This window comes from Spea bombifrons, chromosome 1, assembly GCF_027358695.1.
Source record: "Spea bombifrons isolate aSpeBom1 chromosome 1, aSpeBom1.2.pri, whole genome shotgun sequence".
Lineage (NCBI taxonomy): Eukaryota > Metazoa > Chordata > Amphibia > Anura > Pelobatidae > Spea > Spea bombifrons.
This window is the reverse complement of record NC_071087.1, coordinates 81,121,060-81,240,699: the sequence shown is the minus strand read 5'-3', so window position 1 is coordinate 81,240,699 and position 119,640 is coordinate 81,121,060. Positions and strand designations below refer to the sequence as shown.

The 119,640-nt window shown below is 40.6% G+C and overlaps 5 protein-coding genes across 7 annotated transcripts in view; 1 reads left to right on the top strand and 4 right to left on the bottom strand.

The window, feature by feature from the left end:
• Positions 1 to 7,625: 7,625 nt before the first annotated feature.
• LOC128492782 (survival motor neuron protein-like) lies at positions 7,626 to 17,318 on the bottom strand. Its single transcript, XM_053465470.1, has 9 exons — positions 17,210 to 17,318; positions 13,620 to 13,691; positions 13,335 to 13,544; positions 12,431 to 12,625; positions 11,375 to 11,557; positions 8,752 to 8,820; positions 8,448 to 8,597; positions 7,958 to 8,037; positions 7,626 to 7,857 (listed from the first exon to the last, which is right to left on the bottom strand). The coding sequence occupies exons 1-8, from the start codon at positions 17,255 to 17,257 to the stop codon at positions 7,972 to 7,974; spliced, it is 993 nt and encodes a 330-aa protein (XP_053321445.1). The 5' UTR covers positions 17,258 to 17,318; the 3' UTR covers positions 7,626 to 7,857; positions 7,958 to 7,971.
• Positions 17,319 to 17,694: 376 nt separating this feature from the next.
• On the bottom strand, positions 17,695 to 20,484 carry MICOS13 (mitochondrial contact site and cristae organizing system subunit 13). Its single transcript, XM_053465572.1, has 4 exons — positions 20,370 to 20,484; positions 19,903 to 20,059; positions 19,537 to 19,588; positions 17,695 to 17,838 (listed from the first exon to the last, which is right to left on the bottom strand). The coding sequence occupies exons 1-4, from the start codon at positions 20,396 to 20,398 to the stop codon at positions 17,741 to 17,743; spliced, it is 336 nt and encodes a 111-aa protein (XP_053321547.1). The 5' UTR covers positions 20,399 to 20,484; the 3' UTR covers positions 17,695 to 17,740.
• A 1,549-nt stretch (positions 20,485 to 22,033) lies between these two features.
• On the top strand, positions 22,034 to 55,723 carry HSD11B1L (hydroxysteroid 11-beta dehydrogenase 1 like). 2 transcript variants are annotated; one of them, XM_053465488.1, is made up of 8 exons: positions 22,034 to 22,197; positions 22,295 to 22,425; positions 22,951 to 23,062; positions 29,411 to 29,502; positions 29,629 to 29,722; positions 33,821 to 33,986; positions 35,309 to 35,404; positions 55,600 to 55,723. In XM_053465488.1, coding segments are annotated over exons 1-8 (771 nt in total). In that variant the 5' UTR covers positions 22,034 to 22,118; the 3' UTR covers positions 55,601 to 55,723. The 2 variants fall into 2 exon arrangements, with proteins under 2 accessions (XP_053321463.1, XP_053321457.1); XM_053465482.1 differs by lacking the exon at positions 55,600 to 55,723 and having other exon boundaries at positions 35,309 to 35,546.
• CELF5 (CUGBP Elav-like family member 5) lies at positions 47,988 to 90,990 on the bottom strand. The gene is made up of 13 exons (XM_053465406.1): positions 90,711 to 90,990; positions 80,314 to 80,396; positions 61,621 to 61,669; positions 58,562 to 58,690; positions 58,031 to 58,110; positions 57,679 to 57,825; positions 56,245 to 56,389; positions 55,780 to 55,926; positions 55,626 to 55,691; positions 54,389 to 54,466; positions 53,463 to 53,606; positions 52,439 to 52,611; positions 47,988 to 48,938 (listed from the first exon to the last, which is right to left on the bottom strand). Exons 1-12 carry the CDS (start codon positions 90,970 to 90,972, stop codon positions 52,484 to 52,486), a joined length of 1,458 nt encoding a protein of 485 aa, XP_053321381.1. The 5' UTR covers positions 90,973 to 90,990; the 3' UTR covers positions 47,988 to 48,938; positions 52,439 to 52,483.
• Positions 90,991 to 112,465: 21,475 nt separating this feature from the next.
• NCLN (nicalin) overlaps positions 112,466 to 119,640 on the bottom strand; it is a 9,366-nt gene continuing 2,191 nt past the window's right edge. Inside the window, exons 4-16 of one of the 2 annotated variants that reach the window (XM_053465392.1) lie at positions 119,440 to 119,534; positions 118,828 to 118,908; positions 118,224 to 118,327; positions 117,900 to 117,988; positions 117,193 to 117,332; positions 116,579 to 116,757; positions 115,534 to 115,621; positions 115,422 to 115,460; positions 114,925 to 115,088; positions 114,781 to 114,834; positions 114,603 to 114,681; positions 114,097 to 114,138; positions 112,466 to 113,302 (exon numbers count right to left, since the gene is read on the bottom strand). In XM_053465392.1, coding sequence (XP_053321367.1) covers positions 113,243 to 113,302; positions 114,097 to 114,138; positions 114,603 to 114,681; positions 114,781 to 114,834; positions 114,925 to 115,088; positions 115,422 to 115,460; positions 115,534 to 115,621; positions 116,579 to 116,757; positions 117,193 to 117,332; positions 117,900 to 117,988; positions 118,224 to 118,327; positions 118,828 to 118,908; positions 119,440 to 119,534 — 1,214 coding nt within the window. In that variant the 3' untranslated portion in view covers positions 112,466 to 113,242. The remainder of the gene's footprint in view (positions 113,303 to 114,096; positions 114,139 to 114,602; positions 114,682 to 114,780; positions 114,835 to 114,924; positions 115,089 to 115,421; positions 115,461 to 115,533; positions 115,622 to 116,578; positions 116,758 to 117,192; positions 117,333 to 117,899; positions 117,989 to 118,223; positions 118,328 to 118,827; positions 118,909 to 119,439; positions 119,535 to 119,640) is intronic. The other variant, XM_053465400.1, reaches the window with a different exon arrangement.

The window sequence follows — 119,640 nt, the reverse complement described above, 5'->3', positions numbered from 1 at the left end:
GCTAAGTTAGAGCTTTGGTCACAAGGTAAAAAGTATTGGCGGGAATTTAGAGAATAAATACAGGTTTTCAGTGCCCAAAGCAACTGCAAGCTGACCGCTTTTCCAAATATATAATAAATGTGCTTAGTTATATATATAAAAAGAGAGAAAGAAGGAGAAGGTAAGTGTTTTATGTATTTATTAAATTGTTCATTGGCTTTTATTTATATAATGGATGCTTTGCGTAGAAACAAGTTGGTCCTGCATAATGATGGAATTAGAAGACATTGGCTTTTATTTAGTAACAGTCACCTTCTTATTCAAAAGAGGGTGGTTCTGGTCCTGTTTTCACCTCAACATGAGTGCTGCCTGAGGCTTGGAGTGGGTTGCTATGATACTTTTAGGACAATAGTCACACTGTGTAGCTAAGCTTCAGCTTGCCACAGTGCAAACGCAGCTCCGGTGCAGTGGGACCCCCTTTCTCTCTACAACGCGGGTTCTGTCTGGTGCTGAAGGGGCTAATTGCTGGTGTCCCGGCAAGAGGAAGCAACGTTTGAGTGGAGTAACCAGTCAGGGTACAGGGCGTCCCGTCACAGTTAGGTGAAACTGAGCAGAATAGATTTTATCCCACAGTTGCATTCGTTTGTTTGTTCTATGGGTATTTCCAGTCTGGATGGTTAGCAGCTTGTCCTTCCTGTGACAGAGTATGTGTCTGTCTCACAGAGATTGGTTCCCCTGTGGGATACCCTAGTTGTCTTTGCAAACATGGGCAAATGAGGGAAGTGTACTTACTATTTTTCTTGTCCTTTGTGCATTCCAAACTTGGTATTGTTAGTTATAATAATTCATGCTTAATCGCATGCATAAATATAGTGTATACATATATTATATCCCAACATTTCAGGTATCCAAATTCAGGACAGCTGTGTTGGTGGTGTGAAATGTGAAATGGAGTGAAATGTCATAGTCAAGAGCGGGCAGGGCCCCTCACACCACACTTCACAGAGCTCAGTTGCAGTGCAGCATAAGATGGGTGTAATGATCATCTGTGAAATTGCACAGACCTCCATTGACTTCACAGCTCCTTGAGCTGGTCAGGAAAGAAAAATCCCAAAAACCGAGACACTTGGGAGGTATGATATATTTATACATACAACTATTGCAAATGAATATTTAGTGAATGTTGGCCTGTGGCTGCTTAGGATACATTTTCCCCCCATGCATTTTCAATGGGGCCAACAACAAAGGTTTACGCCTACGTCCCATTACAATTAAAGATGGCCCTGTCCTTTGTGCCTTCCACTTACAGTGGGGCATAGTATGGGCAAAAGACGGGTGAAAAGAGGGAGAAGTAGCTCTTTTATAGCAGTAATTAGGGATAAATGATTTCAGGATGCAAAAGAGGATGTATAAAAATGAACAGAGAGGTGAGTTAGTGTTTGGCTGAAATTTGTGGCTAACAGAGTGCTTGTGGTGTAACAGGAAAGCTACAGGAAGGGAAAGAAAGAGATGAATAAGAGAGAAGAATGTTTTAGGAAAAAATGGGAGGGATTATGGCTGTAGGAGGCCAGAGGGGGAAAGGATCATGAGGGAAGGGACCTACTTTTGAAAAGTTGATCACCAACATCTGGCCAAGAAGAGACAATGTCCTCAAATATATATTTGGTACATATACAGAAAAAAAAACATGCATAATGAGCCAACATATTAAATTAGAAAAAATGTTTGTAGATGTGTCAAAATAATCAAAATGAGGTTGAATATCTTTTCTATCTAGCTAGCAGAGGACATGTGGAGTTACATGAAAGTAAGGAATGGAAAGAGATGACTAATGTCACAGGACTGATTTGAACCGCCAGCCTGTTCCTAAATAAACCTTCTATTTAGGCATATTTTGTAAACCAGGTCTTTACCTGTGCAAGATGATCAACACACTCTACTACTTACAACTGTTTTCTCCTTAGGACAGAGTGAAGTGCCATAGAAAATTAGTCATTTTGAGGAACGTTATGAATTTGCTTAACACCCGAATACTACTACTCATAATAATACATGTAGTCTGACAACTACTATTTTTAACAGTATATAAAAGTAGTGGTGTTGCTTGATGTTAACAACAGACAAGCCACTCTAGCTCAGCCACCTAGCTCATTATTTGATGAGAGTGATTTCCTGGTCAAGTGTTTGTAGTAATCATGGACCATCACATCTTACTTGCAATAAAGGCATAACGCACACTTTCTTGTCTTTCATTCGACGTTTATAGCAAAGACAAATACTGAATCTGCCTCTGATATCTACAACTTATCCATCTCTACTTGATGTATATTTTATCTACAGTAGACGAGCTGCATCAGGAGGCATCAAAAGTTTTTACCATTGAAGCTTCAAGACCGCCACCTATAAGCAAGACTATGCTAATTTAAACTCTGTAAGCTTCTTTAGCATTACATTTTAAATGGTGATTACAAAACAAAAGGCTTTATTTATAATGTGCATTTTTTTAGCCATGTTCAGAAATATATTACTGTCATTATTAGCATTGAAAACCAGATACCCTGCTTCCATGGCAACCCAGAAAACACAGACCCTTATGAAACTCCACTTTTCTTCTTCTGTATTAAAGATCAAAAGAAAAAAAAATGAAAAATCAATTACCAAATCAAGGTAAACAGAGCCATGTTGTCACTGATAATGCATCAATGTTTGCTTTCTTTCTCTGTTTCTCATCAAGCCAAACTGCTCTTTTCTACCACAAGGTCTTGGCTTGATTTTTTATGTATTTTTTGGTATTTGTGTTTTGAATTATGCTGTCCTTCCAATTTGATATAAGAAAATTGAAATCAGTCATGTCCAATTTTTACTTTCACCTTGGCTTCCGTGCTCCCTAATCACTATGAGCCGGCAAATGATGCAGTGTGCCGTTATATGACGTCACCCCAGCGCTCTGCATCAACAGCCAGCGCATAGTGATGAGGGAGCAGTAAAGCAGAGGCCTGGAGTGACAGACCTCGTGCTCCCACCACAGGATGGAGGATAAGAAAAGTAAGAGATGGGGAGAAAGGGGTGTAAGGGCTGTGCATATTATTATTATTATTATTATTATTATTATTATTATTAGCTTCAGCAAGTTGTCTTGACCATGTCTACATGCATTGAGTTGCTGCCATGTGATTGGCTAATTATCTATTTGTGTTAACAAGCAAAGTGGCCAGTGAGTGTATGTCATAAATTAATTTTATCTCTATCCTGCACATTTTTTTTATTGTAGTTACCCCCTCTTCATTCTTTACTAATTTTATCAATGCTCATAAATTTAAGTCCTACTGGATCACTATTGTGTTCATTTTTAAATTGGAGTGAAAAGTTATGATTCTCAAAGCCCTTTTTAGTATTATTTAAATGTTCATATAAAGTGAATTAAACAATTTTTATCCCCTGCTGATTTTCTACATTTAACCACCGACAAAGACATGATCAGTCTATAATTTTAATGGTAGGTTTATTTGAACAGTGAGAGACAGAATAGCAACAAAAAATCCAGAATACCACATTTCAAATAAAGCAAGATGTCTGGCTCGCAGGTGTCTTTTATACAGGTAACAAACTGAGATTAGGAGCACTCTCTTAAAGGGAATGCTTCTAATCTCAGCTTGTTACCTGTATAAAATACACCTGTCCACAGAAGCAATCAATCAATCAGATTCCAAACTCTTCACCATGACCAAGACCAAAGAGCTGTCCAAGGATGCCAGGGACAAGATTGTAGACCTACACAAGGCTGGAATGGGCTACAAGACCATTGCCAAGCAGCTTGGTGAGAAGGTGACAACAGTTCGTGTGATTATTCAAAACTGGACGAAACACAAAATAACTGACAATCTTCCTCTGTCTGGGGCTCCATTCAACATCTCACCTTGTGGAGTTTCAATGATCATGAGAACGGTGAGCAATCAGCCCAGAACTGCACAGGAGGATCTTGTCAATGATCTGAAGGAAGCTGTGACCACAGTCACTAAGAAAACAATTGGTAACACACTATGCCATGAAGGACTGAAATCCTGAAGCGTCTGCAAGGTCCCCCTGCTCAAGAAAGCACATGTACAGGCCCGTCTGAAGTTAGCCAATGAACATCTGAATGATTCAGAGGAGAACTGGGTGAAAGTGTTGTGGTTAGATGAGACCAAAATCGAGCTATTTGGCATCAACTCAACTCACTGTGTTTGGAGGAGGAGGAATGCTGCCTATGACCCCAAGAACACCAAGCAGAAGGCTCAAGAAGAAGCAAATGTTGGTCCTGAAGTGGCCTAGAAAATCTGTAGAGGGAGCTGAAGGTTCGAGTTGCCAAACCTCAGCCTCGAAACCTTAATGACTTGAAGAGGATCTGCAAAGAGGATGGGGCCTCCTGAGATGTGTGCAAACCTGGTGGCCAACTACAAGAAACATTTGACCTCTGATTGCCAACAAGGGTTTTGCCACCAAGTACTAAGTCATGTTTTGCAAAGGGGTCATATACTTATTTCTCTGAGTAAAATTAAAATCAATTTATAACGTACCGTATTTATCGGCGCATACCACGCACCGGGGTATAACACGCACCCCTGTCCAGACCGGAAGTGAGGGAGACGCGGCTGCAAATCATGCAGCTGTAGGATTTATTGGCGTATAACACGCAGGTAGGGTTTCCTCTTCTTATTTTAGTTATAAAAGTGCGTGTTATACGCCGATAAATACGGTATTTGAAATGCTATTTCTATGCTATTATTCTGCCTCTCTCTGTTCAAATAAACCTAACGTTAAAATTATAGACTGATGATGTTAGTAGGCAAACGTACAAAATCAGCAGGGGATCAAATAATTTTTTCCTTCACTGTAGTCTTCTTGCCAATGTCCTAAATGTTCTGCACACATATTGTTTCCTCGAAAAAAGTGACAAGGGAACCAGTGAAAACAATATGGTGAATTATTATATGAACGTGACTTTCAGTGAATAAACCTCTACCAACAAAAACAAAAAAGGTGCTGAACACTTTAGTGCAAGTGCTTGTGTTATACTCCATGAAGGATGTGCAAATTATCACAGAGGAAGGAATTAATGAAAAAAATAAATTTATTGGGGGAAGAAACCCCTTAAAATACATAAAAAAGGGGAATATAGCTGTAAAAAGTTAAACATAAAAAAATAATAAATAAACGAACGTGATAATAAATAAATAGATAAGAAGTTTCGAGATAAAAAGTCCTTATTTTAAAAGCATAAAGTCATAGAAATCCTCAACGCGTTTCGCCCAGATCGCCATCTTTTATTCTGTTCTCGTGCTGAACTTCCACAAACGTCGTTCCTCCACCCCGTATGTGTCATGACGTTTCGTAATGTTTATGCGTCTCTCCATTCTATGTCTCGCATTAATCCTGTAGTTTACCTGACAATGGGTATAAGACTTGGACAAGAGATTGATGAAATACAGAGCTTTTTATAACGAAAATCAACAAATATGCAAGAATAAGTATGCGAGTATAGGACTCACTGCCAAAACGGACACCAAGTGTCAGGATCACATTAGATACATAACAAATGTATACCTCAATGAATTATTATATTTAGATGTAGTAGTATACATAAAACAATAAACTATTAGTGGAGGCTCAATGTGCTGTTATTGTATAATTTCGTATTAATATATTCATATATGTATATATAAAAGGGGACCTCTATATTTGATAATAGACTTAACAAGAAAAATAATTGGTAAAATATACATAGAACAATAAACTATTAGTGAAGTTTCAATGTACTTTTATGTACCATAAGATATTTAAATAATTTTATATTATTATATTCATATATACATAAAAGGGGATTTCTCCCTTGCAGATAAGTCTTTAATTAGATACTAGATACTAACAGGAAGAATAATTGATTACACAGAATGAACACTAAATGAATGCTAGGATATCCAATTCAGTGTTTAGACCCCCATACTTAAAAGTTTTTAATTTAAAGATCCATTCCGTTTCTTTTTTGGATATATTTTCTGCAGTATTCCCCCTTCTCCAATTTGGTGGAACTAGATCTATCCCTATGATTCGGAAACCTTCACATGTAAATTTGGGGCATGTATTACAGTGTCGAGGAGCACTGTGTTCATATTTTTATTTCGGATATTGCCTAAGTGTTTGAAGGCTCTTTCTTTTAAGGGTCTTATCGTTCTTCCCACATGTTGGGCTCCACATGGGCATTGTAACATATAAACGTTTTTGAAGTTGCAATTTATACATTTCTTTATATGTTAAGCCCGTCATAGTACATCAAGAGATCGTTGGGGTAACCCTTCTGAAGAAAATCTTGTCTCATTTGTGTAACTTGATGTTCTAATTCATTTCGGTCCAGACAGTTCCTCTTTATTCTTCTAAACTGACTAAATGGAATATTTTTCAGCCAAGGGTGGTAGTGGTGGAAATAAACTATTACAGGCCACATTCTTCTTAAAAATCCTAGTCTGTATGGTACCCTCCTTAATATAAATTTCCAGGTCTAACAATTTGATTTGGGTATATCAGTAGGTGAGCGTAAATGTTAGGTGGTAGGATTTATTGTTAATATAACTCAAAAGGAAGGAGACTGTCTTTGCCCCCTCCAGATTAGGTTAGAACCTAGGTTTAGTTTTTCTTTCTCTTGAAAGGTCTTTTCTTTAAGATTTTTTTTTTCAAAGTCAGCTTTCTGGCAAGGCTTTTGGGGGACATTTCAAACCTTTTCTCAATAAACGTCTGCTCTTCATTTAAGATGGTATTGGAGAGGTTAAAAATATTTACAAGATCTTCCTCCTCTTTTTCATTACTGGGAACGTTTTCATTATTAAGTTCCTACTTTCTGGATCTTCTCCCCATCTTCTTTTATGTTGGAGGTGTCTCTCCATTCTTTTTGGATGATATCCGTTGTGTTTTTGTTTTGGTCATATTTTGTATAAATGTGGGCCCAATAGGTCTTCTAGCATCACCCTTGGTCTCTTTGTTTTGTTGTGTGTGTATTTTCACATATGGACGTGGAGATGGGGGAGACTCTTTTGCAATGGATGATCTTCTATTAAATGATAGCTTATTTGATTTAACTCTCTATTCATTAAATGCTTTCTTATTATTATTGCAATCTCTCACTAAACCCATTTCATAATCTCTTTTATCCCTATATAATATAATATATATATATATAATATTTCCTTTTTTTTCTTGATCTAATCATCTATGCTTTTTCAGCTCTTCTTTGTGTTCCAATATATATCCAATTAAATTGTTGTTTCAACCTTTCACAAAATTTACATCCTAAGCATTAAAAGCTGGTATTGTTATAGATCCTTGATCTTATTGGAGTAAGTTTATTTGCCAGATAAAATTGTAAGCTAGCCACATTCCACCACTGTCTAACTTCTCACTCCAATAACTTCCCTAACTGGTATCTTGGATTGAACCTCTGTATTAATACCTGTGTCAGTGTTAGTATTCATTACATTTAAATCCATCATTGTGGATAAAAAATTATGTCTTTTTCTCATATTGGTGAGCATATTGTGCCTGATGGTGACAATAATGAAATAGTATTTTACACAAGATGTAGTGTTTTGTTTTTATGAAAAGAGCAGATATACTGATTTCTTAATACCGCAAAGAACTGTTTATTTTATGTGGCTAGGAAAATTACAAATGTGCCCTAAACAAGCCTTTTTATTATAACATTTCACAGATATTCCTTGTTAATATATAAGCATTTATGAGCATATGCATGAAGTTAGGAGACGGAGGAGTCTGACCAGGGTGCAATGAAGAACCAGTCAGAGCGTGTGCGTGTCCTGACTTCTCCATGGGAGAGATAATCCTTGTGTTCTGATGAGAAAGGAAAGGAATTGAGACCATGGTGTTAGATGTTTGGATGTGGAGTTACAAATTACTGTAGCCATTCCGTGACAATGGCAAGGTTACACACCTATTTATGCAGTGCTATTTCCTTCTGGGACCTTTTTTCAGATTGGGTCTCAATGCCTCTGCTCGACCTTGCTTCAAGCCCTATGCACCAAATTAACACTATGAGTTACAAAACATAGGATATGCTGTCGAAAAAAAGCACATACATCATAGGGCATGCATTGTTATATGTATACTGGGGAGATATATAAATATATCTCACAAAATGAGTACATTTAGCCTGCAGGTATAGAATCCCACAACCCCGCTGCAGTTGACAGTTGAGGAGCAATGCAAACCGCAAAGATCTTAAGTAAAGCACGGCAAAATGAAATGTATGCTACTGCAGAAAATCACTTTGGCTTATGTGTTGGTGTATTAAATAAACCCTGCAAGATTTATAAAGTGACATGTCACAAAATATGTTATATTGCGAAAAAAACAAACAAACAAGAGTGATGAAGAGTGATTGTTGATGGTGAAGTGTTTCTTAGGTCAGTAAGAGGTGATACCTTGTAAAATCCTGTGTGGTATCCAGTCATGTACCAAGCCATTAGCATGCAGGCCAAGACATCTTCATCCTCCTGATCCTCCTCATCATAATCCTCCCACTCTGTACTGAAGAAAGGTGGAGGAGGCGGTGGTGGAGGCAAGGGGGCTGACTGAAGGCATAATGATAAATTCTCAAATCAAAGGTTTAAATTTTAGGGATTCCGTCACACTATACGGCCATCAGGCACCAGTGTTGCAGGTTGGGCTACACAGGATAACAGGTGTGAAATTACAAACCATTACAAGGCTGAAGCAACCACATACCGGGGGCCAGTTGTGCCAGGTTGGAAGATGGGCTCTTACAGGAGGAGGCGGTGGGGGCCAAAAGCAACCCTAAAAAGAGAAACATAGTGATCATTAATTCATTCCAACCTTCAAGACATTCCAAGCCGCCATAAAAACATATGCTCCAAAAACCTATAATGACGGCATGAACCCGCTACCTGACAGTTCCCGGTGCAGGGGACTGCCTCCCTCCTGACGCAGTGATCATTGTATGGAACAGGCACTATGGCTGCATACTACCATGCCATCAAAAGAAAAAATAAATGTAAAAAAAAGTGTCAACCGGTGGAAAATAGGCACCATCTGTGTATTACAACTCTCATCACCCTCAGCCACAAAAGCAGGTGCATAAAAAGATCAAAAGGCTGGCATACTTGTGAAAAAAGTAACTTTTTTATTTAAACTGAGGTTTTTATTATCTTATGTGATTTAACTCTTTGCACTGTGTGTGCCTACCCTGCCTTATGCTGTGTGCTGTTGTGCAGTCAAATGAGCGAAATGAGTTATATATACACTCACTGACCACTTTATTAGGTACAACTTGTTAGTCCCAGGTTGGACCCCCTTTTGCATTTATTCTTCATGGCATTCTTTTTACAAGGTGCTGGAAACATTCCAGAGATATTTTGGTCCATATGGACACCGATGGCATCACGCAGTTGCTGCAGATTTGTTAGCTTTACATCCATGATGTGAATCTCCCGTTCCACCACATCCCAAAGGTGCTCTATTGGATTGAGATCTGGTGACTGTGGAGGCCATTGGAGTACAGTGAAATCATTGTCATGTTCAATAAACCAGTTTGAGATGATGTGAGCTTTGTGACATGGTGCATTATCCTGCTGGAAGTAGCCATGAGAAGATGGGTACACTGTGGTCATAAAGGGATGGACAAGGTCAGAAACAATACTCAGGTAGGCTGTCGCATTTAAACAATGCTCAGTTATTACTAAGGGGCCAAAATGTGCCAAGAAAATGTCCCCCCCACCATAACACCACCACGACTACCAGCCTGAATCCTTGATAAAATGCAGGATGGATCCATGCTTTCACGTTTTTTACGCCAAATTCTGACCCTGCCATCTGAATGTTGCAGCTGGAATCGAGACTCATCAAACCAGGCAACGTTCTTCCATTCTTCCATTGTACGATTTGGGTGAGCCTGTGCGAATTGTAGCCTCAGTTTCCTGTTCTTAGCTGACAGGAGTGGCACCCAATGTGGTCTTCTGCTGCTGTAGGCAATCTGCTTCAAGGTTCGACGTGTTGTGTGTTCTGCCTATTTTCCTCTAACATCAACAAGGCATTTTCGTCCACACAACTGCCTCTCACTAGATATTTTCTCTTTTTCAGACCATTCTCTGTAAACCCTAGAGATGGTTGTGCGTGAAAATCCCAGTAGATCAGCAGTTTCTGAAATACTCAGACCAGCCTGTCTGGCACCAACAGCCATGCCACTTTAAAAAGTCACTTAAATCCCATTTCTTCCCTATTCTGATGCTCGGTTTGAACTTCAGCATGTTGTCTTGACTATGTCTACATGCCTAAATGCACTGAGTTACTGCCATGTGACTGGCTGATTAGCTATTTGTGTTAACAAGCAATTGAACAGGTGTACCTAAAAAGTGGCCAGTGAGTGTGTGTATGTGCGTATATATTGCAAATAACCTGTGCAAAAAAACCGCACCAAAAATTATAACTAACTTTGGCAAAGATTGATTGCCAAATGGCTGTGAAATACCTCAGACTCTCTACTTTCTAGAAATGTGCACTTTGTGGGTTTATTTATTGTTTTATTTGTTCATGATCAGGAGAGGGCTGTGTTAGCATGAATGTGTATGTGTAAGTGTTTGTGTGTGAGCATAAATGTGTGTGTCAGTTTGTGCTAGCATGAGTGTGTATGTGTGTTGGCATTGTGTATAGTGTTGTGTGTAAATGCGTATGTGCTAGTGCGTATGTGAGTTACCTGGTGGAAGGGATCAATGGGGCCACTTAGCTTAGCCACTTTGTTTTTCCTGCCCCCCCCGCCCAAGAAGCTATCAGCACTGTTCAGTATTACCATTACAAAGCCATATACCAAATGTGAAAATAATGCAAGACTTTGGACCAGCAATGTATGACTTCTAATTGCCACCAAAATATAAAAAAACTTAAATATAAGGTATTTCAAAACTAAAGACACATACTAATATAATGTATGTTGGGGTATTTTGGTCAACTCAACTATTATCATATCTAAATCATACAAAATGTGGCTTTTTGTATATTATATATCATCCATACTAAATGTTGATATACATATCTAAAAGTTGTATCACTGTTCTTGAAATACTGTAGCTGTCCTTGAAACGATGGTGTATTATTTGTTTGGGTACAGTAAACATGAAAAAGAGGAATCATAACTAAACAAACATAAAAATGAAAGCAGCTCTAGATTTTGGAGTACAAAGTTAAGAATGGGTTAAAACAGACCCAAAAGCTTCACCAACTTACTTAACAAGAAAGCTAATGTTTAATACCACTATATCCAGGTCATAGCTTTAAATAGTAAATTCCTTTTACAGTAACCGTAGCCATGTTATGTAATACAAGGCAGGATGCTTACCTTTGGTGGTGGAGGGGGAGGTAGTGAAGGGGGTGGAGGTGGTGGGGGTGGCGGAGGTGGGGGAGGAGGTGGGAATGTGTACATCCAATCTGACTTCTTTCCTTGCTTTCTCCAATTGCGGGATAGATCTGGTGAAGAGGTGGAGCTTCTCCGTGTGTAAAGCCAATCGGTGTCTTCCTCATCCTGCCAATCAAACCATGGCATGTGAAAGGTATTCAGTCCTAAAATGATCCTACTCTCTGTCTCCCAAAAATCCAGGATTTATTTTCAACTCTGTCAGCTCTAGTGATGTCAGGAATTGTCTCTCATTGTGTCACCCCTAAAGCAACCAGAAATAGTTTTCCCCCAGACAGGGGTGTGGCAAGCTCTTTTAAGGATGCTTTGTTTCTTAAATTTAATAAACTCCATTTACCCAAAATGTCAATCCTGCAGTCATAAAGGTCTTTCTCTGATTAGTGTAAAAAAATACTGTTCTCTTACATTAAAAGTGCCAGACCCTATCACTTCCTTTAATAGCACTGGTCTGCCCCAGACATGTCAGGCTGTGTACCCCTGAGCTGTCCAGTCCTAGAGGTGCAGGACTCGCCTGCTTCTTGCCGCGAGAACGTAGGAGGGCACTGGGTGGAGGCATCAAGTCAGCCAAGCTGTGCTCTTCCTCATTCTTATATTCCTCATACACCACCACACAGGTGCCCTGCACCTCATCCACAGAGCGAATAATTGCACAGTACATCTGTCCATCCTCCGACCACTGCACTGAACAACGGTCACCAACTTTCCACTGCAGACAAGAATGAGTGACAAAAAGAAATGAGAGAAGTCGTGGGATGATGGGTGGATGTCGGGCAATCAAAAAGTAAAAAAAAAAAGGTGTCATGGTGGATGTGAAACAGGAGAAGTAAACATAAGCGTAAACTAGCGATGGAAGAGGGTCTGGCACTGCTAATTAAGCTAGAAGAATGTGGTATGTCACAAGTAGAACCCTTCACTAACCATGAGGGCAGGGATGGGATGTTGTCAGCAGTCTGGTAGTAAGAGTTAGAAAGATTGTGTTACCTGTCTGACAGGAGGGGTGCTATCCCCACTGCTCCCCACCGACACTATTTCATCAAGCTGATGTCTCTCAGTGTTTCCATAGCCATCATATTGCACTACACATGTCCCATTTTCCCGGTCTATAGACTTCACTGTAGCTGGATAAACACAGCCATCTTCTGACCAAACAGCACTGCAGGGATCCCCCACCTTCCACTGTAGAGAAATAGAATCCTAAGCTTGTGGTAAATCAAGAGTGAGGACAACTGAACGTGGACATAAGTATATTTTACAGCTTTGTCCTCCCACCCCCCTTAAAGTGCCTTTTCAGGCCCAATGTTTCTGTTGTCAGCACTATGCCACTAACACAAAAGGCTGTTTATTTTAACTGGGACTCCAACATCTCAGGGCCACCATGTTACCTCAACTGACTACAGTGAGGTGGAGACAGCAAATTCCTGTCTCCACCTCACTGTTCCAGGTTTTCCAGACTTGAAATGATCTGCTATATCAGTACCCTTAATAAAGTAGCTGAAAGAAAGGGTGTGCAAAAAAACAAACAAGAAAACAGCACAGAAAACCAACACTTTACATTATCTTCAAACATGTTTAACACATATCCTATGTATTGTTTAGCAGCTCAAAGTAAAACATGAGTGTTTAGTCTAAAATAGTAGTTTTGCTGTAGCAAGCAGTGATTATTGTCTTACCAGTACTTTTTAAGAACACTTATTTTTGTTCATACTGCCAAGATTCTACAGACAGTAACCACACAGGAACTATGTTTCCTTTCAATAAGAGTAACCCTGTTGATCTTAGTGGCAACAGGATAAATTACAATTTCCCAGTACGCACTCATTATTTTCTTACAATCACTAGTTAATGTCAAGAAATTCTGTGAATAGCCGTTCTGAGTGTGACTCACTTTGGAAGCAAGGGGTCGAGTGAGAAGAGGTGGGGGCTGCACCTTTTTCTTTTTGCTCCACTTTTCCACTTCATCCTTTGGATGATCTCTATGACCCTCTCTCTCCCAGTCTGTTTCACGTGGTACCTCACGCTGGCTATCTTTCTGAGGGTCTCCTTGCACAGTGGTTCCCTCTGGTCTCCTATTCTTATCACTGCATCTTAGCATGTCCTGGACATGAAGGAAATTAGTTATTATGCAATTACTTTGGAGCCACATAGGCAAATGCAGCAAAGTGAATGTTACCTGGAAGGACTGCACAGCTTTCTCATAAGACTTAATGAGGGCAGCATCATCCCATTCATCAATATCTTCACTCTGCAAGAAGACAAGAATTGGTTCAGTCACTTCTTTCTAAGGAATAACACAAGCCTTACCCCTAATACCATACTGGCCTTACCAGTACATTGCAAACTAGACAACAAATGGTATTTCAAATACTGGTATTCTACTTTAGATGTACAGGCCCGTCTGAAGTTTGCCAACGAACACCTGAATGATTCAGAGGAGAACTGGGTGAAAGTGTTGTGCTCAGATGAGACCAAAATCAAGCTATTTGGCATCAACTCCTGTTTCCGTGTTTGGAGGAGGAGGAGGAATGCTGCCTATGACATGGAGGTGGAAACATTATGCTTTGGGGGACAGGACAACTTCACCGCATCAAAGCGACAATGGATGGGGCCATGTACCGTTAAATCAGGGTTGGGAACCTTCTTCCCGCAGCCAGGGCATTGAAAATGGGTCATGGATGGGTATTCATGATGGAGGAGTGGAAGAGGACTCCAGTGGCAACTTGTGAAGCTCTGGGGAACTCCATGCCCAAGAGGGTTTGGGCCCAATTTGGACATTTCCACTTAGGGGTGTACTCACTTTTCTTGCCAAGGTTTAGACATTAATGGTTGTGTGTGGAGTTATTTTAAGGGAACAGCAAATTTACAATGTTATACAGCCTGTACACTCACTCTTTTACATTAGCAGAGTGTAATTTATTCAGTGTTGTCCCATAAAAAGATAATAAAAATGAGAGGGGTATACTCGCTTTTGTGAGATACTGTATATATCTTGAGTTTTTGCATTTCAGCCATAGACCTCAGAATATTGGGCACACTATGTATTTGTGTTTTTACATGTGCACACCAACACAACATATGCCAACACAGTGATGTTAAGGGAACAGAAAACGACCAAAGCTCGAAGTTAGAATAGGTCTCAGAATAGGCTAAATTTGTCTCTGTTGCTAAGCAACCCATCCATTAGAAGCATTCATAGCTCTTGCATCATAGGGCAGCACCCTATAATTTATTAGGAGACAAAACTCCAGCATTTTATGAAATATACCATATTCCATGTACCTGAAAATAAAATTTCAGTTGAGGCACTAAACCAATTTCCCATTTTACCTTTACCCTAAAACAAGATGTACATTTGAGAAGGAACAGTCAACCTGTTTTCTAATTGTTATTTTACATGCAATGTACCCTACAATCTCATTATGCCTCCTTAGATGGTGCAGGTAGCACAACTTGCCTAGCAAGTACATAAAACACTGAACATTTGCTATTTCAATCCTGGAGCTCACACATACTTTGTGCTATAAGGTAAATATATCAAATCAGAACTTGATCAAAAGTTTAGTAATGGTGCATTTTTAAGCATTTTACAAAGAACTCTATGGATTGATCTTTTTAAATAAATGGCAGCAGAGACGCAATATTGTTTATTCCCACAGACAACCGGGACAAACAACCATGCCATGTTCAAAGTCACTAAAATCCCCTTTCTTACTCATTCTGATGCTCGGTTTTAACTTCAGCAAGTTGGCTTGACCATGTCTACATGCCTAAATGCATTGAGTTGCTGTCATGTGGATGGCTGATTAGCTATTTGTGTTAACAAGCAATTGAACAGGTGTACCTAATAAAGTGGCCCGTGAGTGTATGTTGTGTGGGTACAATAAAAACAAAAAGGGTAATCCTGCTTGATCAAACATCCTAAAAACAAAAGGTCTAGGTTCGTAGGTACAAAACACATCAGAAAAAAATGGTTAACTTATGAGCTACCCAAGTTTGGTCAACAAGCATGGAAACAGGTGTGCTGCTATATCACAAGTACAGTGTGTCACAGTGGTACGTCACAGTGGCATAATAAAGATGGGAGACCAATTTGTTATTAAATTAATACAAATTAAAAAATCCAAGACTGTTACTTTAAAGGTATCAATACCATTCCTATCCAATCTGTTTGTTTTTCATCCTCTGATTGTTTTAGAGTGTATGAAGTATTTATTTTTTTTAAGAGACATGCATTTTCTCATGTCCTAGGCACCTCCCCAAAGAACGCATATTGAAGTACTTTGATATGCATTAATTTAACTTTTTTGTTAAAAAAAACCCCAACAGAAATCATTTACCTTTTTCGAGATGTGCAATACCACCTCTGTGGTCCCTATTTCTCCTGGCTAATTGACTGCTTAAAGAACACAATCCGTGACGGGGGAAAAGCTCCCACTGTAGTCAATGGAAGTGATTTCTGTGCTGGCACTGGAGAGGACCGGCGGCAAAAAATATGGGCAGCAAAAGATCTCCTACAAGCCAAGTAGCTCCGAAGCAGGAAAAAAAGCCAAATGCATATGGAGTGTGTGCGTGTGATGGGGGATTTTGCCCCTGAGCCCCCCCCAAGCTCCTGCTTTGCCTATATTCTCCACTAGCCAGCTCCTGCAGTAAGACCCCCATCATGCATGCACAGAAAGGAGTCATTATTGTTTACTTACTAAGTGTTTAAACATGCGTCGATGCTTGGTGAACATGTTCAGGGAAGCCAACTATCCCTTTAACATGAGGTATTTGTAACATTAGCTTGGAATTAAACTATCGTAAACAAAATTTAGTGCTAGAAGCTTGTGCAAAATCTGCATGAGACATTGCAGGCAGAATCCAGGAATTATGTTGCAACTTCCTACTTCGGTTGACAGTAGGATTCCCATGCACTGTGCAATCATGTGAGATGAAGGAACATTTGCATGGAATGCCCTGGCTATCCGTTTGATGGATGTCAGAGCTGTAAAATATAAATGTGATTATCTCAAATGGAACATTATATAAAAATGATAGTAAAAAAAAAGGGGGCAGATGTAAGATTCAATAATAGTTCTGTATTACATATGGCGGTTTCCCTTTAACCTTATGCAAGCAATACCAACAGAGCTGACAGAGGAGGTAGAATACATACAATAAATTGCATTCCACGGTACATTAAGTTCTCAAACGCAGAAAAACACGCCGATGCTGTTGCTGTTCTCAGCCATTCGAAATGTAGTTCGGAACAAATGGTCTACTATAGAGAAGGCCCATGATGACTTGTTGCTAGGCAGATAAAGCTGACTACATGTACGTGCCGGTGAAAATTGCTATATTATCCATAGAGTGATCAGATTACAAATGACCCATACCCCGCAGAACCTAACGCTATGTTATTATTTATAAATAATAGTAAAAAAAACAATATATTCTGAAGCACAGCACAATGGATGAACATATTCTGTAAATATGACTCAACATCCAGCAGACATGTCTAGAACTAGGTAATACGAGAATTGACATTCAGACTACTTCCCACTTGTACAGAGAAAAATATCGTAATTGGTAATGGTGCTATGCTGCCGTTTAGACATATAAAATGTAAGCGTAGTTTTTTTTAGGATCCCATGTCATTTGATACACGTACAAAATCATATTCACACACAATTATGGCTACAATATCCACCGCATAACCACGAAATGATCAAGACACACGTATGTACAGAGAAATTGGGCATGCATACATTTACACACAGTCACCTGGGAGCTGTCCTTATGATAGACTATTTCCCTGTCACACGCTGCCATCCCTCCAGTCAAAGCCTCAGAACAGTCCCAGCCACCGGTACTCCATCCTAACGCTACAGCCAATTTGCGCCCCGTACGCAGCGAACTATGGGATATGTAGTCCGCTTTCCATAAAACGCTTGCACAAAACAAGCATGCAAAGACTCAATTTCCCACATAGCACTGCGGTAAATAGAAAAAGGCGATGTAGACGCCAAGCGTGCTTAGTGATCAGATAACATAGTGACGCCTAGCGTTAGATGTGGGACTTTGCAACATGAGTCATGACAGGCATTCTATATGTCAGTGCGAACGTACGTTATGGTGTTTTTTAAAAGCTATGCCACATTTTATAGTTAGCATGATTCTGATATGATAGGGAGGGGAAATTCGCATAAGAGCGGGAAGTACAGTTTTAAGAACTCTGTCATATATATTAAGTCAATTGTACACACAAAAACTGTATAAATAAAGTTTTTATTGTGTATTATGTACATTGGTAATTCACTTCACAAGGTCCTTCATGTACTTCCATCCTTCTGCCGAGTATTCACAAGCCTTGCTTGGAGCAGATGAGAGTGCCGCTACAGATTTCTGGACACCTGCAAAAGTACAGGAATAAGGAAGAGTTCTTCAATGCCTACAACATAACACAAGCATATTAAATTAGGTCTTTAGAGTCCCCTTGGTATAAGGGACCTCATCACAGGTTATGGTATACTACAAGTATAAAGGTGTATATATTTTTTGTGCAAACTTATTGGTTATGTTTAATGTATACTTTATTTCATTTTACCACTTGAACTACTGGTTTACAATAGCACAATATTTTTTTTTTTTAACTTTAGAATTAAGTTGCAGGTTACTGCTGTTACCTTGCTTAAGAAACATCAGTTATGACCCTCGTTTGGTGTATCCAGTGGACAGAGACTTTATTGTACTGCCTTATGTGACTATTGATTTGACATTGCCCGTTACCCAGGTGTTGCTGTAACAGAGGCTCAAATGGGGTCACATAATATGTATTTCTAAATGACCCCGTGTAAGTAGTGGCATCTAGCTTCAGTAAAGATATAAATGACGCTTGAGGTACAAGGGAGAGCTGTGTGAGCTGCACCATAGAGGACGAGAGGGTGTGAATATGTGGAGGGATTGCCGGTGGAGGGCAAGCAGACACTGCTAACCTGAGGCTCATCTCTGCGCAAAGAGAAATCATAGCTTGGTGGGAATTTTCTAAATTGTGTTTTTTTCCAGAAAAGATTCAGAATCGGTATCAGACAGTGTATAATTATTTACTAAATAAAAAGAAAAAAACAAAATTTTGTGGAAGGAAAATGTAATGTGGGATTCAGTCTATTATTGAACTAAATCTCCCCTGATGATCACCAAGTGGAATATATTCACAAGCAATTTAGTACAACCACAGCAAAAGGGAAGCTTGTCATCCGCAGCATACATTTTCCCAACTACATCAGAACTGTTCAATCAAGGGCTAAGTAATAGTGTCCTTGGGCAAGCTGAAGCAGCCCCTATAAAATGCACAGTTCAATAGGAGTGGCAGCAAAAAACATTATGTATTATCCAGGTCCACCTACATCTTTCTCACAGGACATGCTAACTGGGGAAAGGCCTTCACAGTGAAGTAAAAGTTTAAACCCCTTCACGCCCGGTGACATACCAGGTACGTCATACCCAAGTGGGCTCATTTGTTCTGTGACGTACCTGGTGTGTCATGCAAAAAAAAAAAAAAATGCCCCCACGTCGCCACAACCGTGGTGATCGCGCAGCACTACTGCTGCTGCTGCTGCTGGTGTCTGGGCAGACCAGCACAGCAACCCTGAGTCAAACCCTGCCCCTCCCGAGACTTTGATCGCTACTACAGGAGCGAATCTACAGGCTCAACACACAATCACAAGTTGTTTTAGTAATTTCATGTACCAAGGTAAAGAAATGTACTGAAATATTGTATTTGGATATAATGAGTTTGTTAAAAATTAAGTTTTACTGCAATGTTTAGGCCAGACTAGCTCTAAAACGGTTAAATCAAGTGTTTTGGGATGCCAACTTTCAAAAAAATATATACTTTTGTTTAGCAGTTTTCTTTTTCTGGATACTTTTGGGGAGCATAAGATTTTTAAAAAATCTTGTTTAGAAACAGCGATGCATGTCAATATTTAACCCTGTAACCCTGTACTCAAATACTTTAATATGCATTCAGATTTTGGTAGGCTGTTTGGGGCAGTAATAAAACATTTCAGGTAGGAGGAGCTTAATCTCTACTTTGTCCTTGCAGACATTACCCCAGTTCCAGGACTCGCAGACAGAGAAATCAAGTTTTGGTGCAGATGGGATCTGTAAGAAAACAAATATTTTATAGATTTTAATAGATGAAAATCACATTTGACGTGTTCCCTCAACCATACTCGGGTAAGATCCTGGACACACTGCCTGCATCTATAGGCACACCAGTGAAATGGCTCAGAAAATGTAAATATTACTGAATCTCTGTAAACACAATTGGTACCAAGGCAGATAAGAATTTTTGTGAAGACCTGAAATAGTCTGCTGTTCTACAGATAATTATCTTATATATTTTTGAAGATATTTCCAATAATGTAGGTTCAGATCCGGGTGCAGTAAGGTAAATTGCATCTTATTATCCGTACCTGCCAACCAAAGTAGTCTGCCCATTCCTGCAAGGCTGGAGGCACAGCAGAAACTGTCTTCTTTAGGACGTCCTCCCCCTCTGTACTGCTCCCCAGAAGCCCCTGGTCATAGGCCACATACACTGCTCCACCAGCCACAGCCGCCTTGGTAGTAAACCTGAATGAAAGTAACAAGCACTACTAGATACACCATAACAGAAGCATGGAGTAATTAAAACGAAGAGTTACATAACTAAGTATACACATCTTTTGTTTAAAATATCTTGGTTGACCTCGCCTCCAATGCTGTTCCGTAGTTGTTTATTAATAAATATACGTAGAGAAGCGGAGGCTTCTACCAGCGTATGCAAGGTTACTATTTAGAAAGGGCATGCGATTAAGTAGCGATACCATTCCTAGAATGCAAATCTGTCTAATACTTTTGTCTGATGGGATGCTTTATTAGTGCACCTCCATCCGTAACTTACTTCAGCAGTCTCAGCACGGCAGGCGCCATCTTTCATCCGGCCAAGGGCACTCAGCGATGACAGCTGATCCACTTCCGGTCGTAGTTGGCGCGCAGTGTGTTATGGGATTTGTAGTCTACGCACAGTCTTCGCAAATCGTATTTTTACCGAAGAAGAATTATATCAGAACTAGGGTAGCCTGAGGTTACGTGAATTTATTACAACAAATAAGTATGTTGACTTTTTCAAATTTTTTAAATTAGTAAGAAATAAGTTTACATTAAGTTAGTAATTTATCAGGCGTTGTTGAAAAGTAACATTCAATAAAATGATTTATTAAAAGGTTTATAATAATAATAATACACCAGGGCCACCTTTGTTATAAACAGTAAGTCATGTTGGACTTGTACTCCGACTGACTTGGCAAGCGGATGGTGATACATGGTTTGGAAAGTGGAGCCCAGGTACCAACCATGCGTGTCATATGTGTTGACAGTGTAGGGCAGGGGTGCTCAAACTGCGGCCCTCCAGCTGCTGCAGGACTACATCTCCCATACTCCTCAGCCAGCCCCTTAGCTGAAGGAGCATTATGGGAGATGTAGTCCTGCAGCAGCTGGAGGGCCGCAGTTTGAGCACCCCTGGTGTAGGGTATCCTTTCCGTGATTACTACAAGCAAGAAAATATTTCTTTAGTGTAATGAGGCTGTCAATCGGCAGCCATCATACCTACTTCCACCAGAATTGTTGCATGTTTGTTGTTCAGCACAGTGCCAGTGCACTACACTACCGGAAGTCTTGGGGCTCAGCACAGATTAAAGGCCTGGTCCCCATGTCCCTCCCATCAGCCCAACCCATATCTATTAAATTGCTCCATCCAGTGCGCCACTTTATGATCCTCCCATAAACACACCTAATAAGAGCAAGGGGGAGTGGGGCATATAGGTGCAGTATTTCTTTGCCCCATAACTAACGTGCATATCTAACACGCAAACTCCCTCTAACACCCTGTGTGGTTTCTGTGCCTCTGGGAGTTATAGGCATGTCCATGTATATAGCAGTTTGGAATGCCACATGCACTGGCCGCATACGCAGTGGGCGTCACCAGAAACCCTGCCCTTTTGCCCTAAGGTGAACTTCTGCCAAAATGGAAGCACTTTCTCTGACGTCTCTTTCCCCGGATTAAAGTATTGTGGTAGAGGACAACACCAGAGGCAATTTTGGCGGAAGTTTGTGCCAGGTTATGTCTGTGGAGATGCGGGTGAACACAGAAGATGGAAGAGAGAGAAGATGTAGAGCATGAAGGAGGAAGTAGAGAAGCGAGAGTATGAGAGAGAGAGAATGAGAGTTTGAGTACTTTGTTTTCGTCTGCTTTGTGGGGATTTGGCCCTGTTTTTGAGTACTAATCAATGCGTAGGAATCCAAATGCACAAGTCTAATAAATAGCGTAAATGATGCAGGTTAGGAATGAGGGACCCTCATAATTTGTCAATGCACCCCAGGAATGCAGCTAAAACTACAAGACTACATATACCGTACTATATATACCTGTAATAGTCCTTAGTCGGTAATAGGGAAATCCGCTAACACTCAGCTATAAATCAGTTAATACTGTGGAATGTGTTTTATGGAATGGCAATTTCTAGCATGTGATCCTGTGATCACATGTGAACAGCTTTTGCAACTGCACCCTGCTAAACACCAGTATGTCATAACGTGCAGCACACAACTACAGACAATCAGTGCTGAATTACTTGGGAGGAACAATCCAGATATGGGCTCAGTGAGAGGATGGTGTACCATAGCACTGGTGGGGATTCTGGGATATCTTTATATGGACAATTTCAACCTTGGTAAGAACGACATACCATGAAATTTGATGAATTTCTGCAGGGATCCATAACTCCATGGGGCTTAAAAATTGTCTGTCACATGTCATTCTATCCACAGCCAGCCTTGCCAATGCTAGGGTCCTTGTCACTGGTGCAAGCACTGGCATTGGGGAGGAAATTGCTTATCACTATGCCAGGGCTGGAGCAGAACTTGTCCTAACTGCAAGAAGGGAACATGCACTCCAAAAGGTGAGTAACCTGAGCTAGTCGTAGAGTTGCAAAACTCTGGAAGCAAGAATAAACAAGACTCATACAAAAAAAGAGTTAACCCCACCTGTAATGTGAGACAGGCAGGTTTTCGTAGAGCTGTGAAAGCTGAGGAATAGGATTAAAGGTAAAGCATGTGAGTCCATTGTAAACTGTCACTCCCGCTTCCACGTATTATTGTTAGAAATAACAGCAGGACTTGGTTCCCTTGTGTAATATCTCTGTCTTTGGGTTTTTGGAGTTTTGTTTCTCAATAAGCAGGGTAATAAAATGTATTGATTTAATTGAAATGTGACATGGAGTTTGTTTTACAGTTAGATGTGGCTTTTGTAGGGCTTACTGTAGGGTCAATTTGAGATGTAGAACTATGTAGGACTGTGGGACCTGCCCTTCCCACTGTGATGTGACACTAAATGGTAAAATTATACAGCTATATACATTCCTTGTAACACATTTTGCATATGCCATGAAATGGTTAATAGCATAGTTCTTTTCGATTCACTATAGGTGAAGACAAAATGCATGGAACTTGGAGCAAAGAATGTGTTCCTGGTTCTTGCAGACATGGGAGAACCTGCAGCTCGTAAGCAAGTACTTGACCAGGCCATCTCTTTGCTAGGTGAATGTGTGCAATGTTAATTGCCATACTTTACTGTATAATAACAATACAGATCTTCAAATGCAGCTTTTCTCTCAACAATTACGAGAGGTAGTAGGAAGTCGTGCTTCTCTGTAACATTCTGTTAGGACCTTAGGACAGCCAAGAGAGAGAATCCCAGTCAGTGACCCGATAAAAAAATAACATTTGTCAGACAACATGTTCTATGTGTGGCCAACACATATTCACAAAGAGGGAATACATAGTCAGTGTGCAAATGGCTGCCATTGCTAGGAACCACAACAAAGCTTGGTAGTGTTCCAAGTCTTCAAATCAAACAAGTCTAGGAAGTAACTACCCCATTAGTCACCCCTGTATACAGGATGCAAGTAATTTTCTGGACTTGGTTGACTTGGCAGCTGTTGTAAAGTCAGAGCTTATATACCAGTGGCAGGCATACCCCCTCCACAATCTGGTTCTATTGTATGGCATATGTTAAATATTCAATCACTAACATTATTGCACAAATTTTTATTTGTTATACTTTATGTGGCTTGCAGACCACAAGATCTGAAACATAATTCTCATAATAGATGTCTCCTGCAACTGTATATTCAATGCAGTATATATGGATCGTAGTAATTCTAGCATCTATGAGGTTTTATATCAGTCATTAAAATATAAACACTGTTCTGTTCTCTTAATGTCCCTTAAAAGTGGGTGAGTTTGTGTGGTGCATAGCACAAGTTCATAGGGACCCAGGTAAGGACCAAAACCCTAAAGGAGTCTGAGGCAAATTGACTTGTGCTTGTATCTGTCCACTCTTGTCAACCTGAGCTTAGCCATTAAGCTCCAAAACAGCTGTCCTATTGAAAAGTAAGTTTAAAAAAGCATACAAAAATAGGCCATTTAGCAAGCAAATCAGATACATGCTTGGAAGTACAGGTAATCTTGAAGCAATATCTTGAACTGTTTAAAAAAATGTTAACACAGCAACTAAATAATGCTCACTTGATTAATGCCCGTGTGTCATAGTTGAAAGTTCAACTTTAAGTGATAACAAACTGGTATCTCAAAGGTTTGACTAAAGGATTTATCATCTAACTTAAGAGTGCAGACCTCTTTACCTAATGTATCAGTTTGTATGAATGAAAAATGAACTATTAACATGTCTATTTTGAAAGCATTCTTTACAGCATTTTTCACACCTGCCTAACACTTATACACAGTGCTATACATTTTTTTTTTTTAGGCAAAAAGGCCTTTAAAAAAAAAAAAAATTTTGATCCTGTGGTATCAATGGATAGCTCTGGGTCCCTAGTTGATTAGGCTAAAAAAGTGACTTGATTATATAGACCGGACACTACCAAAATAAACTTAAAGCTATATATTAAATTAACCCAATAGGGTCAGGTAAAAAGTTATTAAAAACACGTTTTTTTAAAACCTGGGTTCTGGGACCCAGGGAAGATGTGTTTATTTGTATTCGTACAAACTTGTTTTTTTTAACAAAAAATGCCTGTTTCGTGCATTTGAACAAATCTCCGATAATCTGGTCGAGCCCAGATTAAACTGTTAAAAACAATTTGCAATGGTGTTAAGATTTTGTTAGGATTTGTCCATTCGTTTCCATGTGTATCTGCCAAGCTAAAAGCTGTTTCAACACCATTACAAGCCGTTTGGCGCTCCTTGATGTGGTAAATTGGGAAGGGACTGTGTATAGGAGGGTATATACCACTGACTGAAGATATGTAGAAGTAACAAAAAAAACCAAGAGGTGGTCTCAGTAATGATTATGGCCTGTGGGAGTTTTTCGTTATTTTTTTTTGCCAATCAGTATTTACAAGGGGAAGGGACAATCATTACATATATACGTGTGCTGATGCCCTTTTACCTTTTTGCTCATATACAACACTGCAAGTTAATTACTAAAGTGATAGTTTATTTTAGTGCAGAAAATTTACTGGTGTAGTGTACCAGAAGCTGTAGTGTACAGTCACACTGTGCGCAAGCCCAGTAGAATATGCAAGGGGGGATTCAGTCTGTCTGCCAGTACCTGTCCCATGCCCTGCTCTGTCTCTGCTGCTGCAGCTTAATTTCCTTCCTTGATGTGAGGGATACAATCTTTTTAAATTTTGTGTACCTTCTGTTTTCTTCATCACTGACCTTGGGCTTCAATAAAACAAAATGGAGGTTGGCACGTCACCCACTGAAACCAACACTGTCTTGTTCAGCCATACTTTTCAAAATCACCTTCTAATTTGTTTTGTCAATGAATATAGCAGCCACGGTATTCTGCCCATTCCTTGGAACTCTGTGGATTTCAGCATGTGTCTAAGGGTCACAAGAGTGAAAGGGCAGATTTTATGGGTTGCACAATCTAGTACATCATTGAAAAAAACATGAAGAAAATGTTAACATATTGTTAAATGAATTACTAAACAATATATTTATATAATATTGTTTTTTTATTTTTAAATTAATCTATGCAGGTTGGGAGAAGTGGGTACTTTTGTCAATCATCCCCTGTCCATGGTCCATTTTCCCCCCAATATTCAATATTGGAGCAGGTTTGTCAGTGGGTAATTGACTGCTCAGCTACAGTCTTTCTGCTCTTCCTGCACAGCTCAAACGTATCAGAAGATTAGAGTCCATGTCAAATTCACTTACCATTTTCACCTAGTTGAATAGAATACGGTGCCAGGTAAAGAGGCAAATCCACACCAAACAAAATTTAAGGGGCCCACTTGTTGTATGCATGAAAGTGCTCCTACAACTCCTGACACAGACAGGTTGCTTACACCAACTTGCCAGGGTAATTTTGCTTCTGGGTTGAATCCCCAATGCAATCAGTGAGCAGACCATGGAAGCTCAGAGATACCTTAGTAATTTTTACGTTTTAGTTTTCCTAGAAATTTGGGTTTTGTGGATCCCTATTAAAGTGCAACTATGAACCATAGTTATTGTCCAGCATTGCAGTTCTGCAACTATTATCTAGGAAAACCCAGTCATTTGGAACATTCATACAGTGACCCCCATCTGTTACCTTTGCATTTGTGCATAAAAATTGGATAGAAAGTTGGGTAAGATGTGTGGCATGCTTTGAATGATTTAGGCTAAAATAACGCATCTATTTTTGTAGAACTTTTTTGTTTTGGAACTCCTTAATTGATAGATCCAGTGGCATATTCTAATCGTCCTAGCAAGTTTACGTGGTGCTGCAATTCTTTAAAATAGCATCATATCCCATTGTGGAGGATGGCTAGGGAACTGCCTCAGGTCAGACCTAGGACAGCCCTCAGTCCTAGGTCTGACCAGAGGCAGACCTAGACCACGAAAACACCCCCTTAGTAGGTAGGAAAGGGGTCTACCTCACGGAAAGGAGAAGGAAGAGGGATAGAAAATATAGAGACTGAGGGGAGCACAGAGAGTGAACTAAGAGAGGGCCAAAGAAAGGAAGCAACGCTGAGAGTAGGAGCAAAGTAGAGTTTATTAATAGGGCTTTGAGACAACTGCATTATCATTTTGCAAGGTCTTTAAAGGCTTCCCTCAACTCCAGTTCCGGGTTCGGGATATATCTGTCATAGCATGACGATTTCCATCTTCCTAATCTCTTGACTATGTGCACCGGTATGTTGTTTTGAGGGGCTGCAGATATTGCCCCAATACAGAAGGATTGGCCCGAGAAGGAGTTGGGATTATAACCTAATTTTTGCGCTAGGCGATTCATGTATAACATGAAATCTGTCGTGATTAGGGGGTTCGTGGGGAAAGTTAGTAAAGTATTGGAGAGAGAGGCTGCCAAACACTTCAGTGCCTTAACCGGGCACCAGGCGTTAAGGGAAGGGAAATATGGGATTTGGAAGCCTGAACCTGTCTGGTGCATGTTGTTATGTGCCAGAAATAGGATAAAATAATCGGACTGCCACTGTAAATCTTTTGACCCTCAGGATTTGGGAGCTATTGGAATTTGACATGAACTCACCGGGTCTTAGAAAACCATAGAAAGCTGAGTAGATGGCGGCCTTTAGGATGATATTTGTGTGGGCTTCAAATGGAGCTGAATCTAACAGGTCGGACAGGGATATGAATACATCTCCATTGATAGGCAGCCCCTGTGGTCTGGTCCTTACTTATCCCTTTAAGTAATGCTTTAAGAGGGTATGCGCTGAGAATGGATGGCCTATCCGGGTGTGTTAGGGTTGAATGCCCGTTAGATGTAATTTTATTGTATTGGGGAAAGCTTCAGATTGGTGTGACAGAAAGTAGAGCTGAATGTAGGGAGAAAGGGGTCAGAGAGGCCGTAATCTCTAAGGAACTGAGTCAACAGGGCCCACCCTCTGTTTTAGGATCTGTTGCTGGGAGACAGGGAGCGGGTTATTAGCCTACCGGTATCAAGCAACAAAGGTGTCAATCTAGAACTAGAAGGTGGAATGGGGGCCCTGGTTCCCTGCTTTTCGACCAATGGCTGTTCCATGAAGGATATGTGCAGTATCAGGTTTATCTAACGTAAACATGACTGACTGGGCTGCCCAAAGGTGGCCCCATAGAGAGGCTGCCACCACAAAGGGGTAGATGTTGAATAATGAGGAGATGTCCCTCCACCTAAGGATAGACAATACCTCTGCAGGCCAACTCTGTGCCCGGATCTAGGGAATACTGACCTCAGGGGGGCTTCAGATCTACCCTGGGGTATGATTCTCATTGCGAAATTGAGGGAACCTAGAAGGGATTGCAGATCATGTCGGGAGCACGACCTGCCCCTGGCTGCCGAACATACTTTAACCCTGATCTGTTCTAATTTTGCGGAGAAGGAATGCTGGTCTGTAGGGTTAGGGAATCTAGACTAACCCTCTAACAATTCCAAGGAGGTAGCAGGACCTGAGGTTTTTATGTTGCGAAACTGGGATCTGCAGCTCATGAAAAACCCCAAGTAACTTGAGCAAGCTAGTATGTGGTATCCCAGGAGGTCCAATGTGCAGGTGCCACAGGGAGGGATGAAAAAGCAGGAATTTAAAGGCGTCAGAGATGTCAGATAGGAATTATAACAATTACAGATGATCTATATGAGTTACTAGCATTGGTAGCATTGGTTGCCAAACACTTCTTCAGACTGATAGGACAAGGCATCTATAGCCAAAAAGAGGTTTTTGGCTAGGACAAGATCGCAGTGGAGTGAACCGGATTTTTGCATCTTTTTCATCTCACCCATGCCTTCTGGAGGTTTTCCTTAAATCTATAAGAAGTGACAATAGCAAAATCTAGGAATAATCTACTATAATCGGTAGTGCTGCCAATCCAATCAAAGATTAATCGATCAGTGGTTCGTAGGTTTCTGGGAAGATTTTTCGGGTTCATCATTAAAAGAACATTTGGGAATTTTATGAGTGGACTACTAGTGTCTGGAGAGTCATGGGATAAAACAATAAGAACCAAGCTCTCATCAGGTTCTCCTCCCTCCCCTCCTATGCAGACTACACAAGTCTCAGATGATCTTTGACTCTCAATCTCTACCGATTAAGAGCAATTTCAGCAACCTTCAGCAAGTTGCATCTCTCTGGCATACACAATGATAGCCTAAGAGTCAGATACAATACATACACACCAGGAAGTGATTTGAATAATTACATACACAGGCAGAACATTCTCAGGGTTATTCTACACAGAATATTTAGGATGTTTCTGGACCATCCTCCAGACACATCAGTGGAACTGAAGAGAGCACGCTGAGCACTGCAACCTTGTGGTTTATATACTAATCTGCCTATAGCTGTCATTTGCTGCTTCCACAGCGTTTTCCTGCTAGTGGAAGTGATGGCAGAACTGCTATAAGAAAAAAATATGGTATGTATACAAATCTACCTAACATATATATCATGAGGAAAGGGTTCTTGAATTCCTTTTCTCAGGATTTTCATTATAAATCCTCATTAATATGTTATGCTCTAATTAATTGATGAATTTAGTCATGCTTAAAATCTCTGACCGAGACAATATATTTGATTGGGTAGTTATTTGTGGGGGACTAGAGCACAGATTCTGTGCATTTTAATATACCCTTTGGAGTACCTTAATTACATATGGTGATTGTATTTCATACAAAGGAGTAAATATTTTAGTATTTATTTATTGCGCAGAAGTTTGGTAAAAGCTAGTAGTGGTACTCAGCAGTGTTTAAATCATATATGCATACAGACATACACACACCACATATATCTGTATATGTGTGTGTGTGTGTAGGTTTTAGTAATGGATTCATATATACAAGATATGTGTATATATACTGAAAAAAACAAAATTAGAAAAAAGCAATATATTTTAGTGTTTCAATAAAAATAGTTTTGTAACTTCTTATTTTCCTCTTCACAGGTGGCTTAGATTACCTGGTGTTAAATCACATTGGCGCCACCCCATTCAAGTTGTGGGAGGGAGATGTCAATCATACACGCTGGTTAATGGAGGTATGTGTGATGTTTAGCTTCAGTCAAATACAAGAGCTGCCTTGTAGTTTACACTCTTTGGAACTTGCTCACATATTTGGTTTTTCCTTCTCCATATTGGATCAACTTTTTTGTCCTTAATTTCAGGTAAATTTTCTGAGCTATGTCGACCTTGCTTCTGTTGCGTTACCCTACCTGACCCAATCAAAAGGCTCCATCATTGTCTTATCGTCCATGGCAGGTAAAAGAATCCTCTGTTTTAATGGTGATATGTTTAAAAATAGGGGATAGTATGGCTCGATGGCTTGATCAGGCAGACTACTTACTTAGATTGCCAGGTTATTAGGTACGCCAGTAGAGACAAGAAGGTGTAACATCATATTCTCGTACCCCGAATTCTATTATTTATTTTTACTATTTATTATTTTTACTTCTATGCCCATGTTGTCTTTGTTTCTTTAGAAATTTGGCATGTAAAAAAGTTTAATTTTAATGTTATATTTGGTTATGTCTCATTGTTACTTTTGTTAGTTTTTACATTTTCCTTTGTCAATATTAATATATTATATAATATTCCCTTCTAACCCCTATAGGTGTTATGTGTCTTCCTCAACCTCAGGTTCTCTATCAGAGACCTGGGAGTTTGAGGGTTCTGCGCAGTATCTTAGCTGTTCCTAGCACTGCACTCTTCTGGATAGAGTGTTTTGATGTTGTTCCTAGAATCTGTTGGGGCCACTCTCCCAGCTTAGGAGTCATAGCCCAGAGTGCACCTATGGCCACTGGAACAACTTTGGCTCTTTTCTAGCTTCTTCCTGATGTTCTTGTCACTTGGCACCACTACATCTATCACCACCACTTTCCTCTACTACCACGATGTTGGGTTGATTGGCCAGTACCGGCTTGGCCGTCTGGATCAAGAAGTCCAACAGGATTTCAGCCCCGTTGTCCTCCACAACCTTTTGGGGAATCTCGCATTTGGACTTGGGAGGCTTTAGCCCATATTCCATGCAGATGTTCCTATACACAATGCCAGCTGCTTGGTTGCACCGTTCAGTGTACAATGTTCCTGCGAGTATCTTACAGTCTGATACTTTGTGTTGGACTGTCTCAGAGGCTACTCTTTTCCTGCAACCTGGGTCCTATCTGGTGAATTAGATGCCTGGCTCTATGGATCTGGTACTTAGTGCCTGCTCTTTTGCTGCCATTATCAGTGCCTCAGTGCTGCCTTTGAGACCAGCCCTGTGTGTGGCATTGAGTCATAGGCTTTCCTGTAGTCAATCCAGGCTGGGCTCAGGCAGGTATGTCTAGATTTTTGAGTCTTGGGTGACTGCTCTGTCTATGAGCAACTAGTGCTTGCAGCCTCTGGTGGTGTTCCCTATGCCATTCTGAGCTGTGTTCATGTACTGGCCTATGTGGTCCTGTAGCTTGGTGGCTATGATGACTGATAAGACTTTCTATGTTGTGGGGAGGCAGTATTGGCTGGTAGTTGGAGGGTGGTTTACACTTATGAGGGTCTTTTATGATCAGCACTGTCCTTGTGTTAGCCACTCTGAGTGGGCACATGTTGCTAGCAGGTGGTTCATCTGTCCTGCCAGGCATTGATGTACTGCTGTCAGTTTCTTCAGTCAGTATGGACCATGTCTGGGACAGGTCCTTTTGAGCTCTTCATGTTGTTGACTACATGTTGGATGTTTGCTACTGTGATGGTGACTGGTTCCTGTACTGGGAGAATGCTGTGGTCTACTCTAAGGTCCTGCAGCCACTTTGCATTGGTGTTATGTGTTATTTAATTTTCTCATATCTCCTCCCAGTATCACCCAGTTTCTGCTGAGGGTGGTTCTGATGTTCATGTGTTATTGCACTGCAATTCAGAGTACACCTTGGAAGGTCCTTTGGAGAACAGAGCATTTATCTTTTTGGCTTCTGTTTTTCTAGTGTACCTCCTTTGTCTGGTAGCCAGTGCTCTGAGCCTTTGTTTAGCAGTCTCTAGAGCTTCGGATGGAGTTATATCCTTGTATTTTTCCAGTAGGCAAGTCGTCTTCTTAATCTTCACACCCTTCAGTAGTTCTACCAGCTGGCTAACTTCTCTCTGTGATGCTTCTGATCGTATCTTGCATGGAGGGTATGTTCTCTTGACCTACCATTACACCAATATGGGCTTTTATGACATCACATTCTAAATACATAGACATTAATATGTGATTGGTCCCCCATTGCAGCTAAAACAGCTTCCACTCTTCTGGGAAGGCTCCACAAGAGTTTGGAGTGTTTCTGTGGGAATTTTGTGCCCATTCATCCAGTAGATCATTTGGAGGTCAGGCACTGATGTTGGACGAGAAGGCCTTGCAATCTCCATTCCAGTTCATCCCAAAGGTGTTCCATGGGATTGAGGTCAGGCCTTTGTGCAGGCCACTGTGCAGACTTGACCGTGTTGTTTTATGTATTTGTATTTAGTGTTCCCTTTAATTTATTAGGTTTTGTTCAATAAATAAGTGTTATTTATAATTATGTGATTTTATTCTTTGAATGTTTTTGTTTGTGTGATTTAGGAAAATTTCCTCTGCAAATGTATCGTATCTCTTATATCACTTCCTGTGATGTAACGCATGTTGACTTAATTATGCAAATTAGCATGGCCGGTATTTTTTTTGCAAGAAAAGTGGCAACCCTACTCGATAGATGCATTCAGAAATACTGAAAACCCACCCCAGGTTGCAGTATGACTGCTCCAGAGAACTTTCACAAGCGCCACTGCGAGAGTTTTTGCCTCTCGCATTATAGCGGTATCCTTTAAAACAATAAACGAGTTCTCAAGAGAATCTCTCCAGACCCTCCTGAGAACTCTGAGCTCCCCCTGCAGGTTGAATTCAAGTACTGCATTCAACCATGCAAATCAATGGAGCCCTGCTTTCTAATTGCAACGTAAAATATTAAAAAGAAATGGAAAAAAGTTAAAAGAAATAAAACATTGGTAACATTTAAAAATATTTATGCAGTGTCACCATCAGGGGAACCATCCAGTTGCAACAAAATGTTGCGTCGAAAATATAAAAAAAGAATAATGTTATTCATGTTTTATGTTCAAGTGTTACAATTAGTGCTCTGTCTTCCTAAAAATGCTTGCATGGAAAGCTGTAGCACGCTAGCATTTCAAATACCCATGGGATGACCAGTTTAAAAAAATGTATGGTTAGATGGGGTAAATTGAATTGGCCGGGTTCAAAGATGTCCCAAATAGGACATAGGGGCAGACTGATCAAATAAAAAAAGATGGACCTCCCAAATGTGGCCTTTTAGCCCCCAAACAACCTGCCAAACCAATGCATGAGTGGTATCACTGTACTCCAGGATGTTGCTGAACACATATTGGGGTGTTATTTGCAATTAACATATACCAAGGACTGTAAATTAATGCCTAAAGTACAATGTGTGTGAAAAACAACACACAAAAAATGTCAAGGTTTGTCAAGGTTTGTGGTAGACTGGAAAGATTTTAAATACCACCATTTTAAATAACCTGGGTGTTTATAGTTTGATGGGGCAAACTGAATTAGCCGGGTTCAAAGATGTCCCAAATTGGGGCAGAAAGACTAGATGTCAAGTTTCAAGTTAAAAAAAGGGAAACTTCCCCAATGGGGCCTTTTACCTCTCAAGCAACCCAACAAACCCATGCATGGGGTGATCACTGTACTCGTGTTGGTGAACACATATTGGGCTGTTGTTTGACAAGGACATATACCAGGAGTTCTAAATTTCTACCTGAAATAGAATTTGTGTAAAAAAAACAAAAACAAAAAAAAAAACATTACTGCCACAAAATTTGGCAAAGGCTGGTGGTAGAACTTGTGCATGGATAGGGTTAAAATACCAACATTTGAAATATCTTGGGGTGTCTAGTTTTCAAAGAAATATGGAACAAATGTTTTGAAATAGGAAAACGGTACTTGTACTTGTTGCCCTATAACTTGCAAAAAACACCAAAACATGGGGTATTTCTAAACTCTATTTAGCAGGTTTTTTTCATTAGCTTTTGTAGATGAGTAAAATATTTTTCAAATAAAATTGAGAAAAAGTGCTTTATTATTAGGAAATTAGTTGATATGATAAAAAAAATGGTATATGAAAAAAGCTCTTCTTGTTCTGAAAAGCCCCCCAATATATAACTTGGGTATACTAAATCAGAGAGAAGAAAATTACAGCTAAACATTAGCACCGCAGAAATGTTAAAACAGCCTCAGGTATAAAGGGTACAAAAAAGAAAAAAAAATCCCGTTCTTAAAGGGTTGATGCATAGAAAACAAATCATCGATTTTATGAGTATTCACTTCTTCCACTGTAGGAAAAGTCCCCATTCCATATGCAGGACCATATGCTGCATCTAAATTTGCACTGGAAGGATTCTTTGGAGCCCTAAGACACGAGCTTACCATGCAAGACATACCTGTGTCCATTACACTCTGTATCCTGGGCCTAATTAATACAGAGTCTGCCATGGAAAAAGTAAAGTAAGTAGTGGATTAACTTACTTTTTTGCTTTTTCGTTGGAAAAGCATCAGGTGTTGGGCCTCGTTTTTTTATGCTTTGTGTTTGTTAAAGTCTAAGGATATGTGCAGCTCAGGGGCGTACCTAGAATATTTGAAGCAGCCTAACTGTGTCACCTATGCCACTGAAGCAGCCTAACTGTGCCACTTCTGCCACTAAAGCAGCCTAACTGTGCCACGTCTTCCACTAAAGCAGCATAGCTGTGCCAACTCTGCCCCAAAGCAACCTGCCTGTGCCAACTCTACCCTTGAATCAACCTGCCTTTGCCAACTCTGCCCCTGAAACAGCCTGTCTGTGTCATTTCTGCCCCTAAACACTAAATTACTAACTTCATTCATTCACTCACACGTTCACTCTCCCGCACTGCCTTACCTCTCTTGCTGATTTCCCTGGTCCGGGGGCCGGCTGTGCAGATTTCTATGCAGCCTAACATGGGCCTAATGTGCGCAGGCGCCCCAGCAGTAAGCTGTGGGCCCGTGTTAGATGGCTGTCCGGGCACCCTCCTAATGAGTGACACCCGAGGCGGATCGCCTCCCTTTAGGTACGCTACTGGTGCAGCTGTCAAAGATAGCTAATTTTCAGTGATGTTCACTCATCTCCCTTGCAATAAGAAGAGCATACTCAAATAAAATGAGGAGGGCTCTAAAACAAGTTTCCAAAACTGATTTAGAGTTAGGTCAGGCATATATTTGCACTTATTCGAATTTAGGACATGCAGGACATAAGGACATAAAAAGTCTGGAGATTACTTAAAAATATACTACAAAGTACGCAGAGTATTTAGTGACTCTCGAAGGTTCACCAGTACAAAGGATTTATTGGTGTACCTGTGTTACTGGAGGACCCTAATTTTCATGTCCTACACCTCATTTCATTCATGGTGTGTCATAGATCAATATCTTTGTGCAGGGCACAGTAAGTATTTTGCCTCAGTTCCCTGCAGAGTATAAAGCAATTTACTATGCTCTAGAGAGCAAAAAAGGAGATATGTTTAATGATATACCTATATGTATAGTGCTACTGAATTTTTACAATGAAATCCAGGTAAATTTTCAATGCTTTATCTATGATTCCAAAAAGTCACACCAAAGGAGCAGGATATATAAGCTCTATTTTGGTGTATTGAAAAAGGAAACCCACCACTGCTGCATGGTAAATGGGTTGTAAGGCTGCAGAACAGGTGCCACCCATTATGTTTAGGCCCTATTGCTTTTGTTATGCCTGTGAGAGCAGGTCAGACTAAGTATACCTAGCTATTCTCATACTATTTGTTCTCTTTCTCCAGAGATAAGGTCACAATGCCTGTGTATCCTGCCCAGGATGCTGCATTGGCTGTGATAAACGCTGGGGCCAGCCGTGTGCACGAGATGTATTATCCCTGGTATGTAAGGCCTGCGTGTTTCTTCCGGGATTGGTTCCCACAGATCAGAGACTGGATCTTGTTGAGCAGCTACCATTACAAACCATGAGATCAGGAGGCAGCAGTGTAAACCAGCCTCCACGCAAGATAAGCGATTGTTGTCTGCTAGTCTTAACAGAGGCAAAACTACTTATATGCCGAATTTGCATTCTTGTGTCCTTTTCACAGACCACGGCCACTCTTTCCTGTCTTTTCTGATCCCGCAAGGGGAGAAACAGGTGTTCTGTATTTTTAGTAAGCACTGGCAATTTAGCTTTGGCAACACTGGCAGGCTACCTCCTTGTTTTGAAAATTAGCTAAGGTAGAAATCACTACCTTTTTGAAACATTTAGTCACTAGATGGAGGTGTAAAGCCTGGCTATATACAGAACCTGTGTAATTTTAGTTTCACCTGTTTCGAAACACATATGATTAACTAATTACTTTTATTATTTGTTTTTTTCATACATGGTTACAAGTAAACATTAAGTTTTAATACAGTATTTAAGCAAGTCTCCTTGCTTTACCTATTAGTATTGATCGGTGAGGATGCTTCCTAGTTGTCTGTTTTATCCTAGTTGTCTGTTATTTTTGCCAAATATCTGATTATTAGTTTTACAAAACAAATACTGTAAAAGTGCGCATAGAACATGCAAGATCAGCGTATATCAGCAATATAGTTCAACATGTTGTGTAGTTTAAATAAAGACACATTCCACATGTCTATCCGAGTATTATTCGATTATTTTGTTATTTATCCGATAACATAAACAAAGGTGTGAAATATTTTTAAAACAAAAAGAAACACAGACTAATAAGCTTAAATACAGATGAAGATCACGGCATGCAAAACTTGGGAGGCCCAATGAGCTGGATATTCCAGATTTTCATTTTCCTTAATTAATGAGAGAAGTTAAAGATAAGGGGAGTCACATGGGATTTAAAATTGTGTGCTATAAGAATGTTTGCTACAATAAGTAGAACAATTTTACATGTTTTAAATAGCATGTGCTCCGAAAAATTCAAGATCGTATGCTTTGGGTCTGCCTGAACTGAGATAAGTAATAACACTCTTTCCCAAAACGACTTTAACCTTGGGTATGCCCACCATATGTGATACATTGAACCCTCAGCATCACACCAACGCCAACAAGGTTTTGAACATGCACTATAATTCTTGGCCAACCTCAAGGGCACAAAATGGCACCTTCCAATTGATCTCCCAGTGTCCTGAAAATCTAGGTACCTCTGCCATGTTCTTTAAGGCTTTACCCGACGGTGCTTCATTATAGTTATGGTTAATTTCTTTGGTACCATATAAGCTAAGTATCTAAATTCTTGTCCACAAAGTAAAATGTCATAAGAAAGCGATATTGGATCCTTTGATGTATTTCTATTTAGCTCTTTAATAAAACCATGTGTGGCTGGCCTTGTAAGTAATGTTCCCTTTGGTATAAATGTTTGTAACACATGCTTAACTCTTGGACAGAGTCTCAGATATGTAACACATTCTCAGTAGTTTCTAATATACCAGAGACAATAGGTGTCTCCTAATGAGGTTTCCACACCGCTTCATGAAGGTTAGCTAGTGGCGTTTCTAAAGTACCAGCCTGAGCCGCTTTGGCTATTTTAGCCACCTGGTGTTAAGCTATTAGATTAGGGACCTCCAATTTCCCCCTCAGTCTATGTCTATATAACATGTTAGTGTTGCTCTGCTGTCAGGCAATATATAGTTATTAATTGTTTCCTTGTATTGCATTAAACAAGACCTGTCGACTAAGAGTGGTGTTGCTCGGAAAAAAAAAGCATTAGCTTAGGAAGTACATTCATTTTGATGCAGTGACCTCAAGCAATGACTCTAGGATAGTTATTTTTTATCGTAATTAATGATTTTGTTAATTAGATCCATAAAAAAATACATTCATTATGCCTGTTTTACTTAAACTCGTTCCTCAACTAATTAATATCAAGGACCAAGAATCCCACTTGTAATGCCTGAATCTTGGTAATGTTGTTCTTATAATAGGACATCCTGCTGTGTTCTTCCAATTGGTGTATTATCGCTCAACACTATATCATTAGTAAAGAAGACCATTATTATTATGTTCCACACTGCCTAACTGCATTCCCTTGATTTATGTTGCTAGCCTTATCCTAGATGCCAGACACTACCAACTAGAACAAATATTAGAGGTGACAGTGGGCAACTCTGCCTGGTACTATTTATAAAATTAAATAGAGATGATTGTTCATAACACATTGTAGCTAGTGAGGTATCCAGGCATGCTAGGCCTAGGGCGGCAAGCCTAGGGGAGGCAGCATCTAGTACATCGTTGTTGCTTCTGCTGAATTTGCTTGGTTCCTGTAAGGTGTGTTTCTTGCCGCCTACTGTTTGTCTGTTGGGACCTAGTCTCTGCCCAGATTGTCAGCAGTTCAGTCCTGGGCCATTTCTTCTGACTGGGAAAGACTTCCAAACAAATAGTAAGTCTCTTAACCGTGTAGAGACAATAACCACATGGAGCCACATTAAAAACACAAAACTTTATTGATCTTCACACATCGGAAATGGGACAAAGAATCAGCGTCTCATGCATTTCGTCCATATGGCCTTAATCAAAGACCATTTATTCTGACCTCCCTGCTCCTATGTTTGGCCTTTCCGCTGTCCAGTCTCTACACCTGGGTTTGTGCTACCTCTGGTGAGCATTCCAAACTGTTTTTTTCTAAGATAGGTTAGGGAAAACCATCAGGCCTGTAGGCTTTGTCTCTTTTCACAGAGCCTATAACTTCTATTCCTGTTAGCAAATCCGATAACATCATTAACTTCATTTTCTTCATGGGTATTTGAGCCAAATTGTAAAGCTTGCTGTAAAAGGACACAAATTCCTCAGCGATTGCTTTCAGGTTTGTTGGTTTATAACCATTACCCATCATAATATAAGGTATTCGTAACTGCAATTTTATCCTCTTCAGATTTAAAAAAGTGTTGATGGCATTGTTTCTTTTTCTGCTCCCTGAGCTAAATTAAAAGGCTTCTGATAAGAGCTTTATGAGCCAGCTAAACCATTGGGGGAAAAAAAAAAACATCAGGTGTAACATAAGCATACCTGGGAACTCTCCGGGTTCAAGACCCAAATCCTCCAGGTCGCGGGAGCAGGGTCTTGACATGGCCCGCTCCCTGCTCATTTTCCATTTAAATGTGGGTGTTTCCCGCTGACGTCAGGGGCGTTCCCACCGATGTCAGCAGGAAACACCCACAGTTACATGGAAAATGGGCCCCGACGTGTGTCTAAGGGCAGTGTATGTGTATATGTGTGTTTATGGGCAGGTATGTGTAAAGGTGCTGGGAGGGAGGCTAACATTAGCCTGCTCCATCAGCAGCTGCAGCCTCCAGGACTGGTTGGGGAGATCACGGATCTCCCTAACTAGCCCAACATTAAGGAAATCATCTAAATGCATGGGCACTCTGGGCAGTTGCCCAGGGGCCCAGCGTTCTAGTGGCCCCGTGGTGAATCACATTGCTGCCAGGAATGTGATTCGCCATGAAGCCCCTAAAAAATAGTAGTGTCTCTATAGGAGAGGGGTGATCAGAGAGGCCACCTCCCCTAGGGTGGTCTTCAGGGAAGTGTAGACCTCCCGGCTCCCATGACAGCATGGAAGAAAGAAGATGATGTATGATGCAGGATGATTAAAGATTGTGGAAGATGAGAAAGGTAAGAGATGGGGAGAAAGGGTTGTAAGGGCTGTGTATATGTGTATATATATAGATAGATAGTATGTAGATAGTGAGAATGGGGAGAGGGGGAGATATTAAGAAAAGGGGGGCACTGATAGTGAGAAAAGAGAGGTAGCTAGAGAGAAAGGGGGTAGTAAGAATACTGAAATAAATAAAGAGTGAGCATGAGTGAGAGAAGGAATTAATTAATGTGTGGATGAATAGTGTAAATGAGTGAGAGAATAAATTGTGTGAATTAATTAAGTGAATGAAAGTGAATTAGTGAATGACTGTAAAAGTGTTTGTATGTATCGTATATGTATAATAGATTTGTAGAAAGGCAAAGATCTCACAAGCAGGGTGTTTGAGCCTTGAGGACCAAGATGGCACAGGGCTGGCTGTTTGGGGACAAAGTTAATTCATGATGGGATGTTTGGGGATAAAGATGGCAAGCACTGTAATGTGTGTAATGTGTGTAATGTGGGTGCTGGTCAGGTTCTATGTGGACAGCGTGGACGCCAGGGATGGCTTTGGGGTGTGCAACCTGTGAGCTATACCTGTAATTTAGGGGGTTTATCTATACCAAGGGTGTCCAAACTGCGGCCCTCCAGCTGCTGCAGGACTACATCTCCCATACTCCTCTGCCAACACCTTAGCTGAAAGAGCATTATGGGAGATGTAGTCCTACAGCAGCTGGAGGGCCACAGGTTGGACACCCTTGATCTATACCTTTTAATGCTGGGTTTGTGTGTTCTATTGATCAATACTTGCAATGATATGTGTCCATGCATTATTATTGCATACCTGCAAATATAGGATTTGTATGTCTGATTCTGTTTGTTTGATCTATTCCTTAAATGCCGAGTTTACATGTGAATTTTAAATTGATCTATACAGGTTTGTGTGTTCATGTGTTGATCTATAACTGCTATGCTATGTTTCCATACATTATTTATGTATGCCTGCAGTTATAGGGTTTGTTGATCTATACATGCAAGTGCTGTTTTATGTGTTGTTTATTTGATCTATACCTGAACTACAGGGAGTAAGTAAAAGAGAGGCATGGCTTAGTGAATAAGGGGACAAAGGGATTCTGGGGATGAATACAGGGAAGAAGACCTCTCAATGTCACGGTAGGGTCAGAAGGAGGAGTTGTGGTGCATGCTAGGCAGTGTGGAGTTGGGGTTGTATGTTTGTAAGCTGGTGTGTGTGTGTGAAGGCAGGGTTGTATAAGGGCAGTGTATATGTATTTGCGTGGTGTGGCAGGTGTGTGTAAAGGCAGTGTGTAAGGGCAGTTGAGTGTAAGGGCAGTATATGTGTATTTGCGTGTTTATGTGTAAATGTGTGTGTAAGGACAGTGTAAATATAGGTAGTGAAGAACGTTAATGGTGTGAGTTGACCATAGAAAGAAACAAGGGCAGGTCACACTAATATTCTTGTAAAGTAAAATCTATTTTCCTTTAAGACAAGACTCCACTGCAGAAATACACTGCAGAACATACAGAAATGTTTGATAATTCCATTTCACTCTGTTCCACCGATAAACAGATTCTTCTCACCACCAGTTCCTTCTTCATTATATCAAATTTAATTGATTCTATTAAAATGATTTATTGAAAAATTTGCATATGTGTACTAAAAAGCTCCAGTGATATGGTAAAACCTGGAGGCCTCCCTGCACTGTGGACCATAAATTTGTCCATTTTCATTTAGTTTGCCCCCTTGTTTTATTGTAATCTCCCTTTGTTTACTTTGATTTTGCAGTTGTTGATGGTAATACATTCTCTGTAAATGCTGAAGTTGTAATTGTTTTAGTATGCATTAAATTGCCATTTTCTGTGTTTGGTAATGCAATGATTGTGTTCATTCATGTTTAAATTCAAAATTTACCTGGTTTTCCTGGTACAACTCTCACGAGGGCATCTTTTAAAAATACATACCTACTTCCACTTCCAATTGAATAATTGACAATTGGCTGTACTAAACATCCAGCCAAATATATATATGTCATGGGTGTCATCAGTGCTTACTTCATATGTACTTGTAATTCCATACATTCACCAGTATTCATTTCTGTACATCTCTTAATTTGTGTTGATTGATTAGCCAAGGTCAGCGTTACACTCCATTCTCTACTAAATGAGAAAAACAAAAATAGCTTTGGAGGACAGGTATAGGCTGAAACTGGGTGGGAACTGGATAGAAATCTATAAGACCTGGCAAGGTTAACATTAAGCCTTGACCCTCCTCTGCCTTCTGTGGCACCCTTAACAATATGGCACCATAATCACATCCTTAGTCTACCTAATGAAAAAGACATCCTTATTGATATTCAGCTAATGAACGATTTAGGCTACAGGCAGTGTTGTAGTTAATCTACGACTGTAGTCACTCATTGATCTAAAGAAGGTAAGCATTATATATATTAAATTTTATTTTCAGGACAAGCAGGGCTTTCTTTAGATGCCATTACTTTTTCTCCCTTTTATTTGGAAAATCTTTTACTCATCTGCAAAGACTAATGAAAAAACCTGCTAAATAGATTCTATTTGTCCTGCGTTTAGAAATACTCAATGTTTTTTTGCTTTTTTGTCCTGCAAGTTATTTGGCAATAATTACAAGTAGTGTTTTGCTATTTCAAAACCATTTTTCCCGAAATCTGGTCATCTTGCCCCATGTGCTATTTGGGACATCTTTGGAGCTGGTCAGTTCAATTTACCCAATCAACAACCAAGCTATATATTTTTGAAAACTAGACACCCCAGGGTATTTCAAATGCTGGTTATTTTAACCCTTTCCATTCACTAATTCTACCATCAGCCTTTGCCAAACTTTATGGTAGTAATTTATTTTTTTCACACATATTGTACTTCAGGTGTGAATTTACCGCACCTGGTATATGTCCCTGTCAAACAACACCCCAATATGTGTTCAGTAACATCTCCTGAGTACAATGACACCCCCCATGCATGGGTTTATTGGGTTATTTAAGAGGTAAAATGCCACCTTTTTTGGCATTTGGACATCCGGTCAGTTTGGGACATCTTTGAAGTCGGCCAATTCGATTTACCCCATCAAATCATACATTTTTTTTGCCAATATTTTAACTCTTTCCATGCAACAAGTTTTGTGAAGATATAGCGCTAATTGTAGGACTTGCTCATAACAACGTTTTTGTATATTTATATATATATATATATACAGTACCTCACAAAAGTGAGTACACCCCCTCACATTTTTGTAAATATTTTATTGTATCTTTTCCTTTGACAACACTGAAGAAATGACACTCTGCTATAATGTAAAGTAGTGAGTGTACAGCCTGTATAACAGTGTAAATTTGCTGTCCCGTCAAATATAACTCAACACACAGCCGTTAAGGTCTAAACCTTGGCAACAAAAGTGAGTACACCCTAATTGGAAATGTCCAAATTGGGCCCAAAGTGTCAATATTTTGTGTGGCCACCATTATTTTCCGGCACTGCCTTAACCCTCTTGGGTATGGAGTTCACCAGAGCTTCACAGGTTGCCACAGGAGTCCTCTTCCACTCCTCCATGACGACATGACGGAGCTGGTGAATGTTAGAGACCTTCCGTTTGAGGATGCCCCACAGATGCAAATAAGGTTTAGGCCTGGAGACATGCTTGGCCAGTCCATCACCTTTACCCTCAGCTTATTTAGCAAGACAGTGGTCGTCTTGGAGGTGTGTTTGGGTCGTTATTATGTTGGAATACCCAGTCTCCAAAAGGAGGGGATCATGCTCTGCTTCAGTATGTCACAGTACATGTTGACATTCATGGTTCCCTCAATGAACTGTAGCTCCCCAGTGCCGGCAGCACTCGTGCAGGCCCCGACCATGACACTCCCACCACCATGCTTGACTGTAGGCAAGACGTGCTTATCTTTGTACTCTTCACCTGGTTGCCGCCACACACGCTTGACACCATCTGAACCAAATAAGTTTTCCTGGTCTCATCGGACCACAGGACATGGTTCCAGTAATCCATGTCCTTAGTCTGCTTGTCTTCAGCAAACTGTTTGTGGGCTTTCTTGTGCATCATCTTTAGAAGAAGCTTCCTTCTGGGACCAATTTGAGTAAGGTCTGAGCACTGACAGGCGGACCCCCTACCCTTTCAACCTCTGCAGCAATGCTGGCAGCACACATATTTCCCAAAGACAACCTCTGGATATGACACTGAGCATGTGCGCTCAACTTCTTTGGTTGACCATGGCGAGGCCTGTTCTGAGTGGAACCTGTGCTGTGAAACCGCTGTATGGTCTTGCCCACTGTGCTGCAGCTCAGTTTCAGGGTCTTGGCAATCGTCTTATAGCCTAGGCCATCTGTATTTAGAGCAAAAATTCTTTTTTTCATATCCTCAGAGAATTAATTGCCATCAGGTGCCATGTTGAACTTCCAGTGACCAGTATGAGAGAGTGTGAGAGCGATAACACCAAATTAATGGCTGTGTTTTAAGTTATATTTGAGGGGACAGCAAATATACACTGTTATACAGGCTGTACTCTCACTACTTTACATTGTAGCAAAGTGTCATTTCTTCAGTATTGTCACAAGAAAATATAATAAATATTTACAAAAATGTGAGGGGTGTACTCACTTTTGTGACATACTGTATATATATATATATATATATATATATATATATATATATATACAGTATCTGAGGGGACAGCAAATTTACAAGTTATACAGGCTGTACACTCACTACTTTACATTGTAGCAGAGTGTCATTTCTTCAGTGCTATTACATGAAAAGAAATAATAAAATATTTACAAAAATGTTTGGGGTGTACTCACTTTTGTGAGATACTGTATATGGACTTTTTTTGTGACAGTGGGGGCCTTTTTTGACATGCTACCAAAATTTTTTTTTTCATTTTTTTATTTTTTTTTATTTTACTAATCACATTGTGATTAGTTAGCTGGGCTCCATTGACCTGCATGGTTGAATGCAGATCTTGCATCTAGCCTTCGGGGGGTAGTGTTACTGGCATGCATGTCAGCAACACGAATTATGCTTAGGAAGCGGTTGTCGATCACACTTGTGAAGCTTCCGTGGATCATGCAAAGCAGTGATGCAGGCAGGGTCGGCAGCAGGCCAATCTTAAAAACAGCCGCTGAGCAGCATTGAACGCGGCAGCCAGGCTGCCTCCTCCCGCCGCCGGCACGAAATGAAGTTAAGGAGGCCGGTGTGCACACATCGCGCTGCCCGATGGCGGTGCCTCAGCACTTTGTCCCACGTATTAAAGGGGGTGGGACAAAGAGCTGAGGCACGACCATTGGGCGGCGCGGTGCATGAACACCTGCCCCTTTAACTTCATGAATGTCGGCCTCCACCTGCTGCCCTCACCAGACACCGGAAGCAGTGGTAAAGGGGGGGTATGTGTGTGTGTGTTATATGGGGGCTTAAGGCTTTTCTGGAGGCCTCTAGAGATGCATTTTAACCCCTATATGCCACTCTGTCCCATTATATGCCTTTTAAACCCCTAAATGCCAGAGTGGCATATAGGGGCATAAGGCATTTCTGGAGGCAGAGTGGCATAAAGGGGGTTAAAAGGCATATCATGGGGCAGAGTGGCATATAGGGGGTATAAGGCATATCATGGGGCAGAGTGGCATATAGGGGGTATAAGGCATTTCTGGGGGTGTCAAGCCTGGGGGCAGGTTGGCAAATAAAAGGAAAAAAAAAAATTCTCAAGCATAGCTTTTATTAAATATGAAAAAATAGTTTACATGGATTAATAAAAAAATAAAAGTTTCTTACAAAAATATTGTGAAGAATAATGTGATCACTGTTTTGTTCCACTGAATAAAATAGAACTTTTTCATCTAAAAATGTTTGCAGTAGCAAATGTTTTGATTCCATTATGTCTAATGTATTTATTAGGTCCTTTTAACGCTTTTGCTTTCGGGTATTTTAATACAAATAATGTGATAAAAATAATGTTTTGTAGTTATTTATATGGCAAATAGTATGACTCGGGTATGTATAAGGGGTGCGTGTGGGAGCTCGACCGCGAGATATACTATATGGGGCTGGTCTCCAAATGTTTCCAGGGCTGCTTTTCAGTCCCAGTCCGGCCCTAGATGCAGGTATTAAACAGGAACCCTGTACATGTATGGGCTTTGTCGTGAAGTGGTTAAGGAGCACAAAACGATGTTGCCAGAAAGAAGCCCTTCCTGCGCAGATGCCACAAAAAAGCCCGGTTACAATATGCCTGACAACACCTTGATACGCCTCGCAGCTTCTGGCACACTGTAATTTAGCGTGACAAGGCCAAAAATAGAGCTTTATGGTCACAAGCATAAACCCTATGTTTGGAGAGTGGTCAACAAGGCCTATAGCAAAAAGAATTCCATCCCCACTGTGAAGCATGTGGTGGCTCACTGATGTTTTGGAGGTGTGTGAGCTCTAAAGGCACAGGGAACCTTGTGAAAATTGATGGCAAGATGAATGCAGAATGTTATCAGAACTTACTGGCAGATAATTTGCATTCTTCTGCACGAAAGCTGCGCATTAGAAACTCTTGGACTTTCCAGCATGAAAATGACCCTCAGCACAAAGCCAAGTAGACCCTCAAGTGCCAAGTAGACCCTCCATAGGTTACAGCAGAAAAAGGTGACGGTTCTGGAGTGGCCCCCACAGTCTGCTGGCCTTAATATCACTGACCCACTCCGTGGAAATTTCAAACGTGCTGTTCATGCAAGATGACGTGGAGTCATTTTGCCATGACAAATGGGCAGTTATACCACCTGAAAGATTCTGTGGCCTCATAAACAATTATTACAAAATACTGTATGCTGTCATTGATGCTAAAAGGGGCAATACACAGTATAAAGAACTAAGGGTATGCAGATTTTTGAACAGGGGTCATTTCCTTTTTTTCTTTGTTGCCGTGTTTTGTTTCATGATTGTGCCATTCTGTTATAACCTACAGCCGAATATAAACCCCTTAATAAGTAAAAGAAATGTGTTTTGTCTGCTCACAATACTGTATATTACCAATTCTCCAAGGGTATGCAAACTTTTGATCACCACTGTATTTGATGTATAATGTCTGTAGATGCACTGAATTTGTGGAAATAGCTGTTAATATTCTGTTGAAGCTTGTATGAATTCAGCCCCTGATCATAAATGTATGTATAAACTCCCCTGACACACACAAAACCAATCTCTATTTATACATTCTCATTATTCCACTGCATTCAGACATAGAAACATGACACAGATGCAGAGTGTTGATAATTAGGTTTTAATTCTTTCGTAAACAGCAGGTTTTGTGAACACCTGGATATTTCTACGCAGATTCTGTCTTCAAAACACCCAAGTGAGGTCTAGGTGTAGTATCAGGAGGCTGTGAGTCAGATAATCTGAGAATTTGTCTGCATGTCCTTACGACAGCAGTACCTAGAGTTAGCAGTGTATGCTGTAACTCACTCCATCTAACTCGCAAAATCTTACGAAACTTTTCTTTATCTTTCACAGCCCGTTCACACTGTTACTAGTGGCTGTCTTGAATACACTCTGCATTGTTTAAAATATATAGATTTTCTTTAAGTTAAATCAGACTGTTGTGGTCCTTGAACAGATGATATGGGGAATGGAACAGATAAGCTAAACTTGAATTTAAACCTTTCTCTAACAATTGGCTTGGTGCCTCTGGCTATGCAGAAGTCACAATGTGCTTTTTTCCTTTACTGGGAGAAATTCCAGTTTAGCAATCATACTTATTTCCATGATGATTTTTTGACAGGTTAACACCACAACCATACACTCCCTGGGAGAAATTATGTGTAACAACTACAGATTCTAATGAGTTTAGGGTTGACCCCAAGGCAAGATCTTAATTTGTCAGCAGTGGTGAGATGGATTATAGTGCTTAAACTGCCAGTATTACGTCTCCCCTGGGGAAGGGCACATATATATATATTTCTCTCTATACACACATATAGTGCCTTTTCTGAGACCCTGCAGAGAAGGAGGAGAGGGGCCCTGCTACCATGGTAACAGATAGCATTCATTAAGGACCTTGCACTTTGTGATCTTGCCATTACTTTGACAGCAGAAAGGATGATGTCAAATCATTGTCCTCCAATGGGGTATTGGACTGGGAAAGAAGGAAAACAAGCCCAGAAGACCCCCATCCTTTGTTGTGCTTTACCAGGGGCTTCTCCTTTCCACGTCTGACACAAGGAATGTTTGAAGTACAAAAATGGTATTTACAAATGAATACAGATGCATTGACCCCATTGTTTTTGGGGTGGCTGTCACCTCTAGGATTCAGTAGCTCAACAGTAAGGGTGTAGAGCAGGTAAAGCCTTATTAAGTATGAGGAACAAAGCAGATATGTATGTTGCAATTTAGCATTAGAAGGAGAAAGCAGCCCTATATGCCTTAATCCTTATAAACAATAAAACCATAAAGCTCTGTTCCCTTCTACCTAGATACCCTACCCGCATTGCAAGAGAGCTTTAAGAGTGAATGCACTTAAGTCTAGGTTTGCACAGTCCCTCTCAACCGTTAACATACATACCTACCACTAACATTCTATTTCTTGCCATAATAATGTACAGTATGTACATGGCAGAAAATAAACCTCGTCAAAGCTATATGGTCTCTCAGTTTTACCTGCTTGCTGCAGTTTGCACATAAGTAGTGAGTATCACAGAGCACCTTAAAACTTGTTGACTCTCCCTAAAGACAGATGGGCTTTCACAACATAATGCAGGAATGTGCTGAAGACAAGATGGCTACTTGTCCATTCAAATCCATGCAGGGTGTACCAGTCACAAATTTCTCCTATTCCTTTTCTGATTTATATTTTAGAGATTTCCATACAGAAGCCCATGCTAAATTTCTGAAATAGCTTAAGGTGGCATATATAGATCCTCCATACCACTCATAGTGCAGTGCATTGTTAGTGAAACATCCACACCCTCTTCCTAGTAACGGACAAGAGGCCAGCCAGCCTCTTAATCATTCAAGCAGGAGAGAGGTGTGGTTAGCAGAACCACTTTCACACTACATAATGGCGGTACATTAAAACCAGGTTACCAATTCTTCCCCAAATAAGAAACATGCGGAGCAGGAATTTAGAGCAGATGAAAATGTCCAGCCCTTTATCTGAGCCCAGGTGTAAGAGCAGCAGAAATGGAGATTCACCCTTGGATGTTGGGCACTTTGTATAATTGAACTTTGCATTATTCCACTCCTACACACCCAGAACACCCTGTCCTCCGCAAAACAGAAAATCTACTAGAGACAAAAAATCTAAAGATGATTTACCCATCATCCACCTGTGCTCTACTCCTTTGGGAGCAGACGGGAGTGTTTGAGGTTGTACAGGCCTCCCAAATAAATAAATATGTTCATATAAATAAAGAAACAGATAGTTCTTCGCATTGCAAAGCTGTAGCCACTCTGATGGAGGGAAGGGGTGCAGATTTTCCAGCCTTGAGGGTCACTGACAAGAGACCTGCCCTACCCTTCCCCCCTTTGGTCACTTGTGGGAGGCTGGTAGGTGATAGTCCGTTCCATTACTGGTGGCCACCCCTGGGAATTTCAGAAGACAGACACAGAACACTCACAAGACATAACCTTGTGTTTAGGTAGCTTGGTTCTTCCTGCTTCTCCCCATTGCCACCATTTGGTCCTGGGGGTAGGTTGGGACAAAAGGTACTAAGGTTCAGGAGGGGTGGAAGGGAGTGTTTAGTGAAAAAAGAAGTCTTTTACCCACAATCCTCGAGTGCAGGATTTGGGTGTTAAAGGTCCTTTGTGTACCTGTAGAGGACATACAAATAAAGACAAAAAGGTGTTAATTATAGTCCGATATATTCACTGATGTAAACAGGACAGAAAATGACATGGTAACCTGTGAACAAATATCTTGATTTATATGAACAATGGATGCTCTTCAAAGTTTAATAAAAAAGTTACATGTCTCCCTTGATACATTTTAAACCATTATTATGTCATAATCCGCCAGCTTTGACAAGGGTGGCTGAAGCCCTGTGTCTATAAAGGAGAGTTCAGAGTGCCTTTTATTGGAACATAAGAGACAGTTTTAGCAGTGGCGGAACTACCGGGGTCGCAGGGGTCGCGACTGCGACCGGGCCCTGGCGGCAGGGGGGCCCAAGCCAAGGGGGCGGCAGGGGGGCCCAAGCCAAGGGGGCGGCAGGGGGGCCCAAGCCAAGGGGCCACCCGAAATCTTTTTTCCGTTTGTTTTTTTTAAATAAGGCAGGGGCGTCCAACATGCAACCGATCTTACGCGAGGCGCACCTCAAGCCCTGCTACTTACTTGTGGGAGGGTCTTCTGGACTGCACAGAGGAAGCGGAGTTCACGTGACATCCTACTTCCTCTGTGCTTTAGCAAAGAAGGCAGAGGGAGGCCGCGCCCCCTGCTGAAGTCTGTGAGCGGCATCGAGGAGCTGCAGTACAGGTAAGGGGGTGGGGAGGGTGTTTGAATGAGTGTGTGTGATTGAGGGAATGAATCTGTGAATTAATGATTTTATGAATAAATTAGTGTGTGTGTGATAGCATGGATGTGTAAGTGCTGGAACCTAGGCATGATGGGACTGTGATTGCTGTTAGCAATCACACTCCTATCATGCCAAGTCAGCCAGTACATGCTGAAACCTGGCCAGCTGCCCCCCTTGTGTAGTGATGCTGCCAGCAGTATGGGGTCTGCACTTACAGCCACCCTGTACCAGCATGTACTGGCTGACTTGGCATGATAGGAGTGTGATTGCTAACAGCAATCACAGTCCCATAATGCCTAGGTTCCAGCATTTACTGGATGGATGTGTAAGTGCTGGAACCTAGGCATGATGGGACTGTGATTGCTGTTAGCAATCACACTCCTATCATGCCAAGTCAGCCAGTACATGCTGAAACCTGGCTAGCTGCACCCCTTGTGTATTGAGGCTGCCAGCAGTATGGGGTCTGCACATCACTTACAGCCACCCTGTACCAGCATGTACTTGCTAACAGCAATCACAGCTAGCACAGTCCCATCATGCCTAGGTACCAGCATTTACTAGTTGCCTGGGTATGATAGGAGTGTGATTGCTGTTAGCAATCACACTCCTATCATGTCAAGTCATATTGCTAATTTTGTCCAATTGTGTGTTACCTACTTTTATTAAAAATGTGAGTTTTTATTATTATTTTGAAAGGTGGGGGTCATTTTCGGTTTTGGCTAAGTGAACCCTGAATGTTTTGGTCCAGAATTTTCATTTTAGTTCATCCCTAGAATAAATCTAGGGAATCTGAATTTGTAGTCGCAAAACTTTCCAGGCCCAGAAATCAGTGAGAGGAAGAGTACAGGTTTTGTGGCATTTTACTTTATTTTAATCTGCATATTTTATTAAAGGCCATATTTTTTGTCACAGTGAAAAATGAGTGCGGCCCGCGCACGTATACAATTCTGATGAAGTGGCCCACTGCAGAAAAAACTTGGACACCCCTGGATTATGCCCTTTGTACATGCGCCCCTTTTTCTTTGATTTTTTTACAGATATGATTCAATATGTAAATTGAATTTATTGAATTTGTTGAAAAAAAATTGTTGGGTAAAAATCATGTTTTTTTTAACAGATTCTCGCACCCGGGCCCTGAGGCGTCTAGTTACGCCCCTGAGTTTTAGAATATATGAGATGAGTGGGTCATCCTGAAAAGGTCAGTGACGTTAAGCATGTTATGTCGTAGGATGTTTCAGATCTGATTGAAGTCTTTGTGCAGGGGCAGGTTCAGAACCCTGTGTGGGGCAGGAAGGTGTAGATGGATGCAGATGGCTGCAACATTAGGCTTTCTTCTAGGTGCCCTCTACAGGCACAGAGCAGGAAACTGGATAGGGCTCGCAAGACTGCTAGTATATTCTGAGGAGCCAAAGTTTTACACATAAAGTAACAATAGTACAGTACCAAAGGCTAATCAAAAGAATAATCACAGTCCAAGCCAAAGTCAAATTCCAGGTGAGTTATAAAGGGCAAAACAGGAAAAAAGTCCAAGTGAAATACCAGAAGTCTAAACCAGGGGATGCACAGAACAATCAAACAGGATCCACAAATGCAGGGCCAGTAAGACAATGCTCCAGTCATGGAGCCTGGGAGAAATTCTTGTATAAAGGTCCTTAGTTCTCTGAGGGGCCACAGCTGTGACAGGAACCTGACACAGAGTTGACAGGGACACTGAGAGACACAGGAATCCCATCAAACATAGAGCCTCCTGGCGGTGAGACTGGTAGTGGACAGTCTGCCATGCTCAGGGTTGCTGGTTCATGTCCCGTAGTTCTTGACAGCATGCCACCTTTGCCAAAGTCACTTTGGCTCTGGTCCACTGTAAGTGCTATTATTGTGAAATAGAAGCGTCCAGGAGTAACAACAGCTCAGCCATGATGCAGTAGACCACACACCTTCACAGAATGGGGCTTCTGCGTTCTAAAGTGTGTAGCACATAAACATCACTAGTCCTCTGTACCATCACTTCAGAGTTTGCAGAGTTGCAAACTGCTCTGGAAGCAACATCAGCACAAACACTGTGTCGGTAGCTTCATGAAGTGGATGTACATGGCAGAGAAGCTGCACATAAGCCAATAATTAATGCCAAGCGTTAGCAGAAGTTGTGTAACCTGGACTATGGAGCAGTGGAAAAGTGCCCTCTGGAGTGATTAATCATGCTTTACTATATGAAAGTGTGGTGGGCCAGGATAATTAAGGCTAGTCCCCCAGCATACGAAGACATTATAGAACTATTGTATGCTTCCAACTTTGTGGCACCAGTTTAGGAATGGCCCACTCCTGTTTCAGCATGATTGTCTCTAAGCACGAAGCAAGGTCCATAAAGAGATGGTTTGATAAATTTAATGTAAAGGAACTTGAGTGTAAATTTACCCTGTTGAGAACCTTTAGGATGAATTTGAACACCCATAAGTCAAACACTGATTGCAAGCCAGGCCTTCTTGTGCATCAGTGCGTGATGATCATCTGTTTACAATTATTATATTACTAGCATTATTACTGGATTACTCATTTTCTCTCCACACTACCTATTGACCTGCCTGATTCTCTTTGATATTCTGTTGTACTGAAGCAGGAGCCATTCCACAAATAAATTATCCTTGCTTGACATAACACCTGAATTAAACTTACTCTGAGTGGTTGCTGTTGAATTAGACAATAACCAGTACCTCTTTGTTCATTCTAAAGTATTTTTCATGGCTGGGCACAGGGTTCCATATTTGTTACAGACACCCAATGACAGCAACCAGTACACAAAATTACCTGTATTCCTGGGATTGGCTCCTTGGACCCAAGGGCCGCTCTTGGTCAGTATGGTTGAGTTGTGTCCTTGGGTCGCTTTAACTGAACTTTCAGCCTCTTCATTCCTATCTGGAAGCCATTCATGGCCTGGATAGCTGTCTGTGCACTGGATGGGTTATCAAAACTAACAAAACCTAAGAGGTTATAAAAGTGAATAAATATTCAGAACTCTGGGGGTTATATAAATGAAATTTTTTTTTTTTTCACATAACAGGTTCACGCAGTAGTGAAAAGGAACACATTCCACATGAGAATATTCTTTTACCATGTGATGCATGGGGTAACTGAATACACAATACGTAATTCAGTTTTAGAGAGAATAAGTTTCAGGTAGCGTTGTGAAATCCAAGAAGAAATAGCAGACAAGCAGTTAATAATACAGGACATGGGAAAAGGAGAGCGATCAAGGGGAAACATGTAGATTTTAGTATTATCGCATTTAGGTGATGCTGTAAGCAGGATGCAAGCAGCAGGATCTGACAAAGATTAAATATGAGGGATGAAAAAGATCTTAATTAAAAAAAGCCAAGGGACTGGGCCTTTTCAATAGGGAAAAGTGTCATGTTGTTAATTGAGTAACTGGGGTGGAGATGGAAAGAGGGAAGATTATGAGTTCAGTTTTGGAGATATTAAGTTTCAGGTAACATTTTGACATCTAAGAAGAAACAGCAGACAAGCAATCATGAATAAAGGAAGGGTGGAGACAGAGACCCATCCCAATGGGCAAGAGAGAGGCCTTAGATGGGGCCCATACCTCCAAGGTTTATTTTATTATCCCTAATTCCACCACCACAGTGATTAGCGAAAGAGATGGGGGTCTGATTATCACAGGGATTTGGCTTTTTACATACTTCTTTTTTCTTAATTTATTTGTTCCATTTACTAAAATGGGGCAGGAAAATAGAATATAATGAAAGGAACATTCAAACATATCCAACAGCAACCTTGCATGTTACATTGTTCACATTAGAGGCCTGGAACATACCAAAACACTTGCTCTGGTTAGTCGCTCTGTCCATGAACACCTTGGAGGATATAATGTTTCCAAAAGGCAGAAACATTTGTGTCAACTCATTATCACCAAACTCCTGGGGTAGGTGGTAGATGAATAGGTTGCAGCCCTCTGGCCCTGTGTAGGAGAGAAGACGCAGAAGTGAGGCCTTGCTTTGGCTGTGACATTAAGAGACTCGCCAATGACACAGACTACTCGTTGTATGTACTGCACGCTTGTTTACATAATCGAGTTAAAATCCTAGGTAACCGTATATCAGAATTATATCTGCTGATTGGCTATGTAAATCCTTACTTTACAGATGGGTCTTTAATATGCCAATTTCAAATATTTTTCTTGTTCTGAAAACATACCCTGGAATGTCTTTTATTTAACAATGTATGCCTTGGAGCTTGCAGTGTAACATTGCTTTAGACAGGCAAACAAAAGGAAAGTGGGAATACCTGGTACTAATACATAGGTATACACAGCAGATCATAACATGCTATTTACTTAATATTATAGCCTAAACTCTGCCACTAAGACCTTGCACTACTTTAATGGCTGTCTTCACCACCCTGAAGTAAAATACTCAATAGAAAATGCAATCTACTGAAATAACAATGGTGCTATCAAACAATAGGGTTGGTTGGCAAAGGCCACCCAATTATGGGCTATTTCTCAAAATACAATATGCTTAAATGTCGTTTAATGTGTTTATATTGCTTCTAATATTGTATGTTTAGTATTGCATAAGCCCTAGCCCAAATCCTCTCTATGGTCCGTTTCCAATGATGACATGTGTGTATATCTATATATACAGTATATATATATATAAATTACTTTTACATCTCTTACTAGAATAGGTATTATAACTTAACTTGCATTGTGATACCTAGCAGTTTACATATGTACCTTACCTTCCCTTTGCTGCAGAATGGGTGGAGGCTGCGGGGTGCTATGTGTCACAGGAGTGAGTGCTGCGGTGGGATAAATAGCTGTTTTGAAAAACATAAAGAAATAGTAAAGTGAACTATGGCAATGTCTAAAATTACTGTGAAAGATAAATTACCACCTTTGCTGCAATAAATATGAAATCATATTGAAGGGTCAACTCAACCAATCAAGGAAGCAAAAAACTGGTGCAACAAATTCCACCAAAAACAACTCAAAGAAGCTATTTAGCTTAGAGAAAGGTTAGATAAAGCAAAATATCTTATCTTGATATTTTCTCTTCTGAGAAGGTTAGCTCCTCATATTGTATAATTAGCACAGACGGATATACTTTTGCACCAGAATTTCTCTGGGAAAACCCGATGTAATGCACTGTGTAAGGGTTTGCAGACTTTCAAACAGTTACAACATTGTCACATAAAATATTTATATACTGTAGAGAAACAGATGATACAAAGCCCCAAATAAATCCAAAATAGGTTAAGTGTATTTTTTAAAATAAATCAGTTTATTATTTTGTTTTTTTATATTATTATAAAGTTTGGTGGAGGCGGAATAATGGTATGGGGCTGTTATTCAGGTTTTGGGCTTGGCCTCTTACTTCCAGTGAAGGGAAATCTTAATGCTTCAGCATAGATTTTGCACAATGCTATGCTCACAACTTTATGGAAACCGTTTGAGGAAGGTCCTTTTCTATTCCAGCATGCACAAAGCAAGGTCCATAAAGACATGGTTGGATGAGTTTGGTGTGGAAGAATTTGACTGGCCTGCACAGATCCCTGACCTCAAGCCCTTAGAACACATTTCAGATGAACTGGAAAGGAGATTGCAAGACAGGCCTTCTCGTCCAACATCAGTGCCTGACCTCACAAATGCTCTATTGGATGAATGGGCAAAAATTGGAACAGAAAGCCTTCCCAGAAGAGTGGAAGCTATTATGGCTGCAAAGGGGGACCAATCACATATTAATGTCCATGTATTTAGAATGCAATGTCATAAAATACCCTTTTGGTGTAATGGCCTGGTGTCCCAATACATCTAGTGTATATAATTACAGTAACAGAAACAGCAGCAATATCATATTGCATATCATTAAAGAAGAGTTGTATGTAACCCAGCTCTAGTTAACTGATAGCTGAAATGTAGTCTAAAAGTTGATAGCAAATGCAAAACCCAGATCTGTACGGGGATGGACCAAATTACCTGAGTACTGCTGGACCCCTGGGAAAGAAGGATGTAGGCTCTCCACCGTCAGTGCAGGACTTTGGGCTGTAACGAGGAAGTTAAAATTAATCCTAGAGCAATAAGCTGTGATTTTTTTTACATTTCGCTGCTGTACTACCATTTCTCCTCTTACCTGGATACGGCACAATGCTATTAGTGTATATTGTGTCCAGGGCTGGATGGCTACTGGGAAATGGTACAAGACCTGGAAACCCATTGGTTAATGGAGTGACAAGGCCTGGTACAGCTGCTGTGCCAATGACAGGTGGAGAGTGCAGTCCTGTGAGGCAAAAAGTGGTGATGGGATAATAAGCAAGTAGTTTGTACAAAACCTGGTATTACCTTGTAACAGCTCCTCGCAGTTCCTAAGCAACATTTCTCACTGTTACCTAGCAACACAACTCCTCCCAGTGTTACTAAGCAACTCAGGTTCTTCCCGTATTACTAAGCTACTTAAAATGTTGCTAAGCAACTCAGACCCAGTTACCAAACAAATTACTCTAGTAGCTGGACCAAAATATTAGCCCTGCAGCAAATTCACCAGTTTTACCCATAACTAGTAGGACACACACCACAGAGCCATATCTGTATAACTTACCAGATGCTGGAGTGATGGGTGTGGCAGGCAGCCCATTCAGGTTGACAGCTCCTATCTGCTGAATGTGACATTGAGGAAATGCCACGCCAGGACTTAAGTAACTACCATGTGAAGTGGAGAGAACTGTTGTCTGCTGCTGCATCAGCTGGGTCATAGAGAAAAAGTAGTAATATAAATAGGGGACAAAGGTCCATTGTACATCTCTCATGCTGCATAAACCACAAAAATATAAAAACATTTATAGTGTAGGGCTATTCTAATTTCAATTATTTTTATTTCACACATTTTCACTAGTTCCTCTACATATAAAGGCGCAATCACAACAGAGAGAACAGATCTAGTTATACAACTGAACACAAGGGAGCAGTAGACTCTAATAAACAATCACTTAACTCCTTAGTAATCTGTTGCCTTTTATCTGCCTTAGGGAACCAGTGACGAGGTTCCCCAGCTGTGACGTACAATCTGTCTCTCTCCAGCTCCCAGCTGCTTCATTTCTCATTTTAAGCTCTGTCTCTTCACAATGAAAGCTCTCCACGTTCTTAACTACAAATTTGCCTACCTCCAGCTTCTTATCTCGCCATTCCCAAATCAATCTCCCTCAGCTCCACCTTTCAATGTCGCCAGCTTCAATTGTCCCTATCTTCAGCTCCATCTCTGTATTCATACGTCTGTCTTTGCTTTCATAGTCTTATCTTCATGGCTCAGAAACATGTCCCTTCCCATTCACAGGTCCAGTTCTATCTCCCTGATCAATGTTTAATTTAACTTTCTTGTAGGTGGCAGCCCCTTCTCTTTGTATCATTGACTCAGACTCAGTATCTCATTTTCAGCTAAAATACTGTTATTTATGGGCATATTAACTTTTCTCTTTCCAGATGTTTCCATTCCAAAAGCATCCTCTCCTTGGCCCTGTTTCCAACATTCTTTAATCCCTATCTCTCACAAACATTCCTTCCTTTAGACTTGACTCCATTCCTGATTCCATTTAATTAAACCACACACATCTGCATTCTTAATCCTATCTCTCCACTCTCTATTCTCAACACAATCTTAGATTTGTATTGAAATTCCTAGCAAACAATTGTCCAATTCTAAGGTCCATCTGTTCTCATTCACAATTTCTCAACTTATAAATGAAACCCTCTACATAGACATGACTGTTGCCAAGTTCTTTGTCTTTAACTACTAAGCTACATATTTTCCCCTTGTAATAAAAGACATGTTGTGTGACATACAATATTTTTTATTACTATTACTTATGCCACAAGTTTATCACTTCTCAAGACTCCCACATCTCTTAAATCATTCCAACCTGTCTATAGCACATTGATACATTAATGGCCATTCTTGGTTACTCATTCCCTTCATTTTCACTTGTCCCCTGCCGGTCACAGGTTTTACAAGAGTAGTTACACAGGAAAGTACACTCACCGCCTGTGCGTAAGCACTATATGGGCTAATTGGTAGCGCCAAGGATGGAGTAAAGATTCCGAGTTGTCCAACCATCTGCTGCATGCGACGCAATGTTCTTTCCTTGTCAGTGTCTGCGAACTTGACCACTAGACTGGACGAGGCTCCCTAGAGGAGAAAAAATCAAGTATGAATATATATATGAATTTTAAGTATTAAGTAACACCTACCCCTAGAACGTTCTAAATATCTTGCAAAGTAGTAGAGAACATAAAAGTGCGTTGCCTCTAGGGATACAGTCAAGAGTTTAAGATTTTCAAGATTAGACAGTTTAAGGTTACGCAGCCTGTCATCAGAGGCAGGCAACACATACCGGCATTGTCTGACTCCCATGTAAAGCATGTATTGCCGCCTGAGCCTCTGCATGAGATGAGAACTTGACAAATGCACAGCCTGAAAAACAGAAGACATAAAATGGGATCACAGTCAATGGGATAGACCATTCACATGAGTCTTCAAAAGAAACCAAGTTTCTGGGTAGATGATTCTAAAGGCAGAAAGCCTGTTAACCGGTCAGCTGGTCAATGAATAGTGGCAGTTCTTGGGGGAGATTAGTAAAATAAAACAATACTAAGTTTTAGATTACAGGTACAACTATTATTATGGATGATTCTATACAGCACCATTATATTCACAGCACTATACAATGGGTAAACAGGATTTAACCAGCAGTGCACAACACAACAATTTGGATTTATAGAAACAAAATGCAAATAGGGCTCTGTTCAAACAAAGTTAGAACTAATTTAAAAGATATGGTACTTGGAAGATTTTAGGTTACAGAAAACCATAAACATCTCTTTTAAGAAAACAGGACTTTTCCTTTTCTTTCTGCTGGGCTCACCTTTGCTGCTCCCATCAGGTCCCCTGAGAACAGAACATTCCTCAATGGAACCAAATGCTTGAAACATGCTGGTCACCTCCTCTTCAGACTGTTGTTTGCTTAGCATTCCCACAAAAAGTTTGCGATCACCTGAAGCCCAAGAGGAAGGTTAGTGTTCCCCCGTTCCAATAACATAATATCTAGCATTCTCTGCATTGGTATGAAGTCCTCTCTTACAAATGGTTGCAGCAACATTGTTAGGGTCACTGGAAGGCACATGGGAGTGAAAACAGGGTTATACTAAATGGGAAAAAATTGATGCTTATTAACTTACTTGATTTCTACCAAATAAGTAAAAGTCCAGGAATACTTTGAAGGCCCTCTGGGAGTTAGGTTTTCAAATGGCTTTTGCAGGTTACCTGTACACATTGAGTGCGGCCACAATAGCTGCAGACTATTGATATGCCAACTGACAAATATTGGATAGTGGATGCTAATGGCTACAAAGATCAAAGAAGTAAAAAAAAACCACAATTTCCAGGCTTTCAAAGTATGAATGTGGCTGCATTCTTTTGTGGACCAGCAATATATATACGGATCATTTTTCAGCCCCATGATGGTAGCCTGCCTTCTATTGCTTGAACATTTCATATAATCCCTAAATAATTTCCAGTTTGAATAGTAACAGGAGTGGAACCTCTTTACACAAGACAATACGCATGTTTTATCTTGAGGAAAGAATAGCTGAAGGTCCCTGTTCCAGATATATAGCTGTGTCATAGTCAGACCCACAAAGGAATTTCCAGGATATCGCAGCTCGCACATACATAACAGACAATGATCCTTGTATGTTAACTGACAGTATGTAAATACCCAAATCATGTGAACAATCCACATAAGGTAATTATCATTATGAGACAATACACACACATACATTTGGTACATATGCAGAGATACAAATAACTATATACTGTAAGGTAATTATGACTTAAAGACAGATATGTAGATATTAAAGCACATGTAAATATGTAAATATATGGTAACCCTGCTGTGACTCACATATACAAAATGTGCAAAGACAGATAGATAGACATATTTTTTTAGACAATACTACATATAAACACATAGGGGGTCATGTATAAATACCAGTTGAGGTACAAATAAAAGTGGATCATTTACCAGGGAGATTTGATTTAATATTATGGTAACTGTTTAAATGTTACTGCTTTGCACCAGAATCGTTCTTCGTATACAAGACCCCTTGACTGACATCATACCATACAAACATTATGTTTAGAAATGAATACATGAAAACATTTAATGATGCTGGTATTTGGGAGCTTCAGAAACATTACTTACAAGTATATATATATATATATATATATATATATATATATATATATATATATATATTGATTGATATAATATATTGTGTCTCATAAGGGTATTATATTTGCAATGAACTTAATGCACAGTAATGACTTATGTGACAGACATGATAGATGTGTGACATGTACAAGAAATGCATTGCAGCACCTTAATGCCTGTGCAAGCGTGCATTCACATACATAATATGTAATAGCATGTACAGCATTGTAAAGGTGTGTTCTTTAGCATGCATGTCTGCTTAACACAGAGAATGAGACATATTTATAGGAGTACACTGTCAGGTACAATTTATAATATTGCACTGACACTGGGTACACAGCTGATGCTACCCCCTCCATCCAGCTCCACCAGAGACTGCACAGAGAATACTCCCCCCTCACTCCTCCCATCTTGCATGCTCTGCTGCACAGTCTTCCCTATCACAATCTCTACCCTCCCCGCTACACACACTCAACAACAGCATCTCTCTTCACCCTCTGATTGGCAATTTCACATGCTGTCCAGTAACCATGAAAATTATGTCTAAGGCTGGACGCTGCATTGAGTTTCCATGGCAATGGGATGTGCCGGCACGTGCTGTGCTAGGGCTAAGGGAGACACATTGCTAGGGTTTAGGGAGTGCTCAGCTGCTGCTGATGGTGCCATCAAAATCAGGTCAGGGAGGATGGGCTAAAAAGGGCATGTCAGGTCACATCAATGTATGCTGATGCAGAGTATCAATCCACAAGCTGCACAATGATTCTAAGTATCAATCCACTGAAACAGTTACCATCGACATACTGCTTTTTGAAATTGCCAGGCAAATATAACCCCCTTCCGTTCAACAGCTGATGATAAGAGTTGTAAACAAGACAGCTGTCTTTCAAAGGTTGGCTACTACTAAAATTCTTCACAATTCTTTCACTGATCTGAATAAAGGCACTGTATATCAGCTAGATATTAGCATATCACCACACAGATAATGACCCAAGCATACATACAGAGATAACTTGCTGTGATGTATAATGATGATGTGTACACACATATTACACATTTCTCTATGGGGGTGACACCAAGTATGCATACACTAACAGTGAACATGCTTCTCTGTTTAATGTTGCCAGTACAACGTATACACACAGCTGCTATGTATAATGAATAATGTAACATTAGTCGTGAACATGTTGCTTCTTATGATGACACACACAAGTTTATCCACTGAAGAGGGAGTTGGTAGCAGAGTTACCTGAAGAGTTGGCATTTCATCTCACTTATTGCACGCTACATTATTAAGGGCTAACCACAGGAAGCCTTCCTTCCAAGAACATCTTGGATGGCCCTGTACAAAGAATATTTTAATCAGATTTCTTGAAGTTGATCTCATTGACGAAAAAATGCATTATGTGGGGCCAGTAGTTTTGCCTGGCATGGCCCTTTAAAATGCATAGTGAAATCAGTGAGAAAAAAACTCTCCTGCCAACTCCAGCTTTAATAAATAAAATCCAGTGATTACGGAATCCCGTGTAATGTTCTGAACGGCTATATGGTTGCAATGACCATATAGTGCTGATTATGATGGAGGGTATCCAAAGACAGATGAAGAACATGCCACCTTGTGTAATGACTACTTATGTGAGAGGAGATTGGGATGAGTGGAGTTAATGCTGCAGGGTGAATACCCACAGGTAATGGCAGTGGTACATTATACATACCCCCTCGGCTTTCGCTGTCTGCTGGCTTCACCTGGATGGGACGTGCCATCTGGAACCAGAGAACAGGGGGAAGGAATAAATAATTCTGGCCCTGTATTGAGCCCTAATATAGAAACACCTTTGGGCACACCTTGCCAGATACCGTGCGTAGAATACATATTTTCTTACATATAACACTTTTTTTCAATCAAAATTAACTGTATCTTACCAGATACAGGTGGGGAACAGTCTATTTTGTTCCCAACATTTTCATTTTTAAATTTTAAATTTAAAAATTTTAATTTTTGGTGCATCTTTTCATCAGTACCATGACAGCATTGTGGAATGTAGTGTGTGTAGGGATGCATGTCCTGTATTTTGTGTGCTTTTTGAGTTCCAGAGGCTGGATAAAGATGACAGAATTATGTCCAATATGGGGAACACTGCAGACCTCTTCTAGGTGTAGAGAATGTTATCACAACCAAAAGAAAAGAGCGATTGAAACTGTCCATTCATTTTTTGTAATGAATATTAAATACACTACAACAAGAACTACTAAGATGGAGTTTCTCAAACTAGTCTTTAAAAGCGAAGCAAGCCATAGCTGAGCTAGGATCCATCTTGATTAATGACTGTCTGCTGGAGGGGGAGGTTGCTGTTGTAGTACACATATTGAAATTAGGGTTGCCATGTCCACCATTTTATCCTGGACACACACATTGAATATGTTGCTGGCCAGCATATGTAACATGTGGAATGTATAACTGAGTAACTGATTTCGTTCTATGAGTTTATACAAGCAACATGTGGCATGTATATGTGTCCTGGGAAAAACTGATAGACATGGCAACTCTAATCTGAATGCTGGCCATAAAGGTCATATGGTTTAGTATAAGTATCCTTAAATATCTTAAAAAAAACCCAACAAACATTTCTGTATTGTGCCTGGCAGAAGACAGTCGATAAGCATGTCGATTAGTAGTACCACTTCACTACCCTGAGACTTTACCATCATCCCATTATTTTTACAAAGTGCCTTTGAATGTGCAGTGCAATAGTTCAGCACCTGCATGGGGTAACGTTCTGTTAAAACAAGTGTACTTACAACTTACTGTGTGATTGTGTTTCCTACATGATCAACAATGTGAATATTATGTGTACAAATAAGTATGACGAGTCTTATAGTCGGGTGTATTGCCCATGAGTGTGCAGCCTTCTCTTATGTATAAAACCCTTTCTTCCATGCACCGCAAATACAATGCGTAGTTTATCTTCCGATTGCCATGTACAACTACATAAATAGCTGTTAATATGTCACAATGTCATGTAAAAACTAAGTAAAAGCTTGCCCCCAGTCACACCTCTGACCACACCCAGGGACATCTTACACAGTGTCATGACTAATCGAACGCATTCGATTAATTGATCATCAGCAAGTGTAACCACCTCAAAGTGTAAGCAGTTTGCTGGTCTGGAGCATTCATGTGTGTGTTAAAAAATGCCAAGGAGGAGAGACACAAGCAATGATCTTACAGAAACAATTGTTTCTACCCACCAATCTGGGAAGGGTTATAAGGCTATTTCCAAACAATTTGAAGTCCATCATTCTACATTGAGAAGGATTATTTAAAAATGGAAAACATTCAAGACAGTTGCCAATCTTCCTATGAGTGGACGTCCCAGCAAATTCACCCCAGAGTCAGACCGTGCAATGCTCAGAGAAAGTGTAAACAGGAAAAGTACATCTGATTTTCACAATGGCTGTTATCAGAACCATGTTGTTATAACCATTAGCAAGTCACCAACGCAGAAACTCTGTGATGGGCCAACAAAGGATTAATCTTTGAAAACCCTAAGGGCCAGTTTATATACAAAGGATACGAAGATCCCAGGTATGAGTATTAATTTATATTAAATGTTACAGATCTTCATTTTATCTACGTGTGTGTACTGTCTATGGAACTAAACACATAAGAATGATAATGTAAGATAATATAAGAAGCAGACAAATTCTTAACATATATATTTTTTTCTGTAATAAAAATCACTTTAGGCGCAATTTTGCTAATTAGGCATAATAGGCAAAGAATATGCTGTGCTATCAGCCATTAGTGATCCTAAACCAGTGGCAAGGTGAAAAAACAGAGCAGAACACTAACCTTTACAGTTACAGCTGGATATACACAATATAACGTTGCTATTTAAAACAAATCCTTCTAGCACTGACGTAGGTACACACAAGCCAATAATTTAAAACGTATTACTGTGCACCTATCTCGTTATGTGCTGTATCACGTCTATAACTGCCACACTGCAATTCACTACAGTTTTGTTCTTGAAGGGAAATATGTATAAACTGCTTGTCCATTTATTTATTTGCATACCCAGATTGCTTCATTAGAATTTGGGATGCCTTAAAGAAGTATTATAGAGGTAGTTATAAAGCCCTTTACATTTCCACGAGATGTCCAATATGTATAAGTTCTATACATGAATGCATCGGGTTGTTGGATGCATGCGTTCCTGTTGAGTTGAATACCTTTTTGATACATATTTAATTTCAATGGATAACAATAAGTGTTATTTCAGTATTTTTTTATGTTAGTACCTGTGTAGCACACACCAGTTGGATACAATACAATATATGGACTAATACCAATGCATCACGCAGGACATTAAGAATTTCAAAGCAGCCCTATGCATTTTCCTTTCCATTTTAAAGCTATATTACGTGACTACTGTTCTGGATTATGGCCTAGCTCACCATTACTTACTACATTTATTGAAAACCATAATGGATCTTTGCTGATTCTGTTTTATTATATATGATGAATACAATAGTCTTATGTGCAACTATTATCACTACAACGGTAAGGTAAACCCATCTAGCATCCATGTCCTCAAAATGGAGCAAAGCACAGGTTTGAACATAATTAATACATTATAATGTCATTACATGGGCCTATTTAGTATATAGAGTTGAAAAGTGTAGGATTTGGGAATTTGACCAGTCTTCTTTAAGCATAATTATACAGTTTGATATTTGAGTAAGTATAGCATACATACATAGTCTCTGTGATCATACACAAGTAGTCTGCAAGTCAAACAAAGTTTTTTTCTCATGGGTACTAAAAAAAATAGTTTTGTTACTTTGTGTTCTTTCCCTGAAATCTGTATGTCCCATTTGTGCCAGTGTTTTTTCAACTGTCACATTCGTCTTTCTCTGTCTGTTTGTGGTGTCTCTCTATGCATCTGCCGCGGGCTTTGCATCTGTCTCTGTGTTTCTGTGTCACTGGCTCTGTATCACTGCGGGCTTGCTCTTATGCCATTACTGCTTTTTTGAGTCTCTGTGCTCATGCTTTGATGTTACCTCTGCCCCTGTTTATTTTTCCAGTTCAAACCTCCTTCTATCTACCTATTCCTCTCTGTCTTTGTGCCCAAATGTGGATGTTTCAGCTACCCATATAATTATGTATGTGACCCTGCTTGATTTCAGCATCCTTCGTATATCTCTCTGCCCCACTTCAAGAACTTGCTGGAGCCCAGCTGTTCTCTCTCAGGAGAACACACGATGCCTTCAATGCTCAGCTCTGTCCCACTGCTTAGGTTGGGAGATTGGGAGATTGACTAACAGATAGAACTGTAGGGTTTGAGATGAGCAAATGAAAGGGACTAGGGGTTAGGGAAAAACATGCAAGGGGCAACAGTGAGAACCTGAAATGTGTGCCCAGAGCTAAGCTTTACATGTTATAAATATGACATCTTCTTGTAAACAGTGATATATATATGCAGTAATATTTTAGACAGACAGATAATATGAAACACTAGTGCACAGTACATTATATGTTATTATATATTATTATTATATATTATTGAGTAAACCTTGTATAAAATTAAACAATGATTTACCAAAGAGAAACATATTTCTGTGGTTATTTGTGATATATATATACTGTATGGATAGTTAGAATGCACACAGAGTACATACATGCAAGACAATATATCTAAATTATTTAATGCACTATAAATCTGTAAGCTACCAAAATGTGTCTTATAATACAGTGAAACACATACATGCTCAGACAGACATACAACCCCCAACCCACCCCACACCTCTCCCCTCCCCCTCAGACCTGTCACTCCAGCTATAACAGCACCTCTCTGAAAAGGATGGGGTTGCCATGGAAACGGCTATTCACCGCACGGAACCTGACATTTGCGGTCGTCGTGGCAACCAGTGCTTAGAGGCACACGCCACTTGTAACTCGCTTATTCAATATGTGTGTGCTTTTTATGTTTATTTGTGTCTGTGTGTAATGTATAGAAAGATCTAAGGGACATGTTAATTGGAGCCTCTGTTCCTAGCAGAACACATTCTAAAAGAAAGATTAGTGAAGACAAACTAGGGAATCCCTTATATAATGAGAGCGCAGAAGGACCGCTGTTAACTAGGTGCTCAGCTGCACATCTAGAAACATGTTCTGCTAAATGCCACTTCATTTATGTAGGGTTACTGTCCCTGATTAACCTACTGTAATGTTACCAACAAGCCTGCATTTCAATGCCAGGCCTTTACAACTCATGTTCAATCTGATAATAATAATGTAGAATTTTCCTTTCCCTAAAAGAAGACAGCTCACTTGTGGTATCTCAGTTTTAATCACCGAAGCCAATTTCATATTTTGCAATTAAGTACACTTTTTTTATAAAGAGGAAACCAGGAACCAGTAAACCAGTTCAACAACAAGAAGGCTCAGCCATCTTTAGCTGTTGCCAACCTTAATCGAAGAGAAATACACTATCTTTCTCTGGTCATCGTCCTAAATTCTAGTCAATCCTATTTATTGGAAAATGAGAATAAATAATCTCCATTGTGGTATTGGAGGGTTGTGTGACACACTAGAAGGCATGTGCATTTGAGCCCTAAAATGATTTTTCCACACGCTAATTATTAGTTGGACTCACCGGAAGTAGATGGCCTACAGCAGCAGAAGACTACACCGGGTGCCTCCTGTCAACTAAGAACAGGAAACTGAGGCTACAATTCGCAGAGGCACACCAAAATTTCCCAATTGGTGGGAAAGGACTTCACCGAAAACGTCACCATTTTGGTGGAAGTTTGCACCAGGTTATGTCCGTGAAGATGCGGATGTAGATAGAAGGTAAAACAAAGAAGATGAAAGAGAGAAGATAAAAGATGAAGATGTGGAAGTGGAAGCAGAAACGGTCAGTAGAGAAGGTCGGGAAACATTTACAGAGCATGAGAGAAAGTAAACGAGAATGAGAGTGTGAGAGAGTATGAGTGAAAGGGCCTGCAAATTTTGGACAACAGTTAAGAGCTTTTTGTTTTCTTTTCTTTTCCAGCTGGTTTGTGGGGGTCCTGTCCTCATTTCAGGCTTGGCAAGTCGTACAAATCCAAATGCACAAGTCTAGTCTCTACCAGTAAAGGGAATTCATATGGTCTTGTATTAACAACTGGAGTTAACCTAATTTAGTTTTATTTATTAGAAGGGATATTTATTGGAACTCTGGTCTCTGTGGATTTCACTGATTTAAAAAAAAAACTGTCACACACGGGGGCACTCCTATTGTTAGTAAGACAGTAAGGAACGTAATTTGGATGTGTGAAGTACTGGAAGTCATTATGATGACTTTCACAGATAACTAAAAACATTGCAACAGATCAGTCCAAATAACTTAATACGACATAAAATAAAAGAAGCACTAAATAATTACTACTAAGTCATGAAAGAAAAAGTGAGCGCACTTCTCTCACTCATAAGGAATAAAGATATATTGTTTATTTTAAAGTGAATAAACAGATTAGCCATCATAGCATGCAGGTCTGATATTCTGTGTACATGAGCAGTCTAGTCTTTAGGAAGGGTTTCAAACCTGTAAAATGAACTGCAAGAGGATAGTGCCTAACTCTTAACAACATACATTGGACACTCATGGTGTCCAGATGGACAGGCATCCTCCTTGACATTAAGTGCACGCCCAGGCACCATGAGCGCTACTCTGCATAGCAGGCGCCCATGGGGGGAGGGGTACTCAAGCACAGGTCTGGAGTGATATACCTCGCACTCCCACGACAAGATGGAAGACAGATGATGAAAGATAGAAGACGTAGGAGGAGAAAGTGGGGTAGGAGATGAGGAGAAAGTGGGGCAGGAGATGAGGAGAAAGGGGGGCAGAAGATGTGAAGAAAGAGTGGGCAAGACATGAAGAGACAGGGGTGCTTTAAGGGCAAGTGTGACACAGATTGTGTGTATGGGCAGACCTGTGTATTTGTATGTGAATGGGCAGTTGTGTGTAAGGGCAGGGTATGTGTATATGAGCAGGCATTTGTAAGGGCAGTTTATTTGGCTAGTGCATATGTGTATGTGCAGGGGTGTGTAAGTACAGTGTATGTGTATATGTGTGTGTGAGGGCAGGTGTTTGTAAGGGCAGTGTATATGGGTAGTGCATATGTGTGTGTATAGGCAGGCCATGTAAGGGCCATGTATGTATATGTGTATATATGGGCCGTGTATACTGTATGTGTGTGTTTTTGCAGGGGCTTGTAAGGACAGTGTATTTGTATATGTGTGTGTGTATGGGCAGATGTTTGTAAGGGTAGTGTATGTGCGTGTGTATGGGCACCCAAAGTGCAACATCATATCCTTGCATGCCGGACTCAAAGCAGCTAGCCCTCCTCTGTTCTCCCCTACATGTACACACATATGCATACTTATGTTTCTGTTGATTAATCCTCATCTCATATCATGTTTTTTGGGGGGAGGGTGTAGGGGCTCCACTGCATTGCTTTGCCCTGGGCCTACATAGCTGTTAAGATGGCCCTGGTTGATCTACCAAAGAAATATCATCTTACATGTATATTATGTGGATGAGAATATTGTAGCAGTAGTATAAAGTATGTAGAGTCAGAACAGAGGATGCCATCAATAGAAACACATGACAGCCTGCTGTTGCTTGAAGGCAGTAGGAGCATTTAAGGCCTTCCTGAAAAAATGACCCTTACAAAATGAATCGAGTAGGAAGACAAATGAAGGAACAGGAAGGAGGGTGGAGATTCACTGAAGGTGGGTGAGAGATGCTAGCAAAGAACTCAGGATGGTCTTAGATGAGAATGATTTGAAGGATCACTGCATAAACAAAGAAGAATAATAAAAATGCATAGAGTGCAGGGGCATTGAGCAAACACAAATAAAATTCAAACATGCTATTGGAGAGCAAGTAAAATTAAAACAAATGTTCCATCTAGTCTGTCATTTTATTTTCCTCTGCTTTTATTGGATTTTTAGAATTACTGATATGGACTTGATTGTAGCCTTTTTTGTACTTTTGCATTTACCTAGATCCTTGTAGTTACATAGCAATATAACAATCACAAATACCACACTTACTTTATCTCCGTATGTAAACCAGCCACATTTCTAGGGACCAACAAACCATATGTATCCTGTTGTATTATGGTAGCGACCCTAAACCTGAATACACCTCAATGACTCGATAGCTATCTTTCGTCTGTTGAGTTTATTTTCAGTGCTTGAGTGAGAGAGCATTAGTTGTATTTACATCTGCACACTTACCTTTGTGAACTAACCTAGCTTAAATAAATATGGTGCACCACTTCCAATAAATGAGGGCTTTTATTTTATATACCCTAAGTAAAGGACACACGGCACATATATTTGTTTTAAATAAATTATATGTCGTATCTGTACAGCTTATTTCATTTAGCTTGCACTCCTCACTTTGACAAAGAGATGAATATGGCATTAAGATGACAAGACCTTGTATTATGTGCAATAAGGCAGCACATGCGTATATGAAATGGCTGACACTGATTTCCCTGGGCTTTGCAAGGCAAAGACTACATGATTATGTGGTGACCCTGTGGACAAGTTAGAGTGGAACAGCAGTTGTGTACATAGTATGGTCATAACGGAAAAAGTAGATGAAAAAAGCAGATAAGATCTGAAAAAAAGCAAGATACTAAAGTTGTAGGATTTATCTGAAATTATTAAGATGATCTCAGGGAAAAGTACTGTGTAGAGAGGGGGAGCTAATAGCAGAAAAGTTGAAACAGAAGAAGAAATAACTTGAAGAGCTAAGAGGTGAGGAAATAACTGGACCCAACAGCAGAAGAATATGTCATAAAAAAAGGCATTAAAAAAACACGAAGAAGAGAACGAGAGCAGGATGAAGTAAAAAATCATACTGGAAACAAGAGGGCCAAGTATATATAAATAGGAATGTTCTCTTTCCTATTTATTCACAGTTCTCTCATATGTGTTTACATGGTGGCTTGGGGAGCTTGGGAAGATATATGATTTCAGGCTGGGAGGTAATAAAGATAAGTAAATATAAAAATAAAATATATTTTTAATAAATAGATATTTACTGTTGTCAGAGTCAGTTGGTTCAAATATAGCATTTGGATCATTTAAGAGTTTTTTATTTCAATATGTCCTTGACATGTAATGGGCAGGGAAGTATCTACTTAGTAGAATGGTAATCTATAAGTAAAGATAACACTTAAGCTATTTATACTGTAGTCTCATAAGAATGTCTTTCCCTACTTACCTCATACATTCAAATTTTGCAATAGTCTTATAATAAAAGGCAAGTGGTAGAAGGCAGTACGCATTTTTATAAAATAATAATGATTAGTACCGTAACTGACTTCAAAGTAGACTTGTACACGGCAAGCAAAGGCCATTGGGATGAAATTTTTGTTTTGTTTTTGCTGCATTCGTCTTTGGACAATTAACTTTGTTTCCTGGCCATTCGGCGCAGATAAAGTTCTAGGGCATTTTTTATTAGGAAATTATATTCGGGGCATTCCCAAAGTGGAAGACCCATTACTCTTACTGGACCCACTTTTTCACCTACAGCAGCATTATCTCAAGGTTAAGTAGGAGATCCGCACTTGGTGTTGCCCTGCAGGACCACCAGGAAAAGCAACACTGCACCAATGTATACACACATCCAACAGCATGCTATGGAACTCAATTTCTCCAGCAATTGGACCAGTTTTATTAATTGATTCCTCAGAGTATGGAAGGTGATATGGCAGTAGCCGCAGCAGAACTAGCAGGGCACTGGGAGTGGGTAGACACTGGCACATATCCACCCCCACTGTACAGGACACTGAATTTCTCCCCAAATTAGAAAAATATTTAAAGAATTGATCCATCAGAATAAGAAAGGAGATTGGGCTGTAGCAGCAGAGCAGGGTACAGGAGAGGCACTGGCAGACAGACTGAATCCCCTCATATTATAAAAAATAAGAACTGATCCACCATAGTAAGGAATGGCATTGAGGTGCAGGGGCAGGGCAAAGGGGCAGACCAGGCACTGGCAGACAGACACATGCAAATTACAATAATTGATCACCCAGAGTAAGGACAGTGGATGAGAAGCAGTAGTAGGGCACTAGTCCTGAAAAGGCAGGCACTGGCAGATGCACAAGCAGCCCCTTGGAGCATTATATTATAGAAATGTAAAAAGTTTCCCCCATAGTAAGGATGGTCAAAGAGGAGCAGCAGCAGCAGTAATAGTAGGGCACTCTGCAGCAGACACAGGCAGCCCCTTGGAACAAGACTGAATTTCCCCAATATTAAACAAATTTCAATAATTGACCGTCCATAGTAACGATGGTGAAAGAGGAGCAGCAGTAGCAGTAGGGTAGTGGGCCTGGACAGGCAGGCACTGGAAGATGAAAGGCACATGTAACCCCTCGGAGCTTAACTGAATTGCAACAATATTATAGAAATTAAAAAGTTATCCATCGAAGTAAGGAATGATACAGAGCAGCAGCACTACAACCTTACTCACTTTGTATATTGTGTGCTGGGCAACCTGATTTGGGAAGATTGACTGCTCAACCAGGTGTGGGGAAAGCAGTGTTTTCTGGGGGTTGAGTGTGTTGCCTGTCACAGGGAAAACCCTCTCTCTGTTGACACTGGTGGGCATGAAAGCATCTGCTGGGTCACTAAAGACAGGCCTGGCAAGACCACAGCTTTCTGGTCCCAATAACGTAGAAGGTCAGTACTATGAGGTAGTGGCAGTGCTCAAGATAGGCTTTCACCATTTTAGAGGCACTAGTCTGACTTTGGGGAACTTGGGTGGTACTAGTACCCACCAAAGCATCAAAGGCCACTGTCCAAATCGCCAATGCTCTTGTAGATCTAGTACAGCTGCTCTGCATTGGTGCAAGGGATTGGGAATTGGACATGTGGCTGGCACTCCTGCATCTCTCTTTTGCTTAGCATGCCCCTTTTGTGCTGCATCTCATGGACATGTTTGCCCCTCCAAGTTTTCAAATAATTTTTAAGAGCCAGCTTGCCCTTAACCCTTGGGTCACAGAGGGTGGTCAGCATGCGCCGCTATCAGCCTATTGATCAGTTTTTCATACTCCACAAATAATCTGTCACCCTGAAAGACCTAATTTTGTTCCAGCAAGTCATGCATGTGTTGCTTAAAGTAGGTAAGGGGATGACCTGGCCCAAAATGGCAGTGCTCTGGCTTAAGTCTTCAGTCACATCCCCAAATGGCATCAGGGCAGCCACCATCTGCCCACTAATGCCCATTCCCCTCTGCCCAATGGGCTGGACACCCCAATGTTCTGCTCAGAGGACATGGAGTAAAAAGCCCGCTGCTCTTGGATAAGCTACATCATGTCCAGGGTGGAGTTCCAGCGTGTGACTACCCCCAGATCTAGACAGTGGTGGGGTAGACATGCCTTTTTTGCTCTTCCCTTAGCTGTTGCCTTGCATTCTTACGGCACTTTTCAATCAATTTCAAAAGCCAACGCTGCCTCTCAGTTGGAATAGCTACCCTTACCACCAGGTATAATTTATCTCCTTCCCAATGCAAACCTATAAAGTCCACATCTCTAACTGCTTACACCATGTGTGCTGCCCTATCAGTCTCCACCATTCCCATTTCTACTGCTGTGTCTGCCTGTGGTCCAATCCACTGCACCAGCATCTGATGTGTGTTGCTCATCCATAATCTCAGCATTGAGTTGGATGGATTTATAACGCTGCTGCCCTTCTGCCCCAGTTCATCCCCTCCTTTACAACGGCTACAATGGTATTGTCATCCAAATATTTAGGCAGCTACCAGTGTGCTGTCAGTGAAAGAAAGGCATGCTGTGCACTAGTAGCGCTCCAAATGTCAGAGGTAAAGTGGATGGTTTGACCAGCTACCTTGGACAGCTCGTCCTTCAACAATTATACACAAGACTGCTAAAGGGAGGGCACTATAGTCTTGCTGGAAGTGGTACGACAGGGGAGGTGGTAGTGGGGAGCAAGGGCCTTGCAGCTGCCTGAAGGGGCCCCACTCAATAATGGAGAAGGCAGTACCTCCAACAGCGATAAGATGACCAAGTAGTCATGTCAACCTATTTGACTGCTGCTTTGATATGCCCTTGAGTGGAAATCCCCAAAGTATTCTAGGGTAGGCTGGTGCAGTGGATGTGCCTGCCCCACCTGTCTCTGGGAACCATTCACACTCCTTGAGAAGGCTGAGGCCTCACCAAGCCCTTTGCTCTGGCATCTGCTGCTGAATGCCATCAGTTCCCCCAGAAGCAAGGCTGCACTGTGTGTATGTAGGTGTTAATTCATCCCAAAATTAGCGAGATGTCTTTTCACCTTTCCTCTGCTCACTACCTTAGGACACAACTTGCACCTTGCAGTGCACCCATCTCCCACAGTCTCAAAATACTCCCACACTTTACTATGATGTTGCCCACCAGATGGGGTAGCAGTTATATACACACAGTTAGTGTTTTTTGTTGTTTTTCCCCCACAAAATTGTATTAGGGATCATTGTGATAGTGGTGGTAGTTCTGCCAGTGCATGTTGGGGAAGTTGTGGGATAGAAATGTTGCTGCTGCTTCTGCGGAGGGGAAGGAGCAACACATTTAACAGACAAATTATTACTGGAAGATATATCGCTTGACTCCTCCAAGTCTGACTCATAATCTAAATCCAGGTAATTGTCATCGAAGATGACCATATCCTTTTCCACCTGGGCAGAAGGCGGAGTAAGGTCCACTCCTGCTGCAACAGTAGACCTTTCTTCTCCTTCCTCACTATCTTCTGGAACAAAAATAGATCTGCTGTTATCATCAACCAATCTGGGGAGCAACTCTTTCCAGTGCTTACAGTATCGGTAGCACCAGAGGTGATAGTGGTAGCAGCAAGTTCAGTTGTGGTTACACTGGTAGCGGTGGTTTTATTCCGTGCTTCACCATAAAATAGATTTCATGCTATTTTGGCCCTGGATCCCACCAAGTCACCACAACATGACCCCTCACAAGGTGGACAAGATTTTAGCACTAGTAGTAGATTAAGGATATTCGGCACTGCTGCGGGTGCTGCATGCAACTCATGGTAGTTCAACTTTTGACTCAGAGGAAGAAGGCTTTTTCCTACTTGGGACTGGTATACCAGAGGTCACTACTGACTACTACTTTTTCAGACATGGCTGCTGCCGGCTCTGCCTAACCCACAAAAGCTAGAAGCACTCCTTCTCACAAACATTTAATGTTTTTCACACAGTCAAATGCCAGATTTTGTCACTAATATGAATGAATTGAAAGATAATCACAAAAATGTTGTGTTGTCTGGTATTATAAATGGACAACTACTCAGGAACAAGTTTTACATTTTAAACAACTGAAAGACAGTCACACTGTCCCCAAGCCCAGTAGAATGCATGGTTTTGTCATCAATATGTATTTATCAATAAAGGATAATATATGATAATATGATAGAAAGATGATAAATAAACTTTTAGTTGTCCACAAAATAGAGGTTTGGCTAGTAGTGTAAATGGCCAACTGTCTTAAGCTACTCAGGAACAGGTTTTCCATTTTAAACAACTAAAAGCACGCAAGTACAGCAGAATGTGTAGTTTTGCAACTAATATGTATTTATCAATGAAGAATAATATATGATAATAACATAGAATGATAATTTAAAACAAATATTTGTCTACAAGATAGAAAAACAAAATAAAAATATTTTGTGTTGTCCACAATAGAGATTTGGCTAGTAGCATAAATGGGAAACTGTCATAATCAATAAAACTCTACAACTCAAACACAAGCAGTGTCTAATGCCTAGTTTTGTCACAAATATTTTATGCTGAAAGAAACTACAAGTATACCTATAAGTGGTATATATATTATATACAAACATTACAGTAGTACACTACAGCTTCTCCAATCCACCCCACAACAGTACATTTAGTACTTTATTAACTTGCAGTATTGTATGATAACCGTATAAAGCAGTGGTTCTCAACCCGTGTATCCTCAGGACCCACATTTGTCTTTGGTCAGCAGGAAGAGGGGAGGAGCAATCAGATAAAAACTTTATTCAGCTCCCACTAGGAGCAGACAGCGACCGCAAATCAATCAAGCAACTTGCTTTGCGGTCAGGGAGCAATACTAAAGTACATGACGGCCCTGATTTTTGCGGCCGCGGTCCTGACAGCCTGCTGCTCGCGCATTGCCGCTAGAATGTGTAAGGCAGCCCCAGGAAAGTGAAATTTTCCCGGTATGCCTCCAGTCTGGCCCTGACCCTCAGTGACCCACTGAAGACAGGGTCGCTACCCACTTTTGGGTCGCGACCCATGAGTTGAGAACCACTGGTATGAAGCCATAATCATCAATGAGACCAAAAGTATGTGGACACTCCTCCTATTTATCGAGTTTAGGTCTTTCAGCCACACCCATTGCTAACAGGTGTATAAAATCAAGCATAGACATGCCATCTCCATAGACAGACATTGACATTAGAATAAGTTGTACTGAAGAGCCCATTGACGTGAAACATAGCACTGTCATAGAATGCCACTTTGGCCACAAGTCAGTTGATGAAATTTCTCAGTCCATTGTAAGGTCTATCATTGGGAAATGGAAGCGTCTAGGAGTAACAACAGCTCATCCACTAAGATGTAGACTGCACACACTCACAAAGTGGGACTGTCGAGTGCAGAAGTGCATAACGCTGAAAAAGATCACTGTGCACAATGCCAAGGGTTAGCTGGAGTGGACCCTGAGTGTGGTTGATGCCAGCAGAATGTTACCTATCGGAATGCATAATGCCTAGTGTAAATGAAGGCATAATGGTCTGGGCTGTTTTTCATGGATTTGGCTAGGCTTCTTAGTTCAAGTGAAGGGAAATGTTAATGTTACAGAATACAAAGACATTTTAGACAATTGTATGCTTTCAACTTAGTGGCACCAGTTGGAGGAAGGCCCTTTCCTGTTTCAACATGACTGCCCCTGAGCACAAAGCAAGTTTTGATGAGTTTGGTACAGAGGAACTCAAGTGGCTTGCACAGAGCCCTGACCTTTTCCCCAATGAACATCTTTTTGGATGAGTTGGAATGACGATTGAGAGCCAGGCATTCTTGTCCAACTTCAGTGTCTGAATTCATGGGCTGAATTCATGGGCTGAATGGTCTGACCTCACAAATTGGCCGAATGGACACAAATTTCATCAGATACACTCCAAAATCTTGTGGAAAGCCTACCCAGAAGAGTGGAGGCTGTTATTGCTGCAAAGGGGGTACTTCATATAATGCCCATGGTATTGGAATGGGACATTCAAACAATATAGGTTAATTGACCAGGTGTCCACATACTTTTAGTCATATAGTATACACTTGAGCTTTCTAAGGAGGCAGAAAAACATGATCAGACAGCTCGATGTATCACTACTTCATATTCTGTGTTTTATGATAGACAAAAAAAAAAACAAAGGGATCGATCCAGCACTTGAAAAAAAACTTCCAGCTTTATTTATTTTACTAAATGATTAAAAAGCATAAGATTAAAAAGCATATGATAGACAAACCTAATCCTAATTCCTGTCTTTTCAGTATAGATATGGCCTCCCAGCAGTTTATTTTATATAATTGTATTTTATCTCATTGTAGATTGATTTTCTCTCCATTTGTTCCTATATATCCAATTCCTCTCCTTATTTAATGCACCTATATACCCATATCCATCTCTATCTATTTAAACAACCCTGGCGATTCAACATACAGAAAGGAAAATAAACATACAGATGGAAAATAAATATAAACCAATTGGCACAGTAATAGGCCAGCGAAGACAACATAAAATCACAAATAAAGAGATTTAGGAAGTCTGGACTTAATCACATATTCCAGTGAGACTAGAAGAGTACGCAATGCACAAGTACACTCTGGAGTACACACAGCAATATGGACAACATTAAAAGTGTGGCATAATGTTATTGCCATGATAATACATGATGCAACACCAAAATGCTACCTTGAAAAGTGCATTGGTCTAATTCTACATTGTATCCTGCACAATACAGAATGTTGGCAACTATCATTTTTATATCACAGCTCATATAACTAATATGTGAAGTTACGTAACTATCGCAACCTCTAGGACAAATGGTCCACAGGATTCAGCTAATGCTCGCGTAACCATTCTTTCGTTATGACATTAAGCAAAAAAAAAATTTCTACTGTATTTCTTGCTATCAGGAATGGTAAAGGAGGAAATAAATCATGAAGCAGTCCCTATGACTCAAACCCATTCCCTCCTCTTCTTCTACCACCTTCTTCTCACTTTACTCATGTAAATATTACTCTTTTTACAGTCTTGCTTGCTGCCACTACTTCTTTTTTAAGGGACATCAGGATACACGGTTGGAAATGTAGTGAGTATGTGGAAGCGTGTTGGACTAGGTTTCCTGCCCCTTTCATTCTAATTACTGTTAGCTACTTACTAATTTAAAGGTCGCCCCAGACCACATGGTAAAACTCTATGAGCCATAATCACTTAATGGTTGCCATAGCAACCTTTAGATGTGCTTCAAAGGAATGGCTCCCATATTCTCTAGGAATATCATGGCTATTGAATATAAATACTAAGAAAGTTTGCTAACTCTTTTTAAGATGCACTAGTCATTACAGGTATTATTGGTGGCCTGCCTGTCTGCCACCTGTAACTAGTAGTCATAACAAGACATGGAATTGCTCCAGATGTAATAGATGCAATCTACCGGTGCCATAAGAAACATAAAAGTCCCTGTGAAGGCTCTTATGTTGATCTTGGCTCATAGTTCTCTGGCCAGCTAGTAAAAACAGCACTTGTCCCATAAAAATATGTATAATGAAGGCAAGTTTTTTAACAAAATGAATTACAGATTTCACAGTAAGTGGCAGTAAAGTGGTTAAGGTAACCTCTCAGGTGTGTTTGTTTCCACTAACAAATTACCACTTATTTATTTAGGCAATGAATGATGGTACGTGGTGCTTTTTTCTATCTAGGTTGTTTTATCTACTTCTCTGATGAGTTCAATCTGTTTTATCATTAGAGACATACCTATGTACCAATGTACATTGTCCATGTGTGCACTGCCTGCCTTCCCCAGTTTCTATTGCGCTACGGTCTGCTCATCTTCTTTGAGTTCCTTCCCATACATACCAACTGTCTCATTTTAAGCAGGACATGGTAAGCAGGTCTGGGTTAGGGAGAGAAACTAAAACTCACACCCATCATAACATGACAACACCCACTCACTCTAACACCATACACTTACACATACTCCTCTCTCCTTTGCCACTAACCCTAGGCTCACCCTTGACACTCTAACACCATATGCTGACATGCACACTCATACTAACACCATACACTAACATACACATATCCTATCCTGTAAACACATTCATGCTATCATCATACAGAAACATGCGTACAGACATACTAATACCATATGCTCACACACACATTCTTCCAACACCATACACTAACATGCACTCACAATAACAGCAGACACTCACAAGTACATTCACATACACACACTCGCACTCTCCCATCATCAGTGTAGCTTGCCAGCTTTTCCTCCCACCTTTTACCTCTCTGTCGTGGTGCTTCTGTCCTACTATAACCTGGTCACTTAATACCCATTCCGGGACTCTGCTGGATGCATCGGTGATTGGCGGCTGGGTGCTGTGCACCTGCGGCACTAACCTTAGTGCACCCATGCCTGTCTCTAACTGTGTCCCCCACCTCTGACCACATTCTTCAATGACAATGTGCCTCTTTGAATCATGACAAGCCCATGTGCCACAGCTTAATGCATACTAATACAACATAATCCATTTACGTCTTATATTTCCTACAAAGGCTCTAAGGTTGTTTAAATAAACTTAGAACTACCAGCACAGAAAATATTTAGTAAGAATTCACAGGCCCATACTGCATACAGGTATGCTGCAACATGCAAGGCTTGTCCATTCTTAATCCTTTTTTTTCTATGCTTATATTTTCTTGTAACCAACTATTATTTCTGCTGTTGTTTTTATGACTTAATTCACTGATCCAGCTTGTGGTTCAAATTGATTCTAACACTTTCCTTACGATTTAATTTATTGCTCAACATAAAATTTAAGCTTTGCTGGGCCCTGTTTTTGATGCCCCATTCGAGGGCAAGATAAGTGTGCCTCGTATTCTAAAAAATAAGCTATACCTCCAATATGCAAGAATAGTAACTGTTAGCCAAAATGATTGGAATATACAGTGGAGGTCTGTGGACTGGCTCTGTTGTCATTTTGTAAATAATCCATGAATAATTATTTATGTTCTTCAATTGCAAAGAAAATAAATCCCATAATCGTACATCTATTGGCTGATGCAACAAACTGAAGATATGGCTGGTCAGAAAAGCATAATGGCTACTCTGAAATCATTTATGTTGTGGTGCCACCATAATTAGCGTTTGTGAGTGTGACACAACCAAATTTATGCCTGTATGTACACATATCCCTTATTTTCAGAATCCTCTATATTTATATAAGGTAGTTTTACTCACAAGACCTACTGAAGGTTATGCTTGCATTTTCAAATAAGAATTGAATGTATTTGGCCATACTTATAGTCTGATTTACTAATTACAAGAGTATTTACTCCTAGCAAGGCAGCAATGCCCATTTGACGCTTCTCAACTATTGACATGCAGTCTTAATCAATGGGACCAGTTTTACACACTGAACGAGCAATATGTCTGTCGAGACTCAAATCAATATGACATCAAAAAGCAGGACAGGATACCCCAAGAGTCTTTGTTGGAGGTCCAAAATATCAAATGCCAAACAGTTTAGCCTTTATTCGTCTTATTCCTAAACTTTGCATTTGAAAAAAAGGTTAAAGGCTAATATCCTTATTGTCTTGAAAAAAATCTTAGGCAGTAAAACACGTAATGAGTGTTTCAGACTCAGCATTATAGTATATGTTATGTTGGGTCAAGACTTAGAAACAGCAATTCTTGGACCAACAGCTTCCTTCTATATACACCAGAAGTTGAAATGTTAAAGCAGTAATTGTCAATAATTAACAATATAGGAGCCACTTTTGGTGAGTTGGTAAAACAATACACTAAAAGCTTATAAAAATATAAAAGATATACAATAAAATCAACTAAAATGATATAATATTACAAATGACAACCCTGTTGTCTGTAATTGTATATCACTTTTGGTGGGTTAGTGGTAGGCTGGATATATTTGTGTATATAAAAACTTGTGTGGCCTCAAATTTGGGTGGTATCCTTCATATTGTATTAGTAATCACAGTGGGCTGCTTCACATCGTAAATATTTTGGAGAAGGGTTACCCCCATCTCACTGAAATTTGACTCACCCCTGGAAGTGTCTTCTGCTCGTGTAGGGCTGTTTGGGCTTTGATCGCAGAGTCTCTGGCACAGTATGTAAGGAAGGCACAGCCTGTAGATTGGACGACACATAAATTAAATTATCATGTTAGAGTAGAAAAAAGTGTGATAAACCCTTTGCACAAAGTAGTTCAAAACATGGTATCATCCAAAAATGTTAAAAAAGGCTAAATATTTTCAACATTTAACATTCATTGATTCTGCAAAGGCGACATTGTTCCCTCCACTGGCATTTAAAGGGTTTAAAGGAATAGTGGTGATGGTGGTAGTGGTGGGACACTGCAGCATGTGTGAAAGGACAGACTGGGTTCATGTACTGTATTATTTTACATTTCAACCATTGCAAAAAGGCCTTCTCTTACAGCATTGCTCCTTTAAATCCTACTGAACATTTGCCTTCAAGAAAGACTGTCTGTAGTGCGCTTTTGTACTATATAGTGTCTCAGGTGTATGCAATGCCAAGATCTAATTGTAATGTCTCTGGGGGTAAATTACTATTATTTAATAGACTGTCCTTCTGTTTGTACTTTACGTTGATTCAATCAGCAGCCTAGAGGATACACTTCAGTTTAATTTTTAATGTACAATTTAAATAACTGTTTTATCACACAACATTTTACTAATACACACAGGCATTTTTATTTTTGTATTTTTCTGCTATCTGCTTACGCTTGAGTTCTGCTGAGTCATTTCTTAAATCTATTAAAAAGAAACTGAAAAAGGTTCACTGGGTTTAATACAAAGGTTTATCCCATGCTTTGCTTTCTGGCTTCCAAAACATTTTTGAGCATTTTCAAGCCCAAAATTCCTCTGCCTTAATATATGCCCAATGTAGATATTTGATAGCCAGCTGTCACTTCAAAATACAGGGTCCTTTTGTGCTGCCCCTACATGGCTGAGGGTTTGGAGAATGGAGGTGGGGGCGGGGGAGGAAAAGGGGATTTTTATCTTTATCACAAGCATCTTCATTGCATAGGAAGAATATGTTTCCATGGAAACAGCTGAAATAACATCTCCTCCAGGTAACAAAAAAACCTAAACAAATGAAAAAATTGGGAGGAAAAAGGGACCATCTACCTTCTCAGATGAGTCTCTTTAACCCTTTCTAGAAATGTATGGAGAAAAAAAACCCATAAGAATATGCATACACTATCTGCTATGCATAGTTTCAGAGATCTCTGAACGGAAGGGGGATTTCCCTTACAGCCATAAGCCAGCTGGGGACCTAGAAGGAGGAGGGGTATAGATAAAGAGAGAGAGACAGAGAATGGGAGGAAGGGACACACTGAGAGATAAAAGGAGATCAAGAAATAAAGGGAGTTGGAGAGAAACATTGAGAGTATACAGTTAAGGAGATACAGACATAGGAACAGAGGGCGAGAAAAAATGGAGGAAGAAGGGAACAAAGAGCATGATAAGATTAAGGAAACCAATGAGATAGTGAGAGAAGAAATATCTAGCAGGCAGAAAAGGGTAGGACAATGGCAAGAAAGAAACAAACCAAAGGAATGAGAGGGAATGTGGAAGTAGGATGCAAGACACAATACAACTTATATCCATGTATAGGAAGTGGATTTGTATTATGCTAATTCAATGTAGCGAAAAGGAGGAAAATGTTTTTTTCTCTAGTTTTTCTCTGTTTTGGTACCAAAGTAGTATTTTTGAACTTCACACCCACTGCTCTCAGCTACTGACATTTTGTTAATTTACCAACTGAGCCATCTTGCTGGCTATAATGCTAGACAACCTAAATAAAATCTACTGTTTTCACCCTTCGATATGCACATCCGGTGATCATCACCATACTGATCTATCGCTAGGTACTACCAGACATTAATTTTTTCATATATCTCACAACCCAACATCCTACATCCTACTTCCTACTCTTTGAACCCAGTAAACTTGGAGATTCTCTTACTATCCAGAGTTTTGACATTACACATGGGTACACCAGGTATACAAATAAAAATACATTTTTAAAAACTGTATGTAGATTATGTTTTATTAAACATATTTTTTTTTCTCTAGCACAATGAACATCTCTACATATTTACAGGCTGTTTCCTTACCTGTGCTCTTCCTTTTTATTCCACCCACTTCCCATCTGTCTATCTGACTGCTTAGTGATCTAAAAAGACCTAAACCTTAATGTATACAATCCAACATCCTACAGCTATGCTGTATGTTTTCAAACCTTTCTTCATACACGCCTAAATCATGTTATTATTTTCCTACTGCTGCATGTAGATATTAAGGCCCCCCCTCCTAGGCAGAGCACAACATAGCATACATATAACCCTAAGTCACAATAATGTGTATTGAAACAACAATAAATTGGTTTATAAATGAAACAATGTTAATATAGCTATGTAACTATTAATGCATTATTCTTCTAAACATAAACAGCTAGGAGAAGGTTGCAAAAGTCACATAAAATATCTTGGTAATCCCCTGTCCCCAGCCATACCTCCAACCACCCTATTTGACTATATTAAACTTAGGGCCTCATTTTTGGGCCCTGAGCTCTAAATTCACAACTAAGGGGACCATAGTTATTATCCACAGCCCCTGTGTAGCCTTGCTGCGTTATGGTCTCCCTACACCTGTGGATTTATATATCGCTAGACCTGCACAAGGATAGCAGCTGCCCTTCCTTGGGACTCTCAGTCTACCCTAAATTTCAGGATATTTACTACAAATTCTGGGAAAAATCAGATTATCAAGATCACACAGTCTTCAGAAGACTCCATATTTTACTGATTTAAAAATATCTTAGCATCCTAGTTGGATTTTCTTTCTCATTGGTATAGCATGCTTAAAATTCATGTTTGAAATGAGGGCTTTCATCCTAGCATTGAACATAAGTCACAGCATTGGAAAGCACAATTACTATGAAGGGCTCTATACTGCATTAATAATAGTGCCTTCCACACAGCCTTGCACTTAACCCCCGAATGTGTGATATATCTCCAGACCCAAACACTAATAATGTCTATCTTCCTTACATATATTCTATATATACCTATACCCATGATGTATTAGCCACAGTTTGATGCTTTCTTGTAGTAAAACCTCTCCACACCCCTCTACATCGCACATTTATTTTCACCGGGTAAAACTGCTTTGTGTTCAAATGGCGAACAAGCCCTCTTAATTTTAGGAGTCCACTTGAGAGATTGTGGTAGGAATATAAAAAAAAAGGTTTGACAGGGTTAAATTGTTCAAATCCAGAAAGAAAATAATAAAATGCAGAGACATGAATGAGGAGTTACATGCTCATTGCTGCTGTGACAGGATTAATGCTCCAGAGGCCACTCCTGATAGAAACTGGCTCAAGGGATGAAACAAAATATACAACTTGGATATTATGCCCTAAATAAGGGGTGATCCGATCAAACAGAGGGGTGACAGAAATTGGGTGATTTTTTTTTAGAATCAAAATGCGGGCTGACATAATTTTTTTAATTAAATTATAAATTCTTGGATTCCTGTACAATACATTTCTTAAAAGTCGACATGAGAGAGTGATGAAAGGCTATTAAGAGAGAGAGGGTTACGTTGAAGGAGAGAATAGCTTCCCTTAATAAAAAAGGGAGGCAGTGAAAAAAAGGGTAGGATCGAAGGTATAAGAAAGGGAAAAAGTGTACATGATGTATACGGTTGAAATAGTTATTTATAACCACATTATTTATAACCACATTTATTTTAAATGCTTACAAGCATTGGCCATAAAGGGGTTAAAGCCAAGGCCCCCATGTCCCTTCCATTAGGCAACCCTATGTCGATCCCATTGCTCCACAAACATTCCACCCATCACTCCACTTTATGATCCTCCCATGACCACACCTTATTAGAGCAAGGGGCGAGCTAAGAGTTAGTGGTGCCTGGGTTCAGTATTTCTTCAGCACCCCCATAACTAACACGCATACATACTAACATGCAAACTACTTATACTAACACCATACACTTACATACACACACTTATTCATTCTCCTGCTCCTCCTCCCCATCTCCCAGGCACCACTAACCCTAGACTCACACCTGGCACTCCCAACACCATAAGCTGATACACACTCACAATAGCACCCTATGCTGGTACTCACATACACAGACATGCTAACAACAAATAAAAATTTACACTTGTGCTAACACCATACACTAACATTCACTTCCACACACTAACAACATACAGTAACAGAAACACACATGCTAACTGCTAACATCATATGCTCGTTTACAGGCATTCTAAGACACTATTACACACACACTAAAACACTATATGCTCACTGCATACTGTCATACACACTAACATTACACTTATACACCTGCACACACTATGCAACAACATACAATAGCACACACTGATTCTAAACATATACACATGTAGACACATAGACATTTACTCTAACACTACAGCACACAGACCCATATTCTACCCCTTCGCTCCACCTCTCCACTTCACCTCACCTCACAAAGACCTGTCTCAAAAGCATTGCTGCCTCTCTACCACTGCAGGGTCATGTAATGCACATTACGTGACTCTACTAGGCCCCTGATGGTGGCCCTTCTGACATCTAGCCAATGGCTACTTCAATACCAACATGGCTGTGGTGGCACTCTCACAAACTCGCGAGGCAAAGAACCCTTGACGCCAATAAAGACTCTAATTTGAAGGGTCTTTTAATTGTATAAGAGATGCATTTCAGTAAGTTAAAAGTCACATTTTACTTAAGAATGCTGAAGAGATCTTTTTTCGGCCATTTCTCACTAATTTGACTTTTCGACTCTTCATGACACAACCTGTTGTCTTCTTATTTTTTGTTCACAATAAACTAAAAGCTATATTTTAGATTGGTACAATAAACTTAATCCCTTTACCAACCTGGTCTAGCTTGCAAACCTCTTATGCAAGGCAAGGATGGCGGAAAGGGATTTTTCTTTAAACGCCAAGAGATTAATAACAACAAATGACATGACGCGAAAATCATGATTCAAATGAAAGAAATGTGTACACTGTCAACAATATGAAAGAGGGTAGTTTGTAGCACATTTTCAAATTACATTCAGAACTTTGTGTATGTATTTGTGTATTACACAAGTATATAAACAAATAAATATTACATGGGTCCAACATCCAAAAAATATTTTATACTAGTATTGAACATTTCAGCCCATCCTCTAAACATCTATATATACTGATGTATATGGCTTGGGTCAACATAAAAAATATGTCGCTGAGTGCAATGAGAATCAGGAATGCCTTAAAGGGAATTATTAAAAAAGGCATTATTCAAAGAGTTAAACAGTAAAATAAGATAAAAGGGTGTGGACAAATAGACTTGGCAAAATAGAAGTATGTATGTAAAAGAAAGGAGGGTGGGTGAAACATTGTGAATATGTAACAAAAAATAAACTGTGAAACATGGCGCGTTTGTTTATTATGTGTGTGAAATAAATACAGTATAAATGTGGTATATAAGAAAAATATTTTAAAAAACATTAATTGTGTAAGTGCTGAACCATGTGCATGTTTAAGAGTTTTTTTTTGGGGGGGGGGACTGAAATTAAATGAAGGTACCAAAGCAGAAATGAATATGTAGGTGTTAGGTAGATAACTGATGATGAAGGTGCATATATTTAAGAATGTGTGATTGTGTTACTGCAGGACTGGAAAGGGCCCTCTTTACCTAATGTAACGGTCTGTCTTAGTCAGTCAATTCTTGTTTTGTAAGGTTTTTTGAATGTATGTACTGTAAGAAGTGCTGCGTAAATTCTTGGCACTATACGAATAAAAATGAATAATAATTATAGTGGAAGAGTAGACAGATTGTGTTTAAAGTATTATAGGTTAGGAAACTGGACGATCAAACACAGCAAGTGTGTGTGATTAAGTATGTATAAGATAATGGGCTAATGAGGGTATAAGAGCCAAAGAACTGTCACATAAAGTACATGAAGGCTCTAAATAGTAAAATACATAAATTGTTATAGGTGAGTATAATATTAATAAGTATTAAAGAAAGATAACAAATGTATTACATTAGAATAGATAAAAGTCTCTATGAACCAATGCAGTAAGTGCTGGTGACCCCAAATTGAACATTCCTGTGCAGTTTTATCTCCAGATCTCCTATATTGTCTGCCAACTGCCCTTTCCAAATCTGCTCTTAGATTCCTTAAAATCTTCTACCAGAAACCTTACTTGTATTTTACTCCTGGGAGATTATAACATGTTCATTACCTTATAATAATACTGAATTTCTTTGCTCTGCTTCATTAGTTATATCCAGTGTGTTACTAAATAATGTTGCCTCATTTCAGAAGTGATTACTGACAGGTATCAGATTTTGGCCTGTCACTTAGCATTGCATTGGTTTAGGCTCATTGTTTGCTCGCTAATGTCCTATGTAAGGTAGTATCCTATCCGTCCTGAGAAGCACACATGATTCTGTGGCTGGGTTGCAGCAGACAGTGATGTCCTTCAAATGCAATATTCGCTAGGTGTCACCACAACATGACCCTGCTGAACCCGGCATAGCTTCACCTTAACAATAGCCCCATAATTCACCACCTACTCATACAACATATCACAAACATTATAGTCTATTGATCAGCCATGTCACACCTTTGCTAGTGCTACGCCATCCTATCCTGCAAGAGGCTCTCCTCACTTCTATCTATCATGTCTCTGCAAGATTAATCTACTTCCTTTGACATCTAATTAACATCTCTTGCTCGTGCTTACCGGACTTCCCTTTGTCAGATTATCAGACTCTCCATTAGATTTCAGACCATCAACTATCCCTCTAAAATTAATTCTCCTGAGGCCCTTGTCTCTTTTGTACTTCTTTAAATGTGTATTTTACCTCTGTCAGGCACTGTCGAATACATTGGGAATTCCTAGCTATACTGGCCAAAGCTTTGTCCATCCCTTTCTAGTGGGAACTAAGTGGGGGTGGCAATAGGATGCAGGGATGGGGCTCAACACTCATGAGGTCATGTTCAGCCATCAGTGGGCTGCAAAGTGGATGTAACCAGGAGGGAAGTGGGTGGAGCCAGATGGTATCATCTCTATCTGAAGAGAACAGAACTAGCCCAGAAGCCATGCAATAAGCTTTAAAGCCTTCATGGCTTATGCAGAGAGCTGTCATATATGGATATAAAGGATAATAATGATAATAATAGAGAGGAAGTGTGAATGAAAATGAGCTTAATAATTAAAAGGAAGCATGTAAGAATTGAAGAACCAAAATGATAGTGTGTGTATATATAAGACATTGCGACCATATTAGAGCAAAGGGACAGCGTAATGGTTAAGAGCAGAGAGACTGATAGAAAGGTAGTCCATGCATGGGAGTACAAGAGGCGCAGACAGCCTGTAAGAGTACAGTCCATAAACAAATAATGGGGAAAGAGAACTGAGTGGTTTAAATTAAATTTGTGAGAATGTGTGTAAGAAAGTGCAAAGAGATTCTGTACAATGTGTAGAAGCAAAGAGACTGAAATAGGCAGAACTAATATAAAGCTAATAAGCGTTCATAAGCGAAATAAATAAGGTAAAGATTATTGTGTTTGTGCAAGCAGAAAAAAATGCAAATTCATTAGTGAGTGTTTAATAGCACAAGGGAGTGAACGGAATGTAACACATGTGAACAAAGCAACTGAACTAAAGGTAAGGTGAAGAAGTGTGCAAGATTAAAGGGAAATGACAAAGTGACGAGCAAGTATGTAAGAAATAATCGTTGAGCGTGTGTAAGAAGGGAAAGATTGGGATTAAAATAGTGACTATAAAAAAAACAAAATAAGTTATCGGTCATGCACAAGTAAGGGTTTAATGACATACGAGCAATGTATGTAAAAATCATCATAATTTACTGAATACAATCATCTTGTATCAGCAAACTGAGCGACTGAAATGCAATGTGTGTTTGTGTAAAAGAGATTAAAATAGAGGCACTCAATGTGTACAGAACACATTGGGATTAGTCCAGTGAGTGTGTAAAATTAGAGACGCAAAAGGACTGACATGTGCAAGCTTGGTGTTTGTGTGTCATCAAAGTCATTGGATAAAGTCAACAAGTATGAGATTAAGCAGGACAAGACAATGAGAGCAGAGTGTGGCAAAACTAGGGGACACATATAAATTTGGTTGGTGTGTAAACGCATGAAGTAAGATGCAATGAAAATCTTCATGTATGAGCAGATGGAATACGAGAAAGGGGTGTGTGAAGCCAGAGGCACTGGAATAAATATGGTAGGAGTGGGTGTATAAAAAGTGATGATCAAACTGAGATTAGCTCACACGCAAATTTAAATCTTATTATACAAAATGTGTGTGTGCTCTCAGTAATGGTATTTTGTACCACTGCAAGGTGTGGCATGGCTCAAATTTTGACATACATTATAAGTATATGATGTTATTTATGCTAGAACATCCTAATGGTTGTGGTTGGCAGATTTGTGCCATTTGTAGCTCCATGGGTTGCACACATAGAAAACCAGTCAGGTGTGCAAAAACATTCAGCTAGAGAGCAGAGGTTTTAGACAAATATACTAAGTGATAAAGTTCAGTGAAATGGAGATAATGGTAGCGCATGTATACTACTTTGTGGATTTCAATAAGTGTAGACAAGTCCAGAGAAAAATGTGTCAAGTATGTATGAGAAGAGTAAGTGAAGGAACGACACTGTTTAAAAGTAGAGTAATTGTTACAAAATGAGTGCATGTAAGGGGTATGTATAAGAAGAGATCATTTGAACAAAGTGGGGGGATTGTAATAAATTAACAATGTCAGTAATATGAGCATATGATTTTTGCTACACTGTACCAGAACACTATATATATATATATATATATATATATATATATATATATATTTATTTATTTATTTATTTATATATATATACCGGTATATATAATGTGTGTGTAAGAGCAGGGATGACAAAGCCACAAATGATATGAACATATTTTCAAAGGAAATTCAGATGTGATAGTGTGCATAAACACAGAGGGTCAAAGAGAAATGGTGAGTGTACAGAAATATCTGTGCCAGCGCAAAAAAGGTGTGCAAAAGTAAATATAAAAAATAAAGGTAAATATAAAAAAAGCAAAGGGACTTAAGTGAAGACAGAACAAAAACACCAGAGCTAATATATTTATATATATAAAAGTAAATATAAAAAAGCAAAAGGACTTAAGTGAAGACAGAACATAAGCCAGAGCTAATATATATATATATATATATATATATATATATATATATATACTGGGAAAAGGCTTTACTACTATCAACAAGGCTGCAAATGTGCAAGAGCAGAAGAGAGAATGCTATTGGAAGCATAGGAGATATTAAGATAGAATATGTCCAATGAATTACAATGTAATGAAAATGTAAAAATTGAAGAATAGCAAAGAGAACAAAGGACCAGGTGTGAAATAGTAAATGCATGATGCATGTGACAGATAAGCAAAGATGCTACTCAGGGAGAAAACAGCAAATACAGAACAGATAAGAAGCCATACTAATGACTAATACATGATAAGATGATGAGAGAATGAAACTGGGAAAATAAGAGTGCAAGAGAAAATGGAATGACAGAAATGGTAATAACTGTGATAGAAAAGAAAGAGGGGAGAGAATGGAATAGGGGTGATGAAGCATTGAAATGAGATTGAAGAATGGAGGCCCTGTTGAAAATATGAAATACAGAAACCAGATATCAACACACAGGGGAAAGTGGTTGAGAAGGGATGGCTACAGCAGAGATGACAAAAAGGTATGACAGATTAAAAGAGTTGGTTTGAGTATACATGGCTCACTGTCCTGAATGAAGGTGAATACAGCTATCTGAGAAATGGAAAGGAAATTGAGAACTCCATACATGACCTTCTATAGGTTTGATCATATTAAAAAAGTGGAAGGGTTATATTTATGTAAGATAGAAAGGCCTGTAACACCCATTTCAATGTGCAACAGCACAAGCAAACACATGGGTGACAGGTTGTATGGATATATGTGTAAGGCACGATGGAAGAAAAGCATCAATGTGTCTGGATGTGTAAAAATGGCAATAGATATGAGGGAAGAAATGCTGGCTGGGGTGTCTGAATCTGTAATGGAGAGATCTCAGCCAACAGGGTGTCGGGTACCCATCATACTGCCTGTCCCCTGCTGATGGATAAGAATGCTAGTAAAGCTATGAATTTAGGCTGAACGTGAATGTGGAAACCTGATTACACTCAGCTCGATATCGAAGGGGAGACAGGCAACCTAAGTGGACATATGTTTCTTGGGCATGGAGCAGCGAGGGATTGGAAGGTAGCGAACGATTCTGGATGAGTGTGCACTGACATGGCTGGCACTCACCCTTGTGCATGCCCGTGTAGCGGTCTTTGAGCACGGTGAGTTCGTAGATCTTGCCGAACTGTTCGAACAGAGGCTTCAGGTCTTTCTCCTCCAGGTTGCGAGGGATCTGCCCCACGAACAGTTTGATGGCGTCCAGGTCCTTCATGCTGTCCGGCTGTTGAGCAAGGGGCTCGGGGCCGCTCATGGGGCAGGCTCGGGGCTGCTGCTGCTGCGGGAGATGCTGCTGCTGCCTCCTCGCTTCTCTCTCCGTCAGTCTGGCCATCTCCAGCCCCTCGGTAGGCTGGATCAGTCACACAGGCAGAGCTCTCAGCTGGAAACTGAGCCCCGGCAGCATCAGGACCGCGCAGGGCTGCTCGGCGGCGCACCCTGCTGGCAGCTATCGGGTATTGCGGATTCAAGCAGAAAAGGGGTGTGCGCGTCTCATTTAGACAGCTTGCCTGGTTGGGGTAACACACTGTAGGAGTCAATTTTTTATATACCGGAGTGTAGCTCCAGTTATTCCATGTGGCCATTAAAAGGTTAATATAACCTCTTATTTCCTGTGCTACTGGCAGATTGTCTTCTTTCCATATTCTAGGAGATGTTTCTAATACCATACCCCGCCAAGTATCCTTCTTTAGGCCATAACCCCCTCCATCTGATAAGAGTGTATTCCTGGGTTCTAGAGCCCTAAAAGTTACAATAATGTGTATAGAAACAGCAAAATGTGTTAATACAATAATTTGTATAATTAAAATACTGTAGCAGGGATGCCCCATTGCTTCCCATTATTAACTCAATTAGCGCACCGGTCACTTTAATAATGTTAATGTTTAAGCAACCTATATGTGTCAGAACAAGGGCAGGGACTTTCCAGAATGTTCTCTGGGGTATATTAAACTTGGTAGTTTATTCTCAATGAAGAAGTCATTATGATAGGACTCTGCTAAGTGGAGCTGGGTCACTCCAGCCAAGGAAACTGAGACTATAAAGTATGTGGTTTAGACAAGGGTGGGTTGTATGGAATCAATTGCCTCCAGGCTAGTCCAAAACTCTTTAAAACTGAGGTGGTCTTTTCTATACCAGTAGAAATTTATAATTTTACTTTCACATGTAATAGCTGTTTCAACATTTGCATGTCTTTTAAGACGTTAAAATCCTTTTTTTTTTTGGACGGCAGTCGGTTTATATGTTCAAAATAAAAAAAGATATTGAAATAAAACTGAGGCGGTAGTGCAGTAGGGTGCCGTGCCACAAAGGTACGCGGCCCTCTGCAGTATTGTCACGGCTGCTCATATAGTGTACCAGCGATAGAGTTGTGCATTCCAATTCTTGCAAATGTTATTTTTGGCAATTTAGCGTTTACGTTGGAATATTCAATAACAAGGAGGATCTCAGAGGAAGCAATCGAAAACTAATGTCAAGAACTTTGAAAATTGTTAAGATTCCTTAATTTGTTTGCCACGTTTTGCCTCCATTACAAAACCTTTTTGTGCTGTTTGGTGAGGAAAAGAGGGAAGGGAATGTGTGTAGGAGGGAACATACAAATGGTAGTTAAAAGTAGCCAAAAATCTGAGGGATCGTCTCATTGATGGTTATAGCTGTGACTGATGGGTTGAACAACCTGTGGAGATCTTTCCTTACTTTTTTCACTCTGACCAATCCGCATTTACAAGTGAAAGGGACAAGCATAGACATAAAAGTGTGCTGATGCCATTTTAACTTTTATTAGCAGCCACAGACTGATGGGAGTTAGGAGTGTGAGGCAGTCTGTGGCAGTAACAGAGTGTTGAAGCTGAGATTGAGGCTCATCTACCATACTGCAAGTGTCAATAGTGCAGAAAATGTACAGGGGTGGGTTGGATTGGAGAAGCTGTAGTGTATAGTATTAGTTTATTATTGATATACATGAACTACAGCAGTCTTTTTTCATTTTTATTTCATAATTTATTTACATTTGGGCTGTTTTTCAATGTGCAAAAAAAAATTAAATATGTTTCCATATGTTTTTTCTTGTTGCTGAAGGGGACATACCAAAACATTTTGGACCATGCTTCCAGCTTTGTAGGAACTGTGTGGGGAAGGCTGTTTTCTATTCCAACATCACTGTGCCCCAGTGCACAAAGCAAGGTCCATAAAGAAATAGTGTCACGGTTTAGGGTCCCGTCACTAGCGAGCGGGCACCCACTTGCCTGAGGGTCCAGCTATGAAGGAGCAAAGAGCTACCCGTCAGCGCAGGGATCCCCAGAAGAAGGGACTTACCCGTTCTCCAGGCGCTGGAGACTCCGGCAGTAGGAACACGGGGGGCGCGGCTGGAGCCGTGCGTTTGATGGACAGCTAGAGGTGCAGCCATGATGTAGGTTAGGAGGCGGGGTCCAGAGCAGGCACCAGATTTAAAAATCCGGAAATGCTTCTCTCTGGCACCCTGTTTTGGTCCGTTACTGAGTATAGTTGCCTGTGTACTTGATCTCAGATATTTTGACCCTTTGCCTGCCTGACTACTCTCTGCTTGATGATTTTTACTTCTACCTGAATTATTTGTGTACCGGTTCGGCATTGGCTGACTTCTCGCTTAGTGTTTTGATCCCTGGGTTCTACGACTACCTGCTTTCTGTACTGACCCGGCTATCCTGACCATCCTGCTCGAGTTAACCTCTACCGTGCTGTGCTGCCTGTGTGTATCCTGCCCGGAGCTGCACCTTCACCTTGCTATATTGACTCAGTACCTATATTATCTGCCATCACTAAGGCCTCCTTGCTGTTGCAAATCATCTAAGTCCTGGCTTATTTCTACTAAGGGCTTCTCTTTTGGTAGCGGTAATCTGGGCAGAAGAATATCTGTGGTGAGTGCCTCTAGTGTGGGCGGTTGTGACACATAGTTAGATAAGTTTGGTGTGGAAGAACGTGACTGGCCCACATAAAAGCTCAGACTTCAGCCCCATCTAACACCTTTTGCATAAACTGATTTGGAGACTGCAAGCCAGGCCTTCTCGTCTAAAATCAGTTCCTGACCCCTACTCTACTGGACTAATGGGCAAAAATTCCAACAGAAACACTCAAAAAGCCTTCTCAGAAGAGTGAAGCTGTTAAAGCCACAAGGTGTGACTAACTACATATTATATGTATTTACATGGCAATGTCACAAAACTCCCTATTGGTGTAATGGTAATATTCCCAATACTTCTGTCCATATAGTTTGTGTTTGGGTCATTAAATAAAAAAATAAAAAATAAGGAGTCATCAAGCGACACATCTTCCAGTAATTTCTCGGTTGCTCATTCCACTCTGCAGAAGCAGCCCCTGCAGGATAGCTATACCACTCGTTCCCCTACATGCACTAGCAACACTACCACCGCCATCACTAAAACTTTTGGATTAGTTTAAGTGTGGGAGACGGGCATACTACAAGATGTAAATTATGTCATAAGATAAGTGAGCCTTGATAAAGACATGCCACCACTTCTGGTATGAACTACATGCCACCACTTCTGGTATGAACTACATGCCACCACTTTTGGTATGAACTAACACCAATGCACACACAACAACACAGCTTTGCATTCAGGAGTTAGTCTGGGGTGATCAATTCTTTTGTTTATTGGATGTGTCAGTGCCTGCCTAGGGTATGTGCTTTGCTACTGCTGCTGGTACTCTAGTATCTCCTTACTCTGGAATGCTCAATTCCTTTAATTTTTTTTAAATTCGGTCCTGCTTCAAGGGACAAGAAGTGTCTCTGCCAGTCCCTGCCAAGGCGACATGCTTTACTACTGCTCTTGCTGCTACTCTATATTCTTCTGTCATGCTAGAGTCTGTGTTAGGGTAATGTAGGGGTTTGGCATTGGAAAGGTTACCCTAATCAGATGTGCTTTACAGCCTACAGCTTCACTTCTTAAGCCACATAGACTGACCCACACCTTTTACATACCAGAGCTTTCCCATAAATTCATTCAGCCTCAGTGACCATTAGTTGTAACTCCCCTATGTGGAATTTAGGGTGATGGCCTTAGTGTATGCTTAGTTCGGGTTGCCTTGAGGACACAATGGAATCTGGGAGACCTAATAGATGTATGTTAAAGATATGTTTGTTTTATACTAAGAGCTAGGCATGGAATGGCTCTCTGTGAGACTGTAGGGGTGGATCATCCAGGGGATAGAATTGACTGGGGAAACCTGCAGAATATCTCCAGGAGATTTCTGTCTGGAATTTTCTAATAACATCATTGAAACCAACAAACTTAACAAGGACACTGAGGTTCCCGCAGATAACCATACCTGGGAACTCCTGGGCTCCAGCTACCCGGAGCCTACCCCTGCGGGACGTGGCCAGAACTGCCCACTGATGTCAGTGGGATGGCTCGTTGACGTCGGGGGCGTTCCCACTGATGTCAGGAGGTGTTCCCACTGACATCACCGGAAACACCCCCATTTAAAGGGAAAATGGGTGGGAAGCAGAACCTTTCAAGACTCCAAACCCGAAGAGTTCCTAGGTATGCAGATGACCTATGTTTGCATAATTAGGTTTTCCTGTGTTTCTCCTTGTTTATTTTGACAAACTGTGTTGTATATTCTGTGTCTAAATGATCTGATTTGTTCAGTATATTTCTGTACATAAGCACTGTGAGATTTGTCAGATTAAACTATATATTAATCCAAATTGTTTTTAATTCAATTGGTTTTATACATTTTTTTTCCATTTAATCTTTTACTGGGCATAAACTATAGTCAGCTGAAAACATAACTTGGTGGCAGCAGACAGTATTATTAGTTGAGTGTGATATCTGTGGAAAGTTTGGTGAATGACCAAAGGGCTGATATTGTTGCACACCCACACTAATGTCTCAGATTAGATAACCTGATAACTGTGACACCTTCTTTCCTCTGGAAAAGTGGTCATTTTTTTATTGTTTTCTAATACTGGTGAAATTCAGTCCTGTTCTGTAGCTGGATGTCTCTGTATGCCCATGCTTGCCCTCTGCCCTGCTTGCCGCTGCTCAATGTCATTCCTTACTCCGGGGAATCAATTATTTTATTTTTTTGGTATATTGGGGAGGCAAATGTTAGTTACCCATTAAAAGGCAAATTATAAGACCACCGTAGTAGTAGCTAACAGACCATCATGAACCCGCACAGCATGAGTTTATAATACCTGGGGTGCTAAAGGTTAGCCACGGTAACCCCAATCTGTAAATCCTATGGTGTTCAACCAGTAATGGCTTACTGTATATCATAAGAGTTGTAGTCAACAGCAAACAATTTAGTGTGTAGTGCAGTCCACAACAACCTATAACTACAATTCCCCTGAAATTCATCCAGCAATATGGCTGATGAATATTATTGTAGATGCAGTGAACAAAGCTTAGTGTTTGTACAGAGGAAGAGAGTAGACCAGCTACCACTATGTGGGAATTTTGGGCCATTCATCCAGTAAAGCATTTGTAGTTGGCCCCACTTTAACAGCTTCCACTCTTCTGAGAAGGCTTTTTGAGGGTTTCTGCAGAAATATTTGCCCATTCATCCAGTAGAGTATAGGTCAGGCACTGATGTTGGACGAGAAGTCCTAGCTCACAATCTCCGAGTTCATCCAAAAGGTGTACGATGGAGTTTCAGTTACAGTCTGGGATTTTGTTTCAAGGTGGTCTCAAGAGAGTTATTTAGTATTTAAGGGAACATTTTCCTTTTAAAATTCTCCAAACATCTTTGGTCAGTTTAGTCCCTGGTTAGAGGGCCATAAAACCATTTGACAGATGCCAGATCCATGAAGGTGTCAAATGTTCCCAGGAATAAGTTGTTTAGTTAATTCGAATTGTGAGAGGATTAATGGTTTGGGAATTAAACCGTTTGTGCAATACTTGGCCCCGCGTACATCTCTGTTGGGCATTTAGCACACATGATGAGGTACACCACATTAGATGATTTGCATGTAAAGCAGCCATTGATTTTGTGGTGTAAGTGTGTGTCTGGTATCAGTATTTCATCTGAGGGAAGGATGTGTGCACGGGTCTTGCATCTCTTTTGTTGGCAGGGAGAGGTACCATTTGATGTTCACCTGTAAAGGGTGCTCTTCACTATCCATTGTTTGAGATTGGGAGGCTGTTTGAATAAAAGCAGTGGGGGATGTGGGGATATTGTCTGAAGTATTTCATCAGTGTGCAAGATTTCTTGTAATTCCTTTGAGATCTTGCGCAGGGCTTCCATTTGTGGATTGTAGGTTACCACTAATGGTACTCGATCTCTTTTTTTTGTGGCTGCTGGTATCTCAGGAGGTTTTCTCTGGGGATAGTCATAGCTTTCTATATTCTGGAGGTGTTTATCCATAGGATCCAAACAGATGTGGTTATATCTGTTGGTTTGCGGTAGAGTAAAGTCTGAGAGGACTTGTTCTTAATGTAGATGGTGGTGTCTAGGAATTGGATGTTAGTGCGGGAGTAGCTCAGTTTAAGGTTTATGTTAGGATGAAAGGCATTATAGTCTTCATTAGGGCTGCAACTAACGATTATTTTAATAATCGATTAGTTGGCCGATTATTTTTTCGATTAATCGGATAAAAAAATGCAAATTTTTCTTTTATTTAAAATAATGTAATGAACAAACTGGGTGTTAAAAAAAACAGCAGAATAAAAAATGGCATTTCTCTATTCACCTTCTTATTTTACTGACATAATAATAAAAGCTACAAGAACCCAAACACAGTGTTTCTCAAACTAGGTTTTAATACAAAGTTATTAGTAAATATTAATTCATATGTTAACTATTTTTCATATTTAATAAAAACTATGGGAAAAAAAGCCTTGTTTATATTTTCTTTTATTTGCCAAACTGCCCCCAGTTATGCACACCTGACCCCCAGCTTGCCACTCTTCCCTCAGATATGCCTTATACCTCCTATATGCCAGAGATTCCACTGTGCCCCCGATATGCCTTATACTCCTTATATGCCAGTGATATGCAACTGAGCCAAATTGAATAAATGCAAAAGCCAGCTCACCTCCCTATATATTCATCTGCACGGATCCGCACGGACTTGATGCGTGGAATGAGCACGAAAAAAAAACCAAAAGGATCGATCCAGCACTTGAAAAAAACTTCCAGCTTTATTTATTTTACTAAATGCAACTTTTTCATATTTTTTAATTTTTTTACTTTTTTAATTTTTCATATGCAACTGAGCCCCCTGATATACCTTATACCCCCAGATGTGTCTTATGCCCCCTGATATGCCTAATATCGATATGCCTTGTACCCCCTATATGCCACTGTGCCCCCTGATATGCCTTATAACTTCCAATATGCCTTATACCTTCCAATATGCCACTTGCCCCCCATTTATGCCTTGTACCTCCCTATATGCCACTGTGCACCCTGATATGCCACTCCGCCCCACATAAATGGCCTACACACACCACCCTGAAATTCATTATACTCCCTGATTCACCACTCTGCCTCCCCCAGATATGCCACTCTGAAATTCATTATACCCCCCATACACCACTCTACCTCCCCCTATACACCACTCTAATTCCCCTAGATATGCCACTCTGCCTCCCTGAAATTCATTACACCCCCATACACCACTCTGCTACCCTGAAATTCATTATACCACCCCATACACCACTTTAACTCACCCATAAACCACTCTGCCTCCTCCCCCTCCCATACACCACTCTGCCTCCTCCCCCTCCCATACACCACTCTGCCTCTCTCCCCCTCCCATACACCACTCTGCCTCTCTCCCCCTTCCATACATCACTCTGCCTCCTCCCCCTGTTATTGTGTGAGTTAGCCCTTCTCTTAAGACCCCCTGTAGGTATGACTAGGTGTCACTGCTGCATACCTAATTATCAATTACACAACAGGTATCTGTTAATCCTGTAAGATCCTGTTATCTCTGTGTCTTAGCCATTGTCTGTCTCAAGCCAATTATATGCCTATCATCATTCCATGTCTACATCCCCAATTAATGTAATTATTTATGTCTCATGTCATTCTGTCCTTCCCCGGATATTGTGTTGCAGGATTTGATCTAATTACTTCCTTCCTGACATGGTAATTAGATCCTGTGATATTTGTCTTGCCCATTTTCTTACTTGTATATATAGTTCTGTATTTGGTTTAAATAAAGTAGTTCCTGTTTTACCTCACTACGAGTGAGGTAAACCTTGGTGCTGCCCTTATCAGGGCGGTAGAGCGCTGTATTGCTATACTTCTGTATACTACAGTGCCACTGAGGTTCCTGAGGGGCTGTATTTCCTGCTGTCGTCAGCAATATTTCATGATCCAAGTCTTGTATGTCCGGTGACTATGGGCAGAAGGAAACAAATGTAGAAGAAGCCAACTTTGGGGTCAGTTGGCACGAGCCTTCCACCTGTTGCCTGATGTTGGGCGGCAGTCCTTTTATGGTTTTCTTGAGTGTTTTGGTGTAGGTGTTTGTGGGGTCCTCCTGAAGTTGGACATAGTGTCCATCATCAGAGAGTTGTCTGTGTGCTTCTTTTATGTAATCCTCAATGTCCATAATAACCCAGCACCTCCCTTGTCTGCTGGTTTAATTGTAATTGGGATAGTTTCGCACCCAGAGGGAGAGAAAAATAAGGGAAGTCAAGCTAATCTGCCGGTTTAATACCCTACTTTGGTGAATGAGTGAGTATTTAGGGGCAGAAATTGGACAGGTAGGCTGTTAAGGGGGGCAGAGGTAGCGCGGATACCACAATGTCCTGCTACGGGAGACGCATGGAACTGGGGCGAGTAATGGTCTAACGAACTGAGGCTGAACGAACAGGCGTTGGCTTGGAACTTGAAGTGACGTGGATTGTGGGTATTGAGAACCGCCAATCAGTCAGGATATATTGGTATTGATGGTTTCTATGATGAGATCTCTGGGAATGATAGGTTCGTTGGTGATTCCTACATCAGAGTCCTCAAATTGGCGGGAGAGGGCATCTGCTTTCACATTCTTTGGCCCAGGACGATACAATACGTGATTCTGAAGTTGAAGTGGGAGAAGAATAATTCCCACCGAGCTATCTTCGCAGAGGAATGAGATAAGAACCCAGATAAGTATTTAAGAAGCTTGAACATCACAATATTTTTGTGAGTGTATCTATTGGCCTTTTTCAAAACCTTGAGTTGTATAACGGGTACACTATCATTGTTTTTTGTCTTTTTGTTTCTCTATCGGAATATCACAATCGGTTCATATGAGCGCCCCAAGGTGGTCTTGGAATAAATCAAGATGTCGTCAAGATAAGCTATCACATGAGACATGAGAGATTGATGGCCAAAGGAACCCCTTCTGGATATTCTCCTAGATGAATTGAGCGAGAGCACGGTTCTCTGGTTCAGACAAGGGATACATTCTTCCAGAGAGTGGTGAAGTACCAGGAAGAAGTTGGATGGCACAGTCATACGGATGGTGTGGTGGTAACCTCTCAGCCCTCTATTTAGAAAAGACATCTAGGAAGTCATGATAATGCAGGGGAACGAGTAATCGTGGAATTCTGTCCTGGGGACTCGAGTACTGTGTGGGCGGCACGGTAACTCTGGAGGCATGAGGTTTGGCAGGAGGCACCCCATGCAGAAATCTGTCTTGCTTCCCAGTCAATAGTAGGGTTATGTAGAGACAGCCAAGGTAGCCCCAAAATCAATGGTATGTGAAGACTGTATAGAACGTCGAGAGAAATGGACTCCACGTGAAGAACTCCTATGGTCATCTGGATATACCCATGCTCCTAGCCCAAGCGGAGTCAATAAAGTTCCTGGCTGTGCTGGAATCTATGAAAGCTTGTGTGGCCACTTGGGGACTGTCCACTGGAGAGTAGCAGGAACTAAAAGTCTGTTTTGAACGGAAGGTGTGATAGAAGAAATGCTCAGTGGACCACCTCTGAATTCCACTAAGCCTTGGCGTTTCCCTGCTTCCGGGAGCAGAATATAACTCTGTGGCCCCTCGGACCACAGTATAGGCACAGTCCTAATACCCAGCTGCATCTCTTCTCCTCCTCGGACAGATGTAGAATGGGGCCGATCTCCATGGGTTCCTCTGCAGAAGCAGCAGCGTTATCAGGAGAAGATGGCGAGTATACAGAAGGCCGAAAGGGACAAGGTCTCCCCTCTCTATCTCTCTCCTGCTTACGTTCTTGGCCTTGGGCATCCAATTTGAGACAAAGGGCAATAAGATCATCTAAATTCTCAGGAAGGTTCCAGTTAGTCAGGGCATCCTTCAGATGGTCGTTAAGTTCTTCTGCCTTGCTGTAAGTCCATAATAGACCCCTCGACATATCATCATGATGGCCCGGAGCGCCACAAAAAGCCCGAAAGGCAGAATTAAAAGTCAGCATTATCCAATAAAGGAGAGTTCTGCGCCAACAGCGGAGAGGCCCAGGCCAGAGCCTCTCCTCTTAATATGTTGATGATGAAGGCTACCTTGGTGGCATTAGAGGAGAAGGTCTGTGGTTGGGTCCTGAAGTGCAGCTAGCACTGATTGAGGAAAACTCTGCATTCAAGAGGGTTATCAGAAAACTTATCTGGCATAGGCATCTTGGGAGGATTCACAGGAGAGCTGGAGGTGGCAGAAGCCATGGCGGAGGTGGCCGGACAAGGAACTGGAGCAAACTGAGTAGTAAGGGCCCAGAAGAAGATCAGTCATGGAATCCAACTTATGTTCCAGGGCTAGCAAGTGAGAGGCATGGGAAGCCAAAATCTGGTCATGTCCTTCCTGTCAGGATGATAAACGCGAGATCCATGTGGGCCTGTCAAACTGTAACGGACCAGGCAGGGTAGCTGGGGATCCACAATGCAGAGCCTGAACACGAGCCAGAGCAGGCATGGGATACTGGTGCAGCAGTCCACAAATGAAGCCGAGGTCAAGGGCAGGAGAAGTTAGGATAACCGTATGACTAAGCCGAAGTCAAAACCGGGGCAACCGAGAAGCGAAGCTGGGGTCAAGGATTGAAGAAATCAGGATAAACGTGAGCCGAGAGTACAAGTTAAGAATCTCTTTGACAGGCAATCCATGGACAGCTAAAGTGCCCTTAAATAGCCCAGGCAGATAACCCCGCCTCCAGCTACTTGCAGGAAAAAAATCAACAAGTGGTACTGTCCCTTTAAGTCGTGGGTTGCGTATGTGCAGAATGTTGCTGGTCGGCCAATTTTCGGAGTGGCGCGCGCAAGAGCGATAGTCGCCGAGAAATGCTGGTCGGCCACAGTCGGCTGGTCTGACGTGGTACCTCGTGCTTAAATGCAGGTCCCCAATGAAGGGGCAGAATCCTTTGAGTCATCATGAGCTTCATCCATAATAGTAGGTCCATTTCGTCCCACCTCATCCCTGGATAAGCCGCTAACCTCTGTCTAAATTGCTTATCATAACTCCGTTCTTCCCCATAATGACTGCACCTCCTAACAGGAACCCTGCAAGCATAGCCACTGCAACTAGACCTCTACCTCCTTGGCTCCTGCTAAGCGACCTGCAGCGGCTGTGAAACTCCTGCCGGATGGCATGGACCTCCTATGGCACCTAGCACCACCTCACACCCAGCCCTCTGTGTAGGCTGCTGCCGTTGCTCCACTCAACATGCCTCCAGCAATACTGCAAGCTCTTCTCCGCTCCCCCCGCATGCTTGATGGATTGGCTCCTATCTTCCTGTCCTCCCGCCAGAGCACCTGGTCTCAAGCGCTCTGGAGGCCTAGTGTGCCTCGCCGGCCGACTTGGCTCCCTGGAAGTCGCCTCCTGTAACATTGGGCCTAACCGATGCCTCAGCCATTCCGCACCTCGCTCACGTGTAGCAGCCCTAATTCCATCCAGAAGTGCTTCAACTCAGGATCCACCTGCAAAACTTGACCTGCAAAACAAAGAAATAGCCTCCCAAGCCTGAAAATGTACCACACAAGATGGACAAAACCAGGTCTGGAAAACAGGTTAGTGAATACACAGACAAAATGTCTCACATATATATATATATATATATATATATATATATATATATATATATATATATATATAGATATATAACCCCCTTAACCCCACCCATAACACATTATACCCATGGAATCAAACTAACCCCTTAAGCCCACCTTATAGCTCTGTCAAGGCCCACATCACTAAGCTGCACTGTTCCATGGGCTACAAGAGTATTGAGTACAATTCTGAAGACCCATGTACAGATGTATGTTTCTTTACATTGGAATTCCAGACACATTAATACTACTGGAGAGTTCACACTGCTTACTGAAAACTAATTATTTTTGTTTGTTTGTTTGCATTCAATGTTTATTCATATAAAATAAGTTTCTATACAATAACAAGAAAATGTGTTACCAAAAGAAAGGTAAAAGAAAAAGTGAGAAATGGACCCGCACACAAAGTAGATAATCAGATATTAGACATGCTATTAATCCAAATGCAATACACTAGGAAAACTGAGAGGGGGTCCAGCTCCTCCATTTCACCAAAGTCACAAACTGAGAGCTGAGGCTGAGAGCACTATTTTCTTAAAGTTACCCTATGTACCTAGTCCGTATGAGCAGGGGTGAGTAGTTTTCTCCAGCAAAGGGCAATGAAAGACTTAGCTGCATTGATAATGCAAACAAATAAGGAACATTTAAATAGCATCCCAAAAGGGTAAAATCTTTTGTCATTCCCACCATATGTAGGAGAGCCGATCTCCCCACACCTCCAACACACTGCGAAACCTGCGGCAGCACAGAGCCTCAATTAAAGTTTTGTCTTGGAAGACATCATCCAGCGACCTCAAGTAATGCTTAACTTGGAACAACCTCAGTCTGGTTCGGGAAGGCCACACACCTCCACACCCTCAGAGTTGGTACCAAGGTTGGATGACGAACCATGGCCGATGGGACTGTGATGAGACCAATTCATTATAAAGCATAGAGAGGCAAGACCGAGGCAGCCAGCTCCAGTTGCAGCAAGGGGAGGCATAAAATCTCCCTGCAGGGACGAAGCTTAGTGCCACCTCAAACAAACTTGTGTGATTGACAAAATGGATTAAAAAAGGATTAAAAAATCCCCAGTGAATAACCAATTCCAAATCAATATAGGTTTAAAAAAAAATCTTAATTAGGGAGGGACAAAAATTCTGACCAAGAAAATACATTCTCAGGTAAGAATGTACTTTTCCTAGCTCAGTTCTGGTAGCATGGTAGGAGATATATCAAAGCTACAGGATGGGATCCAAAACCACAGACTGCAAGACTTTTCTTTCGAATGTAGCATCACTCGAAAAGGAGTCTATAGTGCTTAATAAATGTGTGCACACTCTTCCATACCGCTGCTCTGCAGATATGATCCATCGAAACCCTGGCTGCCTCTGCCCAAGTTGTCGAAAAAGCCCATGTGGAGTGAGCTGTAAGTACCTGGGGAGGTTCTTTCCCATCTGCCTTATAGGCAGGGAAAATAGAAAAAGTCTGAATATAAGACTACCCTATAAGAAAAAAGTTGTACTAGTAAATATTAATTCACATGTAAACTATTTTTTTCATATTTAATAAAAACTATTATTGAGCAAAATGCATTTTTTGTTTTTTATTTCCTTTTATTTGCCAACCTGCCCCCAGTTATGCACATCTGCCCCCATATGAAACTCTGCCCACCAGAAACACCTTATACCCCCTATATGCCACTCTGCTTCCCTGATATGCCTCTTGACCCCCTATTTGCCACTCTGCCCCCTCAAATATGCCTTATACCCCCTATATGCCACTCTCCCTCCGATATTCCTTTTAACCCCCTATATGACACTCTGCCTCCGATATTCCTTTTAACCCGCTATATGCCACTCTGCCTGCATAAAGCCCTTAAACCCCCCATATGCCACTATTACCCTCCCACGACTTACCAGTGTTTCCCTAGACTTGGTCCCGTGGTTCAGATTCCTTGGTGTGTAGCGGTGGCAGCGGAGGTTGTCTGTGTGCATCGCCAGAGAGGAGGATCCGGGTCCCCTGCAGCGCTGCGGGGGAATCTGGATCTTAGTCTTGTAGTCAGACCTCTATTTGAGGTCTGATTACAAAACGACCTTGAATATAAGACGATGGTTATTTTTCAGAGCAATCGAGCAAATACAGTAGTGAAAATAATCCATCGTACAATCGAAGTTCTGGAAACTGCTTACCCCTTTCTAGGTCCAGCGAGGGCCACACAGATTGGTTGATTTTCTCCAAGAAGAGGTTCTTTCTATGTAGATCTTTAAACATCAGTGTAGATCCAGAGAATGAAACTGTTGTTCTCTGTCATTTCTTGGATAATTGAAAATAGAAAAGGGAGAAATCTAAGGAATGAATTCAGGTACATAGAACAACTCTATCTTTATAGCTAAGAGGACCTGGATCTCATTGATTCTCTTGGCTGATGTCAAGGTTACTAGCAAAACCGTCTTGCAGGTGAGAAGTTTCAGAGGAAAGTTTGGAATGGAGCCTTAACTAAATTGTTAAGGACCAAATTCACATCCCAGGAAGGAATCAGATGTCTTCTTAAGGGTCGATGCCAGTAAGAAATGTTTGACCCAAGGATTAAGAGCCAAAATGGGGAACTCAATGCTGCCACATGAACTTTCAACGAGGCAGGAGAGAGACCGTCTTGAAATCCTTGCTGTAGAAATTCCAAAATATGGAAAACAGAGACTCCTTCAGGCTGAATTTGTCTCAAAGAACACCAACAGTTGAAGTAATTAGGTAACTTTCTTCCTGCTTTGCATCATCGCGCTGACGACTTTTTTAGAGAGAGGCCGAGTTTAATCATTCTGTCTCTTTCAAGAGCCAGACTGTCAGCTTCAGTTTCTGAATGGTCTACCTTCTTGTTGGTTGAAGAAGCCATGAGGTCTATCTCTGGTAAGCCCCACCTTTCCGAAATCACCTGAAAGTTTACCGGCCAGAAGCTGACAGATATTGTCCTCTGCCCAGTTTCATTTGGTCTGAAGAAGGTTTCCCAGAGGCAGACTTCTTGTACCTCCCTCACGGTTCAAGTATGTCACCACAGAACAGTTGTTGGATAGTACCTTTATTGTTTTACTACAAATCCTGTCCTGCCAGGTTGGAAGCGCTTTCCAAACCACCAGCGGTTCCAGAAAATTGATGTGAAAATGTGATTCGTTGAGAGACCACTGACCTTGTAGGAATTGTCCTTCATGTATGCATCCCTGCCCTGGCGACTGCCATCCATGTACGTGACAGACACATGGCTCAGTCGACTGAAGATCTTCCACAAACGTTATTCTGTGCAACCACCATCTCAGGGAGTATCTTGCTTTCATAAGAAGAACAAACTTAAATCGGTAACCGATCGGTCCCATAACCTGAGGATGAAGCACTGAAGAGGACGCATATGAAGCATTGCCCAATGGTTGAAAACTGCTGCAATAATTTAGGTGAACACTCTGGTGGCTTATGAGGGTCTGAAGGGTAGAGCCTGGAACTGTAGGTGGAGGATCCCTGCAGAAGAAGGAACTGCCACAATTTCTGAGATTTCTGTAGAATAGGTACATGAAGGCAGGCATCCATCTAATCTAGTGTTTCCATGAAATCTCCCTGAGAGAGAATCTCTACTGTTGACCTGATTGATTCCATCCTGAATATTCTGTAGACAATAAAGAGATTCAGGAACCTGAGATTTACTACCACGCAAAAACCTCCCAAGGATTTCAGGACCACAAAAACCAGAGCGTAGACACCTTTTCCCTCCTGACCCTGTGGTACTGGAACAAGTATGTGTTGTAACATGAATTCTTGTATCATCTTCTGTAAAGCAAACCTGGATCCGCCGGAGGATGATTCCAGAACTTTACAGGAGAAGTCCTGACAAACTCCACCCTGTAACCTCTGAAAAGGATTCCCAGAGTCCACCCATCCACCGTCACTGTGGCACATTCCTTAAGGATGTCCCGCAGTCTGCATCCCTCAGGAAAGAAACTGGCTTCATGCCTTACGCTCAGAGGCTTCCTCCTGGCTTTGAGCAGTCAGCTTGCCTAAAACTCTTGAGGAAACAAAATCTCGAGATATATGGTCTGCTGCCCCCTTATTGTCTCAGGACATCTACCTGCCCTGTACCTGCCGCAATATCTTCCTCCAGCTATTGTAACCAAATTCGGACAGACCTGGAGACCGAAGTAGCTGCCATGCCTGGCTTGAAAATTGCAGAGGAGGTTTCAATGGCTCCTTTGGCAGCATCATCTGCTTTTCTGTCCATGGAATCCAAAAAATGTGAGGAGTCCTCTAATAGAATAGCTGATTTCTTCGTGGCTCTAGTTACCGGCACATCGATCTTAAAATTTTTAGGAAAGGGAAAAAGTTTACAAACTCTTCTAAATATGGATAACTTTTTTTCTGCAATCTTTCATTGTTCTTAAATGACATTTTGTAGTGCTTCATGAACTGGAAACGTTCTCTGTTTTTTTACCGCACCCAAGAAGAAATGATTGTCCTGGGGTTTCTCTTCCTCCAACTCCTATGTAGCCAAAACTGCACCTACTAATTTGCCAATCTCATCAGCAGAGAAGAATTCTTCCAACAACTCCCCTTCTTCTCCAATCACTCTGAATCTGAGGAATATAGATCCTCACTTGTGAGTTTACTGGATGGGTGTCCTTTGGGCTGTGAGACCTCAACCGGAGCAATAGAGGTTAATATAGAAGGCGGGATTTATTCGAAAGAACTTTTCATCCAGTCTTTGAAGTCAGCAATCCCATCTTCCTTTGCTTTGATGCAGGAAGAGCATAACTTCCTGGAGGGGTCAGACAGGGTTGCCTTGCAATTCCTACAGGCGGTATGTCTGGTCTTAGGAAGCTTTTTAAGGACCCCCCAGAGTCTTAAGACAACTCAAGCTTGTCTAGAGACTTCATATCAGGCAAAGAGTAAAAACAAAAAGTGAAAAATATATCTTTTTATATATTCAGTATATACCAATGAATCAATATCTAGCCCTTAACTTACTTGGACAATGCAGAAAATTACCTCCTGGGGCTCAGCAGCAGGGAAACAGAGAGAGATAAAAAAAAAAAAACGATATCACCTGCAAGACGACAGAGAACAGGGCATCGCCTCTCTATGCTTCCTATGCTCAATCTTGTGGATGCTATAGGTTAATTTTTATAATAAACAACTTGATACCACCTTTTGAAGTTAACACTGCTTCATTTGAAACATGTTTTGAGTGAGAAATGATTGCTTTTATCATTTCTCCATTTTACTATAATAATATACAAAACTGAAATACACATTGGTAATGCAGTTACCACGGATTAAGGCGTTTATACTTTTTCAGCCACACCTTGTAGCTGGACTACTCGATGTATTTTCCCTTCACTTTAGCACCCCATGCTGGCATAAAACACACACAGCAGGTACAAGTTCCCCTCTCGTATCTTGCTGACACATTACATTTCTGTCTATATTCATTGTGTTTTTTCAGTTTATTGCACATGAAATATTAATCATTTGTGACTTTATTTTGCTAATTTCTATTATGTGTTCATATCTGTTGTTACATTTGATTTCTGTGATGGATCAATTTATTAATAAATATACTCACTGGCCACTTTATTAGGTACACCTCTTTAATTGCTTGTTAACACCAATAGCAAATCAGCCAATCGCATGGCAGCAACTCAATGCATTTAAGCATGTAGACAACTTTCTGAAATTCAAAGCGAGCATCAGAATGGGGAAGAAAGGGGATTTAAGTCACTCTAAACGTCGCATGGTTGTTGGTGCCAGATGGGCTGGTCTGAGTATTTCAGAAACTGCTGATCTACTGGGATTTTCATACACAGCCATCTCTAGGGTTTACAGAGAATGGTCCGAAAAAGAGAAAATATCCAGTGAGCTGCAGTTGTGTGGAGGAAAATGCCTTGTTGATGTCAGAGGTCAGAGGAGAATGGGCAGACTGGTTCGAGATGACAGAAAGGAAATAGTAACTCAAATAACCACTTGTTACAACCAAGGTATGCAGAATACCGTCTCTGAACGCACAACACATCGAGCCTTGAAGCAGATGGGCTACAGCAGCAGAAGACCACACCAGGTGTCATTCCTGTAAGCTAAGAACAGAAAACTGAGGCCACAACTTGCACAGGCTCACCCAAATTAAACAATTAAATATGGGAAGAACGTTGCCTGGACTGATGAGTCTCGATTCCAGCTGCGACATTCAGATGGCAGGGTCAGAATTTGCCGTAAATAACATGAAAGGATGGATCTGTCCTGCCTTGTATCAACGGTTCAGGCTGGTGGTGGGGGTGTAATGGTGTAGGGGACATTTTCTTGACACACTTTGGGCCCCTTAGTACCAATTGAGCATGTTGCAATTGTTGCTGACCATGTCCATCCCTTATGACCACAGTGTACCCATCTTCTGATGGCTACTTCCAGCAGGATAATGTACCATATCACAAACCTCACATCATGTCAACCTGGTTTCTTGAACATGACAATGAGTTCACTGCACTGCATTGGCCTTCACAGTCACCAGATCTCAATCCAATAGAGCACTTTTGGGATGTGGTGGATTGGGAGATTTGCATCATGGATGTGCAGCTGACAAATCTGCAGCAACTGCGCGATGCCCTCATGTCCATTGGGACCAAAATATCTGAGGAACGTAGAATGTAGAATGAAGGCAGTTCTGAAGGTAAAAGGGGGTCCAACTCGGTGCTAGCAAGGTGTACCTAATAAAGTGGCCAGTATATGTACCTATAGTTACTTTACTGTATATGCCGCTGAAAAAAACAAACACACCAGAAATATATAGTATACACATCAGGGCATTGCTGGGTCTCAAAAAGATTCAGGGGTAGAGCCCATAGCAATGATTTGCTAGCAATGGAGTCAGCTTTGCTATTTGCATTTCTAAATTAACAAAATTCTGATTTCTTTATTTCCAGCAACCTCTGTAAGATCTGCAACCTCACACATTTTCACACACACTCTCACATTTGCACAAACTTACACACTCACACCAACACACATGCACACATAGTCACTAACATGAACTTACACATATCCATGCTCACACACCCTTGGTCGCACACATTTACACATCCATGTTCACACACACACATACACACACACATCCGTGCTCTCACAGGCACATCTATGCTCACACAATTACACATACGGCACATGGTCATACACTTATGCATACATGCTCATAAATGTACACATACATGTTCATACAAAAATAATATACACATATGCTCAGACGCTAATGTATATACATACATACAGCTGGCGGCAGGTGTGTAGTCAGGTGATCGCTAGTTTGCCACATTTTTGGAGAACAGTACCACTGTAGCTGGTGTAGGCACAGAGGGTGACAGAATGGACAGAACTGCGGCAGGAGGTCAGTACAGTTATAGGTCCTTTCTACTTGCATGCTGAGGTTAGGGATCAGCTGCACACACCAGCTCACATGTTGGCAGGAAACCACTAGTGCAATGGATTGGACCACAGGTAGGCACAGCAGTAGAAATAGAACATGAGCAGTATTGTGAAAGTAGTTGAAGATGGGGACTTTGTGAGTTTCCATTGCGTGGCACATATAATACATCTGGTGGTAAGGGCAGCTGTTCCAACTGAGGGGCAGCGTAGGCTGTTGAAACTGATTGAAAAGTTTCACCGTAAGATTTCACCGCAGCTTGAACGCAAGCCAGTAGCTCAGGGACAAGCAAGGGAAGGCAGGTCTGCCCCACCACCGTCTACATAAAGATGTAGTCACCCACTGGAACTCCACCCTATGCATGATGTAGTGGATCCTAGAGAAACAACATGCTCTTCGCTCCATGACCTCCAAGTAGAACATTGGGGTGTCCAGCTAATGGGTCAAGAGGATGGGGATTTATGGGGCAGGGAGTGTCAGTCTTTAAGCTGGACATGTGTGACCGAGAATTCAAGCAAGAGCCCCTGTGGGCCAGCTCAACCTCTCCTTAACCTACCTGATCCAGAAAATGCATGTCTCCGTGGAATACGAGGTTTTTCTGGGCAACAATTTTCACCTGGAGGTAGAAATGTTGATCCCTAATAGCTTCACAGAGAAGAGTGGGTTTCTTGTCTATGTTTTGTCATCAAAACGGTAAACTTCTTTACTAAGCTCAGCAACACACAATACTTGTCTAATTGACAAGCTAGGCCACAAATTAAGAAATATTTCTGGTGGGATGCAATAACATCCAATGTTCAATACAGGCTCCTAACACTAGGGGCCACTAGACTACATAAGCATTCTAGAACATATAACAATACTACCGCACAGTCAGCCAGCATTGGGCAAAGATGAGCAACCTCTTGGCACTCAAAGGGAGTTTTAGTATCAGCATGGGGTGGAGAAGAGGAAGGGTATGTTGGATGCCGGAACCGTATTAAGGAAAATTACTGGGACCGCATTTAATATTGATTAACAGAGATTTAATTACAATTTTTATTTTCACTTTCCATTTGTGTATCAAGATAGACTGTCTAATCTATGTTTAAGTGTTGGCTTCCTAATTGATTTACCTTTGTTGTGCATTCACTACTGTTGTCTGTGTAGTCGGTTGCCATGCTGTTTTGTATTATGCTAATCTTTGTTTTCTGTGTATGCCATTTGCCCCTCCCCTGGTAAAGTGGCTATATATCCAGTCCCAATAAAGTGTGTTCTCTTGCATCCTATTGTATGGTTCTTTGGGAGACCTGTTCTCCAGAGGAGCACATTTACTCTGAGAATCGGAGCTGCTACCAAACGTGGAGCCAGCTTGTCAATCATCACCTCCCTAGGTTAATAAGGGGGTCCTGGGGCCCTCCTTTTCCTTTATGTTATTTATTGTTTTATGTAGCACCATTATATTCCACAGTACTCTAAAATGGGTAAACATGACAAACTGTAAAAAAACTAAACAAAAACATGAAAATTCGAGTTACAGAAACTCACATCACCTGCTTGCAACAGCTTAGTTTTTGCCAGTGCTAGTAGGAGTTGGGTTTAGCAAATTTGTAAGTAGCAAATGCAGCAAATCCAAATCTTTTTGCCAACTTGCAAGGAAGTATAACAACTTTCCTGTCAACTTTCTCTTTGGCAAACAAACCCCAAAGGTTTTTAAAAGCACACAGGTACAATTTAAAGAATAACAAGGTATACAGCAAGTGAATGTTGGAGGTTCTTCCGTTAATGGCCTTCCAGGAGAAAGCGGTGCCGCATCATGCAGTTGTAAGGTTCTCCAAGTGAGATGACCAAATAAAAAATGGCCATGCATAGCATTCAGCAAGACTGAAATGAGGTCACACTCACAGATTAATAGATGGGCATTCCAGAAAAAAGAAAAAAATTACGATGTCTGAAGGTTAAGGATTAAATGTTTTTCCTAATATAAAGGATTTCTTCTGCTGTTGTCTGATTATCTGTAAAATATACTATGGTATCCATTTTCAAATACTTATTTTCAATCAGAGTTCCTAGTTAGTAGCTGCACAACAGACACATACTAATATGAATTCTATATTGATTGTACTGGCTGTTTGCCATATACATTAATTGTTACAAAAAGATTCAGTCTGGTTGGCTCTTAATGTATGGGGGGGGGCACTTATACATAGACTCAAATTACTGAATAGACGTCTTTGCCCACGTGCCAACATGGAAAGTTACACTAACAATTGACAGCTATGTCTAAATGCTACTGTATGTTAAATGCCCTTCTTATTCATGAATAATGGATTATTTTTTAATGCTGCAATATATTAAAATGTTGTTGTGTAGCAGGATGACGGACATTAAAACTAGTTGTGTGCAATAACAAACCAGACACCAAGTATTCTAAGGTCACAAAATATATATGGAAATACATTTACTGGTCATGTCATAACACAAAATGCGCATTATGTATTTTAAATTGTGGCAATTTGGCATTTGCATGTTAAGGACTGGAGGGCACTGTAGCTTCCACAGCAACATCATCAACTGTCCAACATTTCTGTTCTCTCATTTCTAAGATCATGCAAAAGCTAAAGCTGTGCTACTTCAGTTAGATCTCCTTGGGCCTACCCCAACATGCCTAGGGTATGATGCGGTGCGCCCCCCCCCCCATACCTACCCAGGACTTGGAAATGAAAAATCCAGTTTCCTACTAAAAACTCCATCATAATATTTAATTTTGGTCTTTTATTTAATCAATTGTTCTATGCCCATGAACATTCATAAAATCTGATTTTAAATATAATTAAAACAAACTACTGGGAAATTCAGTGCATTATCACAAAAAAAAATAAAAAAAAAAATAGATGAGGGTCACTGGCATTATAAATACATAAACCCCATCCTGTCATCCTGAGTATACATCGAGAAGGGACCGCTCTCATAGGTAAAGAAGAGTGCCATGACACATGACCAGATGTGTGGCATTTCAACAAATCACTATTGTATGGAAAGTTTTGATGCAGCAGTTGAAAATCCATGCGAGGGATTGATGGGTCAGGATTCACATTTTCCCTCCTGGAGGGCTGAGGGCAATAACCGGAACACCTTCCCCTGCAGTATAAGGAGTGCCAGATCCCCAGCATCTGGGCAGCTTACTTAGAAATATAGGTTGAGCTTAGTGTTGTTTAGGCTTCCAGGAGAGTCTTTGCACAAACTTATAAAGGATGCCAAAGTTCTGGAAAGAGAGAAAACACAAAAGATTAAAAAGAGTGCTAATAATATACACATATGTATATATATCCCTATCGCAGACCTCCAAGAACATTCAGAACACAGAAAATATAAATACATTGATATAAAACAGTGTTGTCCAAGTAAGGAACATAAGATGGGAGTCTGGATTACTTTACAATAAACTTAATTTATTTACCTGGCAAGCAAGGGCATATAAAATAAGTGAATCAACATTTTATAAGATGAACATCTAATGTGTAACTATTGACATTTCAAACGCAAACTCCAAGCTCAACTAATTTTAAAATGTTATAGTAACGAACACTAGCAACACACTGTTCTTTTCTCTGGTCCCTGTGTGTTAGTTTGCTTAACACTCCCAATACTCCAGCTCCCTTGTTTTCTGAAGCAGTAAGGCATATTCATGACATATGTATCTCTGAAAACTTGCACCCTGGTGCCAGAAGCAGGGGTTCAGAGGGTGCCGTGTGAGCCCTGAGCACTCATGGTTTCCCTACATATTTTCATTGATCTCTCAGACTACCTGTCATCTGCCTCAGCTAAAATATAGTATTTACTGCTTGACAGATAACACACTTTAGTTTTCTTTGTACCAATTAAAATGGATATATTTACTACGTATTAAGTAAAGCTGAAGGATATAGGCATACATTTTCACCATAAATCCTAATTTACTATTTCCAATATCTACATTTTGTCAAGTGGGTAGCAGAGTAGCAATCCAAAAACTAAAGAGGGAAAAAAACAGACTTGACAGTGAACATCTCCAATTACCTGCTTTACAGCTACCACTTGTGTGACACTTTTTTGTGCAAGCTTGTAATAAAACAAACAAAAGAATCAAAATCAAAACAAAACGAACTCAGCATATTTTTCATGGGAATGGACCTTAAACGTTTAATATTAATATGCTGGCGGGCTGGAACCTAGTATAAACATCTCTCTTTTAACAGCTCTAACCTAAAGCATGACTCACTGGTCAGCAATGAGTAAATCCACGCTTGTTTGGAATAAAGGGATTTTAATCCTTGGAGTGCCACACGAATGAGCAAAGTATGTTACACACACTGCATATCTATGGTATATAGTTTAGTTCTTTAGATGGTAGCAGGGGACAGCTAATATGAAAAGGCCCTAAACCCTCGTGTGCTATATGTGAAGATAGCTGTCTTAAAATGATACACAAAAGATTAAATGAAAGGCATATCACTAAATATGAACGCATGCAGTGTGACATATCAGGTGATGCCGCGGGTGCCAAATGCTCTCTCCTTACATACCTGAACAGCTACATAGGACAGAGCCAGGTATGCAGCAATGCACACAGCTAAGAGGAGGTCAAATATGGCTGGCTTAACTCTGTAATGAGAAAATGTAAGTCATACAGTTGGAATACATAATTCAAAGACAATTTCATAAAGTTAGCGTACAAAAAGGGAAGTAGCCGGCTAAACTTACCGATATGCATTCATTGTCTGCTTTAACTGATCATAAAACACAAACTCTGGATCTCTGTAGAAAAAGAGTTGTATTAACACATGGCAGGTCCATAAAGTATTTATACATTAACAGTTTCCCGGGAGAATTTCCTCTCCATCTTACCGTTTATCTGCTTTTACATGATAAAGTTTTACATCTTTCAGGTAACGGCTCATGTAGTATTCCAAGGTGCTGAGCAAACTACTGTCCTTATCCACAAGCTGGGCAGCACGGGGTTGGCTAGTCAGCCATTGCATTACTGCATCCAGATGTTCCCTCTGGACTTGCTGCAGAAAAAGTAAAAAGTGTAACTGCACAATGTACTCATACCCACTGACAGTAGATCTTTACTGTTACTAACGGCATCAAATATTTGGTTTAAAAATAAGGTGTGAAGCAGAGACCACCTACGGCTCTATCTGGTTGTCTTCAAATCTTTGCTGGCTTTTCAGTGGAGATGGTGATTACAGACACATGAATGCAACTATTATTATTATTATTATTATTATTATCATCATCTTTTATTTATATAGCGCCAACAGTTTAACAGCAGCGCTTAACTATCTGAAATCAGCATGAAAGTGCAGCCACTCTCACATTCACCCCTTTTAATATCTTACCATCTGCTGAGTGAAGATCTCCATGTCAGATGGGGCACCCTGTGATAAGAGCATATATTTTAATATCAGGAGAACACCAGGTACAAATGAATAAATAAAAACCAAAACATACCTTCTCGGTCAGATTATAAATGACACGAGTTAGTGCCTCTGCGATAATACGAGTGTTTCTAGTCAGAACTTGGGTGTCTACTTTCCACCTGCAGAAATGAGAAGGAGCTTAAAACAGTGGTATTTAAAAGGGACAATTCCCTTTGAACTTTCATAAGCATTTGTTACCAGGAAGAAACGTAATCACCTCTAGGGGAAGATGCACAGCTACAGCAAACCATTTTTTGGCTGGTTGACTTTGACTTATGCATCCGTATTCGGGCAAAAGCGAAAACGAACATGAAGAGTTTTTATGTTCGTCCCGAAGAAACAAAGAAGCGGAGATATCAGCAGTAAAACGTACAAGAATCTTCGTCTACTAATCTCCCTGGTCCCTTCCCCATCTAGCCTACCGTATCTGCGCAGCATCGCAGGGTTTGACGGAAGCGGAAATCCATAGGTTCGCCGTCAGGGGCCGTGCGATCAACTCTATTGGTCGCCAGCAGGGGGCTCGTCTGGCATCAAGCAATTGGTTGATGCCAGAGGAGGACCCTGCAGGCGACCAATAGGCTCACTCTCACAGCCTTTTTAACTCCCGACGGCAAACCTACGGATTTCCACTCCCATTTACCCCTGCGTTCACCGTCAGGGGTTAACTTGGGGCAACGTGGTCTCTGCTGGCCAAGTTGCTGGACCAGGATTTTAAAAGTCTGTATGAGCGACTTTATGCTCGTACGGACATTTAAATGTTTGTATTGGAGGTACCCACTGTACCTCCAATACAAACCAATGCTGACCTGGCTGGTGGGGAGTATAGTGCACATGCTCTGAGGCAAGCAATAAGCATGTTAGGCTAAACACATCTCACGGAAGCGATGCTGAGAATCACTCCACAAATGTGCAAGAGGGATGAAATGATAATTTAAAGGGTACACACTCAGCTATCATATCCACTAACTAGTCGCAAACAAATCTGAACAATTGTGGATCTTCAACATCTACTACAAAAGCTAGGACTTTAAAATACTACACGAAACCAAGCAAGATTAGAACTTGTTGTGACTTACCTTAGATCTAGCATGCTATTGCGGTGACCGTTTCGGTGGCTATCCACATGAGAGAAAGTGAAGGCTGGCAAACGGCGTATGGCAAAACGTTCATGTTCCCATGCCAGCATATCATCTGCTAGATTGATTTTCTTGTGAACCATGGAGAACTTCACTTCTGGAAACTGGCTGGCAATCACCTATAGCGCAAAGGAAGGAAAAATAAAAGATAACATTAACTAATAATACCCTCACAGGCTGTGTGGAATAGGATCTCATCAGGTTGAGCAGGACAGAACAGAATAAAAGAATAGGATGGTAGGAGATTAAGAACAATGTGTAATTTATCAATAGGTCCCTCAAGGTGATATTTTTCCAAAGCCAACAACATATGCTAACCCTGGAATGGTGCTGGGTGGGTAATGAAGGCCCCATTTAGGGAAATATAAAAGATGACCAAAAAATAAATATTCAATCATGCCAGTAAGGTAATGAAACTGGGAATTAGCATGAGTAGCACAAGATTATAGTGATACAAACTCAGCATGCACATAATACTGCCATTTTTCAACAAAGGAAAATATCAATTGACAAGCTCTATACAATATGACATATTTGCTGGTGTCATCTACTACCATATCCAGTTCCTTTAGGAAAGCATGCTGCAAGGTTCCCTCTCTTGGCGGTTTTGAAACATGAAGGTGCAGATTGTCCCCAGCCCCTAAGGTATCTAAGCACAACACGAAGGCCACATTGTCTTGCAGAAGGCTGGAATCTAAAAGTATTGAGAGTTACATTAGAAGAGTTTGGTCCATATCATTTCCCTGAGATCCAAGCTCCTTACACTGAATTGACTTTTATGCCACCCCGCCATCTAACAATTTTTGCACAATATGGATGTAGGACAGCTGCATATTAACCATTTTTATGTGTTCTAGTTGCCGTAGCCCAATCCTCTAAAACACCTCAAAACTCAAATACTAGAATGGATTTGTCTTATTCGACCATTCAGACACACTGAAAAATGAAGACATTCTACGGAAGAACAGATTTCATTAGAATCGGCATAAAGGATATGATCATTCGCTAAATGAGATAAAACTACTTGGTTTTTGTGTGAATGATAACCTATTTCAATGTATATTTTATAGTAAAAGGAGATACATTTTTTTGCTGGGACTTAACATTTAATTCTAACATTTCAATCATATTGTTATTCTTCTATGCCTGCTATAGTCATTTCTGCTTAGTGCTTTAGCTTTAAAGCAAAAAAAAAATAATCCATGTAATATATTGCTCCCACCTTCTACAAACACTCATTACATCCTTTACCCCAATTTACCTGTGTGGTCAAGATGATCCTCAAGCCACCTCTTGGTTCCTTGATAATTGAACTTTCCTCCTCCTGATGCAAAGAACAGCAGATTGTATCTATACAGAGGGATAGACAACAAGGATTTAAGTTTTATGACAATAATCTAAAATAAAAATGTATGACATGTATGGCGTTAAACAAAATCTACAAAAGATGACAATCCGAGGAGATATGTAACATGTTTTTGTTTGCCTCCAGGTAATTCTCCTTTTCTCTTAAGACATATGTATGGCGAAACTTGTTTACTGAATTGTGCAAGAAAAGGGAGGTTTTACGGTGTGGCAGACTCACCCAGCATGTGTGCGCTTGTAAGTATAAAGACGAGAGAAGAGCCGTGCCAGCTCCAAAAGAATAGCCAATCCACTGCCATTAGAATCTGCCCCATATGACAGCCACTATAGAGACAGAAGAGTATGTTTTTGTTACATAAAAAAAAAAACAAAAACAAAAACTGAAGGCAGAGCCCAGAACGTGTAACAACTTCCTACAAACAGGAGAATTACAATGTAATCTTGGAGGACAAAAGAATGCTACAGTTATTATTACATTAGATAATCATGATGCACAACCAATGTTTTCAATTATAAATTATGTCACATGCGACAGCTCCCCTTCACCTTACTTTGAAATATAAAACAGATTGTCATTTAGATTTTCTTTATATTTATTAATTGCCCCTATGAGAGAAACCAAACTTTTGGAGCTGTATATCCTTGAAGACTGAGAGGCAGACAGACATGAAATCAAACTGGAAATAGACATATAGATAAAGCTGCACTCAGCATGACATAACACTCAAACTACTAGGTGCATGGCATGCAGTATAATAATCAATAAGCGTTGTAAAACAGCAGGGTAATAACTGGTTATTTCAGTATTTTAAAGTCACACTTACAGGAGCAACACTAAAAGAATCATAATGGGCAACAATGGCGATGGTAGGGAGGTCTTCTGCACCAAGTCCAGTCAGACGCCCCTAGGCGACACAGAGGGAATAAAATTAGTCAGTTAAATAAGGTAACACTCTCAACATGATGTATACATATCGTTCACTCATAATGCTTGCACAAGTATATCCTTTAGCAACCTCACCTAACACAGGCTGTGAGATGGTATAGATACACTATAAACATCTGAAACAAGGTATGTCTTGTACTTATGTTTATTTTAGTAAATTCCATAAATCAAAAGTATATACACATGATTACATGGAGTTCACATAAAATTCTAAACTATTCAAAATGTAGCATTTCATTTATTAAAGTAGCCATAGTCAGAGAATAACTTGGGGTACTTTAGCAAGAACATACTTACTCTTTATAGGTTAGCCAGTTCACCAACGTAAAGCATATAACTAAGCACATTTTTACAGTTTATTTCCGTACATTAGTCAAAGGAAAAGTTATAATACCAATTACTCTTATATAGAAAGGCTATTTCCTATTATAGTTTGTGCAAACACAAGACACTAATAACTGAGAACAGCACATCAGTATTAGACACTCACCTCGACGCTGCTTACCAGCCAATCACTGACTGCCTTACTTTGAGCTCCACTAGTTACCATCTGGAAACCATTGGCTGTGGCTGTGTGAAGGAGCACTGCACAAGAGTTTAATTAAAGTGTTAGTGATTATTGCACACTAATTATTAACAGCATTTACCCATGATCCCACCTACAGCCTTTTTACATCTCATCATACTACTT

What these genes read in the sequence shown, in the direction of transcription:
- LOC128492782 (XM_053465470.1), bottom strand. Translation starts at nt 17,257, where the DNA reads ATGGCAGCGTGTGACAGGGAAATAGTCTATCATAAGGACAGCTCCCAG. An exon ending in ATCATAAGGACAGCTCCCAG is followed by an intron (nt 13,692 to 17,209) that starts GTGACTGTGTGT and finishes GTCTTCTTGCAG; the next exon opens with AGTGAAGATATTGATGAATG. An exon ending in CTCGACCCCTTGCTTCCAAA is followed by an intron (nt 12,626 to 13,334) that starts GTGAGTCACACT and finishes ATTTCTCTACAG; the next exon opens with TGGAAGGTGGGGGATCCCTG.
- MICOS13 (XM_053465572.1), bottom strand. Translation starts at nt 20,398, where the DNA reads ATGGCGCCTGCCGTGCTGAGACTGCTGAA. An exon ending in GCCGTGCTGAGACTGCTGAA is followed by an intron (nt 20,060 to 20,369) that starts GTAAGTTACGGA and finishes ACTTTCATTCAG; the next exon opens with GTTTACTACCAAGGCGGCTG. An exon ending in CAGACTACTTTGGTTGGCAG is followed by an intron (nt 19,589 to 19,902) that starts GTACGGATAATA and finishes GTTTTCTTACAG; the next exon opens with ATCCCATCTGCACCAAAACT.
- CELF5 (XM_053465406.1), bottom strand. Translation starts at nt 90,972, where the DNA reads ATGGCCAGACTGACGGAGAGAGAAGCGAGGAGGCAGCAGCAGCATCTC. An exon ending in AGGGGTCCAGCAGTACTCAG is followed by an intron (nt 54,467 to 55,625) that starts GTAATTTGGTCC and finishes TTTTCAAAACAG; the next exon opens with CTATTTATCCCACCGCAGCA. An exon ending in CATTCTGCAGCAAAGGGAAG is followed by an intron (nt 53,607 to 54,388) that starts GTAAGGTACATA and finishes TCTCCTACACAG; the next exon opens with GGCCAGAGGGCTGCAACCTA.
- HSD11B1L (XM_053465482.1), top strand. Translation starts at nt 22,119, where the DNA reads ATGGGCTCAGTGAGAGGATGGTGTACCATAGCACTGGTGGGGATTCTG. An exon ending in GGGAACATGCACTCCAAAAG is followed by an intron (nt 22,426 to 22,950) that starts GTGAGTAACCTG and finishes GATTCACTATAG; the next exon opens with GTGAAGACAAAATGCATGGA. An exon ending in TGTCTTATCGTCCATGGCAG is followed by an intron (nt 29,723 to 33,820) that starts GTAAAAGAATCC and finishes CTTCCACTGTAG; the next exon opens with GAAAAGTCCCCATTCCATAT.